This window comes from Aythya ferina (assembly GCF_964211825.1).
Source record: "Aythya ferina genome assembly, chromosome: 2".
Classification (NCBI taxonomy): Eukaryota; Metazoa; Chordata; class Aves; order Anseriformes; family Anatidae; genus Aythya; species Aythya ferina.
In genome coordinates this window covers 119887125-120031303 of record NC_140297.1, presented here as the reverse complement: position 1 = coordinate 120031303, position 144179 = coordinate 119887125, and the positions used below count along the sequence as shown (strand labels likewise).

The 144179-nt window shown below is 40.1% G+C and overlaps 2 protein-coding genes and 2 long non-coding RNA genes across 9 annotated transcripts; 1 reads left to right on the top strand and 3 right to left on the bottom strand.

Moving 5' to 3' along the window:
- Positions 1–9072: 9072 nt before the first annotated feature.
- On the bottom strand, positions 9073–23661 carry LOC311433133. The gene is made up of 4 exons (XR_014690583.1): positions 23439–23661; positions 16014–16287; positions 13969–14059; positions 9073–9552 (listed from the first exon to the last, which is right to left on the bottom strand). It is a non-coding gene; the product is annotated as an uncharacterized lncRNA (long non-coding RNA).
- A 24670-nt stretch (positions 23662–48331) lies between these two features.
- On the bottom strand, positions 48332–69827 carry LOC311433131. The gene is made up of 7 exons (XR_014690582.1): positions 69743–69827; positions 54105–54241; positions 51423–51771; positions 50910–51009; positions 50525–50610; positions 50241–50308; positions 48332–48667 (listed from the first exon to the last, which is right to left on the bottom strand). It is a non-coding gene; the product is annotated as an uncharacterized lncRNA (long non-coding RNA).
- A 7502-nt stretch (positions 69828–77329) lies between these two features.
- Positions 77330–85817, bottom strand: MRPL15 (mitochondrial ribosomal protein L15). Its single transcript, XM_084511884.1, has 5 exons — positions 85639–85817; positions 82268–82425; positions 79936–80101; positions 79303–79426; positions 77330–77904 (listed from the first exon to the last, which is right to left on the bottom strand). The coding sequence occupies exons 1-5, from the start codon at positions 85735–85737 to the stop codon at positions 77567–77569; spliced, it is 885 nt and encodes a 294-aa protein (XP_084368010.1). The 5' UTR covers positions 85738–85817; the 3' UTR covers positions 77330–77566.
- Positions 85818–88802: 2985 nt separating this feature from the next.
- On the top strand, positions 88803–142380 carry LOC311433127 (transcription elongation factor A protein 1). 6 transcript variants are annotated; one of them, XM_084511880.1, is made up of 17 exons: positions 88809–88944; positions 89202–89233; positions 92525–92590; positions 93982–94029; positions 95122–95192; positions 95800–95873; positions 96644–96745; positions 97384–97560; positions 115641–115703; positions 121242–121347; positions 129673–129760; positions 130756–130904; positions 132422–132478; positions 132984–133138; positions 139851–139997; positions 140898–140969; positions 142065–142380. In XM_084511880.1, exons 1-17 carry the CDS (start codon positions 88876–88878, stop codon positions 142071–142073), a joined length of 1485 nt encoding a protein of 494 aa, XP_084368006.1. In that variant the 5' UTR covers positions 88809–88875; the 3' UTR covers positions 142074–142380. The 6 variants fall into 6 exon arrangements, with proteins under 6 accessions (XP_084368004.1, XP_084368003.1, XP_084368006.1 ...); XM_084511879.1 differs by lacking the exons at positions 115641–115703; positions 121242–121347; positions 129673–129760; ... (4 more) ...; positions 140898–140969; positions 142065–142380 and adding exons at positions 89391–89562; positions 99055–99620 and having other exon boundaries at positions 88855–88944; XM_084511876.1 differs by lacking the exons at positions 88809–88944; positions 89202–89233; positions 92525–92590; ... (3 more) ...; positions 96644–96745; positions 97384–97560 and adding an exon at positions 109742–110177 and having other exon boundaries at positions 130759–130904.
- Positions 142381–144179: the final 1799 nt, after the last annotated feature.

The window sequence follows — 144179 nt, the reverse complement described above, 5'->3', positions numbered from 1 at the left end:
CAGGGAATACTAACTAGCCTAGATTGGGCTAGTGTCTGTCTTGGTCCCACCATTGTTTTTGTAGAATTTTGTATATTCCTATGATTTTTTAAATCTCTATTAAAAAAAATAATAATAATAATAATAATAATGTTCCATCCAAATGTTCCCCAGTAGCATTTAACCATGTACCTTTAAGTCAGTCAATGTAAAAATATATGGCCACATCCCAACAGTGCTATGACTTTCAGGCATAGAGAGACTTTAATTTTGCTACTGCTATTTTATGCTTATATTGTTAAATGGAAGGCAAACAATTTACTATTGTACTAGGCCATCTAAAACATAAAAGGTGTAATCTAGTGCCCACTGACTTTAATGAAAACAGGATGTTGAAAATAGTACCAGCTCCAAAAAACTGTCTAAAAATACAATTATTCACAGTAGTAAATTTGTGCATATGCTTTGGGATTTGGGCCCAAGTAGGTGCAGAGGAACTCATTCTTGATTAACTGGTGAGGTTGCTCAACTGCACACCTTTAATTTAGAAAATAACAACCAAGACAATAGCAAAAATGAGAGTTGTACGCTGATCATTGCAACTTTTTTTTTTTTTTTTTTTAAGAAAAGCAATGGCAACAAAGAGAAAAGCAAAGAACCTAAATACAACTTATTTTTTAAATTTATTTTTTACTTATTTCAGCCATAGGACAATCGTTAGTCTCCTGTTTTCTGGGTTGTCTTTTGGAAGCCATAAGTAAGAGGTTCCATGAGTAAGAGATTTATTGAAAGAAAATATTTAAACTTTTCAATAAGAAAATGTGTCCCAGTCTTCTTAAGGATCTGCATGCTTTAGGCACTTCACTTCTTCCGTTAAATCCAGAAGTTTTATTGTATGCTGCTGTATTATGTGTTCACTGTCAATCCAGTAGGCAAAGGAGTACAAAGCAAGGGAAGAAAAATAAGTTTTTCTGAGGAGGTTACAATTGCATAAAACAGAGAACACAAGTCAAACTCATATAGGTTAGGGAGCTTTTGCTACATATGCTTGGTTTTGGCAGGCTTTCTTTGGTTTCTTTGTTTGTTTGTTTATTTGCTTGTTTGCCAACAACTGCTTATTGCTATTTTCACTGAGATTTCATAGATAATGTTAAATTTGAGGAAAAAATAGATATTTGGAGGAGTATTTGTGTTAAAAAATAAATTTAGTTTGAAAATAAAGAGATTTATAAGAATTAAAGCAAAATGAAAGATAGAAGATATCCTTGAGAGAAGTAATACAGAGATGGGAAGTGTGAAGCTGGAATGCACTGGTGGAGGTTAAAGGAAGTATCATACCTGCTGTGATGGCTATGTGTGGTCATGCAACAATGACTAGACAGGAGATGTACCAAAACTATGACTGACCACATAAATGAGGATTATTTATTTGCCTTTTCACACATTTCTTGACACTGCGTTGCTTAGGACAGTGCGTCTCTTTCGTTATGTTTGTAGAGTCACTCAGCAATATAAATATTTTTTTTAAATGGTACAGCAAGACTCCTTTTGTAGTTCATTTCTATTACTGAAATATTAAATAGGAACAGCAAAAAGATCCAAGAGGTGAACAAGGAAAACAATTTTCAATACTGCATTTTCAGTTATCAGAAAGAGATTTGAGGGAATTTAAATGACTTTTTATTTCAAGAGTGTAGCCAGCATAAAATATTTGATGCTTTTTTAAAGCCCAAGTTCACAAATCCAAAACATTATTGTTTTTCAAAAATTTTCATTATTCAGAGTTGCTGAGTAGAACAAAAATGTGAATCTGAACAGTTCAGAAGCCTTAATAAAGAAACCCATCAATTTGTTATATCTGAAGTCTCACTAATTCAAACCACTTCTTGACCTGGGAAGTGGGAAATCCTGACTTATGCATTCTGAACACAGCAGACCACCAATAATTGTTTTTGTTGAAATAGAACCTGACTTTCAGAAGGTGAACCCAGGTCAGAAACATCCAAGCTCAGGAGGGTTTGGATGGAGAGATTTTACTTGAGATTATGTCATTAGGTTATGAAGGTGATACCCAAAACTGGAAAAATGATATCTGAAAAAGAAATGTAAAGTGAATAGATGCCCATCCAGCAAGACCCATGAATACCGTGTTATCACCATAAATAATGTTTCGGATCTGTGCAAAAACCGAACTTATAATAAAACTAAAACTGGCAAAACTTGAACGTTCCTGTGGGGGAAATGGCCTGGGTATTTTTTAATGTGCATGAATGTTTGTCAGCATGTCTGGTCAAAACACAGAAAGCAAATACCCTTCTAAGTCCCTTCTCAGGCTGAAAAACTTTGCCTTTGAATGCTTTCTCTGTTTAGTTAGAAACAAAACTTTGTTTCATCAGAAAAGGTTTTGACCAATTCCATAGGAACATGCAAAAATTCAGTGACTGAAAATGCATCTCAGGCACTGTATAATTTCATCCCTATTAAGAGTCAAAGCTTATTTCTGCTGGAGAAAGGTGAAAAGAAGTTCAGTTTAGCAAAAAATATATTACCTATATGAGCTGCCAAGGTCAGTGAGACCTTTCCTGGGTTGAATAAGTACCTCTGGGACAAATGAACCAGACTGGGAGGTAGCTTTAACTGACCAACTACTTTTTAGTTTGTTAAACATACCAAGGAATGGAATATATAGAGGTGAATTCTACATATTTTAAAATCGTGTGATTGCATTACCTTATCCATGTTTGCATAGAATTAACAGAGAGAAGGATTTTGTTTGTAGCATGGTACTTGCTTGAAAGTAATTCTTTGTATCTGCCATTAACTACAAACTTGTGCAACACCATTGTGTAGCGCTTCCATAATGGGAGAGTTAGTGGAGCCTGACAAAATTTGGCCCAATTTTCCATCAGGTTTTGAGCAAAACTAGGAGAATTTCTGTCATGATCTAGAGATTTTTATTAAAATGGAACTGATGCAAAATTGAGTAGGACCAGCTAAAGCTCACACCAAATTTTTACACTTACTTGAACTTGAACATCAAAGTACAGTTTAAGAGTAAGCCAAAATAAATGACCTGAAAGTGTACCCACAAATCCTGCAAGTCAGAGGCAACAAGGCTTTTAAAAAGCTCTGCCAGCTACCATTTGTGATACATTCAAATCTTTCTATGTAGCAGTTATATAAAGTTAATGCTGATATATAATGAAAAGAATTACATCCATTACATCCTTGTATTTATTGTATTGTTTACATTGTTTTATTGTAAGTTATGTATTCAAAGACATCAAGTTTAGCCTAATTTTGCTTACCTTAAGTTAAATCTGGTTGCTTTACCAGTTGTATACAGGTACGTTTCTCTGTATACAGGTAACAGAGTCCTAGAACAGAGGCAGAAATATATTCTGTACAGATCTACTCTACGTCTAATTTGCCCAGCAGAGGCAGTTCTTCTCAGTCTTATCGACCATAAACACATTCTCTTTCCTTTCCATGGAGACAGCTGAAATTCATTTTTTTGTAAGATTACATCCAGCAACCAATACTCTAGTACATGCACCATAATATACCATATATAGTCAAGTATACACAATTAAATATTGTGAAATGAAGTCCAAGTCAACAAGATAGAGAACAAATGAGGTGACTTTCTCATGAAAAAGGAACGATGCAGTGCTAGCTATGTGGAGGACACTTAAAAATACTTCAATAAAGTAAATGGAAATCTGTGGAATATGTTTCATTACATAAAATCTTTAATCCAGTGACTAAATATTATGGGCTCTTCCCTTATATTCTCAATCTCATCTGTGGTCTACCCCAAAGTCAAACAAAAACTGATTTTGATTCATAGATATTGGATTTCATTTTTATGAAATGTTTTCAAACTAGATATAACTTTTTACCTTATCCTTCTTGTGTGCTGTCACAGAAAATGGTTCGAACAATATGCCTTACTTCACTTATGGAACCAGAAGAAATTTCAGTTAAAAAAAAATGTTATTTTAAATAATAGGCATAGCTGGATTAAGCATTGTTGTTCCCTCTGTTAAAATATTTCTCAGTGGTGCTTAATGGATAGAGTGACAGAAATTTAAGATATGACTGCAGTTTGCTTCTCCCAGCTGTCTGCTAGAGATTACTATCCCCAGAGCATGTTTCTACCCTTCGGCAATTCCAATTTATACCATCTAATCTGAAACAGCTGATGAAGGATGATGTGCTCCACTATATTACACCACGAAAGAGAAAGACCGAGGTGCATGTACAGATCTTCTCTTCTACCCTGCTACAGGTACTAACTTCTGTAGGAGGTGTAAATCTACCAAGGTTAAACTACCACAGCCCATAAGTCAGAACCTTTCCAACTAGTATGAAATGCTAAATGATCTTCTATTCCCAGAGTGGCTTCTACTCTCCTCTAGTTTACTGTAGAAGATTAAATCCCCTTTCCTTCTGCTTGAAGACTGGAGTTGGCTGAATGAGGGTTATAAAACTGTATGGTGAAAGATTTAGTGGGTATGCTGTTTGCCTCTAGCATTTCACTTGGAATTTTAAGGAGCTTTCAAGAGACTTATCAGATAATGATCTGAAGCCACAAAATTCCCCCAGGCATTTCTCCATCCACTATTCGAGCAGTAACGCCTCTCCTGTGCCCGCTGGCTACTTCTAAGAAAATGGGATCTTTAAGCTCTTCTTAAATGCTTTTGTCATCACATGGCTTTGCATTTTTAAATGAAATTCAATTGTTGAGAAAAGTGCAAGGGTGTCTACATACTGGAAACTAACTCTAGTAACAAAATGACATCATTCACAAACTTTCCATGAGGAAGTGAAAATTAAGCTTTTATGCATTATTCCTATGTCAACTATGTTACCCACCATCCCTGCTCCAAGACAAACCAAGGTTGTACTGTGGAGTGTGAGGTGCCCAAGGAAAAACACTCTAAATTCCTAGAAAGATGACTGTACTATTTGATGCTTTCTGAAAACACAGGAAGAAAGTGCACACCTGCAGTCACCTGCAGAACTCTTCCAGCATCTTCTGCACCCCATGGAGTACTCCTTTTGTCTGCACCCTGAACTCACACTTTTGACACATCTTCAAAAATGATTAATGTTCAAAATGATCATGTTCAAAAACATACCAAAAACACCATGTTTGACTACTTCAAACCATGAAAGGTAAGAAAAAGATGCATTGAACTGACAGGCCGTTACAGAAAAAGCAATGGCAACTGTTCCCTTCCTTACAGCACAAGGTCCCACACTGAACCAACCTGTGGCTTTCACGGAGGTAAGCTATTTAGGGCTTGTCAACATAACACGTTAAAGACCCAATTAGAAGTCAAGCTGATGAAGACCAGAGAGTGTCCCAAACATTTAGAAAAAACAGGCCACAATATTCCATGGGAGATTCACGTCTGAGCAAATTTAATTTTAGTCAAGTGTTGAACATGGACCATGTTTGATGGTGCCATGCCCATCAATGAGTATGATAAACAGTCTGTCTGAAACAGGCTATCATTTTTGTGATTTGGATGGACAAGTAACATGGCAATTATTTTTACCATTTTGTTTTATAAAATCATGAAAAGAACTAAATGATATTATGTTAAGTACTGGCAAATGTTAGAGTAAATGAGCAGAAGATATTTTATTTGGATTTTTTTCCTCTGGTCCTCTTGATCACAGAATCATAGAATCATTGAATATCCCAAGTTGGAAGGGACCCACAAGGATCATCAAGTCCAACTCCTGCCACCACACGTCTACCCAAAAATTCAGACTATATGACTAAGAGCACAGTCCAAACGCTTCTTAAACTGTATCAGGCTTGGTGCAGTGACTACATCCCTGGGGAGCCTGTTCCAATACATGACAACCCTCTCAGTGAAGAACCTCTTCCTGACATCCACAAAATGTTGATGAAACCACAGATATATTTTCTTACTCATCCCCTAGTTTCATCTCAAGAAAAAGAAGGCTGATTTACTGTCTTTGCTATGCTTGATAAGATACATATTTTAGTAACACAGTCTCACAGTCTCGTAAAAACTTTGCATATGCATTGAACACAGTAGTACTGAGTGTAGAAAATTGATGGGTGAATCAGATGAATCATGTTGTCAGAAAAGAAATAGTCATGCCCTCCTGGGATCTCTATGCAAGGAGGCAAGCAAAGTAAGTGAGCCAGTAATGGAATTATCATCCCTTGTTCCAACCAGAAATAACAGTCATGTTGCATGTCATGTAACATGACAAGTCATAGAATCATAGAATCATAGAATATCCTGAGTTGGAAGGGACCCTTAAGGATCATCAAGTCCAACTCTTGACACCGCACAGGTCTACCCAAAAGTTCAGACCATGTGACTAAGTGCACAGTCCAATCTCTTCTTAAATTCAGACAGGCTCGGTGCAGTGACCACTTCCCTGGGGAGCCTGTTCCAGTGTGCAACCACCCACTCTGTGAAGAACCCCCTCCTGACGTCAAGCCTAAATTTCCCCTGCCTCAGCTTAACCCCGTTCCCGCGGGTCCTGTCACTGGTGTTAATGGAGAAAAGGTCTCCTGCCTCTCGACACCCCCTTACGAGGAAGTTGTAGACTGTGATGAGGTCTCCCCTCAGCCTCCTCTTCTCCAGGCTGAACAGGCCCAGTGACCTCAGCCGTTCTTCGTACGTCTTCCCCTCCAGGCCTTTCACCATCTTCGTAGCCCTCCTCTGGACACTTTCCAACAGTTTCATGTCCTTTTTATACTGTGGTGCCCAGAACTGCACACAGTACTCGAGGTGAGGCCACACCAGCGCAGAGTAGAGCGGGACAATCACCTCCCTTGACCTACTAGCGATGCCGTGCATGATGCACCCCAGGACACGGTTGGCCCTCCTGGCTGCCAGGGCACACTGCTGGCTCATATTCAACTTGCTGTCTACCACGACCCCCAGATCCCTCTCTTCTAGGCTGCTCTCCAGCGTCTCATCGCCCAGTCTGTACGTGCAGCCAGGGTTTCCCCGTCCCAGGTGCAGGACCCGGCACTTGCTCTTATTGAACTTCATGCGGTTGGTGATCGCCCAGCTCTCCAACCTATCCAGATCCCTCTGCAAGGCCTTTACACCCTCATTCGAGTCCACAACTCCTCCAAGTTTGGTGTCATCAGCAAACTTGCTCAAAATACCTTCTATTCCTACATCCAGATCGTTTATAAAAATATTGAAAAGTACCGGCCCTAAAATGGAGCCTTGAGGGACCCCACTGGTGACCGCCCGCCAGCCTGACACAGCCCCATTTACCATAACCCTTTGGGCCCTGCCCGTTAGCCAATTGCTCACCCATCATATGATGTTTTTATTTAGCTGTATGGTGGACATTTTGTCCAGTAGGATCCTATGGGAAACCGTGTCAAAAGCCTTGCTGAAGTCCAAAAAAATCACATCAGCTGGTTTCCCTTGGTCCACCATACGGGTGATCTTATCATAAAAGGAAATCAGGTTAGTTAGACAGGACCTACCCTTCACAAACCCATGCTGGCTGGGACCAATGACTGCTTTGTCCCCCAGGTGCACCTCAATAAGTTCGAGAACCATCTTCTCCATGATTTTACCAGGCACTGACGTGAGACTGACAGGCCTGTAATTGCTAGGGTCTTCTTTCTGACCCTTCTTGAAAATTGGCACAACATTTGCCAGCTTCCAGTCTACCGGGACCTCTCCAAATTCCCAGGATCGTTGAAAAATAATTGAGAGAGGTTCCGCGATGACGTCCGCCGGCTCTTTCAGCACCTGGGGATGAATCCCATCCGGACCCATGGACTTGTAGGGATCCAGGTGGAGTAGCAAATCCCGCACACGTTCAGGGTCGGTTGGGAGTTTGTCATCCCCACCGTCCCGGTCCTCCAGCTCAGGGCACCCTGAGTCCCGAAGCCCATCATCGGCATTGAAGACAGAGGCAAAGAAGGCGTTAAGTGTCTCTGCTTTGCCTATGTCATTGTCTGTGAGGAGACCTTCCCTATCAAGGAGCGGCCCTATGTATTCTTTAGTTCTCCTTTTTCCATTCACATATCTAAAAAAACCCTTTTTATTTTCTCTCACAGACACAGCCAGCTTCAACTCTAGGTGTGCTTTGGCCACACGAACTTTCTCCCTACAAACATGAACTGCATCCCTGTATTCTTTCCATGACACCTGGCCCTCCTTCCAGTAGCAAAACACTCTCTGTTTCCGCCTAATCTCCGTTAGAATGTTCCTGGTCAGCCATGCCGGCCTCCTGCCCCGCCTGCCTGACTTGCGATATTTAGGAATTGCCTGATCTTGTGCTTCTAGGAGACATCGCTTAAAGAATGACCAGCACTGGTGGACATCGAGGCCTTCAAGAGCAGTTTCCCAGGGGACCTTGCTGACTAGTTCCCTGAGCAGCCTGAAGTCCGCTTTCCCCATATCTAGGGATGAGGTTTTGGTGGCACTTTTCCTTCTGTCACCGTAAATTTTGAACTCAACCACTTCATGGTCGCTATGACCGATATCTCATGGATCTCAAGTGGACCATATCTCATGATCCTAAGTATAAAAAAAAAAAATAAAAATCTACCTAATCATACCAATGTGACTATCCAGGGAGATATCCTGCCCCATGGAAGTGACCTATTCTTTGTTAATTTCTCTGTACATAATTACGAGTGAAGCTTAAAAACTCCCCATTCATACTGAGATTTTCACATGGGAACCCAAAGCATCATCCCCTATTTTTGTTGTTTGGTACTGAGTTATTTACCGTTATATATTCCTGAGAACTTTAACAGGAAAGAGCAGTAGTTGACATCTGGCAGAAATATAGACAGTTTTGTTGATTATAAACAGAATGATCCATCACTTTTAGCAAATACATACCAGAACAAAAGACATTAAGTAGTAGCCTAAATGGCAAAACATAGATGGCAGGAAGAGATCAAAGAAATCCTGCTCTTTACTATATGAATAGAATATGTGGAATTACTATAGAAGGAAGAGTCTTATATAAAATTAGCATTGATATGTTTATCCTTGTTTTGAATACAGCTTTGTTTGAACTGAGAAAAAAATCATAAAGCAGCCAACAATGTTCAAGAGTGGGTATCCTTTATTGCTGTATTATGCTTTCAGGAAAGATTGATTTCCACCCTCTCCTTTTCTTACCCCCTGCCATTAAGCATAAAGGTTTCTTCTACTAACACATTATTATTCATTTAAAAGCATTGAATAAAAACACTATATAGAAGTTCAACTAAAATAGATGAAGAAAAATATTTCCTTTTAAAAAAGCACATTAAAAATAATATTTTTAATAGAACCGTTTATGCCATTAAAAAAAAAAATGTAGTGCTTTCATGTCATTAAGAACAGATAAGCTACATTTAGGCAGCTGCAAGGGATGGCAGGGGCTGCAGCAGTGATGGGGTTGTGACATCCTGCAGCCATTCCCAGCTCACAGGACCTGTGATGTGTTGTAAGGTGGTGTTAAAGGTGGTGAGGAAATCTCTCATAACAGCAGTCCCAGATTTCTTCATCTTCATTTTTCTGGATATCTTCAGTGTAAACTCAACTGTTAGAACAAGAGATGATGCTCAGTCCAGAAACTGCAACCAGTTGCAGGAAGACTAAACGAAATGACTTTCTTTAGATAAATTTTGTTAAAGGAGCAGATGTACTCAGATGGATGCAATGACTTGATACCTGAAGGTTGCATTTCAAACATCAGCCACCAGCTCTGCTGTTATCATCGCAATGACACATTTGCATTTAATAAAAGGTAATGTTGATATAAGATGTTATGGTTTTCAGGATGTGTCTTTGTGCCCCTGTATTGCTATAAGATCAGTGAAACAAGATTTATGTGGATGTCTCAGATATTTCAATACAAAGTCAAGTGGCTTAGCATAAGCTGTAGGCAAATAAGTTTTAAAGAAAACTGGCTGATTTTGCACTGAAGTAGGTATGGTACATATCTATATTGTCTCTCTATATCTATCTATATATATATATGTTCCTTTTAAGACAGAGGAAGATGTAACCTGAAGCAAAGAGTCAGAAAGGGGAAAGTAGTGCTACGAGTTCTCCAACTTGATTCACTTGAACATTCATGTCAATGCCTCAGTTGGCCAAAACACCAGACTTTTGTCCTGACTTAGCTTTTCTGCATGAAACTGCTTCAAGTATGTTAAGAGCAGCACAATAGGAGAGTCTGGCTGCATTGTTCTTTATATGACAAAACTAAGGAGCATGTTAGAAACTTTGCTTTAAAAATAAATAAATAAAAAATAAACAAACATAAAAATCATCAGAAAGATGATAAAAACATTTCACTATGTTTGACAAAGTCAAGAAGACAATAAATACCTGTCCTCCTAAAACTGTTATTTCAGATGACTCTCAAGATCGACAATGATTTTATTTCTGTACTCCAAAGAAACTTATTTTACAGTGTCACAAAGCCCATATAGGTGAGGTTTTGCCACATGAGGGAAGTTCACCTCACCAAAAATGTGACTGACAATACCATTTCAAAATACTACATGAATAGCTAATAAATGTGGAGGTTGTATTTCAGTGCAAGTTATGTATTCAGTGAATGCTATGTCTGATGTAAGATTTCATTAATGAATGAAATTAATGAATAATTAGCTCATCCACATTTTCCTAATATGCAAAATACAAAAAAAAAAAAAAAAAAAAAAAAAGTAAGTTGGATAATGCACCGTATAGCATATTCCTTAATTTGCAGTAGAGACAATGGTTTGTTCAGAGAATTTAAGAAACCTTGAAATATCCAGTTATAAAACAATATACCCAAGAGAATATACCTTCCTAATTTCTCTTATCATAAATTTGCCTTCTGTCACAAGGAATCAGAGTTCAGGTATGTTTCAGGCACCTGGGATTTGCTGCTCATTTAATCATCACACTATCTGCATTATTTAATTTATCATATATCATAAAAATGACTTACACTTTTTAATGAATTACACTGTGTTCTGTGGCTCAGTAAAAATCATATGTGCCAGTAACTTTTATTAACAGCTGCTTAGAAATTTTATATCGTAAATGATATACACTTGTATTGGAAAGTTCCGATTTATGGATAATAAAGAATTTCATAAGAATGTTGTCAACACCATATTTTTAACATGTGAAATATTTTGAGCTCATGAGAAGTTTTATATCTTTCTGTTCAGATACTTCATCAATTAGTTTTATATGTTTTTTAATAATATGATACAATATAAATAAAAATAAGGACTTGACTAATATTAGAATTGTCAAGTCCTGCATTTCAGTTTAAAAAAAAAAAAAAAAAAAATCAGAAAGCTCTCGATCAAATTCACTGTCTTTATAGAAAGCTATATATTTAACCTCCTGAGGCCATTTTCCTTTTTACAGTGATAGTAACAGGGGTCATTATAAAGTTTTCTCTAAAGCAAAATGGATGTGACTATCAGAAATGTTATAAGTTTTTATATATATATATAATTTAAGACTTTTGAAGAATAATGTTCCATTGTCTAAGCTGAGAGCAACACATTACTTTGAATGCAAGTGTGCTTGAACATATCATTTCACTAATGTCACCATTTATTCATCACCACCACCAATTCCCGTCTCTTGAAAACTGGGGTTATAATATGAATCCCAGATCAGCTGGTCAGTCCTGTCAAGTATTATCCTTCAGCCTCCCTGAATGCTAAGCATAATCCCATTTAGAGAAAGAGGACAAGCAACTAAGGAAGAAGTGTCACCAAAACTCTCAAAAGATGAATTGCAAGTGGAACACCATTTTTATTAATGCAGCCATGGCTTTGGTTACCTTTTCAGTTTCTAAATTTTCAAATTCTGGCTAAAATACCTATAAAAACACTACTCCTTTATAGGAGTATTGCCTCTGAAGAGCACATTCTGAAAGGTAGTATAATTGCCATACTTTCATTTTTTAAATTTTGAAATTATGACCTCTATAAATTAAGAATAAAGGCTGGTCTCCACTATGTAGATGTTTAATTTCATTACTTAATCAGAGATTCATTAACAAGAGACTCTAAATAGCAATTAGAAATCTCCCTGCTGCTTTGAACAAGATTCATATGGCATCTATTCCATACAGCTGTTTTCTCAAAAAGCCTTGCTAGCACAATTCTTATAATTTCTGCTCAGACAGAATGCTGGTATATGACTGCCCCTAAAGGACACATTTTTAACAACACAAAATAATTTATCTCTTTTATTCAATTGTAAATTGTAATTGAAATTATTTTAGTTAATAGTTCTAATTATAATAGTTATCAAGACAAGTTTTTAATCTCTTGAGGTCTAAAGAAATTTCATTATATGTTTTATAAGCACAATATTTTTAATCTTAGTGTACTCCAGTTTAGACCCTTTAAGATTTATTTTTTTTTGCATATCTATATTGTCTCTCCATTTATGGTTGGAATATATAGTCCATTTTTAATCAAGCAATTTTAATCAATCAATGTCTTCTTTCATATGTGGAAATATTCACACCAAGCAATCTAAGATCCTTCATCTGGTCTCCCTAAACTCTGTTTGCAAGGGTAGACTGGCTGCTCCAGAGGACAATTCAGAGCTCTGCATTACATATACAGTTTACATAAATCTTTACTAGACCTTCTTCCCTGAATATAAAGCAAACTTAAGGAGATTAACTGGCAAGTAAGAAACCTTAATTGTATGCCTAAAACTGGGCAGCATGAATGTTCTTGTTGCTATTAAACAGATCCCATGAACAGCTTCAAATACCATTAGGAAAGACTTTCCAGTATAGTCCTAATTTGTAGTGGCAATGCCCTCATCACAGCAGTAAGGCTATGAGAGAGACAAGATTTGCACAGAAAAAGATTTTAAAATCTTATATTATTAAGCCATTTATTTAACTGGGGAAAAATATATATATATTTGATCCAATAAGCTTCTCAAATATGCAGTAATTGTAAAGCTTCTCTGGATAGAAGACACACAAGTTCAGGGAGAAAACCAGAGGAAGAGAAATTCATGAAAGGTTTCTACTTATATAGAAGCCCTGTCCGGGTCAGGAAATCTCCAAGCAATGGCTGGAGACTGGGAGAGCATTCAGGAAAATAAGATATACGCTTGTCCTGTTCTTAAAGTTCCTCCTGGGCATCTGCTCTGGGCCTCTGCCAGAAATGGGATACTTAAGCAGACCTTGTTCTGATGCAAAATAGCAACTGTTATGGACATATGTATGTGTTGTTTTACTTTTTTAAGAAGTAAGCCATAGGAGCAAAAATTTCAGTACATAAGGAGAGAGAGAAATGAAAAGAAAGAAAAAAGGAAAAAAAAATCCAGGTGACATTTCAGATAATTCATTTGTCTCTGCATGCATGTTGATAATTTTTAATTCTTTGAAATAAATTACTTGTCATCACATCTCAAGAAATACCTAGTTAATACAAAGTAATAATAAAAGATATACATTAGTACAGAGTAATAGTTCAGGAGGTACACTAATGAAATGCATAACATTTTCTAGTGAAGGACGGAAATGTCAAACTTCTGTTTACTAACAAGTACTTCAAAGCCTTTAGAATGCATCCTTACTCTAATTTAGGTTTCTAGTCCTCTAAAAAGTTTAGGAGATGAAAGCAAAGCTAATCCACAGTCCACTCACCTTCCTGGTTATACATGCAGCACCAATACAATGCCTTCTTGATTAGAAGTGAATCAGGTACAGAGTGCAGGGAGAAGTCATCAATAGAAAAGATGCAGATTACTATTGTTTTAGTTAGGGATGGACATCCTCTCGAACCTAATCTATGCAGTGCTATCAGGTGCTAAAATATTCCTTCTGACAGTACAACAGCAAACAAACAGGGTCTTTATTGTACTGCTCCAAAGTATCTCAGATTCACTTGTGATCACACGCTGTTACAAGAGGAATGTGAAACAATAACATCACATCCCTGGTGAACAAGTTCGCAAGATTTACCTGTCAAGAGGACACGCTGCATTGAAAGGCAGGGATGATAGCCCATTTCCTTGTTTTGTCTTGTTTGCAGAAAACAGTACCTTTGTGGGGCCTGCAATTGAAGAGAGAGGGAGAGGATAGAGAAATCTCTGTTTCTTAAATCAAGACCTGAGGAGGCTAATAGAATTTTAATGTATGGTTGAAACACAAGACATTGTTAGCCTTAACATCAGTAAATTATTCTCTGACTGATCTGCTGTTTAGCCTAGCTGAGAGTTTAAGCTATGCAATGATTGCCTTATAGCATAAGATTAAACACAGTTTTACCTGACAAATATATTGAGGGCCTTCAACTGCTGCAAAATGGAGAAACTAGGGCAAGAGCTGGGCTCAAAGATACCATCTATGGGTCTGATATGAAATTTTTTCACTTTCTCCTTATGAAGTATCTATTTTCAAGGCAATTTATTTATTTATTTATTTATTTTATAGTGAAACCATGCTTGAAGCACAGAAAAGCCCTATCTTTGCATTGACTGATTCTCTGCTGATTGGCAAACTCAGAGAGCAACTACAAGAACAATTCCTCTTTAGGAGCAAGTAGGTGTTGTGAACCCTAGTAGAAATCAGTTGTCCCACACAATTGTCTCTTACCTCTAGATACTTCAAAGGAAGAGGGACTACAGGTTTAAGTCACAGACACTGAAGCAATGTCTTCATTGCCGTAAGAAGTATTAATATTCACCAACTATACTGCTAGGAAATCCATCTGCAGACAAGGCCTAATAGCTTCTACTGTAGTGCAAATAAACTATATCAGACACAGAATTGTCTTACGAGGAGAGATTGAAAACAAGATTGTTTCTCTTCAGACTGGAGAAGGCAAGGCTGAAGAGGATATTATTGAGATAATCATGAAGATGGTGGATAAGGTGCATGTGATGAAGGTAGAATTGTTAAACATCAGTTTGGCAGTAGCAGAATGAGAGGAAACTTACTGAAACTGTAAGATGTGTTTAAAAGAAATAAAATAAAGTATTTCTTTCCATAGCAGGTTGTAAACTTTGAGAATTTGCTTCCATTGGAGGCTGTGGAGGCAGGCAGTGGTTCAAAAATGTGTTGGACAAATTCATGGGAAACAGCTCCATAAACAGCTTCTGAAAGGAACAGGCAGAGATGTGTCCCTGTATATCCTTCATACAGCATCTTTGGTTGTTAGGAAGCATATGGGAAAAGCACCACCGAATGTGGTCAGCCATACTGGCCTTTCTCCAAACAGCATTGCCTGGTACACTTTTGGATGCAGACTGCAGAGCCAGAACATGCTCTGACCTTGTAGGGCATATCACAAGGACTGAATAAATCCCTAGAATCTTGGAATCCTAGAATCAGAGAATCATAGAATGGCTTGGATTAGAAGGGACCTTAAAGATCGCCTGGTTTCAACCCCCCTGCCATGTGCAGGGACACCTCCCACCAGATCAGGTTGCTCAAGGCCCCATCCAGCCTGGCCTTGAACATCTCCAGGGATGGGGCATCCACAGCTTCTCTGGGCAGCCTGTGCCAGTGCTTCATTCCCACTCTAAGGGAACAATTTCTTCCTTATATCTAATCTAAATCTTCCCTTCTTTAGCTTAAAAACATTCCTCCCTGTCCTATCTTTATTTTCCTGTGTAAAATGTTGTTCTCCATCTTTTTTATAAGCAGGGCTGCTCTCAGTGAGTTCTTCTCACAGGAGAATAGGAGATTCTTCAGGCACTGTGGAATCCCCCTACCTCTCAGTTTACACCATGAGTTTTAGACCTATAGCGTTCCTCTCAATTTAAACTACAAGTCTTAGGTCTATGGAAATAGCTTGACATCCATCCGCCCTCTTTCCCTTCTATGATAGCATGCATTCATTTTTTCACCACAAGGAATTCTGTTGATATCAGTGAGACCAGTCTTACAGACTTGAGGTTTATCACATGTGTACCTGGAGTACCTAGCATTCACTTCTGTGAAACAGAGAGAACCTAATAATTCACATTACAAAGATAACAGATAAAAATACAATGGATACATACCAAAATATCATGAATTGCTTCCTATTGCAAGTATTCCATCAATTGTCTTAACTGATGTCTCTCTCCTTTCCTTCCATCTTTTATCTTCACTTGTTAGTGCAGTAAGTAAAAGCATTCTCTTAGGCTTCTGTCCTCCCTCTCCTTTTCTTTCTGTCCTTTCATCCCTACTTCCTCCACCCAAACCAGTATAGTTACCCAGCTTAGGGAATTAAGATCTTCAGTCTTAACTGGAGCACATAGTGCTTTGGAGGACTTCCATAGGTTCTCTGGATCTCTGTCAATGAAAAAAAAAAGAAAAAAAAAAGTACATAGAAACTCTTACTTTTCTAAAAGTGTTCATTGCAATGCTTGCAATGTAATTTTGAGGTGCTTGCATGAAAAAGCTATGTAAGCTCCACATACTGTTGCTAAAGCCCAGAACACACAGAAAAGAGATGAATTGCCAAGCTCAGCAGCACCATGATGGTTATTTGCTATCACTATTTGCTTGCCCCTTGTAGATTATAAAGTTACTGATATTTAATTCAGACTACTAGGATGAGATGTCTCTCAAACTTGCCACTTAGGATGTAGGCATATATACACCCAGAATTTCTGAAAGGGAGTGACACCAAATTATGAGTATCACCAAATGTTTGAAGTAACAGTGAAAGAAACCCCAGCTGCTTAGTGTATACACCAGAAAGAGTTTCCACCTAGACCCCAAAATTAAACATAGAATATGGCAAGTTTAGAATCCTTGATTAATTTTTTGTATAAACATGCTATACTCTATTTGACTTACAGGAACAAAAAGATGAAGAGAAAGTAATGATTTCTCACATTGTCCACCTAAGATCTGCTGACTGATAAAATAAACAGGAAGGTGGAAGGAGAAGACATGCATGCCTGCTGTTAAAGAAAAGCCCATTTGCACATAATGCTCTGGAAAAATTATTGAACATTTCATCCACACAAAATACGGGTCCTGTCATTCTGCCAGGGTCAGTGAGACCTGGGCTAATGTACTGAGTCAGTTCTAGTTATGCAAGTTAAACGGTTTACTGGTTGCTTTAATTAGGAAGTTCATTTTGTTTACAAACTGTCAAAAAATTGTAGCAAGGAATGTTCCATGCTCATGGTTACCAGCCCCAGTCCTTGTCCCAACTCTCAGCCCTCCAAAAAGGGCTTCTCTTCCTCCTTCTGCCATGCATGGCAAGTTGCCATAAATACATTCCAGAGTATAAAAAACTCACATATCACAGTATAAAAGTGAGATGCAGCACAAAGCATCTCTTCTGTGAGAATCTCATATAATACAAGGACAAGGAAGACTAAGGAATTATTGGCACTGTAAAGAAAACAACAGGAATTTAAATTAAAGAACAAGAAAAAAAAATATTCATATTTTCCTACATCTGTTAACAACATCACTGCAAATGTTTTCATTGTTACATCAGTTGTCCTTCACATAATACTCCTTTCTCATTCTTATCTCTCAAACATATCCGCACCTTCTTCCATGCTGCTCTTTCTAGCAGATAGGAATGACCTTCCACAATCTAGCTGTCCAGTTTCACCCTAACCTGACACAAGCCCTGGATGAAGGAACTTTTTACAACATTGCTTCACTGAAATTCTGCATACACTGAGCAGAGAAACTCACTAAAAAACACTTGGACAGCCATACCTAACCCTATTTCTATATACCACACCCTAATCCTACATACCTAATCCTATATATCATACCTGCATTCCTACTGCTTGACTGTCTTTCTCCCAAGGCTGTTTTTTTTGTTTTTTTTTTTTTTTTCTTCCATTTGTACTGCTGTACACCAGGAAAAACTTAATTAAAGCCAGTGGGCCAAGACCCTTGCTGCTGTGAGTGGATATAGTATAATATCATCATCCTTAACAGAAACTTGTTGAATTTCTCCAGTTTAGTGTTCAGACTGTTGTTCATTTGCCCATCAAGTTCATCATTTATTAGTGATACAAACATTAGTGAGGCTGGGATCATCTTCTGCATGTCCTCTGTGATTCATGTAGCATGTTTGTAAATGCTGTCAGCAGACAGCACTACAAAGTAGTATCTCTCACATTAGGCATAGGTATACAGAGCTGACTCAATACTTCTCAGAAGCATTGAATTTTTCTGCTCTTAAATACAAGACAAATCCACGACTATTCCTTTTATAAGAAACAGGAAAATGGAAAGGGCACATCTAGAATGGTCAAGAGGAGCCCTGGGTATTTTGGCAAGAAGCCTTCCTTGCTTCAACTGCCCTGTGGACATGAAACTCTCTCTTGGGTGGAGGAGCAGCAGCTGCTTCTAAGTCTTGTCTTCTGCAGGTCCCGTACAAACAAAGAAGGCATTGCAGTATGGTCAATCTACCTTAGGCCTTAGCAGTTGCCAGCCTTGTCTATACCTGGAGCTTGCTCTAGCTACACAGCTTGTTCTAAGTTATATGAAGAAAGTGGCTTTCACTTTCCACTTTCTTGAACCTGTGGAGAAACACAGGGTTTTTCTAACTCAGATACAGCTAAGTTTTCTATCCCCAGAAGCAGTACTTCTCAGAAACTTTCAGGAAACTGATAGATAAAAGGAAAACATCTGAGTTTTCACTTTTAGAGATCCCAGTAAATCTCTCAAGATAACCAGAGGTGAAGCAAAAGGTTTCTACATTCACACTGGAAAGCTGTCTTGCTAAAATAAGGCTTTGAAGAGTTGCAATGAAAGTAATTTTGATACCTGATTGCTCTTCCAAGGGAGGCAAACCTTGAGAGACAGAGACAAACTTAATAATATGCCAGGCAACCATAATTAAATGACCAGAAAAAGAGCAAGTTTCACCAATTAATATCACGGTCAGCAATGTAATATGCTAGTTTGTAAACATGCCTAATGAGTCAGGAGAATGACCCTCCAAGATGTACTGAACTCCAAAGGAAAATATAGCAAAATTGGGCTGCAGCAGGACCAGACATCCTGTTCAGAGAAGTTGTTCTTCTATGCAGCTTCCTTTCCCCACTTCCTCTTGGCTCATAGTCCTGTCCTCAGGTCATTAGACCACATCACTTCCCTGTTGTTAACAGGTTATAAATTCTGAGACAGATAGGTAGTGACATGGTACTGATAGCAGTTTGATATTAACACATCTGCATTATCAGCTCTATCACTTGCTTAAAAGCTGACAGAGATTTACCGTGTCCCTCTTGCTGTTAAGAACCAGTTGCAAATTTATAACTCCCTTCCTGCAAGCCTAAAAGGTTTTACCCATGTTAAGCTTCATGCAGTCTTGTGTTTTTCCTTACATGGCTGAAACATAACAGTGTGCAGAGCATGTGAAGATCTGTCCACCCACAAGAAGTATTTTAATCAGTTTAATAAATAAGTATATTTAAAGGAGAAACAAAAACAAATGAAGTACCTAGCATTTAGCTTTTCTTATTATGTCTACACAGACTTAATTCACAGTTTAATCATGTTGGCTCCCCAGATCTCCTCTTCCCTGAACCCAGACACAGCTTGCACAGAGTGGAGAATATCATCCTGTCACACTCTTGTTCTTTAAGATCAATTCAATCTAAATCCATGACAGCAAGTGCTAGACAGTTCAGTGGTGTTGCAGCCAGGGAAAAAAAGGGATCCTCACCCAGAGTTCTCAGTTTGAGCTGGGCTTTCAGCACATACCACAGAGAAACATGGTCTCATTTCTGTCACATAAAAAACTCAATTGAACTGATGTTGCCAGGTGTTCTCAGTTCAAATTGTAAATCCCCCTGAATTATTTAGACTTTTTTCCTCAAAACAGAAATTATTATGTTAAAAATGAGAAACAACAACAAACCTCCCATCCATAAGCCATGACTTTCAGGTGATGAAGGGGAAGATGTCAAGACAGGAAAAGATTTCAGAGGGTTGTGTTTGAATATAACCTCCTAAATTGCAAAAGGAGTCCAGTCAGCAAGATGTCATTCAAATGACTGTAGAAGTGGGGATGCAATCTTTGTGTTAAAATCAGACTCTTGGCAAACTCTTTTTGACAGCTTCTTCTCCAAGAGTATGCTCTCTTATAGCCAGTAGGGATTTTGTCATCACCTTGGGGTAGTGGGAGAAGATTTCTGCTGTGCAGAAGTCTGCAAGAGCGAAAGATTTGAGTGAAGAGGAGGAAGAGGACAGGAACTGCTATTCAGCAGTACATCAGCGCTGCTTCTTGTGGGGCCAGCTTTCTGCAATAGGTCTTCTGGATGATCTGGAGGAGAAGGGAAAGAGTACAAATTTGCACCCTTAAAAACTGTGTTCCCTGCAGTGTGAACTGTTTACACACACTGACTGTGCTGGTTTTACTTTTCCTGCCGGATTTCTGAAACCATGGCTATGACACTAGTTTTTACCACTTGCAGGATTACCCCAGCACCTGACGTTTTCACTTTTTGAAAGCAACATTCAACACCACAGTGAAACAACTCAAAAGCCACATCAAAGAAGGTGGCAATCTAGCAGCGCTGCAGCTGAACATGCTAGGATCCTGGCTTAACTCCAAATGTGGATGACCATATGACTCAGAAAGTCCATCAGGTATACACCCGCATCAAGGGGTATAATTCCTCACTTTGCATTGGGAATTGAAAATCTCACAGCCTGGCTGTGTTGAAAGCCAGAGGTTACCTAAGCCAGCAGCACAAGGCCAGCCTGCAGGCCTGTGCTGTACAAGCACTGAGCCTCTTCTCCTGAAATCCTGAAATCGTTTCACCCACCTTAATTGTGGCTTTACTTCAACAGTGTCAGAGAGAGAAGAGCACTATGTGCTGCCTCTCCATACATCATATTTCCTCCCACCTGAGCAATGATAGGCACTCACAATTTCTGGATCCATCAGTATCATACTCTAGTTTGACACACTGAGCTGTCATAGGATGTTATTCATCCCTTCTAGGCGATGACTTGAACAAGCTAATTTTTTAAGCTATCAAGTAAATTATAGATTACATTTCACAAACCGCATGAATTTAAAAATAGCTGTTGGAAACTATCTGCAGAATCGTGGTGCCTCTTGTTGCTCTCATGCTCTCTATAGACTAAACTACTTATCTTTTTTCCTGGATGTGGGCAAGGCTTCTATTCCCTCCTAAGGCATTTCCCTCCTAAGTGTAGGTTGTTTCTGTAGATGTTACATTTAACGAGTGGAAGAAAGAAGACAGAAATCTGCACAAGCCAGAGAAAGGCAGTCCTGCAAAGAATGGGGAAGACTAATTGTGTGAAGCAGTAGCTGTGACTCCCCAAGGAGGGGAAGGATGGAGGGGAAAAGAAGGGAGGGCGAGTGAAGCCCAAGCTAGATTAAGATCTCTCTCCCTCTTTCTTCTTGTTGGCTGCAGCTGGGTCTCACCCACTCTCCGCCTTGAAACTGTCAGCAAGCCAATGCCTGGCACAACGGCCAAGTAATTACTGATGACAAGCGAGCGGTATTTTTTCCAGATCAGCTTTCCTGTCTTTCTGCAAGAAAAATAAATGAAAAGCTGTACCCCAACAAACATGACAGGAAAAATAACAATACTTGTATGGGACTGATACTGGAAATGTGTTGCTCCTTCAGCTGCAAGCTGGAGAGAACTACTGCCACCCTCACCCTCCGTGGTCTCAGCAAGGAAGGGAGAGATTAGAGGCAGGATGGGAGAAGGGCTCTTTGCAAAGCTCAGCACATCCCTTTTAGTCAAAGCTCAATGCCACACCACAAGCAGGGAGAAGGCAGCAGTGCAGAAGTACTGGGCATGGCTGTAACTAAGACTGATGTAACACAACTTGCATTTGATTTATGGAAAAGTAGAACAGTATCGCTTAGTTATCGCTGAGCTATAGGACCCATCCTGTCACCCATTAAAGACTAATAAGCTCATATCTGACCTGTCACGCCAGTGGGTCCCCCATGTGAAGCTTCTTTTCTCAACTATCAAGCTCTTCATCTTAAGGGAAGATCGAATTATAAAATTACACACACACATGCACCGTATGTTAGAACTGGTATTGGTGTTTTGTACAGCTCTGTCTTGCAAATGTTATCTGCTGGCTTTTTCAATATACTATCTTATTCTACTTCAGAAAATTGGGAGCAGAGATCCCACTACATGAATGAAATCTATATGTGTAAAAAAGATCTCATTTCTATCCAGCAAAGCACCGTTTATTCATTTTCACATAAATCTTTAATTCTGTAAGTCACATTAAAAGTAACAGGGAACAGATTTTTAACCTTCAGCAGTTGCAGTCTGTGTAAGGTTTATAATTTCCCTCTCTCTGGACAACACAAACAGAAGTACACTAAGCAGCTGGATGAATGGGTTTGATTCATTTGGAGGTCTCATGGCTTTTTTTTGCACCATAAGGACCTTGCTTCTCTTCCCTTCATATCTACAGTTGATTGATTCAGCAGGGTAGTGTGGAAAAGACTGTTTTTATTATATAGTTAAGCTTCCCAGGATATATGCTTATTTGAATTCCATTCAGTTCGGGATTAGGGGATCCAAAACTGAAAATCCAAAGAGTAAGTCTACATTATTGTATAGCTCAATGGATGAGCAAAGGAATTAGGATATGATTTGACACAGGCATTAAAAAAAAAAAAAAAAAAAAAAAGGAGAGAGAAAGAAAAAATAATAATTTCACTACAAAGATAATATGAAAAAAAAATAAATGGGTCATTCACACTACAAACAGTTACACTGATTGCTTCAGCTAATGGTAATTTTCTAATTTTTTTTATTTAAAATCCTCATTTTCATATTCTTCTCAATAGAAAACTTTACCATTCTCAGGGAAGTTTTCTTCATTCTATTCAAAAACTTACTCATTTACATTTTTCTATTTTTTCTATGAAATCTCTTCAACTACTTTAGAATTACATGATAATGAAATGTCCCTTTAAAAAGAGCTTCTGTATTACTAGATCTTTGAGGTTAATTCAAATTGTCTTGAATTTGAAAGCCTCTAAACTGGGGTTTAGTTCTTCAAACAAGGCCAACCAGTCAAAGTCCTTATGAGAATCAGTGGGACATCTCCTCTCAAAAGAGGCCTTGTAAAACTTTATAATGGTTTGTATTCCCTTGATAATAATAATAATAGCAATAATAATAGCAATAATAATAGCAATAATAATTTTTAAAAGATGCAAAATCAGGGCTTGCTCCTACAGAAGCAAGTTATCAAAATAGCATGCTTTAAGATGATTTAAACTAACCTATTGTCCTGAATGCCACAATAAAACAGAACACACACAGCCGCTGTTCCTCGGTTGAAGGATAATAACTTCCTGCTAAGGGATGGTGACTCCTATAAATGTGTTAACTCATTCACTTTCAATCACGTACCCATAACTGTGAGCAGCTTGCCAAAAAGTGTTGCCTGGGAAGCATTGGTATTTACCTAGTTCTGCTCCCCCCAGATCTTACCACCACCTTTCTCCTGGTTTAGGTCCCTTTGTCGTGCTCCTGGTGGAATGGACTGGCTTTCTCTCACCATCTCCTGTGATGGTCATCACTGCCCAGACAGCTGAGCCACTTATGAAGCAGTTTCTGAACCACTGTGGTTTGCAAACAAATTTCTTAGTGACAAAACAGAAACCAGAACTCAGTATGTGACCAGTAATAGATGTAGTCTGTGGTGCCTGGTCTTGTAGCAGAGCAAGGCTGATAAGGCTAAAAAGGTCAGCCCTGTAAAACAAGCATTGCAGTGTCTTTAAAATGAGAAGATAAAACAGGAATTATACCCATAAAATACTCCTCCTTCTTTTATATTTTTTTTTCTATATTTAAAAATATATTCTACCTGTAATTCATATGGTTTTATGGAAACATGAAAATAAATTTAAGAAAGGAAATATCAGAAGCAAACCTTTCCATAAGACATATCTGTGTTGACCACAATCAAATTTGGCGTCTTTCTCCAACCCTCATTTCTGAGTGCTTTGACACATGCAAATCTACCTATTAAAATAAATAAATAAAAGCCAATTGTTGTGGTAAAGCCATTAAAAATGAAATTACTCTTCAGAACACTTGGACAGATTCTAGCTTGGAAAGTGCATTTATACATGTATCTTACTAACAGTAGACCAGCCCAAACATGCCCCACACCTAATTAAAATCAATAAATAAAAATAAATAAATACTGATAAACACACACACACACACACACACATATCTTATGCATCCACATTGCCCTGTCTCCTGCTCTGCAGTCCAACGCAGAGTGTATGTGTCTTGCCAGATAGTCCAAGGAACCCAGACCCTCACACTGGGAAACAACCTATCTAAGCACTTTGCATGAAACAGGCATTGTAGGTATGTTGTGTGCAGCTCTAGGGATATGCACTTGTTGCAGTATCTGGTACATAAGCCTTTGACCTTTATCTCAAGCTCTGTACCTCATACTTGAAATATCCAGTGTGATCCCTAGTGTGTCAACCAAGGTACCAGCAACTATCATAGTTCTTAGGTACATATGTTCTGCTAAATGGACAATATATAGTTCGGTTGCTTGTTTGATTGCTTGTTTGTTTTACACTGCTTCCCCAGCACTGTTTAGGAACAGTTCCACTGGCCCCCATGATGTTAAATAAGCAGAGTTTTGCTTTTGATACTTCAATTCTGCAAATAGCTGGTGCTTTTCTAAATGGATGTTTGTTTGTTTGTTGTTTTGTTTTGTTTTGGCATGCTTCTTGTTTCTCACTGCCATTTCTTGCACTAAAGAAAAGGTGAATAAGGAAACATATACAGGTATGTTCCCTGACGAAATTAAATCAATTAAATCATGGTATCTCTGCACAGTGTACATTTTGACTGGTCCCATTGAGTGCAGAGATACACAGGTGCAGGGACTGTATCTCCAATACAGCAATAAGATGTAGAAAATTTCTGAACAGTAACATGAAAGAAACAAAAAGGGATAAATAAGCAAACTGAGAAGCGTGTGTGGCAGTCTCTGTATTCTCAGAGTTGTTTGTTCCACCATCCTCTATTTTACTCCCATCAAAAGCCTCCCAAATTATATACTCTGCAAGCAAACTTGAAGTCATATTATTGCATACAAGGTGGGTTCACACAAGATATAGAAATCTTACTTGTAATTTTATTAAGGTAACAATGTGTTAAACATTTAACTACTGCAGCTATTTTCCTCTCTCTCTCTCTCTCTCTCTCTTCCAGCTCCAATCCTTATTTTCCCCTATTTTGCAGTACTTGCAAGTCGGGTTTCAGGGTGTTAATAAAGCACGGAGCAGAATTTTGGAGTGTGTCCAACTCTTCACCCCACCCTGATGAATACCTGGAAGCACACTGTTACCATGGCTATCCTGCCAGACTGAAATCAAGTGTGGCTTCGGCTGGAACAAATTTTCAAAAGATGGCCTCTGAAACAGGTAAACCACAGGACTGACACAGCAATACTTAGTTTACAATTTTATTCCTTACTGCTAAATACTTTCATTTTACTCTACAAATCTTTTTTTGGTAGGACCAAGAATGCTGCAAGTGTTAGTGATATTTTTTTTTCAATTCACTTTATCTTTCTGTTGTCTAAACTAATCTGATTATTTTGCAAAATAAGAAATTGAGCAAATTTAGGATTTAGGATTTTTCAAGACTGCGTAATATATTAGCTGATACCACCTATGCTGTCCAGTGTCTGCCAAAACAATATAAAGTGACTTTCAATACATGTCAGCACTAGAACTGAAGATTTTGTGGAGCATAAAATGCTTCGTGTATAATCATTTGAATTCAAAAACCTTTCATCAAACCCAATGGGACACTACAGCCATTTCTACAAATCAGTTTAGGGCCAGGGACACCAGTGCTCTCTTGAGTCCTGGGCTCCAGCTCAAATACATGTATGCTGCAACTGACCATTCAGTGTTTTCAAGGTCTGAAGTTTTGGTACAACACACTTAGCTTCTTTGTGCCAAAGGCACCTCCAAAAATGCTGGCTCCAGGAGGAATGTCCCAAGACTTTCTGGTCATGCACCACACAGAGTGCAGAGATGGCAATTCCAGGTCCCACCATCAACCACCACTTGCCTCCTAGATCTGCACTCAGACCAGGAGCTTCTGGGTGTTGGACCTTACTAAGAGCCGTCTCCCCCCACCCCGGGTCCCCTGCAGCCTCAGGAAAGTTGACATGGTTGTCAGTGTTGTGGCTGGGTGGCAGGAGGTAAGGAGACATTTCGTGCCAAGCTGTCAGCCCTGTCAACACACCCTGCTGTGATGTTGTGTGAAATGCAATTTGGACTGTAAACACAGCAGACAAGAAGGCTAACAAAGCAGCAGACAAAACCAGCCCAAAGTGAACACCAGTGCCGACTCAAAACCTTGCTTTCCCATGTGATCTGGCCCACGCAGGATCCCTCTGCATGTGTAGGGAACTGGTGTAACTTTTGCACCCTCCTGCAAAAATGTCGGGCACAACACTTGGCCCTGCCCTCCAGGCAGGGCAACAGCACTCCCTTCCTTATTCCCCATCGCTTCCAGCTACCCAAATGAGGCAGGGTGCCCAGAAATGCCATTATTTACTTCATTACCTTGGCCTGTTGTCTGCACCAGATGATAAAGCCATTCTCCTACAGCTGGGTCGTTTGTCCTCTGTGACAGAGAGGGTTATATCTCTGGAGACAAGGTTCCTCCCGAGTCTTCCTCTGTGACGACTGGCTCCACCGAGCCCCTGCCATCAGCCTCCATGTGTCTGGCACCAAGTCTGACTGTATTGATTTAGTAGCTCATTGTCCTGTGGGAAAAGTGTTTTGTGGCAAATGCCAGAACACGATCAATAACGCACAACTTCCAAGCTCTGCGTTAGAGCTTCAGCACAGGATCTGGGGCACCAGAAACACCTCTGTAACACCACTGTGAACCAAACATCAGTCTGGTGAAGGGAACAGATTAAACTGGGAATCAGAAGCAGGCCAAGGTTGTCCTTTCTACATGCCCCAGGTGCCTGCTGAAGTGTCACAAACCATCTGATCATAATGCATTGCAACTCCTTTCGAAAATCTAGGAGTTCAAAGGCATGATTCTGTTTTCAGACACAGTATTTTTGCACTTCTGAGAAGACATTTTGCACTTCTGAGAAGCAATTTCAGTGAAATTGCTCCTGATTTTTAGAACAATAAACTCAGACACCAGCCCTTTCATTTTTAAAACACCATCATCATGCTGTCACCAGCCCCACATCTGGAATCACCAGCAGATCATGATAGACGGATATCATTCTCCTTCCCCTTTCTGGATCCCTCTCCCCACCGCCAACTAATACTCCCTTGCCACAGCACAAATAAGCCCACAGCAGTTTGGTGTATTCTTGTAAAATGAAATAGATGAGGTTTGAAGAACATAAACAGCAACTTACAAACCCCGTTCATCCTACAATCCCAGGCTCCAAACAAAAGGGCAAGGGTGGGGCCCACAGACCAGTCCAAGTGTCGGGTGGGTCCATGTTTTACGAAAGATAAGAACATATTCTATTAAAAAAGTCTTTTGTACAGTTGCTCTTTGCGACCCTGGAGGGGGAAAAAATTATCTCCATGCACAGGCTGCAGTGGTGTGGGGCGGTGCACGCACATACACATACTCATGCACTGGTGTTGCCAGGCATTTGGGATGTGTACGTTATTCACCAGTCAGTATTGCCAAGGGCATGTTGGTGGAAAATCCATCACCCAACAGCAACACAACAACAGATTTGTCTTAAGGTATATTTTTATCTTGTTTCGTTTTTAAATTGGCTTTTTTTTTTTTTTTTTTTTTTTTTTAACCACTGTGGTTGTTATTGTAAATGACGGTTCTGGGAGGCTGTCTTTTCCAATTAGCAGGATTTACAATGACTGGATATTTGTGTGGATGGGGATATCCACCATAATAATTCTAGCACTGACAAAATGTATAAGCCTCCATGCTTTAAGGCATCGCTATTCAAATGATGCTGAAATGGTTCTAATGCATGGTGGCTCTGATTTATTTGGGTCTTGCCACTCCACCTCACATGTGGGGTGTCCTACTCTCCTGCAATCTCCCATGTTGCCACCACTACCCATCCAGCACCACTCCATAAGAGACCCCAGCCTCTGTACTGTGAGGAGCCCAGCCTCATGCTCAGCAATCAGAGCAAAGCTGCCCCTGGGGGCAGCTATTCTGGTAACTGGAGTACTGGATTTTTGACAGTTTCAGAGACACAGGACACAAAATTCACTGAATCATTGGTGTAAGCATATTGGAGGTTTTATATACCTTTTCTGTTGTGTTTCACCCTTTGCTGCTTGAAGTGCAATATTTGGATGCTCATCCAGTCATGAAAGTAAACTTCTCTAGAGTTCAGGGAAATATTCAGATTTGGTTCCAGTCCAAAAGGAACCAAATCTAAAATATTGACCTACATCTGGATTCATACTCCTCTAATATTTGTGGTTGCTCAGACTGAATACCTTCAGGTCAGCCTATCTTAGAAAGCATCACAAAACAAGTAATGTTACAGACTTATGAGGAAATCAGCATGCTCCTATGAAATCAAAGTAGTAAATCAATCTTTTTTTTTCTTTTTTTTTTTTTTTTTTTGTCCTATTTCTTGAAAAGGGAGATTAAAAAGTTATGTGATTGGCTTTCTTCAATCCACACAAAAGTTGCTGAAAGTTAGTCAAGAATTTTACTTCTACCAATATTTTATTCCTCTCAGAAAGGGTTAATTTTGTCTAAACAAAACATATGTTTCTTAGGAAGTAACTTTAAGTGTTTAGGAAGGCACATTTGCCTGTTTATCCTAAAGAAAATCAGTCCATCAAATTTAATGACAAGTAATATTGTCCCTAAGAGAAGCTATGTAATTATCCATCTATTCCTGTCTATTCTTTGTAATTATTCATTTACAATTATCTCCATCCTGCCTCATGTTTTCCTAAATCCTGCATGCATATAAAGCAAAGTAACAGTCAGATCAGTCATGATAGTTTTTTTTAATTTCTAAAAGGCTTTGTCCAGTCAGTGGAGGAATGGCATGGAAGGGGTTACACTCTGTGTTCCAGTTCCTTTTTTGGTCCCCAAGGAGAGGAAAGAAGCAGAATACCTCCAGAAGCTAATGAAACATGGAAACAATTTGTGTACAAGCAAAAAAACAAGGTTTGTCGTCTCTCTTTGCCAATAATAATACTTTATTTCCTATTTGTACTGTATAATGTTCAGGATGAAAAACAAGTGATATACTTGATAATTCCCCAAGATGTCATTTTATAGGTATTGTAGCCATCTCCCTGAGCTTACAGCGTATAGGAATAATCCTGAATCCACACAACTGAAAATTGTTTTATTTCAGGCACCTTTGAAATCTCCTTGATGGAAAACTTCAGGAACTTTGGCTTCTTTGACAAATCAGATTTTCAAATCAAGCCATAATAAACTCAAATAGCACTCTCTATGTGCAAAGTAAATCCAGCTAAACCTCCCTTAGCAATAACATTTAAAGCCTTATTTCTGCCCAAGCCCAGAGGACACACATGAGAGGTGTGGGTGCAGCACAGGCAGAGCACAAAGGTGATTATTACAGATCAGCACTGATTATCACCAACAATTTCCTCAAGAAAGAATTAGTGTCAAAACCAGCTCCTGCTTAATGAGGGTGCAGCCTCATTGACATTCATGGAAATTCCCTTCTATTTTCACTGGGTCAGGCCGTGTCCAGGGAAGAGGCTGAAGCTGCCCACCAGAACAATGCGCAAAGTAGCAGCAGGTGTCAAAATCCCTAAGAATAGCTGAGAAACTGTACCTCCCAGCCCAGCTCTGGTGTCAGATGAGCAGAGATAAAATGACAAATGGATGAGGTCTCAGTGGATCTTGCCAGGCAACACAGGCAGGGAATTGAGCATCCCAGCAGGGCTCACATCCCTCTGGGGGCTCCCAAAAGCCAACCTCTCTGTTGGTGTCACACATCCCTTCACTGGGAGCAGCAGCTTGAGAGCCTGCTCCTCAGACTGGGAGTGCAATATCAGGTCAACAGCTTTCCCATAATGTGTTTCCAGAAAACTTGGTTGTAACTGACACTTGTGCTTCACTGCGCATCAACTGTCTTGGCCCATCCATGTTCTCATGAAAATGTCAGTGGGCTTTCCTTTGACAAGATAAGGCATAAAAGTAGCAGTTCCTTGTACCCTTTCACATCCATCCTTCGTAAGGGTCTGCTACTCTGCCAAAACAGCTTGTAAAATCTCAGAACATTGGAAAGCTGGAGAATGTCCATCCAAAAAAATACCTCCCCACTTGACTGACTAGCACTGAATGCAAACTGGAATAGCCCTGCTGCCATCTGCCAGGCACCTCACTCACAGCATGTTAAAACATCAGGTCACACACCAGTAGTACCTGTATTTTTTCAGAGTGGTAAGTATGGGGCATCAACTATTTATTATTAGAAAAATTGTCGAGACCTGCCAAATTTACAGATATATAGTTATATATATATATATATATATATATAAATATATATATATAGCATGAGCATCATGGCATGCAACACTGCAGAGAGAAAAATATATATATATCCTTGCATCTTGCATTGTCTGCTCAGTCAGCTGTCAAGAAGAGGGAGCTCCATCTGTCCCTCCCTTCTACACCCACCATGGCAATACTGCTTTAGTATTATATAGTAAATTCAGGCTTTGGAGACAGCATCAGGTAACCTAATTTGGTAAAAAAAAAAGATGCTTAAAACAAGAACTCCCCATTGTCAGCTCCCTGCAGTTTAAACCAGAAGATAATTACTAAATAAATGCCTAGAAAGTCGCATGAAGCATTCTGACAACTGGAAGGCAGCATTCTTTCATTTATTCAAACCCAAGCAATCTTGTAGTTCAAATTTAACAGTCATCTATCATCAGTAGCAAATACATACCCCAAAACAATATCAAAGGTACTCATCACAGGGAAACCCACTACAGTATGTGTCTTGCTGTCCTTGAAACCAGCACTATCCTGGCCATATCTACAGAAGCTATCTGGTATGAGAGAGAGCTTCAAGGACAAATCCAGACTTTGCAGACCCTCACAGGGCTAGATATTATGGAAATGAATTGCTAACACTGCCGACTGGCTCCATTGTTTAAAACAGAGCCCTCTCAGACTTCAGCAATAATTCAACAGTGAAATAAACAGCCCTGATCAGATAGCTATGGAAATTAGATAAAGAGCACAATAGCTGTGAAGATAGGAATATTTCATGACGAGTCATATATCAGTTTATTCCTGGTTTAAGTTCATTTTGATTACTCTTTGTTAATACCTCATGTGTATGACAAGTCAGAAAGAAAGGCAAAGATCTTTTCAGACAGAAGCTATCTTCCACCCAATATGCCGTATGCACATTTCGTGACTTCAGAGGCTCTGCCATCTCTTTGTGACTCTTTCATGTTACTTAGAAATAATGACTGCATTTCAGGACATAGCAATTTCCTTAAAGCTAGTTTTTATACTTTAGTGTGCTCCTGAGATACTAAACTATTCAAAAGTGCTCTTTTCCTCTACGTCTGTTCCCAGAGAAGTCCAAGGCAACTCCTTTGAATCTCAGGACAGCATCCTTGAAAATTTCTTCCCCCTAATGCTTTGAACATAAGCTTGGTTAAACCCAAGCTTAGCGATTATTTTATAACACAATATATTAATTTCCTTCAAAATAAGTCATTCACTTTAACTAAAAAGCAATAAAAAGTCAAAGATGCATGGATATAATGGGATTAACAGGATCACCCCTTTGTTTCAATAGTATACTTTCTAAAAATGTTACTGAGAAGGCTGAATGTGGTTGGTCTAGATGAAAGAATCTGCAGGCAGCAGGAGAAAGCTTTCAGCACTGGGAAAGAAGCAATCTCCAGCCTTGCTAAATGGGGCTACTGTGGAATTCAGGATGCACCGTACACACAGCTGGTTATAAAACTCTTCAGATCATCTAGCTTTGCCTCTCCCCCTGAGCAAACAATTCTCTTTGCATTTCTTGCTGCTCTTATCAAAAGTAAATAGGTTGGGTATTTCATAGTACTCCTGTTTTTTTGAGGATACCCTTAAAATCCTGGTCAAGCCACAGGACCCCGGCCCAGGGAGGAGAGGCTGTTCTCTTGACACGTTCGGGGGCTACTTTTTAAGCTAACACATTGTGAAAGGTATTTTGTCTTCAGAGAGTTTTGTGAGGTAGATTGATACCAAGATAAAACATGCATGTCTACATTTTATAACCATTGTAAATGATTTCAGTATTTGATTGGTTATCATAAACTCAATATTGCATCCTTTCGAATTAGTTAATTTAACAAGACAGGGAGGAAAAACAAAAAAAAAGCGCATTTAACTGATGATACCAAACTACTGGTTTTCCTTTGCCTTTTTAAGGACATTCCACTTAGCTGACTGCCAGGCATTCCCATCCAGTAGTTACTCTGGCCCACTTTCTGTTTGTTGCTATGTGTTTTAGGAAGCTACGCTTTAAAGAACACAGATAATGCCTACCATTAAATAAAAAGTCAAACAACTACAAAACTAACCACAGAAATCTAAGACATTCAAAAATCTTTTGTTTTCCCTTGTGGTTCAGAATCTTGTTAGCTCAAATGCAAGCATCTTTTCACTGCATCTTACCTTGAATTTGCTGCATCTGGAGACTGCAGTCCATGACTGCCTTCAGTATTCTTACAAGCATTACTATGTTTTATTCACCTTTAAATATTATCACTCCTAGTTTACCTTAAGCAAATTACTTTTAGGGAAAATACTTTAGCTTTTTTTCCCCAACAGCTCTACAGTTTACAGGAAGGAAAATTAATCTGTGGTTAGGAGAGCTACATGGAGGAAAAAGATAGCTCTTCTGAGGTGCTGAGAAAGTTTTAAGCATTGCACAGAAGTCCAAAATATTTTGTCAGACTTACTCATCTTCCTTTCTCTCTAGCTCTGCTAGAGTAAATTCTCTTCCTCCTGCAGATCTGAGGTTGTAAGCTGGATTGACTATAAATGATGAGAATCCAGGCAGACTTTGCAAGGGTCAAGATTGTGATGGACTCTCTCTTCCAATCATAATGATAACTAGGTTGCTAATAATCTGTCTTATTTGTTCCAGTATAAGTGTTCGGTGAAATCACTAACTGTGCTAAAATTACTTTGGAAATACACCAGTGTAACTGAAGCAAAGATATGACTCAATGTTTTTGATGTTCTAATGGTGATACAGAGTAGCTTATTGTGAAAAAAAAATACAGAAAAAAAATAGTATTTCTGTTCAAATGTAATAAATGCCAAGTTAGACATATATATAAATATAAAGACTACAGTATTGCTTGAGCAATAAAGTGAAAATCACTTGTTTTACTTCATATTTCTGAAGGAGTAGCAGAGATCAGGGTCTGTTATGTTAATTAGCAAAGGGACAAAAAGAGGTACTCACTACAGTAAAAACTGCAAGTATAGCTTCTCCAAATTCTGTGACAAAGCTCTGCAGATGAAAATGAAATCTGAAGATAGATAGTTTTAGATTAAAGCTTTGACCAACAGTGATAAAATATATGAAAATAGCTCTTATTTATTTTTAATTTAACACAAGTTACTGTGGCTAAATATAAGAAAGACTTGGATTTATTTTGCAAATACTTCACTGTGGCCAAACACTGCAAGTCTTACTTGGGTAAGGTATTCCAGCTGAGTAGCAGGACTAGTCTCAAAATAAATGCATCAGAATTAAGCTCCAAATGAATTTAGGTTTTGCAGCACAAAAGTCTTCCCAATGCTGATTATTCTTTTAAGAAATCTGCAGTGCATCAACAGGAATGCAGAACGTATCTTGGGTTGCATCATTAGCTTCAGTTTCAGGAATTACTAAAATCCCCTAAGCTACCATTTGTCATGATTCTCATTCTTGGGAAATCCTTTAAAGGGACTGTTAAAGTAATTAAACTAGTGTCCTCGATTTAATCTTTAAGGGTGCCTAGCCAACATTGAGTCACCATAGTCTTCTAGGTCAGGCAGGAAAAGAATTGACGTCATTGCACAACGCCACTGCGTAAGTGTCTCTAAAAAAAATGGCAGCCAAGTGTACACAGTTGGATAATCAGATGCTGTGAATAACATGCTGCTCAACAGGTGAGCTTAGGGAATTTGGCACTTCAGAGCTGAACTGAGCAAGTCCCTGTGCGGATGATAAAAGATCCGTGATACACTTTCTCTGACATAACATATTTAGCAAACTTATCAAGATGTTTCCTCTGTCCAGAAAGTCAACCAGCCTATTAGGAATGATAATTTGGCACGTAATATGCTCAAGGGACATATACGATAAGGGATGTTTCATACAAAGAGGCTTCCACTACTAGCCAGTTATGTCAACCTGCAGCTAAAAACAGAGCGGCATAAAAATAAACTTTAACTCTTCACCCTGGGCAATTAGGCTGTTTTCTAACAAAATAAGCACAGCTTAAACAAGCACCAGGAAAGACAACTACTGTTCTGTTTCAAATCCTGCTCCTGAAAAATCAGAAACAAGCATTTAAGCAAGGCACTAAATTCTAGATATTTTCCCACCCAACATTTAATGTTTCTGAATTTCAGATGGATGGGAGCAGGACCACATTGTTCAGAGACCCCAGCTTGCTCAAAACCCAGAGACCCTTCAGACCTGAACTGTTCCCGTTCATTTTTAGAAAAGTCACAAACAGGAAGCGCATGTTCGGCTATCCACAGGCAAATGGAGGGAGAATAAAGCTGTGTTTAGGCATACACTAACCTTGAACCTTATCCCAGTGACTTGTACCTGCCCCAGAACTAATCAAAAGGCTTTTATCATGACTAGAAAAAGCCTACATCCTTGCAATGTTTTGTATGATTCAGAAATACACCTACCTCTACTTGTCCAAAATCCTTACCCTAATCCCCAGAGTAACCTCACTGCAGCCCAGAAATCCTTTCTACAGCAGAAATAAAAATAGCACTTATTTGTTCTTTAAATATGTTAATGGGCCTCATCTTCACTTTATCTCTGAGAGCTTTATCTGTCCAACTACAAAGCTACCTGTCTTGGAGTTATCCTAAACCTAAGCCCAAACCCAACCCAACCCAACACTCACGTAACTCTTGGCTATCACAGATTCCCCAACACGATGTTCACATTGGTTCTCCCAGCAAGACCAGCAATACAGCATCCATTAATAAATTCAGTTCTTCATTCTTCTTTTACATACTCTTTAACCTTACCATAATTTATCCATATCCCAAGGACTTGTATCCACAACAAGAAATCTTTCTGTCTATGCCCACAGGAGCTGTGACTCTAGCAGGACCTCGCACAAACATACAGCTTCCATCCTTAGTTATGAAAAACTTGACCCAGCCCTAGGATGACCCCAAAACATTTTAAAACTTGCCTTAAAATATTCTCACCTGTCAGACTGGACTTTCATCCCAGCCCTGCAGGGACAGTAGGATCCAGCAGTGAGCTGTCTTCACCTTTGTGATACTCAAGGCTAAGGCTTAACTGTAGCTGAGTGACCCTGTGTAGCTTGCAGCATAAACATTGATGCAAAAAGCATACGTTAAAGCACATAGGTCTGCTAACAAATAAAATGGACTACAGTCTCATCTTGGGGTTAGAGTTTGTGTCCAGGACAGAGCTGATTTTTGATGTGCAAAGCTGCAGTAGTGGGATGAAGACTAAGCCAAAATGGGTAAATTACTTCCTCTGAGTTTGCTGTGCTGTACCTTACCCTACAGTTAGATTTGGGCTTGTGTTCTGGTCAGGCACAGCATGAACTGAAAAGATTGCTTTATCACTAAATTCTACAATAACTAGAGGTCTATGATGAAGGCAGGCACCAACTGGAAGTGAATAAGATGCTGGAAGTGAATAAGATGCAGACTGGTGTTGAAACAACCAGCACTGGCAGGGAGGGTCTCAATAGGCTATTAAAGTAGGGTTGGAACTAGCTGGAGCAGAAGGAAGCTTGCAAAACCTAGCAAAGGCTGGAGACAGTAACAAAGGGCTTCAAGTTTGTTAACAGGGAGTCCACCAATCATTTCACAAGCCAAAGTAAGGCTGAGCTTTGGACATGGACAATAAACAGAACAACAGAAGCCAAAAACTGAGGTGGCTGCAGAGCCAGAATGAGGGCTCTTATGGTCTCAAAGCAATGACTAAAGATAAAGAAGGATGCAGTTTCCATTTTATGACTATAACCAAGTGGTTATATACCATTATGAAATTATCTGGCCCATGTATACTGCTAAGGCTGGAGTCAGCAGTTTTGTCTAGTGACCCAAATACATTTCCAAAAGTTGCTGTCTGAACTTATCATTAGAGAGGTTACAGCTCTTATAGAATCCAGAAACAAACAAACAGACAACAACAACCTACCTCTAGGCTTGTTGTAGTACCCTGGGCCCTCCTTCTCACTCCAGCTCATTTTGAATTGCACCACAGAGATTTCTAGCACTCACAGAACCAACAATGGGGTATTTCACCTGGCTGCCTCTAACCCTACTCCTAGCTATGCAGCTGTTGCAAGATGCAGCAATAAAGTCAGCTCCTCTTTGCCCCCTGTCCTGAAGGAAAACACTTTCCCCAGACAAAATGCTGGCCTTGACTTTCAACAGTGACTCACAGCACTAACAATAAGTCAGTCACCTCCGCCTTTTCTGGCCCTTATCCTCATGGTGCCAGTCTTGCTGTTAGATCCATTCTCTAATACAGAAATAGTTTTCACAGTGGGTTGTGATTTCTCATGAAGAGACCTGAATCAGACCATGGACTACAAGAGAAATACTGAACACTTCCTTTGTTTTCTAAGAGATACATGAAAGAAGTAACAGGAGTCTATGAAGTGCTCGGGTAGAATTGTTGGGGATGCTATAACCATGAACCAGCCAATACAGTTTACTTCAGTGTATGAGAAGGTTAACTAGCCCTAACAAATAACAGACATCAACATCAGATAATTTTAACCGAAAAGCTCGCCAAGGCTTTTGCAATTTTGGTGCAGAAATGATTTAGAACACTTAAATTTTAATTTCCACTGCTTCTACTCACATATAGCACTGAAAAACATGAGCCATAAAGCCAAAGATATATATTTCTGTAGTGATACTCCATTCTGCTACCAAGTGATTCTTTTGCAAAGGAGATATCAGACAAGCTGTTGTTTACATGCACCAGTGTTCTGATAATTCAGGCAGACTTATCCCAGTTGCCTTTGATAGCCAGTGTGGGGTGAAAGCACTGCAAAACCTGGTCGTAGTAAGTTCTGGGTCCCTCTATACCGGTTTGTACCAGGAGAGGGGAAGGCAAAGATGGGTGCTGAGATTTGCATCCCTGTCAGAAGGTGCCATAGAGCTGGTGAAACCCTGCAGAGGTGGCTGAGATTTGTGCTCAAAGCCTTGGCAAGGATCTCCCTTAACCTTTAAGAAACCAAGTCTGAAAACACTGTGCAAACAACACAATCAGAAAGCAAATTCCCATTCAGCTAACTAATTCTCTAAAAATAAACATACATTAGTGCTTGGTCTCATTCTAGCTAGGTGCAATTGTACTTGTCCTATGGATCTATAAGAAAGATGTTTAAGATACGTATTTGACAGGAAGGATGGCCTAATTTCCAGGAATATTTTCCTTGGCTTGAAAAGGGATGTGGCCAGACACCATAGAGAAACAAGTCCCTTCCAGTGGGACTTTAAGCCTCCCAGGCAAAGCAGATGAGTCACGGTGTCCCCACTCTGGTCTCCACCTTGCTGGCTGTGCATGCCAATCCACAGACCCTATGTCTGCCACCTTTCCAAGCACCTAATTTACATGCAGAATTGTCTTCAATCACAGGCAATCAGGCTGCCTGGTAACAGAAAGGGATGGCCATTTAAAAGGCAGGCCTATATTTTTCACTATTGAAAATGTAAATACCCAATGTCATTTTAAAACGCTGTAGAAGAGGAGGGATAAGTGGGAGTTATCAAAGGACTCAAAAATAACTGTAAAACCTGGGACAGTCTGTCTCTAGATCAGCCTATAGCACCCAAATTAGCAGTGAATGTGAGCAATGATAGGGATCCCAAGAGCCAAATGAAATCTCAGCTGTTCCAATTTTGAGCTAAGTTTCTCATTTTCATTTCCTGATGGCTAAAAGGCAACAAATTTGCTTCCTGGAGTTTCCACAACTTCTACTTTTAATTTACATCTATTGCATTAACAGTTAGACAAGGGACATGTGCAAATACACTACTTCCTCCTCACCCTTACGCTTGATCAAACCACGGTCACGCTGAAGGGCTTTGTAGATCATTCTGATGGTCACTTGGCCCATCACACATGCAATTAATTACTCCTACTGCACAAGTTCCCCTCCTTGAAAGGTCAGCCTCCTGTTCCTGCTTTAAGCACCATGCAAACCATCTTGTTAGGGTAGCAAGAACAGGCTTGTCCAAAGGACAAGCATGAACTTGTTCACTCAGTGGCCCTTCCTTTCTTCTTCTCCCCTACCATTAGCATTGCAACTTTACTGCAGCATACAGAAGTGTGAATTGTGATCCACTCAGCCTCTGGGAAGATTTGTGTCAGATGAGCTCAGTAGCATTTGCCTTTGATTAAACCCATGACTGCTACGAGGTACTGCCTGGCCACACGATGGGTTTTACTCTTTGGAACTGCAGCACCCCAACACCTCATACAGGTAGGAAGTATTTTTCCAGCTGAAAGAGTCCCCAGAAATTGCTGTAAACAGCTACAATTTAAACACATATTTTATATTAAAATCACCACTGACATTTTTTGTTTTGGAAAATTTTCTTTAGATTTTGAAAAAAAAAAAAAAAAAAAAAAAAGCAAATCTAAAATCAGCTGGAAAAATGGACAAACAAACCTCTACAGATTTTGGTGCCTTGAAATTTCTATTTTCAGTGTATGAAATGTTAAAAGGTTACCCATTTTCAAATGGTCAGTTTTGTTCAGGTGTTGCAGGGGGAACTTACACACTTTGAAACAGCAGGCATGTTTGTTAAAGCATGTTTGTGAGACATTTCCAAGATCAGAATCCAAGGCAGAACAGACCATTTCTGGTGAAAACCTTTGCCATTTTTTGTCACCTTCATGTGCCATAGTAGTACAGGAATGCCAGTTGTACACGAGTGAGCTCACTGAGGAAAATCTGTTCAGGCGGCAGAGTACACTACGTACAGTTGGGATATTGTGTCCTGCTTTCTCTTACCTTTTCCAGACCTGCAAGCTTGGCTATCAGCCCACAGTAATAGGAGGTGCCTAACCGATTGCTAACAACAAACAGTACTTTCGGATCTTTAATCACTGGTAGACCAAGTACAGCATGTGCTGTAAGCTGCACTTCTTATTCACAGGGAGAAACTGTCCAAACAGGGCATATAAGGTATGCACAAAAAGCAACTAGACAAAACCAGGTTGTGCTCGCAGAGCTCCAAGCTTTAATCTCACCTCAACATTATTTCAGGGAAGCATCTGACAGTGACAGTTTCGAAAGCTACCAGCTATCAATAGCACCGCTTCAAGAACCCATGACAACCTCAGCTTTACAGCAGACAGTAGGTAAGCTGGTCAGTGATCTAAATAAAGTAGATGAATGAATGCAACCGTCTGTCACATGTGCATTGTGTGCAACAAAGGTAAATTTAAGTTGAGCTAAGGATGTTTTAAGAGCAAGTGTGCAAAGCTGAGCTTCTGAATAGGTATTATGTCCTATCAAGGACTCATTGTTTAGCAGATCCTATATCTAACAATGCCTCATTGTGAAGGCTCCAAAGATCAGTGCATTAAATACCAGTTTTTCAGACCCCTTCACATTTTCAGTGTCTTCCAGTGCTGCAAACACTTGGATATTCTTGCTACATTCGTACCTGTATGGGCATCTATTAGCTGTGTCTGCATTATCCTGTGAGTGGGGGAAATAGCTTAAAGCAATGGGTTTAATTCTGCAAGAATTTTATTCTATCCCATTCCACATAAATCTCCTTTTTGGGATACTGGAAAGCTACTTCACGTGTGAGAAAAGAAATCTGGATTTCACAAATGATTCCACCTGGATGGCTACTTCAGACAGAGACGCTGTGGAAGGCCCTGCGATCAACATGCATTTAGGTGTCCAGGCTCTGTGCATGTGACTGGAGGGAGGATATGGCCTTCCACGCGAGGAAAGATTCCGGTTCATTATTCTCTATGTAGGAAGTGGATTTATGTGATGCCGTCATGAGCAAGGGAGGCAATCACTACTTCCTTGCTGATGACTGAATCTACGTGTATACGCTGTAATCTGATTACTGAAATGGAGTGGAAGGCTGGTGATGGGATCTGCAATGAAGCAGCACCGTGGTTCAGGAGTGCCAGCTGAGACATCTCCATGCCGTTGCTTTGGAGAAGGTGAGACCAAGCTCTGGATTTGTAAAACCAACGTGATGAATTGCAGCAAATGTTTTATTCCCAATACTTCCAACATGAGGCATTTCTCAGATCTCTGACAGGTAGGAAGAGGGTGTATCAATAGCCCTTCCAGGCTTTATGGTAAATTAAAATACAGATTTGCACTTTCCTTCTGGCACAGCTTTCAGCAAGGGAGCCCTTGGAGGCTGGTTGGAGGAGGAGAAAGGTGGAGTGAAGGGGGAGGAGATCCTTGAAACTAGTCCTTGGGGATTGTATGGGGATGTTTCCATGGCTCCAGCAGCTCTCTCACCTCTGCACACGTACAGGGAATCAGATGGGTTTCAGAGAAAGCTAAAACCACTGCTGCTTTTCCAGGCAAAGAAAGGTGAAAGAGGATAGCTATAAATGCCCCTTCCCTGCCACTGAAAAGCATTAGTTAAACGTTGTGCAGCAAATTTCCCTGGGTTTGTCTTTCATGCTAGTTATTTTCAGTTTTGCACCCCAGACTTTGCAAATGTGAACCTCTGCTCCAGCTGTGTGCCACCAGCACCACAGCAGTGCAGAGCATGCAATGGTTATAGTGCTGTGTGCCACCAGCACTATAACCAGAAGAAATACTACAATCCAGTTTTGTCACAGGATAGCCATCAGTTTGCTGGCAGTTTGAGCTAATAGCTCTGGTGGCTTCCTGAGCAGCATGCACTACACTCAGCATTTCCCTCATAGCAAAGGCATCCACTTGAAATCTGCACATTTTATGCATGCCTGAAGCTCTTCCAAAAAAGCTGAATACCAGTGAATTAATTATCACATTTTTTTTTACATGTGATAGATTTGCCATTTTCAAGCACCTTTAGAGTGTAAAGGGAGTCGGGATGTGTATAAGGACACACACATATAAGGATAAATTTAAGTTCAAAAGTTACGTCTGTAAAACACTGGAAGTCAGTGCAGAATGTGGTCACATCAGCTGTGATATCAGCTGTATCAAAGCACAATTAAGGTTAAGGATGTTTTCTTCATCTGTGTCTTCTAATGTTTTTGTCAGTGTGTTAACTCACTGTGTTACTGTGTTAATACAGTAATTAATTACAGTGTTACAGTTACAGTGTTAGTACTGTGTTACTGTGTCACTGTGTTAATTTAGAAAGCTCCTCCCTTGTAGAAAATATCCCCATTTTGGAAAATCAGTATGGGAGAACTATGGCCAATTTCACCCTTTCTCCACTTCCAGTAGCCTAACATTAGTGTGAAGAAGGGGGGGAAAAAAAAAAAAAGAAGTATGAACATGTCTGTGTTCAAAGGTATCAATCCCCAGTACTCAACTGTTTCAGACCAGATTTTGCTTCCAGGTTAGTACCGGTGAGAGATATGAGGTATCGAGCCCAGTGCAATGTAACATTTAAGTTCAGCATCAATTCTGAACTTCAGTTTGAAATGAAATGGCAGTCCTTCAGAGCTGCTCCACTCTGTAAGTCAGCCAAGGTTTTTTCCAGCCTGGGCTGGCTTAGAACAGCTGTGACTGTGATTTAAATTTAGTCAACACAGAAATGCTCTCCACCATGTCTTCCCATGGCAGTCAGTGGCCCTGAATTTCTGGCACCCTCCCTCCTTCCCTCAAAATTGCAGTGTTTTTATCTGATTAGCTCTAAGTGATCTTGATAACTACTCAGATCTAGTTATTTCTTGAGTTCATTGCTTGGAGATCAAACATTACATCACAAGAACTTAATCCTGTTCCAAATGAAGCCAAGGACAAAACTCCCACTGACTTCAGTGTGTGCAGGGTAAGGTCATAAATCATTGAAACATTGAGTGTCCGATTTTCAAATTAAAACATAATGAGCTTAATAGTCATGGATTTAAAGACTGATACATTTTGTGTCTTGTACAAGATTCTACAGCTGGGTTGTAAACTCTTTTTAAACTTCAGTGCTTTTGAGGGAGGGTCGTTTTCTAGGAGCTCATATCATTATCTATCCAGGCCAGTACACAAAACACACAATGGAAGTGATACTGCCCTGACTGCAAACAATGTCTTTGGAAAGCTTCAAACAATTTCTTAGTAAACAACTGATCAGGGTAATTACATTTTCTAATCTGAAATGGGGCTGTGACATTGTTTCAGGTAACACATGAATCATGCTAAAGGGTTTTCCTCTGCTAGTGCTGGCTAGCTTATCTGAGCAAGCACTGGTCTGAGGATGGGGACCTAAGCCTGATGAAGTATTGTACTGGCACTGCAGGTAGTGGCTCCGCCACCTGCCTCCAAGACCCCTCCAATCTGCTGCTACTGTTGGGCAGACAACTCGCCAGGTAATTAAAGGAAATTAAGAAATAGTGGAGCTGTGCCTAATGCCTCATGATCCCAACTCATTCTCTCTAGATGAGGCATCAGATGGGACAGCCTTGCTGCATATCTGGATGATGCTGAGTCCAGGTGAGAGAGCTGTAGCCTCGCTTAGCAGGAGAAGGCAAACATGGCTTTGATGGCTTTGTGCTTGCTAATGAACACAAATTACCTAAAACACAATGAGTGCGTCTCCCACCATCCTTAAGCCAAGTTGCAATGTAATGAAGTGGCTGTCAAATCCTCACCACTACATGGGATTGTGTTAACAAACTAGTCCAACGTTATTACACAAAGCATGATTAAATACTTGCAGAAGAAGCAGCTCTAGCTTTCTGCCTTGTTTGGGTTTGTTTTTAACAGTAGTTACAGTAGGAAAACTGCACTATGACCTGCCCCTGCAGTATTCTTTTATTCTTCAAACTCTTATAGATGCAATCTGTCCACTGCTTAATTTTATTTATCATTGGCTTGGATATCTACCAGCTATGATTGTCATGATTAAATCAGTATTAACTTAATTACAAAGGGCTTTACTTAAGATAAACAATAAAGAAGTGATCCAGAACAGTGAGAACTGGAGTGCTGAGAACGTCTGGCAAAAGCCCTTCAGACACTTTAAGCTACCTTTTTTTCCCTCACATATTTTGTTTTTAATGCAGATGTGTTGTTTTTGTCAAATCCCAGAAATTAGGTCAGTCTGTCACCTCAGAGTCTGATCCTTGAAGCCAGCCTCAGCAATGCCTTTGACTGCAATTTCTCTTTGCTGCCTTAGGCAACTATAATTTTTGCTTCACTCCAAACTTGATGCCACTGATGGTCTGCCATGAGTCAGACACTGAGGGTTTTCCTTATTTCCTCCTTGTGGTGAAATGAACAAAGGGTTTCAGGACTTGGCATGCTTCCCACGTACATCTCCTGCTCTGAAGTATTTCCATTCTGCAGGATGGGCACACAATCAGATATAACTGTGATGATGGGAACAGTTTCATCTCCACTCACCTCTGTTATTTGGCCTTGAAGAAGTTTAGTTATGATTTGGATACTGAATCTGTCCCAGCTGAATTTAAAAGCAGAACTCCCATAGATTTTAATAAGTATACCAGGCCTTTTCTAATTAGTACAGTAACCACATATTCCTGACACAACAACTGATGACCTAGCCTTTTAAGAAGCCTTTAAAAAAATTTCAAACACTTCCACACACTTTTAGAAAGTACTGCATAAGATGCACATCACATTTAAATAGACAGCAAGGGACATATCTAGGGACAAACTATACAAAATTTGCCTGAGAATTTAGGAGACAAGCTAGGTTTTTCAGAGACCATGGTCTGTGTATTCAGCTGTTTGATTCTCAGTCTGTGGCCAACCACTATCTGTTCTCCAGGGAGAAGCCTAGAAGAAATTCCACTAGGGGAAGTGTAAAAGCCCTGGTTTCACTCAAAATCCTACCTTCCCAAAAGACTACATTAGCATTCTCCTGAATACTATCAACAGAAAAAGAGACATGGCATTCAGTAAGAAACTCAGACCCATGTGTTTATTTTCTGCCACCTGTGCTAAAAAAAAAAAAAAAAAAAAAAAAAAAACTTCTAGACAAATAGTTTCCTAAATTCCCATGTGTGTAGACCCAGAAATTTCTCTTGTTCTCCAAAGCACAAGAAAGAGAGATTCTCACACCCTATCAAGAGCTGGAATAAGGTCCTGCTTCTGGCACATTTCCATGGAATGATATCAGAAAGGTCAGGAGGAACTAATTTGTCCATTATGATGACAATGTCTTATACGTCAACTCTTCTGTCTAGTTCACCTAACTATTAAATGCTTTCTTCAGAGGATTGAAAATAGTTTGTTTAGGGTTGTGTCCTTCATATTCCCTGTTATTTTCCTCATGTTGCCCAATGAGACAACCACTCACAATATTCTGCTCCTTTTTGATCTGACACAACACAGTATGCCCAGCCTCATCTGTTGAGCATCAGATAAATCGTGTCTGACACTACACACTTGTGTACAGGTTGATTATAAAACACAGAGATGCTGTGATGCAGGTCTGTTTGAGAACCAGTTTTATGGGATGTAGGCTAGGTTCTCATCTATGGGCTCCTGTAAAGAGTGAGAAAGCCAAGACCTTTGCTCTGGAGAAAAGGATGATGGATTTGCTGATGTTGCGTAACACTGTACATCCTTTCTGGGTGACAGAAACTTCATAAACTTCAGCAGAACAAATGCAATGTCCTTCACATGGTAGAGAAGAAGCCCCAGAAAGAGTGCAAGCTGGAGAAGGGCTGGGGAGGGAGCAGCTCTGCAGGGCAGTATCTGGGGTGGTGAAGTTGAACACGAATCAGCAGTGCGCCCTTGAGGCAATGAAAGCTAACCACATGCCAGGCTGCATTAGCAAGAGAGCAGCCAGCAGTTGGAGGACAGTGGTTATTCCCCTCCAACTGGCATTTTTGAGGCTGCATTTGTTATACTGTGTCATGTCCAGTTTTGAGTTCCCCTGTAAAAGGCATTGGCAAGCTAGGCTTAGACCAATGGAGGGCCACCAGGACTGTGGTGCAGGTCAGACAAGGATGGGATGGGGAAACTGGGTTTGGCTAGCCTGAAGAAGAAAAGGCTGGGGGTTGGGAGTGGGACCTGATGGTAATCTTCAACTACTTGAAAGAGTGCTACAGACAAGATGGAGCCAGACTTCTCTCAGAGGTGTGCAGCCAAAGGAGAAATGTCAAATGGTCACAAGCTGCTGCCAGGGAAATTCTCAACAAGTATAAGAAGGAAATATAAAGAAAGAAAGAAAAACAGAAAACCAAACCAAACCAATCAATCAACCATAAATAAATAAATAAATAAATAAAACAGAACAGGTAAGAGTGGTTAAACACATCCAGAAAGTTTTGGAATCTCCATCTTTAGAGAATTTCAAAACTTGAGTAGACAAGGCTATGAACAACCTCATCTGACTTTTAAGTTAGCCCTGCTTTGAGCAGAGAGTCAGACAAGATGACCTCCAGAGGTCCTTTCCAATGTAAATTATTCTGTTATTCTATAAATAAGGTAGAGATTGTAAGGAAAAGGACCTAAATCAGATTCAGGAGTGGCATGAGTCTTTCCTGTGGTGAGAGGACAGGCCTGCAGGCTGTTCCTACTGCTGACCTCTTTGGGGCTGAATGATTGAAAACCACTCTTGGATGCAGCAGAGCGTGTGTTCCTGGCACAGCCCTTGCACTGAGCGATTCCCAAGTTTCTGTAAGCAGTGGCCTTATCTGGGTGGAGTGCTGTCAGTCAGGTATTTTTTCCTTCATTTTTCCCTCACCCCTTGTCATCACAGTGTGTTAAAACTAGTCTGTTGCAAGGATTCACCAAACATCCACATTCCAAGACCAGGAGTGTGATTTTTGCAATAATTTTGATTTTTTTAAAACATTCTCTTTTCTTGGAAAGTCATGTGTACCTTTGATGAAAGCAGTGTTGCACAAGTAAAATGTACCAATTACACACAAATTCATAGTTCTAACCTGAAAGAACACCAGTCAGCAAGAGGGAAAAAAAAAAAAAAAAAAAGAGAGAGAGAGAAAAAGAAGGACTCAGACTAGAAATATTCTCATCTATTTCATTTAGCTTAAATTCTATAATTCTATAATAAATAAAAAGCTATATTTTAACTATTCAGATGACTTCAGAAAGTAATAGGTTGGAGTGACAACATTGTTCATGTTGGTTGATTTAAACTGGTGGGATATATGCATGCTCTAATTACTAACAAAAAAGACCATGACTATTAAATTAATTAAACTGTTTAGGATTTTATCTTATAAAGTTTGTCACTCAGTTGTTTAAAGTCCATGAATTTTCACATTTTGAAGAAGTTCCTCATTTTTGTTTCTCCATTATAGAAATGTCATTTTTTGTTAGTCTCGCATTTCCCTAGGTTCAGAATTTGACATTGACATGCCACAGTTAGTCATTTTCACTTGTGGGAGAAAAGATAAGACAAGCATTTACACTATAAAATCAACAGCAGCCTCAAATATAGGCTCACGATGGGAAACTCCACAGTCCTGGATCATATTCAGTCTGAACTGCTGCCTATTAGTCCAGATGGAGCTCAAACTCCCTTAAAATATCTTCTGGGGACCATCATATCACATTTGATCTGTCCAGACGGTGGGAAAGGAAGCTCAGGTCAGATCACAGTGCAGGTGTGATTGGGCTTTCCCCTTAGCAAACCACAGCTGAAGCAAGCCTATAGCCAGTGTGAGCATGGGCATAAACCATGTGGATGGTTGACATTCTGAGACTCAGGTAGGGTCATGGAAATGGCCTTAGCAGGCAGTAAAAGAATCTTGTCAAAATCTCAAATGAGAAATATGTCCTCTGTTAAAATGTTTTCTACTTCATCAGTTTTGGCTTCAGCTTTATTTGGGGTTTGGTTCCTCCTTAGCCCTTACACTTTTTCCTTATATTCAAGTGCCTTCTCTCTGAAGTCCACTAAGGTGAGCACATTCAGATCAAAAACAGTCTTGATTTGCAAGGGGACCAAACTCTAAGCAATTTCTTAGCCTTTAAAACAGGTAACTCAAAAGACATGAGGACATTACATATAATGAGACACACAATGAAAAGACGGCTAAAGTTAGCTCATATGTCCTCAGCTCATCTGTAAGTAGCTTGTGGTGTTGAGCAAGTCACACACATTTTAGTGCACGCTGCTGCATCCCAGCCCTTTTGCAATGCATGGCAAAAACTCCCAGAGATTTCAATAGGAGTAGGTTTCAATTCAAAGTTGGCAAGATTGGAAAAAATACAATAAGGCAAACATATTTTAAAGTCTTTGAGTTAAAACAAAAAGCATCTTAGAGGATCTATATCAAAAGTGAAAACTGAGGCTGGAAGTTAACTCCAGCTTCATGCGTACTTCTAACCTTTACACCAGTATACGGACCAGTTTCTTTAAATACAATAGAAACTCTGCCACTTTGAAGATAAGCCCTCACAGTTTGCTTAAAACAATAATTCTGTACTTTCTTTCCTGTTTCTAGATTTATTTTAAGTATTAGTATAAAATGTCAGAGTCTGATAGCAGCCAGATCAGTTTGTATAAAAATCGACTGCCTGTTTGTAGTATATTACAGGCTATATTTGACACAGGAAAGCACTTAATCATGAATGCTATCAGCACACCACACCCATCTTTGTAAGTGCCTTATAAGCTAGATTTATCACTGTGAACTTGAACTGGATAGAGACAAGTAATAAGGAAAAACGCAAAGCCCTTCTGTGGAGGTAGGGTTAAAAGTGTGTTATCCACGATACACATGCTCAGAAGGCGTGCTCGTGCCTGTCAGCTGCACTGAAACATCAGGCTATTTCACTTTGTATTGATGGACTTCTATTGGAGTCACCAGTCCCAGGTAAACAGCATGCAAATAAAAGAAGAAAAAGTCTGTCTCAAACAGATGATTACACGGTTTCTGCCATTTTAGGTATTTTTCACCTTTTGGCTCATTTTATTTGCACAACAGAATGGACAGCCCTTCAAGGACTTAAATAAACAACACAACCCCCTTTGCCAAGTGTCAAGTACCTTTTTATTTCACAAATCTAAACTTTCATCTTTATTTTAAACTTTGTTCTCTACCATACCACTTTTTGGATGTGCATGCTCCAACAAGAGAGGGAGCTGAGCTCGGGAGGCTGAAGAGCTTGGAGAGGAGAAAGACTCAGGAGACCACAGGGGCTGCCTCAGCTGCTCTGCTGCTCCTCTGGCTGCTGCTGGACCCCCGCTCACTTTGTCCTGCTGGCCAGCATGCTTTACACCAGCCAGACCACTGAGGCCAGAGTGTGGAGTGATGCAGCTGCAGACCCATGGGGCTGGGGCCAGACCAGAGATATCCTTCTCCCCTTGACAGAACATGTCAAGAAATCAAAGTCATTGTGAGAGAAGCAAGTAAAGATGCCACCAAAGATTATAGCATTTGCAAAAGCTAACTGGAGGTTAAGCTGTGATGATCACTTTGAGATATGCTGCGTACATTCACATTTTCTGCACAGGCTCACTGCGGAACACATTTGAGCACATGAAAAGGAGCTCGGCGAGCTATTTATAGTATTTATCCTCAGCAGCCCAGTTAGGAGCCACATTTTCAAATCTGGGGGTATTGCACTGGGGTATTGTCTTGATTAAAAGAGAGGACTTTGGGCTGGGTTTTATTAGTATAATAGTTAAACGTGAACTCAAACATTTTTCCTTGGAGAGTAAAACAAAATATTTTTACCCTGTATATTCTCAGAACTTAAACAATGTTTAGTGAAATAATGCTAAACCCTTGAATGTTTTGCTAGTAACTGCACCTGCAGGAGTGCTACACATTTGTTTCTCTGGTGAATCACATCACCCTTTATGCCTCTATGCCTAAATAGGAAAGCTACTGAACAGCACACTAACGTCTATTTCAGCAGTACAAGAGAGATGCTAACAGCAAAACACATACATATTCCTTAGGTAGAACACTGCTTTCTCTCTGGTGAGAAAACACCTTGGATTTTCCATTGGTCAGCGTTGTCTCTCTTCTGAAAGATGCCTCCCTTCATGCCCCATGGCCTTGTGAAGGCCTTGCTGCAGTGACTCAGCGGGCAGCGTGCCACCCACCGCGCTCAACCACCCACACTTCCTGGAGCGCCCATGACCCAGGTGGAGTCCCCAGGTGGCCCGACCTTGCCAGCATGGGATGAGGTAATTCAGCTGCAAACTAAATAACCACTGAATTGAATTCCAAGTGGTATAGCAGAGGGACATATTTGGGATTTTGATAAATGAAGGTCATTCTCGTTTAAGACATGATTCTTACCCCACCACACAGGGCAGACACCCATCCATGCAAAAACTTATTCATGGATGTTGCAAATAATCAATTTTTATTAAATTTGTGAAGACATCTTGTACCCCTGATGATAAGTGTGAGCACTGAAAACCAGCATGACGCTAGGAAGCGTGTCCTAGGAAGTATGTCACTTACCTCATCACTCTAGCCCTAACTTTTGTAGTCACAAAAGTCATTAGTGACCACACAACTGATTAACATCTTAAAAAAATACAGATATGTTGCTGGCTGAATCTGTCAACAAAGACTGTGGACTGCCAATTCATCCATTAGCGGCAGCCATCCACATTTATTATATCTAAATACAAAACAAAGTACAGGAAGGAAAAAAATCCATTAATGAGACACCATTGGTATTCAGCGCTGCACATTACATCAGACACTAAATCAGAAAGAAAAAAAATCAGGATAAAGTGGATATAGAGCTGTCAAGATCTTCATTCAACTCACTCTAGGTCAGCGGCAGTAACAATTAGCTTTGGGAAGAGCTTGGCTAAGATGTGGAAAACCTCATAGCCAAAATACCTAGAAAGCTCAAGCAGAGGTTAAATACAAAGATTTTGACAGTTTGGGAATTCAATGGTAGGTCTCACCTTTCAGGTTACATCTAAGCTTCCCCAGAGCATTCTTTAGAAAATAATTCAGTAGTGACACATAATACCTGGAGGTACACAAAACAGCAAAATCACAGATAACTAACAGAAAATAAAGGCAGTACTTATGTAGGACAGCTTAAATTAGCTATTAAACCAGCAGCACATAGACAGCCACCAAATGAAATGGCAAAGGTCTATTTGTTTCATACAGGTAACATTAGAAAGAAGGATTAATCAATGCTAACTTAGGAAATTGCTGAGCCAGATCAGCTACTACTTACTCTTGGATTCTTAAACCCACCACCGCTACTGCAAGCTGCTTTTCAGGGTTTTGTGGAAAGAGTTATCCTTAAGAGTACATTGTGACCTGCAGTTAATGACACAGAAACAAACAAACAAGAAAAGATTACATCTAATAATCATTCCTAAGGTTACAGGGATTGATTGGTCTTTTTTTTTTTTTCTTTCTTACTTTAAAGTGAGCTTGCATCATCTTTTTATCTAATCTCTTCTGGTGTGGAAAGCCAATATTCAAAATGCTTCTGCTTTCATTACAGAGAAACTGAAAATCAGCTGGAAAGGGACTTTACAATATGGATACGTGGGAAATCAGGAGCCTGAAATGAAGGCCTAAGAAGTTCTTCACCTTCTACCTACTGCTCTTACCTTCTTCCATCTTGCCATGCAATACTTCAAAGAGCAAAAGCCTCACCCATATCTGGAGCTCTTACTCTAAAATTCAGGAGATAAAGTAGTAGTGATGCCCCTAAGAGAGAAACACGGGGCTGTTGAAAGACATCTTCATTGATGCATGTACCAAACCAGGCTCCAAAACCCACATAAGCCCTGAATCCACATCACTACTTCAACACCGATGCTCTGCACCCTGTTTGGTGCTACAGACCCTGGTGCCTACCCCAGGCTGCGGTGAACCAGCATCAGCTGCTGGGTGTGCCGAGGAATTTGTTCTTCATGTGAGGTTGTCAGGCACTTACAAGAGGACTGCTTGTTCCTGCCGCTCTGGCACACACACTTCTATCCAGCTAACCTTTTAAATCCCTCCCAGGAGCAGAGGCAGCTCGCTGAACTGCAGAAGTCTGCAACCACTCCTCCGATGGCACTCACTAACCCATAGCTGCAGGAAGCAAAACAACAGCACAGGTTCCTCTTTGACATTACCTTTCTCTCTGGAGATGGTGGCAGCTTCTCTGCAGACCACCCACATCTACTCACCCTTCTTATGGAGGCAGCCTGGGCCCCAGGGATCAGAGACACCTGGTGGCACCTCCACAAAGAGCCCACAAGAAGAGTATGTGGTTGGGTGTCTGCACAGGTTCATGGCCAAGTAATTCAGTGCTCAGCAGTCAGTACGGTGTTAGCGATGGCAGAGGCTGCTAAGTTCTTTTGGAGAATGCTGGGGCTGCCCCATTTGCAGAAACCCTTCCCACTCCTTTTCTCAGCTTTCACTCCCATATTGTTATTTCTGTTTAGCCACAGAGTCTTCCAGGGACAGGCAAAGTCCAAAGTCCTGATGTTAAAAAACAAACAAACAAACAAACAGAAGAAATGCAAACAGAAGGTGGGGGGGGAGGGAGGGAGGTGTAAAAAAAAAAAAAAAATATTTGGAGGAAAACTAGATCTTTCTGCCCTACAACACAGTCAAAACAAACCACACCCATGTCCCCCCCTACTTTGTAGTTCTCTTTTAAGTAGAGCCATGCCCAGCAGCTGGAAGCTGTCTGTCTGTTTGGACTTCATGCAGGGATGTGCCAGAGGTTCCCTCTTACTCCCCTGGGTGGGATGTAAAGAATTCCTCTTTTCATTGCTGGCATTCCTACGGCACTGAGTCACTTTATAACCCAGACAATAATGTCCAAGTCTTGTCCAGACACTCTGGGATAGACACTATGATTTTTTTCTAATGATACAATTATGAGAGTGTCCATTGGCTATGAAGCTTCCTGGCCAAAACCTGCATTAAAAATAGCATAACCCATGATCTCCACCTGCAGATAAGGGACATACTTTGGTGTCCCACCTTTCCAACAATAATTAATCAAGACCGAGGAAGGGCACTCAAATTCACAGCATAGCTGTCAAAGCAAATGAGCTCCTGAAAGACTTGGCAGTGAGCAACACAGTTGATCAGTTGTTCATTCCTCCCAGTAGCAATCAGCATAAGCACTGAAGTTCATTGTGTTTATTGTTCTTAACTGAAAGCACACAAAATCCTTTACCAGCAATTTTAGAAGAAGATCTCATCTGGTATGTTTGTGCTGCAGTGGCAGGGTAGAAATAGATTTTATTTATGTATTTATTTATTGTTATTGAGGTCATTAGTTGGAAATACAAACATTAGTCAAAATCAAATATGGGTCACAAGCTCCCAAAGTTGTACTTCTACTTTGAAGATATTACTAGATAGCTGAAAACAAATATCACTATTGTTGTTATAGTGTGAGACCCTGATGGAAGCAAATGTAAACAAGACGAGGAAGGGAAAAAAGAAGTGGCTATGAGCTTAAGTTTTGAATTTAGGTTCTGTTTATTAAAAAATAAAAGAGAAATAAAAAAGTGGGGTGTTTGTGATTCTGGAGCAAACTACAAAATTAGGGTTTGAATTTTTTACCACTTTCCCTCTGTCATGCCAGGCTGAGGTTGTCGAATTTGGTTCATGTTGATGACTGTTGTTCATCTGGGTTATGGGTCTGTATCTAACCTGGGAGAGTGTCAGAACTCTGTGTATGCCGGAGGCACGCAGGGTGTCAGACCTGTTTCGCAGTGTGAAGTCATCAGCCATGATTGAGTTATGGTTTATTACACTACAAAGATCTCAGCAAACTTCTCACCATACCTTTGCTCCTCCATACCCAAAGCTTTCTCCTTTCTCTACAGCCTAATATAAAAACCCGTTCTCCTCTCAAGATTGATTAAATATGTGCCAGCTTTTCAATACCTGGGTTTTAGATATTTCAGTCAGCAATTTATAGTTTGTTCCTTTTTACCCCCAAACTCTGATGAAGGAAATTTGGAATTACAGGACAGGAGATCAAATGTAGCTTGCAATCTGTGCTGACTAAGGCTATCTTGCATTCAAAAGTAGATCGAAGGAAAATAAGATAACTAATTTCTCCACAATGTAAATTTTTATTTAAAGTAGTTTACCAGTGTTGTAGCCCATGAGTGAGTGAGAGCTTCCCTACAGAGCAATGAGTACTCTGATGATCAAGTCAGACTTTGATTAGTACTTAAATTCCTGGTCTTAGGTCCCAGGACTACTTCAAAGTGCCTAAGTCTCTCTGGTTTTACAAATGCACATGCACACACACACACACACACACAGAGAGAAATAAATAAATAAAAATAAAATTTAAACAAATAAAAACCACCCTATTCACCAAAGGTCTTGGTTTCATCATTGCAGAACAGGAATCTTTTAAAACTGCCAGAAAGTTTAGCAGAAAGCAAAGATAAATTTTGTTCCACCTATCCAATCCCTATCCAAGATCCAAGACCCTGCAAAAATTTCCTGGAGATCCTACAACATGTCTGTGCAGGAGTTTGGATTCTGGGTCACTGGGAATGTATCAGCACATTTCACACACTGATAAGAGCTCTGCTTTCTGCAAGAAAACTAGGTGCAGAGTGTCTATGGGATAAAATTTGGAAGTTATTTTACTATAAAAAGATTTGTTTCTGAGTGCACACTTTTAGGCATCAGCACGTGCTAAAAGGATGTGGTGCATGGCATGAGCTGACTTTCATGGCAGGCATCGCTGGTGTCCAGCGTGTTTCTAAGCAAACCATTGGCTTTTAGCCAGGTAAGAGCACATTTAAAACAAGAAAAATGAAATCACTTACTGGAACTAACCTACGGATTCATTTTCGGTCACTTTTACCAACTCGGCCCAGTGTTCAGGCAACAAATGACTCCTTTTCCTGAGCCGGCCGGGGTGACGAATTGGCAGCTGAGGCTGGAGGCAGCCAGATCTACAGAGCTGGGGGAGCAGGGAAGGGAAGGTGAGGAGCTTGCTGCAAAGTGGGGCTGGTCCTGCTGAAGGAAGAACTGTTTATTTATCTATCCAACCTCCCAATAAAGCACACAAAAGATAAGCCAATTGTTTAAATAATGTTTACTCAGCTAATGCAAAATAATTTTTATATGTACCTTTAGAAAATCCTAAATACATTCTTGCTGTAAAAGATACTACTGCATGCAGCTAAGATAATCCTTCCTTTGTACATCAGTATCACATTTGTTTGATTTTTTATTTTCAGAAAAATAAAATCAAAAGCCAGAGTGCAATCCTGTCAGAAATGCAAGAAGGGGTTGTATACAATATATATAACAAACCTGTGTCCTTCACACAAACTTTTCCTGCAGTTCTAAGCAGCTCTGTGCACCAAACCTGGAGGTGCCATCACTGTTGACAGGTCTAGGACGTCTGATTCCACTGGTGACAATTTCAAAGGTCATTATACAAAACCTCTGTCTCGTCACACTTCACAATGAATAAAATAAAATAAAATAAAATAAAATAAAATAAAATAAAATAAAATAAAATAAAATAAAATAAAATAAAATAAAATAAAATAAAATAAAATAAAAATAAAATAAAATAAAATAAAATAAAATAAAATAAAATAAAATAAAATAAAATAAAATAAAATAAAATAAAATAAAATAATAAAAGAAAAAAAAATAAAGATCTTTTTGTTGTTGTTGTTGTTGCTTTTCTTCTTTCTTTCTAGTGAATTTCCTAGTACCATTACACTGAGCATGTATTTGATCTGGTATTATTGTATTTGATCATCCATTAATGATCAAGGGGCTGGAGCACCTCTCCTACAAAGGCTGAGATAGCTGGGGCTGTTAAGCCTAAAGAAGAGAAGGCTCCAGGGAGATATCACTGCAGCTTTTCAATACTTAGAGGGGGCTTATAAAAAAGATGGAGAGTGACTTTTTGCTCAGTCAGATAATGACAGGACAAAGGGGAATGGTTTTAAACAAACACAGGGGAGATTTAGGTTAGATATAAGGAAGAAATTTTTCACTCAGAGGGTGGTGAGGCACTGGCACAGGCTGCCCAGAGAAGCTGTGGATGCCTCATCTCTGGAGGTGTTCAAGGCCAGGTTGGATGGGGCCCTGGGCAATCTGATCTAGTGGGTGGCATCCCTGCCCATGGCAGGGAGGTTGGAACTAGATGGTCTTTGAGGTCCCTTCCAACCTGAGCCATTCTATGATTAAGGGAGAGCTTTGTATTGGTAGATTCAGAATTATGCAGCTCAGATACTCAAAATGCTCCTCTTTGCCAACTATAATTACTACCACTATACTTATAGCAACTGTCCACCGTAAATGTACACTGTAAATGTAATAAATAAATGCCAGCTTCATTTTTTGTCAGACACAGAGGTAATGCATAATGTGTTACACCAGTGACCCCATTCCATAGGGAGAATATGATTCATGGCTATAGACCGCTTATATTTCCTCCAGTTTCTACTCTCTGCCTCTGTATTTCCACATTTGATTTTGATGCACCAGCCAACATTATTGTCATTAGAAGTCAGTTAGGCTTTCCTATGAAAGCCCTCTATTAAAAATGATAAGAATAAAATAAAATCTTTCTAATATTAGATATATGTAAAGATTGTGAAGATTTTGTCCAACTATTTTGTTGTTGTTTTGTTTTTGTTTGTTTGTTTGTTTGTTGTTGTTTGTTTTTCCTATTGTTCCTATCTGAAAACAGCATACATTCTTGCTGTAAAAGTCTCATGGCAACTCCAGAAAAATGTTGAAGAGTGGCTGGCTCAGAAATCGTGTCTCCTTCATGGATTTTGTGAGCTCACAAAATTTGAGTGAATTGTGCCTGAGCTGAGAGCAGGCCAGGTGAGGCTCCAGGTGCTTCACCCACAGCACTGTCATTCTCATGGAAATGCAGAGCAGTGCCTCAGCAAGAGGCTGCAAGAAACCCTAGATTTCTTTGATCAGGCTCTGATGCACTCATTTAGTGCTGACAGCAGCCTTAATGCTGGGCGTTGCTCTAAACACTTTGCAGCACTTTACCAGGATGGTGGTTGCAGTCCTGTTCCCTGAAGGATCTCTTTTAGTCAGGTGAAGTGGTGTTTCTGTGGGAGTCAGCACCTCCTACACGCACTCATCCCCTGATAGCCAAAACAGTTACAGCTGTTATATAGTTCTAACCACAGCAATTTCTGCAGGCTATCGTTGCTGCCTTTATGTGACTCGGTGCTGGCTTCAGGTTGCTCTATAGATAATACCATAGGAGCATCAGTGGACATTACACTGAGGACACATTGCATTAGAGTCCTCCTCTGTTGGTAATGAAGATCACAGTCTCACAGAATCATAGAAAGGTTTGGCTTGGAAGGGGCCTTAAATATCTGGCCACTACATTCAAAACAACAGAGGAAAAACTGATAAATCATGTTTTGAAATGGAAATCCAATTTTTGCAATCACTGGAATATTTCTCCAGTCCCCAACTTCTCCTTTCTAGAGATGAGTTTTTCGTGAAGCTCCTCCATGTAAGCACTTTAAAGACAGCTCTACCTGTATTTTGCATTGTAGCTCTGTCATACTTGCTTCTCCCCCCTTTCTTGTGCATGTGTGTGTGCTTTTGTTACTTGTATTGTATAAGGTGCCTTGGGATATTCGCATCCTGTGCATTGTGTGGCATTGTGTTGAATAGGAGGTACAGAAATTAAAAGCAGGTCTCCTCCTACCCACATATGCCTTTTCTTTGCAGGTTTTCCTGGAAGTTTTGTACGGGGAGGGAAGGGAAGAGGTAAAATATGACTTGGCTGAGACTGCCGGATGCTGAATCAGCTGCGATTGCCTCACGTTTTCCTTTCTTTTAAAATAAGGGGCACAGTTTTCAAAAATGCCCATCTGATTTCTCTGCAGGTTCTGCCGAGTCCATCATCTCTCAGTAAGTCACTTTTTAAAAGCTGTGCATATGCTTCTCAGTCACATGGGCACCCTCTGAAAACAGGGTTTGTAATCCCTTTTTATAATTTGATAGTCCCTTGCTTGTAGGTCTGGAGACTACGTGCTCTGGGGTTGCAATAACCTGGTGCAGCCACTGCAGGCTGGCACAATGCTGGTGTTCACCTTCTAAATAGTTCCTTCAAAAGAGGAGAAGATAGTCACGCTCATTAACTCAATAAAAAACCCCAAACCCACCGAATCCCCAAAGCACACAACCTCTTTGAACATGATTGTACCCCTCTGCAAGGAGCTGATGCCTCCAATGCTGACTCCCTGCTCCTTATGCCGACACACACAGTGTGCCCTGACAAGGCTGGTAGTGACAGCGTGGTGATGCAAGCATCACTGAATAGAGAGCACTGCAGGAACAGCAAATGTGCACAGCATCAGAATCCTATGGGGACCCAAAACAAGCCCTTTTGGCAAGATTTAGACATCCTGGGGATTGGGATAGTTGGAAAATGCTGTGAGAAGTGAATATTTAAATGAGAAGAGAAGAGAAGAGAAGAGAAGAGAAGAGAAGAGAAGAGAAGAGAAGAGAAGAGAAGAGAAGAGAAGAGAAGAGAGGAGAGGAGAGGAGAGGAGAGGAGAGGAGAGGAGAGGAGAGGAGAGGAGAGGAGAGGAGAGGAGAGGAGAGGAGAGGAGAGGAGAGGAGAGGAGAGGAGAGGAGAGGAGAGGAGAGGAGAGGAGAGGAGAGGAGAGGAGAGGAGAGGAGAGGAGAGGAGAGGAGAGGAGAGGAGAGGAGAGGAGAGGAGAGGAGAGGAGAGGAGAGGAGAGGAGAGGAGAGGAGAGGAGAGGAGAGGAGAGGAGAGGAGAGGAGAGGAGAGGAGAGGAGAGGAGAGGAGAGGAGAGGAGAGGAGAGGAGAGGAGAGGAGAGGAGAGGAGAGGAGAGGAGAGGAGAGGAGAGGAGAGGAGAGGAGAGGAGAGGAGAGAAACAGTTTAACTATTTGTTGTAGAAGGGTTGTATGAGTATGCGTGGAACAGCTTATATTTGGGTCAATTCTTGTTTTGTTCAAAAATTCTGTCTTATAGTAAAGGTACTGCTGATTTAGAGACAGAAATCAGACATTGGTAAAAAGTTAACAGCAGCTCTCTGGAAGCATGCAGTCTGCTTTTAGCAGGTGCCAGTTATCATTTTCTTTCCAAAACATCCCTATCTTTAAAAGAAAGGAGGAGTCTGCTTTATAGTCAAGGGAAATGCGATCTTGTAGCATTCAGCCACATAGTGTTCACCCTTTGACTGCTTCCCCATCATGCAGTAACTCACTCAGATATAGGTTCATGCAGTCTTGCTCACTTGCTGAGGTAGCTACTGTGATCCCCTATTGAAACCCGAGCAGAAGAGCAGAGGAAAGTGATGTGCCTGTGAGGACTTCACACCCTGAGGTATATAAGGAGAACAGGTGCCTGACAAGCAAGGTGAGAACAGCAATTGCCAGTTGGTATCTTCCTTCTTTTTAACCAGGGAGATGACAGGACAAGGGGGAATGGTTTTAAACTTAAAGAGGGTACATTTAGAATAAAGGAGGAAATTCTTTACTACAAGGGTGGCACTGGCACAGGTTGCCCAGAGAAACTGTGGATGCCCCATCCCTGGAGGTGTTCAAGGCCAGGTTGGATGGGGCCCTGGGCAATCTGATCTAGTGGGTGGCATCCCTGCCCATGGCAGTGGGGTTGGAACTAGATGGTCTTTGAGGTCCCTTCCAACCTGAGCCATTCTGTGATTCTGTGATTCGTTCTGCTTTGCAGAGATGTATATGAGATGTATATGTACATGTATATCCATCTCATATGTATCTATCTCATACAACCAGCATTCGAGGCTTCAGTAGCTGGATTTATAGGCTCTCCTAAAGGTTATTAATTCTTCCTACACCGTTCCCAGTAAGTCGGAGTACCTTATGATATAACTTCCTCATTAACATCAAGAGCTGTGATTATACAGTTGTGTTACCAAGGGCTTCAAAGCCACGAAGCCTAAATATAATCTTACAGTACCTTGTTACAATACAAAGCACATCCTCTAATACATTTTTTTTTGTTTGCATAAAATGCAGCACAATAATGGTTCGCGTGACCTTTGCCCCCCTGTATAGCTCACTGGAACATTGTTTGAAGAGCACACAGTCTGCGTTTTGCAGGGCACAGGTGCTCGGTTGCACCCTGGCCGCCGCAGCTCGGCCCCACGGCGCAACGCACCGCTTCTCCCCCCCAGCAGCTGCACTCAGGGGACTGCTTTTGTGGTCCACCAGGAATTTCCTGTGATAGAATATCAGAAACCTACTGGTGACTGGTAGGAGGTGACTTCACAGGGCAAAAGTTCTCCCTCCACAATAAACATTCTCCGTGTCGCTGTGTGGATTTCCTACACGGGCCTGACAGCAGTGAGCTGCTTGTCATCGTGACAGAGAGAGGCTCGGGGAAGGGATTGTGGCTGCTTGCAAGGTTTTATCTCCAGAGAGGTGAAGCTGAGCCTTCACTCTCATTTTTGCAGTACCTCCTGGAGAAGAGAAAGAAATAATAATTGTAAATCTACTGAAAAAAATATAAAAAAAAAATAGAAATCCACAATCAAATGCAGAGCATATACTCCGCATCCCATACCCTGGCACTATGATATACATACTACTATATATGTCCTACCTACATACTATACAATTATATATACTATAGATAGTCAAAGAAGCAACACAACAATTAATTATTATTAATTAACAATTAATCTCTATACACAGTTTTCCTTGAGAAACAAACAAACAAAAACAACACACAGAGATGTTTGGCTACCAGACTGTGCTGCAAGCTGTCACCTGGTAGTTGGCAGCCTGAGGCTGTCACAACTCTCTTGGCCAAAACTAGTCAGAGGACCAAACGACGGCACCCAATTCATCTGGCTGGCTGAAGTAACGTGCGACTTGGTCAGGCTGCAGTGAAGTTTACTGACTGAAATAGCTTTGGGGAAACAATACATTAATTTCCTGTGGAAAACACATCTATTAAAATTGGACAGTCGCCTTAGTTGAGTCCAACATGGTAAAACAGCACACTGTAGGGCTTGAAAGAGAACACAGCTCTGTGTTGGCTTCGAAGTCAGAAAATAGTGAAAAGCACTATCATCCTCAAAATCAGGGCCATGGCAAGGACTTTCTTGGTACAGGCAGCGATAGAGAGCAAAGATTTCCAGAAAATACCTTTAAGCTGTCTCGCCAGCTCCACAGCATGCTTCAACACTCGCACACATGGTCTCCAGCTTCACTATGGATTCTCCAAGCCAGTTTTGTGTCCACTGAACAGGATTTTACCCAAGGCAAAGTGTGTTGACTTTGCTTCTGAAATCTCATCGTCAACTAATGGCTGTGACCCTGGTCATCCCTTTCACTGGGGCTGGACAGAACAAGGCACTTACCTGTCTCACATCCCGTCTTCCTCTGTAGCACTGCATCAGGAAGAGGGTGAGGAAAGGTGGTGAGAAATCTGTAGGAATACCCAACGACACTGGAGATGTTGATGTCACACTCTGTGTTTGCTGCTCCTGTAGCACTTCTATATTCACTAGTATTTATTTGCAGCATCCCACAAAGCACTGACTGGTCTCATCAGAGCAATCTGTGCTTGTATTTGTGGGTGTGAGGACAGGGAGTCAGCACTTCAGCTCCAGTAAATGTAGCCATGCAGTGGAAAAAAGCCCTGCTGTTAAGAGTTATTTCTCTTTATATTCTCAAATAAACTTTTCTTTTCCCCCAGCCATGTACACCCTTCCAAATAGCATGATTTCTACCAGAGCACTGAACATTCCCCCCAGAGAGCTCAATTCAAAGAAATAATATCCGCCTCATGCCACAGTCTGTTAATGATGGATTAAGAGAAGAGATCCCATTATTCGGCTTCAATATACTAACCAAACTTTTAACGGCAAATAGATGTTCATGCTGAGGGAAGACTAAATCCATCTGTCAAGTGCTTTTTTCTTTTTGTGATCAAGGCTGATACTTTTAGTCTCAGTGACTGAACTTCAAATCAGTCACTATGTACTCAGGAGGAAGGAACCAGTTTGGTTAGCTTTTTTTCTGTTTCACAGCAAGCAGAACACTGTATTCCATTTCTGTGGACCGTGACATCCCATGGCATATTAAAAGCCTTATTCAAACTGCAAGACAGCCATATTTTACACTCAGCAGGAGACGGTAGCAAGAAGTATGAGGCCAGGGTTATTCTGACTCTGGACAGCTTGTCAACCTGGGTGCTAGGAACAAAGCTTAGGACATTCTCTGCTTGCTCATATGATCCTGAAATAAATAAGTAGAAGATTGTCTCAGCAGGGATTTTCTTTATGTTACAAGAGTCTCTGCGTAGATGCAGGGTTGAATTCAGAATGACTGAATCTGCTCTTGTGCTTTTGTTCTAAGACCCCATCCATTGTGCAGTATTGCAAAATCCGTGGAAGTGCTGAGGTTACCTTTGAAATAAACATAATCTTATTTTCTTAAACAGAGCAATTAAACAGTAAGATCTCAGTTAAGTTCAAGGACCAGGCTTCCTGATACCTGGGAACTCCTCTTTTAATTTGGGCCACATCTCACTTGGTGATTCATAGTTCTACTTAAAAAAAAAAATATATATATATATAAAATTCATTTGGTCATGGAAAAGTTTGGGAATTCCTTTATTACTCTGTTCAGATTTTATTCTGATTGATCTTTTTAAAGAGATAATGATTTCTTTGATAGAAACTAGAAGAATCTCTTCCAAAACAATAAATTGCATTCATTTTACTCAAACACAAAAATCTCCTGCATCACTCATCATGTAAGAGCATAGTACCTTATATTTCTAATGGCTACCCATTTCCACTGTGCTGAAGATAGGGCTTATGTATTTCCACATGCCAAGAGCTCTTTCTCTTCTTTCACAGTCATTTAAGATAAACAGAAATAGAAAAAATCTCTACAAGTCTCTTCTTGCACTTTGACTTTAAGCTTGTAAGGCTGGATTTAAACAGGGCAGAATATGCTCTGAACATGCTGAACAGCATCAGTTTCTACGTGCTATTGCTCATGCTTATGTCATGTAAATTAGAGCTATCATCTGTAAGAAATAAAATCATCCAACCTTGGTTATGCATTTGAGATTCACACTTAAGATTCATACACGGTAAAGGGATTTCCTGGGCAACTTGGTTCACCTTATTCCAGAATGCTCCAGGATCTTTTTTTGTGTCCTAAAGCTCATTGCAATTGGTAGGGCACAAGCAATCAACAAACTTTGCAGTGATGTTAGCCTTTGAACATGACAAAAAAAAATAAGGAATCTGTTATTTATGCCATGAGGAAGATGAATCACATAGATGTTGATTCCCTGCTTGTACTAGCAAAATTCAGTCACAAACCTTCCACTGAAGTTCCAAGATAAACTTAAGGACAAAGCTTTTATGCAGTGAATGTGTAGAAAAGAGGTCTTGTGTTGGAGCTGGGCTCATCACTCCCTGGATATGTTATTGGAGAAAATAAAGCAATTGACTTTGTGAATAACTATTTCTATATATATATTTAAAAAAAAAAAAAAAAAAAAAGGAATAGAATAAAGTGTATTTTTTCTCTTGATTGGTGCTCCTACTATGCTCTGTCTGCATATGGAGGAATACCAAAACCAAATAAGATGGCTCCTGCTTTGGAACATTTTTAAAATTAGCAAACTTAATCTGATTTTGCCATGTGTGGAACTTCTCTTTTGTGAGAGGGCTCTGAAACATCACAGGTGCTTCATCCTGTGGGAGAGCATGGGGAAGACAACTGTGACTGTTGTCAGATCTTAGCAGCCCATGTTGTCTCATTTCTGCATGGCTCTAACTGGAGGAGCTCCAGCCCTTACTGTGCCTTAAGGAAGAAAATGGAAAGCATGGAGTTGGCATTGTAGTTCCCCTCTGACAAGATGTCTGACCATAGTGGACTTTGGGAAAGCAACAGAGCTTGTGGAAATATCAGGTTGCCAAAACCCAGAAGACAAAATCTTGTTCTCAGCAGAGCTAAGAACAAAACAGTCCTCCAACACACTTATATTGCAGTACTATGATAAAAAATATCCTAAGTTTGGGGAAATCTCAAGATATAATTTCACTATCCATTCAGATCTTTGCTGAACACCATATGAAAATGAAATAGATGATACTTCAATGATGGTAAAGGCAAAATACTTAGCTTAACACTGACTACTGACAACCAGAAGGTGACACAGCTGTATTCCAGAAATATGCTGCTCTGACTGTTTGTGATACTGGAGACCTCAGAATTGGTCACTTTGTGCCTGGGGCCACAGGATGCATTACTTGACTGTAAGGTGAAAGGGAGAATAGACACATTTCCCCTACCAGTGGGGTACCTACAGTGCCTCTTGCCGTATTACAGACACTGAACACACATCACAGAACTCGTTTCCCATGGTACTTCAGTTGTAGAAACGCACATGAAAATAAATGCTGTTCGTTTGTGTTGTATCTGATTCCTCAAGGCCACACTGCTTTCCCACCTGGAAGACTAAACCACAGCATACCTTTAGTTCTCCAATTTGTAAGCAGAGCTCTAGGGGAATAAATTTATTCCCACAAAACAGTAATTGCAGAAGAAATTCACTGGGACTGTGTATCAAGAAATGCAGCATAACATACTTCTAGACACCTTGAGATCTGATCCAAACTTACCATGTTTAATAAACACTTTTAATTGCCATTTAAATGTTGCAAAAGAAAGAAAAAGTATCTTTACAAGGTACCTTTGCATACTGCCTTGTTCCTGCTTCTTTTCCTGACAAACTGAAGAAGTTTACCACAGCTCAGTTATTTCATTGTAAGAGGAGTATTCATCTTTCCCCTTTTGACTCACAGATATCCTCAAAGATTGCAGTTTTTAACACCAGGAAATGCAAAGGTAATAGACCAGCAGCTTCCCCATTTACTAACCATTATCTTTTAAAACTCTCCTTGCCATCCCCTAAAGTTGTTGCCTCATTAATCTCCATGCATGACTGAAAGTGTTAAAAGCTTTTATGATCAATTAATTACAAAAAGACACTTCAGGGCATTTCTGACTTTTTAAGCAGCACTCTCTGCTCTGGTGCAGGGCACATTTTGAAGTATTAAAGCTTGGGAACACCTAAAGCAAGCAAATTTTCCTCTCAGTGCCTTACCCCAAAGTGCACTAAGCACTTGCAGCCGGGAGCTGCAGGAGGTGCAGCCGGCCCAGGATCACCGGGATAACACCTCCCCCCAGCGGTCCTGGCACTTGTTTTTTCCAACTTATTTTTTTCCATGTTAATTTATGGGGAAAAACAAACGAACCAACCAAAAAAAAACACCCAAACCAACCATACATAGTTCAACCTTAGTTCTCATTTCGTGTGAAACAGTGGAGTTCACGGGTATATCTCCTGCTGCACAACTTCATGGATCTTCCTGTAAACAAGGATTGCCGACACTATATTTGCACAGCCCTGCAGAAGCCTGGGACAGGCTTTGGGGCAGGATTTCGGAGTGATCACCTCATTCCCTGGTGGCACAAACCCCACGGAAGCTGGAGGCTGCTGCCCACCCCCTGCTTCCTCCTCACCCCTTGCCTGTGCTCCCCAGACCCCCACCTCTGTCATGCTGGTGTTTTAGGAACAAGCACATTTCAGTGGCTACATCCCCAAGGGACATGCTGGGAAGTCACCAACATTGCGGCCAGCCCCTTCCTTGAAACACTCTGGCCCCTGCAGAGCTGCTTCACCTCCTTGCAGCCAGCTGGGCAAGGAAGGCAGGTGCATGCTCCCTGCCCCGGCCAGGGCAGGAAAGGAGCTGGTTCCTCTCCCAGGGAAAATTAGTAGCAAAGTGAGAGAGATGTGTTTAGGTGATCTGGAAACAGTCTGCATCTGCAAAATGCGCTTACACAAAGCATTATTTATGTTCGCCTGGGTAACCAGTAAAAGTCACCACCAAGTCAAACACAGCACGCTAGTAAAAAGTGAATGTTCTTCTCAGAAAATTAGGGCGTTATCTTGTTATCAAAATCTTCCCCTGGGCTAATAGCAGCTACCAATCTTTCTCATTCTCTGTTAAGTTTGTGCTCTACAGATGTTTCCGATATTAATCAACAAGATCTCTCTTGCCGAAGTGGCAATGAGAAAAAATGCAGTCAGACCATCAGTGGAGGCAGGTACAAAACCGGAACAAAGCAGCGTGTAATAATTCAGTGTGCTGAACTGAGTTTGTAATTAAATACACTATGAACTGCTTTGAAAGGTGTGGACTTGATTATGTGAAAACAAGTTTCCAACTATCATTTTTTTTAGCCCCTTAAAGGGCTGCCAACTTTGTATAAGTCATACTGCAACCACAAGTACTGTTTTTGCTACTGTTACAAGCAATATTAAGATTGAAACTGAAAGATATTTGGAAAAAAAAAATCATTTCAATTTTACTTTTGATGGGATTTTTTGGTGGATTTGATTGCATCATCCCCCTCTCCATTCAGTATGTTTGTGTGCATCTTTCAAACAGCACTGGGGATGGGAGACACGTGGCTTCTGGGCAGCAGCCCTGCTGCAGACCAGCTTCTCTAGGTTAAGCCTGGGGCTACGTTTGCTGGTGCCTGATGAGAAGAATTCACATTTCAGCCTCAGTATCAGTGGGGGCACACTGGCCTCTGCTCCTGTCTGGCTGCTCATCTTCATGGGGCTTGGTGGAGCTCCCTCTCTTTGACATCTCCACTCCTCTGTCAGGCAAAACCAGAACTGCTCAAGAGGTTGGCCAAAGCCCCATCCAGACTGGCCTTGAACACCTCCAGGGATGGGGCATCTGGTATTAGCTACCGAAGTGTATTTCTTTTGTGGGTGGATCTGCAGCTGAGAGCATTGCTGCCCATCAAACAAGTGGCTCTGCAGACATTGCTATCTCTTGTTTTATCTGTGCCTCCCAAACATTGTGACCAATGGACCTCCACCTGTCTTCCAGAACTACTGTAGGCTATCCAGGTCAAAGTTTTACTTGAAACTCCGTAACGTTTGTATATAGGGGTGGTGTCTTTATGTTCTCCAGGCCAAACCTTGACAAAATCATTGGTTTATGTGCACTGGGCTTTTACCAAAACAAAATTTTGATCATCAGTCGAGATGTAGCAATGATATTTTCATAAGAAATAAGGGACCCTGATGTAGATTTGTTTTTATATTGGATGTAGAAAACAAACAAAAAAAATTAAAAACAACAAAGAAGTTGTGTAATCTAAATGATCAAAAAAAAAAAAAAAAAAAAACAGCATGCAGGGACTAGTCAGAACTGAACTGTGTTGTGAGCCAGATGGCTTGTGCCCTGTGGAACCCACAGACATGCCTCTCATGTGGTCAGAGGCTTTAGCTTTCTAGGAAGGATGGCACTGAAGAGATGGAAATGGGTGAAGAGAGAAAAATAGGAAAAACAAAAAGCCTCTAAAACTCTTTCCATGTCATAACGACTTTTTTCATCCGTATGAGACTTTTATATCTTTTTGACCTCTCTGTCTTTTACACAGAATCACAGAATTTCTAGGTTGGAAGAGACCTCAAGATCATCGAGTCCAACCTCTGACCTAACGCTAGCAGTCCCCACTAAACCATATCCCTAAGCTCTACATCTAAACATCTTTTGAAGACTTCCAGGGATGGTGACTCCACCACTTCCCTGGGCAGCCTGTTCCAATGCCTCACAACCCTTTCAGTAAAGAAGTTCTTCCTAACATCTAACCTAAAACTCCCCTGGCTCAACTTAAGCCCATTCCCCCTCGTCCTGTCACCAGGCACGTGGGAGAACAAGTGAGCGTTAGAACTTAGTAAGAACTTAGTAAGAACTTAGTAAGTGTGTTTCTGTTGATAATAATTTGAACATACATGTCTTGCTCAACTACCCAAAAAGACATTCATGGAGCTCTTTGGTATGATGTTAGTTCATCATATTAGCAGGCAGAGGTAGGCCTGTGATTGTTTGGGTGGGTTTGCCATTATTTGACAAAAGGAAATGTAACTCTTGACCATTGCAGGGTGGCAGCTAATACTGGGACCCTTGCAGGTGAGTTTGTTGGAGGAGAAATATGAGCGTGACCTCAGGATAATGCATAACCAAAATGTCTTCTGTTTGCAGGAACATCAGACTTTAGACAGGTAGGCAAATAGTGAACGGACAAGTCACTGTCTTTGTCCCCACAGGGCAACATTATCTCAGTAGCTGATTGGAAAATATTAGAAGAGAAAGCCAACTCTCTTTAGAAGCTATCCCTTCTCAGCATCTGTCCCAGTTTTAACCATACAGCTTTCCTCCAGAAAGGGAACAGTGCCTCCACTGCTGAGCTTGTTGATGTTCAGGCAGGACAATAGGATGGGGATTTCCATGCCAAACATGCATGAGATCTGCCTGCTGTTGCTTTAACCCATCCTGGGAAGACCATCTTTTTGGCTCCCAGCCCAGCAAGAGGCAAATGGGTTTAACTCAGTGAGCTGGGGGGGCACCCAAGCTGATCCCCATCCAGGTTACAACAGCATGAGGAGGATATGGTAGCACATGCCTGGGTCATGGGGCTCTCTGTGCACCCTCACCTGTACCCACGCTGCTGTAGCTGCATGCTGCATGGTATTTCAGAGCAGATGTATGGATAGCTCTTCAATAGGGCAACTGCTCTGAGCAGAGTACTGCAAGGGTGCAGTGACCTGCACCTGCCTATGGAGATGCAGCTGTGGTAGATGTCCTCCTTTGCTCCCTGTAGTCACAAAATGCTACTTTGATACCAAAGAACTTCACTCTTCCCCATGGCACTGCTCTGAACAGGGGCAGGAATCCTGTGCTAGCAGTTTGAAATAAGGAAAACAACTGGCTTAGTCTGATCAACTAACAGACTCAACTCCCAAAAAAGGGGGTGGGGGCATTCACTAAACACTGCATTTCCTCTAAACTCAAAGACAACATTCAAAGTTACCAATACTTAGCTTTCACATTAAGAATAAGTACCCTTTTCATTACTTATAATGGGTTGAAGTTACATTTTACCTATTCTGTGAGTCACAGTTCATCACAGCTCATGAAGTCTTCAGTGTGAATGAAGTTATGTTGTTAATTTTCATGAATTTTTAAAATAATTATGCACGCTGATGGTGCAGATGAATTATTTTTCAGCCTGCTTTGTTTTTGAGCTCCTTCTGGAGAGAAACCAAGGCCAGTTGCAAACATCAGTGGAAAAGCACACCAAATTTTTGCTCAGGCACATATTGCTGGGTGAAAGTTTTAGGACGCCCACCAAGTTGTACAAACAGTGCCCTGACACTAGGAGTATAAACAGCAAGCCTGCCCAAACAAACACGTATAACACCGTTCTTTCCCCTCTGACAAAAAAAAAATATGCGAGTGCCATTTGGATTGCTTGGAGGTTTGTGTTGCCTGGGGACTGGACTCTGCTGCCTTTGGCAGAGACTTCTGCCTCGGGAATTTGTTAGCACTCTCTCCAGAGATACATCCTATCAGAAACAGTTAGTGCATGAAAACTCAGTGGATTTTAACATACGGAACCTTTATATTTTTCACAGGCTAATTAGAAACACACCACAGATACAGAATCTGAGCTGCCTGTAAAGTTCTGAGTCAGATACAAGAGATTATCTGAAGGAAAAGAAGCCTGCTTTTTCCGTTCAACAACACAGGGCTTGTGCAAGTTCCTAGTTATTTCATTCAGGAAGAATCAAAGTTTCCTTTCAGCCACAGAAAAACATTGAGCTCTGACTCCCTGTATAGCCAAATACAGTGCTACGAGCAAAGAGTCATGCTGAATCAACCAAAATGTTTATTTCCAACATTTGAAGAAACACTTAAAAGACATTTAAAAAATAAAAATTCCTCCCGTCCTGAGGACTGATCCAAGAAGGCTTCTTCGGGGCTACAGTTTATGGTTTCATGTGAAACCCATTAACTTGGGGAACCACTGAGAACCTCTGCATTCTCCTTTTGGAGTCAATTCTTTTTCTTACACAGAAGAGACTACTTTGGTTCACACTGTGGGGGGGGGACAGTTTCCCTAGATTCATATGGCTACTTCTTTTCATAAAGGTCGCACACAATTCTTAGAAGTATGCTATGCTTCCAAAATTTTAATCTAGGTAAGAAAAAAAAAAAAGATCAGAAGCATTCTGGAAGTGCCTTTTAGCAGCTTTTACTTTTTGTCTTCAACATGCAGTTTGCTAAGGAACAGATCTCACATTATTTCCAGCAGAATCTGCAGTGATGATGGGACAGACTGTGATTTTCAGGTGGCGGTGTCCTTGTAAGATGCTATCCTTGGTCAGCAGACATCAGCGGACAGGAAATTTTGCAACCCAGAGAATATCCCATCATGTTTGATTTTGGATTCATTACAACAGGAAAAGCAAAAAGAATCTAAAACCCAAGATCATCCATGATTTCACTGAGCAAGAAACACATGAGGACCATATTCTGAACTTACCACTGATTGCTATGAGCCATCTCCCAGTTGCTTTGGGCAGCCGCAGGGTACCGCTCTCAGAACACACACAAAACCTTCATGGCTCCAATACTTAAACAAGCTTTCAGCCACCTTAACGTGACCTTTAGAAGAGTACGCTAGAAACACTGAAAACAAAGTCCAAAAGTGATGATGAAACAAACGAACTACCTACTTTGAAGTTTAAACCTTCCGGATTTAGAAATGACTGAACAGTCACTGAACCAGGACTCAGTGAATCCCCTTAGGAATAAATCCATCCCGTCACTAGGTGTCAGCCTTGTCTGTCCAGAAGGACACGGGACCTTGTCCCTGTCCCAGTGAGCAGATGCAACTCTCGGCACTACAAATCATCCTAGCATTCTTGTAATTTGGGGAAGGGAAGCCGTTTGTGTGGGATGGTTATGCACCAGCTCATATAGCATGTGTTGCCCTCAGGTTTGGATGCTGGAAACAAAAGGTGAGCATTGAATGTTACTTCCATGCTGAGGGGATGTGACCAGAGGTCAACTGTGTATACAGCAGCAGAGTTATGCTCTCAGGCAATTAATAAAATCAGCAGGGTATAAGCAATGAATCAGTAACTGTTTTGCAAGCCCTACAATATTTACTGTTTATCCTAAAGCACCAGTTCCTGGAATAATGCCATCACATAAAAATGCTGGCTCCCACTTCTTAAATTTGTTTCTAGCCTTGTTGGATACAGGAACAATGCTTGGAAACAAGATTCCTGCGGGGCTGAAAACTGTAAGAACAATAAAGAAAACCTCAAATGTATTCTTTAAATGATTTCTTGAACACTCACAGTCCGTAGCAGTATAGTCAGCAAAAATAAAGGGCAATTAAGCAGGCAGCAGAGTTTGAGTAGGGCTTGCAGAATAGTAGGATATTTTCTGATTTTGGAATCTCTTCAGATGGAGAATTTCATACTTTTTTTCTTGTGTTCACAAGCCTGTGAAAATGATCTTTTCTTCTACTAGGGCCAACCAGAGTGCCATAGCTGCATGTCAATGCCCATAGTGATCTGGGACCATTGCAGGTTCTGTGCATGGCTTCCTAATATGCTGCAAGCAAAGTCATTCAACCTCATTGAGAGCAATAGTTTAAAGTGGGAAAACATGCACTTTTCACATGGTGCAACAAAAATCACTTAACAGATCATTGCCTTCCATTTTCTTCCTAGGTTCTCTTAATGGACAGAGAAGCTTTTCCACAGTTAATAAAGACAAAATTAGAGCATCCCAGTGCTTTGATTCCCTCAGATGCACACAAATGATTGCAGAAAAACTGGCATGGATAGAATTTTGCAACATGTTCACATCCACACTATGATGATTCATTTCATGATCATTCCCTAGTACATACCTGTCCTTAATGATGAACGTGTGATTGCTGGAGCCTTCCTACAATGACCAAAAAAAAAAAAAAAATCACAATAAAAACAGGCATTTCACCAGTCCTAGAAGTCAGGGCAGCAGAAAAGTCATGCCAGCCAAGCCCAACATAAAACAAGTAGAACAATATTTTGACTGGAGCAGTCTCAAGTCTACTACATGGCCCATACCCAGACTGCTTGCTGTGGTGATTAGTGCTATTTACATTGGGGAAAGAAAAAAAAAAAAAAAAAAAAGGAAAAAGAAGGGATAAATGATTGCCTATGCACTGAAAAACAAGACAAAAACAAGCCTGTCTTTGGGGTGCCGGGGACCCAGAAATCATTGGGAATGGAAGAAATGGCAAGTCAAAGTCTGTACAAGGGTCAGTACCAAATGTGTGTTTTATACTGACATCACAACCCATCACAGCAGTTATAGGGGGTCCCTAAGGGACACACTGGGCTGTATGTTCTCAGAGACCTGTGTCTAAATGGCTGTCAGCTACAAGAAACAACAGCTACAAGCACCACTTGCTGAAGCAGACTCCTTGGAAGGGCACCATCCTCTTCTCCCATTTTTTTCTGATTCACATGTGCAGGTGGCTTTAATTTCCATGCTTTGCTTACAGAGGAAACACATCCATTAGAGTTAGCACAAACATCAGCAACCTATTACACAGGGGGGGCAAGAAGATAAGCAACTTTTGAATGGCAGTACCACTGCAGATCTGGGAACGGGGAGCCCTGAAAGAGTCAGAGACTTCTAGGAAGGGATTGTCAATGGTTTCTGTAACTCAGAAAAGCTGCTGTCTCCCATAACTGCAAAATAACACACATCATATGACTTCCAGCATTTTACCTCTTGTGGCGTTACGATGTCCTCTGACTTGTTTTTTAAATCAGTATGTTTATTTTCAAAGACAAATTCATCATCAGGCTTCAGAAGTTCCCAACGCTGAGCTAGACCTGGGATCCTTAAGGAGACCTTCCAAGCTCACACTTCAAGCATCATGGGTCACTGAAGACAGAGTGGGATTCAGCTCCAAATACCTCAGGTTTGGCTGTATACAAGTGTGCTGTATGTTAGATCTACTGCTGCAGACAGTGGAGCCTAGAGAGCAATTTAGCAGCTCAGGTGCCTGCTTCAGGCTAAACGCACTGATTCTCTGGGCTCCATTGATTGTAGCAAGATTTCAAGTCATATTTCTACTGACTACAAAACTAAACAATCATCTGCTTGTGAGCAATATAAAATTAGACTTGCATAAATTTTGAAATTAAAAAAGTATCTCATAATATTCACTATAAAGGGGACTTAGATGCTACCATTTGAAGCTCTGAACCACAGCTACATTCAAGCAAGTAACGAAAACATCTTCCTTTTTTAGATATTAAGACTGAATTTATTTTCTTAATTTTAAGTATTCCAGCATTGGGTGCAAGACAAACTATACTAGCATTGAAAAAAAATAAATAAATCCCAAAGTCCTCACAGAACTTCTTTATTGTAAATTAACTTATCAACTTATTTATCATAGACTGTTCTAGCTGTCATTACCCTGCCCAGGGAAGAACAATAAAAATATAAGCACCAAGAAATGGTAGGCTTTCTGGCAAATCTGCCCATGTTTATAGATTAGATACCAGACAGAGCAATCCTAACAGGAGACTAGTATGAGCTTTACAGAGGCTGGGTTTCCAAAAGCGCAAGGAGGGACTGATTTGGGCAGTGATGTGTTGAATTGCAGAAGTGCCTCCCCATTAAGACTTACACCTAGTGTGTGTAATTTTGAGTTAAGTGCACGGATACCCTTCTAGGAGTGCTCTTTGACTCTCAATAAGCTCCAAATCCATTGCTGAAAGGGCCCCACGCACCGGCCAGCATGTGTCTTTGAATCTACAAGGTTAACAAGTAAACAACTTCGCTGTTGACATTTTTAACAACAAAAGCAACACCAGTCCAGGAAACTCAAGCCACGAAAAACCCCCTCATATAAACAGATGCAGGAATGATCAACACTTTTCCTGCTCCAGAGGCACATAAAACAACCAGATTTTCAAACTTGGAGTGGGCCAGACAGGATGACACTGTGAGAATGATTGAGCCCTGTAGTTCCCACAACTACAAGAGGAGAAGTGGGAAGAGGCGGCTGAAAGGCGCAGATGCAACAGAGGGAGCGTAGCCGAAGGAGACAGAATAGATCAGAGGACAGTTCGCTTCCACCGAGAAACTGGCAGATCTTTAGACAATGCCATTTAGACATTTCTGCTACAAAAGACCAAAGTGGCCACTTGGGCTAGGAGATGAAGGAGCTTAAGGTTCATAACCTTCCTCTGCTGGGTAAGAATTCTGGCACACCAGGACTTCCAAGTACAACTTCTCACATATTAAACCACAACACAATAAACTGAAATACAGATTGGGAGTTCCATAAAACTATTCCCATTTGATCTCTGATTGGGAAAACTTAAGAAAGAAATCTGCATCTGGAATACTAAACTGTCCATTTCGGACAGACACTGCATCTCTCCTATTTTAGAGATATCTAAGAATAACATTATTATTTAAAATAATACAAAACTTGTGCAATTATCTCAAATTAATACAGAGACACATTTTTACAGAACTTGTGAGTGCTCAGGAGTACAAAATTAGCTTAGAATCAGCATTTAAAAATTGAAATAGAAATGAAATAGAAAACAATAAAATAGCAATGGGAAGCTATCTTCATAATTGATCACTTTTATATGACTTCCTGGAGCACTGACATCAATTACACTTGTATGTCAAAACAATGTTGGCGTTCTGCCAGCGAAGATCCAGATCAGGGCCACCAACTTATTTATTTGTTACTTTTTGGAAATAAGCAAATGGTTTGGTCATCTGTTGGCTGTTCAACACAAATACTACAGTATGCACTATAGTGAATAAAAAGTCAGTAGCTCTTTGAAGTATTTTGTTGTACATATAAATGGAAGGAAAAATACATTTATTTGGCCTTCAAGTCTGCAGTCAACCACCTGCAAGTACAATACTGACTAGCTACTCTTAGTAGGGTCCATCTCATTACAAATAGACAGTTTCTAATTATGTAGCCATGTACTTGCTCAGAGGCCTTTCTTTTGATTTCAGTCTCACATATATGATCAGTTTTATCAAGGAACAATTTAAGAGTACGATGCTATTGCTAAAATTAACATGACTTTCAGTATTTTACAGCACAAATATGTTTCTTTTCCTCAGATATTTGAAGATGTTTTTCCAGTTATGGAAAATGCTTCTTGCTGTTTAACACATTCTTGCATAAGGAAAAAAAAAAAAATAATATCAGAACAGGATATCCAAAGCAATCGTTTATCTTATGAACATGAGAACATGGTACAAATTCCTGGGTAAAGAGATTGGCTTTAGATGCCAGTGCATCAAAGAGCCTGACCATCATGTAAGCGATAGTCCATTGGGAGGTTGTTTATTGTGCATTTATTAAAAACCTTGTCAATAACTTACTCGTGCTTTTGATAATTCTGTGTTTGGTTGCTGGGAGACTTGTGTTCCTGACGAGATAAAATGAACAGGAAATCCTCTATAGCCTTGTCACTTTTTTCACTAGTAAATAAAATCAGAACAAGTGTTATAAAATGCTAGCTACTGTAAACAGAAAGGGGAAAAAAAAAAAAAAGACAAGCATTGCATATTTTAAATAAAGCAACATACAGCCCTTTTTGCCCTCTCCAATTATACGATGATAAAAGATCACCTTTATAAAGTAGAATGACCGGATTTTGTGGAACGTGGCTGTTTTGGCTCCAAGGTACTTGGAGCATTATAGTATCAGAGCCAGGATACAGCTGCCTTGTGACTAAGACGTCGTTCACTGAATAAGTGCTATCCAATCACTCGACGTCACCAGACATCTGTTTCCTGTTTTCATTCTTTCTTTCACTGTTATCATTTTATCCAAGTTACCCTTTCACCTGAAAACCATTTAGAAACCTATAGTAACCAGCGTGTGTGTATCAAAGAAGTTGATTTAGAAAAAAAAAAAAATTGCTCTCAGCAATTTGTGAATTTTAATACAAAGAGCAGGAGTGGAAACACAGTTGCCTTCCCCCCTCTTCTCCTCCCAAAAATACACAATGATACATAAACACTTTTGTCTTCTGGTCTTCACTTATATGACTAACTTCCTTCTTTGCTTCCAGTTAAGTAGCTTTCCTGTTGAGTACCACCACCTCTACATAACACAATTGTGAATTGATTCATAAAAACAGAAACATTATGGCACAAATAAGGGAAGGCAATAAATACTCTTCCCCCCTCCCCCCCCTCCAACTCCTTCCAAATGGAGGCAGTAGTATTGTAATAACAGAAAAAAAAAAAATAAAGGCCAAAAAAAAAAAAAAAAAGAGTATTGCTTGTCATTTAAGTTTCCAAACCAACAATCATCAGGATGCAGAACAGGATACATCTAAAGTGAGAAAGTTATTTACTTCACATTCAAGTTAACACTACCTATACGTGTTTTGGCACAGGGTATTAGTCTTAATGTGCCAAGAAAGCATTGTGCACCTTAAAAAATACTGATGTTAATGCCACTAAAACCAAAATCCTCCTATTCACAATCCAATTTTGTATCGGTGTTGTTTTGCTATGCTTCACCTATACTTAAAACCACAAGTCAGGTCCCGTTATTAATAGCATCTTGCACACATTAACAACAGAAACTGAAGAGTAAATTCTCAAAAAATTAGTTATATTTCATTGTTAATCTCTGGATTCCATCCTAGTTTATCAGCAATGGGATGGAAGATATTTTACTTTGCTTTGGGTTACAGATGCTCATACTAATTGTACATGCCATTTATTGACTGATGCAACAACCTGGGTTGGCTTGACAAACACCAAGAAAAAAATTAATCTGCTTCATGTTATTCTCTGAAAGAAAACGCAGATGATTTTTTCTTGGGGCACACAACTGGATTGCAGGTGTTACACAGGAGAAGCAGATTCTGGCACTTGGACGGCTTTCCCGAGGAGATGGGATGGTTTGGCAGCTACAGGAAACTATAAGCAGCGTTTCCAAAGGCACATAAAAAATTGGAAAGCAAGACTTATTCTTGTGTTCTGGTCTTCCGGACCATTTCCTGCATCCTGATATCCAAATTATCCCCACTTTAAAGCCAAATTCAGCTTCCATTAAAGATTCAAGACATTATGAAGCATCTCATTACCCTGTGAGGAGTCAGATCAAGTTCTTACGCATGAACTTAGACTTAGCTTTCAATTTACTGCTTGGTTTGTCATCCCAAATGCCCAATCCTCATCACACAAATGAAACCTAGGATAGGAATAATATAGTACTATGGACAGTTTGATGAAACAAACACTTGTTGGAAAATTTATTTACCCAGATTGATAATTGACACTATCAATAAATTGATACTTTGTCCCATAAAAGTAATTTGTCGATAATTTTTTACATCACCTAAATTCATTGCCACTGACAGTCTGTGACCAATCTGAAAACTGAACACTTACCAGGTGTTTTGTCCATCACGATCTAATGTCATCAGATGCACAGATATTCATTGACACTAGCTTCTGCTATGCATTTTTATTACTGTCATTACATTTGTGTCTGAATAAGTTTTAAGTGCTATTTGAATAAAGGTACCTTTTGATTTAGGACAGCTATCCTTTGGTTTTGTTTGTTTTTTGTTTTTTTTTAAATTTAGATAAAATGTTTAAACTGCACACCATGACTTCCTCAATTCCACGTGAAGGGATGAGTATAAGACAGTAAGTAAATAAAGATCTCTCAACCACTTTTGCATTTTGCCACTGCCATCAATAGCAAAACATTGCTGTCTGTGGACTTGAAGAGGTTAATGAGTTCTTCTGTACTTTGATATTTTCAATTGTTCCTAATTTTCCCCAACCAAAAAATAATGGTTTACTTCTCAGAGGTATTCAAGATGCTATTTCAATTAATATTGTAGAAAATTTTATGCACCACTTGTAAAACTTAATACTGTTTTGTACAACCCTGTTTTGGATTTCATTTTGAAGGGAGAAGAATACAAACTAATTATGAAGTCAAGCTACTCATCCCCTGGAATCATCCCCTGAAACAGATGAAGCACTGGAATATTTTTTTCTGTAAAAGTAAATGGCAAATCATAGCAAGAGAAAGTGCCAAAACACACACTTTATTTATGTCAGACTCTACACAGTTGCCAAACATTAAGATTTTTTACAGACAGTATTGTGACAATAAAAAAATTGAGAGCCACACCAGTAGATTACATAAACAATAATTTTTGTTTTGTCTGGTGTAACAGGAGTCTTAAAAAAAACAAACACCACTTTGTATCCATTATTTCATACCCAGATGTTTCCTGTACACCTGCAGTTGTCTCTAGTCCTGAATTCATGAGCTATAGTATTTTAGCAGCCTCTCATCGGTTGGTTTCAGAATTTTCTTGTCTGCCATGTTTACGATCCATCCTGGAGCAAGACCAAAAAATATCTGCCTGGGATCCTTGCGCGTGCTTAACATTTTGAAGAGCTCATCCTTAGTTATGTCTGGTAGGGAATAACCATATTTCTTGGCAAGTTCAAGCCGGGCTTCTTCAACCTTGGATGGATCTGCCAGATACCCCCGATTATTGGCATCCGTGTAGTAACGAACTAGATCTTCAGGTGGAAGCAGCCGCTTTGGAATAGGCTGGCCACGCAGAAAAAACACTACTGGCTTAATTAAGATTTCTGTGTGCAGAGAAGAGACAAAATTAGATACGATGCTTTACAATCAACGTTTAGAGACATTACACTTTTTCATTGGGTATTTTGTGCTAAATAAGTCGTTGAACTCGTTTATTAAAGAACATCAGGAAAAAAAAATCTTAAATTCTTGTTTAGAATTAAATACTTATTTACAAGTTTCACTTACCCAAACAAACAACTCTAGTGACAACTGTTACTACAAAGATCAGTTAAAACAATCCAGATGAATCATTATTTCTAATGCATTTATAATGCCTGCTTTGGAAATATACAATATACAATAAGCCAGAAGATGGCACCTTATTCCAAAGATGGACTTCCAGGTTAGAAGTGTCTATTTACACAGTCAACGAGTACAGAATTTTGTGTTTTTGTAAGTATTTTAAATAAAGAATCAACAGTATGTACACCTATTTAGGCTGGATATAGGAAATAAATTCTTCACTCTGAGGGCAGTGAGGCACTGGCACAGCCCAGAGAAGCTGTGGATGCCCCATCCCTGGAGGTGTTCAAGGCCAGGCTGGATGGGGCTTTGGGCAGTCTGGTCTGGTGGGAGGTGTCCCTGCCCATGGCAGAGGGTTGGAACCAGATGCCTTTAAGGTCCCTTCCAACCCAAACTATTCTGTGATTCTTTTTAGAGATTTGTGAGAGTATCTTCTCCTCAAATTTTGCTACAGTTGGGAAGTTACTTTTCAGACCCTTTTAAATTCAATATTTAGATCATTTTCTGGATCAGAAAACAAACAAACTTGTATCAGTCCAGGGTAACATATTTTGCGCACTGGAAAATATCTGTTCCTCTTGTGCTCAGCTTCATTCACACATGAGATCTCCATTATGGCCAATAAAAAGTGCATGAATGAATATTAGGCAGGATGCAGCCTCAAGCAAAGCAAAGCCACATTCTTCAGTGAAAGTGTTCTCAAAACAATAGCCATTTTGACTGGAACGATTCTGACCTTCTCTAGCTTAGTTACTTCCTCACTTTAAGTGGAAAAGTATTTTAAATAAAAAAATATCAACAACCAATTGTTATTTAAGTCCATATAAGTCCCTGAATTTTCCTAGGGTTATTAAATGTGTGGAAAAGTTGAAATACAAAAATTCAAAGAAACAATCTTTTATTAGTTCCTCTAGCTACAGAGCTACTTAGATTTCTTTAACTGGCTGATTGGTAAATAACTATAAACACTAGGAGGGCTAAACAGGTGAATAGTTTAAAAAACAGTTAAACAAAGACATAGTGTTATATATATAACATTTATATATGTTGCTGGATGTCTCAGAAGATAGAAAGGGGAGGATCATCCAGTAAGAACTGTTTGGAGAGATTTGGATCATTTCACCTTCTCACAGACAGAAGAAACTGGAAATCCTTACCCAGGCTCCTTGGATCGTAGAACGATGTTGTAACAACACCTCCATTTTTTTCTATGGTTGCAATTGCTAATTCAGATGCCCTTTGTACTTCAATATTTACTTTTGCTGAAAAAATATCAGCACCCTGTAAGTTTCAAAAAACATTAGAGTAATATTAAAATGACTATTTTAAGGCACACATTCATTCCTCTCTGCAAAGTTACAAGAAACATTAAGGCCTGTGAAATATTATGATTTGTCTGTTTGCTGCACCAAGAACAGTAAACATATTCTCATTCAGTCACTTGGGTTCAAGTAAAAAAGCTTGCCTGTCCAAATTTTTCAGACATTTCTTTTAGTACATTCTAGTCTTCTGTTCTAAGATACTTTTTAAGACTTCTCGTTATATGTCCCTTAACTATTATTTTTGTAGTTTCTCTGGTCTTGAAACACCATCCTATTATTTTGCTAACACACAGTGCCCTCTAGTGGATTTAATATCGCAAAAAAAATCCACAGAAAACTAATTTAGAAAAACAAAGATGCTTCCAAAAACAGAGGAAGGAGAAAGACATTTGGATAGCCTGGTGTGGAAAAACTGAGAACTCAAGGCTTTACACTGCCTAAAACAATAGATCTGTTTTGTATGCATACCTCCTCCACGAGCTGGATGCCATAATCTCGTTTGAGAGGTTGGACTGTTATACCTCTGGCATTAGTAAGCTGTGTCAAGTCAATTGGTTGTGTGGGGTCAACTCTACCCAGATCAATCAGGTACTGCAGCTTCTGAAGACTGAGTGGTTGATACTGACGTCTGAAGCTGGGGAGAGAAAAAAAAGGAACAAAGATATTTATGAAACTCTAATAGAACTGGTCAGTGATATACAGCACATAATCCATTTTCTACCCAGTCCTAAAACAACCGAGAAAATGCTTGAAACAGTCATCCATAAGCCAAAAGCATATTTGCATTAAACTGAACTTACAAGCCCCAGTTAGAGCTCAAGACTGCACTACACATTCAGTTCCCACCCCTAATATGACATTAATCCTTTTGTTGAGCTCGATTTACTCCAGAATACCTCTGTATCTGCTGACTTTTTTTTTTTTTTTAAAGGAAGCAGCAAAACATGAAGAAGTTGAAGCATCAGCATTTCTTGGTAAGTCGACAAGATTCTAAATAACTATCAGCTTCAAAGTGAATCCATCTTGGTAGCCTCGGTGATGCATTTGGAAAATCTGACCAAAAAAAAGTCCAACCAACCAAAAGACAACAAATGAATAAAAACAAACAAACAAAAAACACTCACTATGAAAATAAAAAGTACCTCTGCCTTTCCATAGAAATTTAGTCAGAATAGCAGCCAAACCCAGTACATGCTCCTGCACAGCTTGCCTCTATCCAACAAGTTTTTTTTTTTAGTTCATACCACTGCACCTGACATCTAACAAGTAGTAAATGGAATCTTCCTGAACAGCCTCCAAGAGAGAGAAATATTAAGAATGTCTACATTAATCTATATTCCCAAAGGAGAATGGAATATTTTGTCAGTAGCTATCATCTTCAGCAGAATCTGCTGCTGCATTTTATGAAGTTCTAACTTTATTGCACAAACCAATCCTCTGGGTAGTCCTTCCTGGTTCTACGCCTCCTGCATACCAGTTATGCTGCTGCTCAGAACTTTCTCAAATGATCTATTTCACCACCACTACTGGAAATCTGTGTTAGTAGAAAAAATGAAAAGCTTATCTATTAAGCTTTAATGGTATGCTGAGCAAAACAAAACAGAAAACAACCAAGCAGCAGAATTACCCATCAGACAGTTCCTAACAGAGCAAGAGTTCAAAAAGCAGAGAAACACCACTGCAGACAGGAAAAAAAAAGAGCAATGTGAAGATAAACAGGTAGAGACACTGTTCAGCATGTTCCTATCCCACCACAACAGTCTCTCGATTGCACTTACAATGTTCACCAAAAGAACTTTTATAGTAGTCTCACACTGGAGTTTTGAAAACATTGAAAAATTATGAATATTTTATTTGTTGTTTCCACGTGTGCCAGATGTGGTTAAAAGGCAGCAAAACATTGTTAATTTTTTTCATTGCAGAGGCTTGGATTTGTGTTGTTTATGAATAAATTTGGGATTGCTGTTAACATAAGATCAGCATCTGCATTCTGCAGATCATCCTCTGTGTATCAAAAGCGCCTCTTGTTTACTATTATAATAAATTAAGAGGGAGAAATGGCAGTAATTGGAAATATAGTTTAAAAAACTTCAAAACTAACAAGACTTGCAGAGAAAACCTTCAATAATGAGGACAGGTCTGTAAGTTACACTTCATGTATAAATTGAAACTATAAAAATGCACAGCTATTTGCTGAAGTTATATCAGCAAGTGAAACATGCAATCAAACTGCAAGGTTAACAACTTATGAATAAATACACATCAGTACTTTCATTTTTGAACTGTCTGCTAGATGTGGCACGTTTTTGTTACTAGGACCTGTAGCAGCATTGTATGGATATAGAAGTTTGAGAACATATGTAAAGGCAACAAGATGGTTAGTGACCAAGGCAACATGAAAGCTATCTTAGGAAACAAAAAACAGATTTAAACAAAAATAGACAATTAAAAATAATAATAATAATAATAATAATAATAATAATAATAATAATAATAATAAACAGAAAGGGAAAACACTAGGGAAAAGACATGTTAGGACAATCATTTTAAAAAGCTGGAAGATGGACAATTGCACAAGCAAGCACAATGTGAAAACGGGCAGAAATGACAGCCAAGGCAGAACGCCTGAGAACAATGGCAAAAGATGACTGAGATTGTGCTGACAGGCAAGCTAATGATCACAGAGTAATATCTCATCTTCAGTTAGCCCTGTTTTGGCATATTAGAGAGATTCCAGCTTCAGGAGAACACTTAAGACACTCAGAAATTAAACAGCCTGCTTATATGTGAAGAAACTTACCTATGTCCCTCATTAAACCCATACTTCGGTATGGCCAAATAAAATGGAGTTTGGCCACCCTCAAAGCCTAATCGGGGACGATTTCCTCTTTGTCTTTCTCCTTTGTGACCTCTGCCACACTTTCTACCTCCGTATCTTCCACGGCCACGTCTTTTCTCCTTGAAAACAAACAACAGCACAGTCAGTCAATGACTTTGTAGGTAAGCATTTATAAAACAGAAGATTTCAGAGGTATAGCCAACTTAAAATGCTGATTCTTGGAGGAAAAAAAAAATAGCTCTTTTCTAAAGGGAAAAATACTCAGAAAAGCAGTCAATGTCATTTTTGCACACAGCTCTAGGCAGGTGTTGCACAAAAGAAATACCAGTACTTAATCCTACCTCTTAATATCCTGCACTCTCCACGTTTGATTATTCCCCTGAATTAACCTTTGATATTTCCTGCTATTTCGTAAGAAAGTTGCTCAGAAATTTCTGAGCACTAACAACGAAAAAAATCACATCAAGGGAACAGACTACACACACTACACATACACATAGCTCTTTTCATGGACTCAGACTTGTTAGCAAGTCTGCAACCACTGGCTACAAATCAGAAGAGAGGATTATATTTCAGAACTTTATTACTGCTTAAATTAAGACCGTGAAACTAAGCAATTAGTTTACTGAGTGCTTTAAATTAGAATTGCAGCTGTAAGTACAGCATTTCAGCAATCCTCTTGCACTCACCTCCTGTTTGTGGTAGGAAAAGCACTTGCATAGCTAAATGGTGAACAGGATCAAAGATAAAGGTAAAACCACTTCCTTTCCCCTCCCAAATTTAGATCAGTTGCACCACTCAGTACAACACAGGTATGCCAGTATCCGTGGCATTACAAGACAGGCGGTAAACAATGGTGGGAACGAGCACCTGGGAGCACCAGATATTAAATGAAGCGGTGCCAGCCCACACTGAGCTAGCTATCAGAAGCCTCCTGTGTCAGACGGCTGTAGTTCATGCCCTGAGGATTTTGCAGCACTGAGGATCACTTTAATTTCCTCACGCTTTGTTGGGGATAAGCCACAAGCTCCAGATTCCTCACTGCTGTGCTGAACGCAGTAAGGGATCTCTGCTCAGCTCCAAGAGGCACGACCATACCCGTGCACCACTCTGAAGCATTCATTTGGCCTCGCAAAGTTTTCCCATTTAAGCTACCGTTCACTGGACTGCGAACACACGTGGAAGGAGCAGCGCCATATCGCTAAGTCTCGTATCTCCGCAACAGAATACACACACTTGCCATTTTCCATCGTGTTCCTCAACTTGAATTGATAAAGAAACACATTTTAAACAGCATTTGTGATTACAAGCTAACCTTGATTAAGTCCCTGCTGGATCAATAATAATTTAAAGAAGTCATTACTGAAGAGACAGACTACAGCCAGTTTCTTCGCATTCTGTTTTTTTGTGTCCAACACTCAGCCAAACTGCGGGCACCCCGTATCCTGCCATTCTTGCTGCGCAGTAACACTGCAGCACAGCACATTTGGTGAGATTAAGGTCTGAAAACTGCTCAGTGCGTCACGGTACCCGATTATTTGCCTGCCACCACAGACATAAAATTTGATGTTTTATGCTTTCTATTGTGCAAGTTTTCCAAAGTTACCGACCACCTACTGCACAGCCATATTAATAAGAAGGCCAACGTGGACGTGCATCAGAAAAAAATGCATGGATATGCTTGGAATACCTGATCTAAGATGCACAGCTTCCCTGTATTAATGCTGAGCAGCGGAAAGGTCAAGTGAAGCTTTACACTTGACCAGACTACTCCTGCCACCAAAGGAAGCTGTCTCATTCCTCACCCACATTCTGCTGCTTTACTTGCAGGATCCCTTGAGCCACGTGCCTCTGTGTTGCACCAGGGAATTAAAATGGATGAAAACTAACTTTTAGCCTAATTAGTTTTCATCAGGTTTAGTTCCAGGATCTGGCTCCCCGCACTCAGAGGCAGAGGGAGGGCACAACCTGCCCACACCGCCGTGTACACAGTGACTTCGTTAAACACAAACACATGGGTGATTTGGGGTCAAAACCAGAGTGCAACTGGTATATTGCCCAGGCTGTCAGTGAAGTCAATCCAAACATCTGGGTTGTTTCGGCAACTTGTTTGTGAAGTAAAATGCTCTTAAACCCACTCACGTGGGCAGAATAATCACAGATTAAAGCTGTCAGGTTCCTTGACAAAGAGAGCTGAGGTCATCTGTCCAAGCTCTAACTGAAGTTTGTGCTAACATGGGGAAAAAATTGCAATTCACTTCCTATTTGAAGTTGCAAGTTACTTACAAAAGACCCAATGAGTATACAAAAAATCTCTACTTTAAAGTTAGGACCCTTTTCTTTTTTTTTAAAAAAAAAAAAAAAAAAAAAAAAAAAAAAAAAAAAAAGAACATGTTTTCCTAACAGGAAAGGAAGGGACCTCAAAGATCCCCTAGTTCCAATCCCCATGCCATAGGCAGGGACACCTCCCACCAAACCAGGTTGCCCAAAGCCCCATCCAGCCTGGCCTTGAGCACCTCCAGGGATGGGGCACCCACAGCTTCTCTGGGCAACCTGTGCCAGGGCCTCACCACCCTCTGCGCAAAGAACTTCCTCCTTATATCTAATCCAAGTCTCCCCTCTTTTAGTCTAAAACAATTCTTCCTTGTCCTATCATTATCAGATTGAACAGAGTTGCTCCCCTTCAAATACTGAAAGGTCGCAATGAGGTCACCCCAGAGCCTCCTCTTCTCCAGGGTGAGAAATCCCAGCTCTCTCAGCCTTTCAACGTAGGAGAGGTGCCCCAGCCCTTGATCATCTTTGCAGCCCTCCTCTGTATCCACTCTAACAGCGCCACATCCTTCTGGTGCTGGGAGCCCCAGGACGCAGCACTCCAGGTGGCGCCTCACCATGGCAGAGCAGAGGGGCACAATCACCTCCCTCACCCTGCTGGCCACTCCTCTGTTGGTGCAGCCCAGGACGCAGTTGCCCTTTTGCACTGCAGGCACACACTGCTGGCTCATGTCAAGCTTTTTGTCCACCAGAACCCCCAAGTCCTTCTCTGCTGGGCTGCTCTCAGTGAGTTCTTCTCCCAGTCTGTGCTCATATCTGGGATTGCCCCAGTGCAGGTGCAGCACCTTGCGCTTGGACTTGTTGAACCTCATTAGGCTCACACTGGCCCACTTCTCCAGCCTGTCCAGGCCCCGTGGATGTCATCCCTTCCTTCCGTTGTACCAGCTGCACCACCCAGCCACCCACCGCCCAGCTTCCCACGGGGACAGCTCAAAGGACACGGGACAACGCACAACGCCGATACCCCCCACACCCCTCCCCGGCCCTCCGCAGGCACTCACCTTCTTTTTGGAGCCGGGGCTGGGCCTCAGGTTGGCCAGGCTGACCTTGGGCAGCGCCCGCAGCAGCTCCAGGGCCCTGCTCCCGCCGGGGCCGCTCATCCCGGCCCGAGGGCGGCAGCGCCGCTGCCTGGGGAGAGGGGGAGCTGCTTTACGGCAGCAGCCGCAAAGCGCGCCGCGCAGCACTGTCGCGCTTCCCCCCCCCCCAAGGCGGGAGCGCGCGCGGGGCAGCGCGGCCCCGACATGGCGGCCGGGGGGGGGGGGCAGGGAGGGGAGGGAGGGTTATAAAGTGTGAGGGGGTCAGCAGGGTGAAATCTGAAGTTTCTTGTGCAAAACAGCTGTACGGAGTGCTATGGGGAACCATCTCAGTGCATTTCAATCACTAGGGCAACGAAAATACATATTTTTTGTTTTACTATAATAGCTAGTGTTTTGCCTCATAAAGCTTGCACTGCCTCAGGCTACCAAGAAAACATTCATATGCAGACCCCTGTGAAGAGATATCCAACTCACAAGGCTGTAAAGATTCACAACCCAGATGTTGTCACCGATTCCTTTGGGATTTTAGGAGCTACATCTAAGTCCCCCAGACCATCTGCCCCATGCCCTGTTGGGAGCTTGTGTGCCTGCAGCAGCCCCGACCACGCTGTGAGATCGCTCCGACTGAAAGCTTGCTCCAGTCATGAGCCGACTGCTGACCTTCGAAGCAGGAGGTGCACCAGCAGGCTGCCTCGTGACATTTCCATACACTAAATAAGTGACAGTGTAGTCAATGCTGGGGTGGAAAGGGAAGACTATTTTTTCACCTCCTCTACAGAAAGCATCAGGTTTATCCTGCTTGATAAGCAGCTGACATAGCGTGAAGCTCCTGATCTTTTAGGAATCTTTTATTCATGAACTACATTTTTGTAACACATTTGGATTGGGTACATCACAGCACCATAGAATCATAGAACAGCTCATGTCGGAAGGGACCTTAAAGGTCACCTAGTTCCACCCCCCTGCTGTGGGCAGGGATGCCACCCACTAGATCAGGTCAACATCTCCAGGGATGGGGCATCCACAGCTTCTCTGCACAACCTGTGCCAGTGCCTCACCACCCTCCGAGTGAAAAATTTCCTCCTAACCTCTAATCTAAATCTCCCCTCTTTCAATTTAAAGCCTTTCCCCCTTGTTCTATCACTATCTGCCTGTATAAAAAGTCATTCTCCATCTTTTTTATAAGCCCCCTTTAAGTATTGAAAAGCTGCAATGAGGTCAACCTGGAGCCTTCTTCAGGTTGAACACCCCAAGCTCTCTCAGCCTTTCTTCATAGGAGAGGTGCTCCAGCCCTCTGAGCATCTTTGTGGCCCTCCTCTCGACCCCCTCTAACAGCCCCATATCCTTCTTGTGCTGGGGGCCCCAGGCCTGGATGCAGCACTCCAGTTGGGGCCTCACAACGGCAGAGCAGAGGGGCACAATCACCTCCTTTGACCTGCTGGCCACTCCTCTGTCAATGCAGCCCAGGATGCAGTTGCCCTTCTGCACAGTGAGCTCACACTGCTGGCTCGTGTCGAGCTTTTCGTCCACCAGAACCCCCAAGTCCTTCTCTGCAGGGCTGCTCTCAGTGAGTTCTTCTCCCAGTCTGTGCTCATCTTGACCCAGGTGCAGCTCCTTGCACTTTCACAGAATCATAGAATCATATTCCGAGTTGGAATGGACCCACAAGGATCATCGAGTCCAACTCCTGGCACCACACAGGTCAACCCAAAAATTCAGACCATGTGACTAAGTGCACAGTCCAAACCCTTCTTAAACTCTGACAGGCTTCCTGCAGTGAGCACTTCCCTGGGGAGCCTGTTCCAGTGTGCGACCACCCTCTCGGTGAAGAACCTCTTCCTGATGTCCAGCCTGAACCTCTCGTGCCACAGCTTGACACCATTCCTGTGGATCCTATCACTGGTCACTTTCTGACTTCTCATTACACATGGTCCCACTTTTCTAGCTTGTCCAGGTCCCTTTGGATGTCTTCCCTTCCTTCTGTTGTATTGGCTGCACCACTCAGCTTGGTGTCATCTGCAAACTTGCTGAGGGTGCACGTGGTCCCACTCTCTATGTCACTGATAAAGATATTAAACAGCACTAGTCACAAGGCATGAGGCAAGAACACACACTAAAGTGCAGAGATAAAACACTAAAAAGCCTCCCGTTAAAATAATCCAATTTCAGCAATAACAGGACCTCTTGGCATCAGTACTATATGTCAAAGCAATATAATAGTCGTGGCAAAAGAGGTCATATATTTAAAGTTACTTAGTTGGTGCAAAGTCTTCTCGCATATATTTTATGCAGCCACACTGACAAAAATATTAACACTGTTGAGCAAAATTTGCTCTTTGCAGAAAACCATCCCTGCCTGGTATGGGGTGTGCCACTGGGAAGGATGTGCTTTCACATAATACAGCATGAGTTCAGCTGCTGCTTGAGTTGCCAAAATAGCGTCCGTGTTAGCCAGATCGCAGCCTGCAGAACACAATGAGTGGATTGACTTTCTGGGAGGAAGCATCTGACAAAGATGCATGGAGTAGAGGACAAAGAACCGAGTGTTTCATTCGGGCAGAAATGTGTTCGCCGTACTTATCCAGAGCTGGTCTAAGTGTTAAAAATGGACTGGGACAGTGCAGCAGCTCGGCAGGCAGTGCCTGAGCAGCCTGATGCGTGTCAGGGTGAGTAAGAGCCACTCACGCTTTGGCCATAAGCCAGATTTAATTTGGCAATGGAGGCACCTGATCTGACGGGGACAAATGAGTTCCATCTAACGATGCCCTTTGCCATATTCGCGTTTTCGCTCTTTCTTGTGACCATTTTATATCGACTGCATGATGAGTATGGGGACTTCCCTTTACCCCCGAGCTCTGTACAACATCAGGAAAGCCATTTTGAGAAGAAACGAACCATAAACTGAGGGGAACTGAGGGGGAGCTGAGGGGGCTGAGGGGAAGATGAGGGGGACTGAGGGGGGCTGAGGGGGAGCTGAGGGGGACTGATGGGGGCTGAGGGGAGCTGAGGGGAAGATGAGGGGGGCTGAGGGGGACTGAGAGGGGCTGAGGGGGAGCTGGGGGGAGGGTGGGCGGCCGCCCCTTCCCCTCAGCGCCCCCAACGGCCGCGCCTCACGGCCGGCTGTGGGCGGGCCGTGCCCGCCCCGCGCCCCGCCTCGCCGCTGCTGGCCGGCGCCCCGCTGGCCGCCCGGCAGCGCCGTGCATGTGCGGCAACAACATGTCGGCGCCGCTGCCCGCCATCGTCCCGGCCGCCAGGAAGGCGACGGCCGCCGTGAGTGCGGGCGGGGGCAGCGGGGCGGGTTGGGCAGGCAGGCGGCTCCTTCTCCATCTCCGTCTCCTTCTCCCTCTCCGTCTCTCCCCCCGTCCTTCCCCGCTTTGTTCCCGGCCCCGGGGAAGGTCGGCGGGGTCGGGTGGCTGGGTAGACCGTGCGGCCCTGGCGGCGGCTCACTCATGGCGGATGGGGCTGGGTGGGGAGGGGGGGCGCGCTCGTCATTAGGGCTCTAACGCCGCTCTGTTTCTCTTTTCCAGGTGATTTTTCTTCACGGATTGGGGGATACCGGGTGCGTATGCCGGTCTGGTAGTGCGGGTAGTGATAAGGGTTTGGGTGCGACTTGAAGGGATTTAAACTTTTTTTTTTTTTTTTTTTTTTTTTTTGGTGGTGTTTTACCCGTAACTTCACGTATGCTGCAACGACGCTGGCAACCATTTGGTGTAAAGAGCCAGAAAGAACCTCAAAAGCTTCCTCTACCGCCTTTCAAACGCGTAGTTTGGTCTGAACGGGACGCTTTGGGATTCAAATTTGGTGGAAAAAGAAGCCCCGTGTGTTTCTGACGTTTCTCTTTCCGGAGAGTAGTTCCTGGTCATTCCTGTGTTTGTCTAAATTTAGAAGGTTTTTTTTCCTTTTTTTTTTTTTTTTTTTTTTTCTAGACTTGTGGACTGCCGGTTTGCTAGTAGGTGCAGTTAGTTCACGGGTTCTTCAGTATGTGACACTGAAATCAAGAAAGCCTGAATTTTAACACCTCAGAGCAAACTCCTAGGTAGTCACCTCCTGCCTACAGGTTTCTCTATCTGATATATGGTCTTAACACTCTTAGAAGAAAAAAACAAAAAGCACCACCACCACCAATAAAACCCTTCACCCTGAACAACAAGCAGGCTGTGAAATAAAACACCTGGTTTCCTTTGCCCCTGGAAATTCCATGCTGGAATGGAAATAAGAAGAGCAGGGAGTCCTTGGGAGGAGTCTAGCAGTGGTGTAATGTTCCTGCTTGAGGCTTGTGTGTGGCAGGATACAAGCATGCATTCATTCTTCTCTAGTGTTAAAGCCATTGAATTAACATGCTATTGAAACTTTTTTTGTTTTTCTAGAGGATTTTAAAGGAATAAGCACCTGGGAACTGGAAATAGTTACTGTGAATGCTGTGTCAATTGTGCTTTCTTTATGGACAAAACTACATATTTTTTTGTTTTTTTTAAGAACTCTTTTTTTTGTTACCCAGAACTTCAGTGTCACCTCTAGGTTGAAATTGACAGTGTTTAAATTTAAAAAAATAAGCTTTTTTAAAAGAAAAAAAAAAAAGAAGTCCAGTCAACTGTCAGAACTGAAACTTATGTAACTTGGACACTTAGTAACTTAAAAAGAGTTAAGTCTGTGCATTTGGCAATATTTTACAAGCGGAGATGTTTGCTCTCATTTATTGTGCTGACTGGTAATTCGTCACCGGGTTTGAATTATCCCTCTTCCTCTTTGCTGGTAGGACGCAGCTGAGGCTGCAGTTACTTCCTGCATCTTGGCACCAAATGTTCAGCAAGGGGTTGCAGAATCTTCTGGGTCTTCTGGCTTAGAGTCCTTGCGAATTCGGTTGATGATTTTGGCAAGGGGAGAAAAATCATAAAATCATTGCCCCTTAACATAAATAGTTTTCCTCATGCAAATGTGACATTTCTGTTTTAGTTACAAAGCTGCCACACAGCCTGCAAATGCTCTGAGTGTACCAGAAGGTACTCCTGAAGTTGTAACACCTCTGTGGAAATAGGGTGACTTGCTGTGTTGTTCCTCTAGACCGCTGCAGGTTAGATTAGCTAAAGCTGCCTTGAACACACTGCCATTTTTTCCCCAAAAAAGTTATAGGACATAAAAAATAAATAAATAAATAATTGTTTGAAAAGACATAATAAAGATTTTTAAAATTCTTGCAGTTTAAACTGACTTGGATTTTTTCATGTGAATTTTTAAACTGCTGAATTCAATTTTACCAACTTTATTTTTCTTGCTCTGAGATGTCTGACATGTTAGAGGTTGTATTCTTTCATTTCTATATAAGTGGCACAAGGATTTGTACATACTCATCATAATCTGAAGAAAATGTGTGACATAGAGGATTGTTCTAAGAGTGTAAATGTGTATACAATGTAGTTTTTCAATTTTGTCACAATAATCTTCATACTTGGCTAAAGGAAAAAAGTTCCCAAATTCTTATCTAACTAGTTCTTCTCAGTCATATATCTCCTTTAGGTTCTTATTTGGTTATTTTGTGGTTTATTGAACATACTATGCAAGTAAGATCATCGCCCACTATTTGTTACTAGTGTATGTAAAAGCATTGGTAGGGAGAAGGTTGACAAGCACAGGCAGAGCTTCAAATGCCAATGTTCTCCCTGTGTTTGAAACCTCTTTACCTTCATGTAGTATACGTTGACTTCTTAGGCTGATACTAAAATTAAAAGATGTTATGGCTTGTCTGCTGTCGGACAGGTTAGTTCAGCTGTGTCACTGATGAATTTGTTACAGATGTGTGCTGCTTAGAATCAACTTTTCTGTTACCTAGTTTACTGTGTGAGTAAATACTATAAAATGAGAAAAATCAGGAAAAAAGGAAATACGGGTACTACTAAACGTTTGGGAAAGCTGCGTGGATTCAGGTTTGGGTCCAGTATAGTTCAAGTCTAGATGAGCCCTGGCATGAGCCTTGCAGAGCTCTTTATTTAAATTACGAGTTCCAGTTTCCTGGTTTGTAGGAAGCTTGACAGCTCATGTCCTATGCAAATCCCAGGCTCTGTGCACTCATGCAGCACATGCTAGAGATTTGAAAACCTACCTGGGATGTGGAGCGTTGTTCAGGACTGCCTGAATCTGAGAGCATTCCAGCTAAGCCAAAGTTAATGTGTTTGATTCGGTTAGGTGACTCCGTAAGGAGCTAGGTTAGGTGTCAATCTGCTATTCTGCCACACCAAGAGATGTGATTCAGAAATGGCAAAGCTGCCTGTGAAAAAAGCTGCCTTAGCTCTACAGCAGCAGCACAGCAGCCTGTGGGCTAGCGCTGAGCCCAGAAGCAGCACATAACTGTGCTTGTATGTTGCAGTGCTGAAGTTGTTGAACACTGCCAGGTGAGGAGCAGGCTCTGCATAGTGCCAGAGTGGCATTTCTGCAGCAGTGCCACAGTTCTGGTACTCAAATTAGATAGTGTCCCTGGTTGTATATATCACAGAATCACAGAATTTCTAGGTTGGAAGAGACCTCAAGATCATCAAGTCCAACCTCTGACCTAACGCTAACAGTCCCCACTAAACCATATCCCTAAGCTCTACATCTAAACGTCTTTTAAAGACTTCCAGGGATGGTGACTCCACCACTTCCCTATGCAACAAATACTCAGAGACAGAATAAACCTTTTTAGTATTGTAAGATATCTGTAGCACACTGTACTACGTGTAATTTTTTTCTAAAAATACTGACCTAATTCAGCATATCTCGTACTTGCTCTGTGCTGTTGCAGCAACGTAGAAGTAAGAGCTAAGCTAAAATATAAATGACATTTAACATGCTTTTTTTTTTTTTTTTTTGTTAACAGGCATGGGTGGTCAGAAGCACTTGCAGGTATCAAAAGCCCCCATGTAAAATACATTTGCCCACATGCGTAAGTTTGTGACTTTTATTGTTTTGCCTTTTCTGTAGAGTTACATCTTAAGATGCTTGCACAGATGATGAAGTCAAATGGGATTTGTATGTCTCTACTTTTCTTTTTTAACTAAAAACATTTAAAATAATTCTGATGCTGTTAATTTTAGGAACTGACAGATTATTTACTTCAGGGCAAAATTGCATTTTTATTCATATTTTCCTTTTGTTACTAATTCAGGCTGAAAAAATAATTGGACAGTTTTATGTATAAAGTAGAATTGTTTTTGACTTTATGCTTTCACTGCATTGAGTGAAATGACCCCTCCCCCACGGTCATTTGTTAAAAGCCATTCTGAACAAGGAGTGATTTTCTGTATTTATTGACCTTTAGAAATGCTTCACATTATGTAAATGCAAATCTTAAACTCAAGTGTGTGTATAGAAGCTGCAATTTGCATATGATGTACAGCACATTTCAAAGATTAACAGGATATTCGTATTCATATTTTCAACAAATAATGCAGTTTGAAAAGTGAAATACTTCTGAGCAGGGTCAGGAGTCAGTAAACAAAGCATTAAGATCTATCTGTCTTCTGAATTTATTTTAACACAAAAATCACGTCGTCTTCTGCTCTAACAGTCTTAGGAGATGCGGAGCAGGAGTGATAGGGAGGATAGGTAAATGATATTTCAGTGTGTATCAATTGATTACTGGGCTGTGAATTATTTATATATTTTACTGCGTGACCAGGCTTTAGTGAGCTGTTCCAAAAGGACTCAGCAGTATCTGCTGTTCTTTTCACTTGCCCTTTGTCATCTTCTAGTCTTCCCCACAGAATTTACTTTCCTCCCTTTCAGTAGATTAAAAGTGCAGCCGGTATTGATCCCTGGCATGAAGTTGTCTGAGATGATGCCATGCAGCAGCACAAGGGTGGAAGGAGCCTTGCAGCAGAGGCAGACGTTGCTTAAGTAGCTTCTACTGTTGAAAGAAGCAAATATGGCCAGACTTGGCCTTTTGTGCTGCATTTCGCTGCTTCTGTAGGTTTGCTGCTGTGTAAGGTACCTTCATCCACTGAGAATGTCTGTGGAACTGCAAAAAAAATTTAGAAATAACTAAAAGGCATATATATGTGTGGATTTTACGTGTGCATGTATACATATATAAAGGAGCCCATCAGTGTTTTGCTTCCTCTCCATCGAGGGTGATAAGTCAGCCCTGAATAATAAACACTTGGAGTCACTAATTTCAAGGGAGATTTCTTGAAGAGATGCTACAGGGTAGCTAATGTTAATTATGGTTTAAAAGTGAGACAGAATTAGAGATATATAATTTAATGGTGTAACTGCATCTGTATTACCAAATTCCACTGTATACCTGATGTCACTTCTGTCTGTTCTCACTTTTAGGCCAGTTATGCCAGTTTCTTTAAACATGAACATGGCTATGCCATCGTGGTAAGTACTTTGTTAAACTGCAAACAGTTCTTGAGGTTTAAACTCATAGTTCTTAATTAAAAATCCTGAACAACCTAAATGACTAGTTTTAATTGGATGTAAGTATCAAATTTTTTTGGTTCAGTTCCCTTCTTTAAAAAGGCTTTCATGACGACACTAAATTCCCTGTGTGGTAGTGGTTACTCCTCAGGACTAACTTGCATGTCTTAAGAAAACAGCTGAAAACCATTTTATTTTAGAAGTATAATCTATAGTCTGTATTGTGTGTAGTCAACGGTAGTGGAGATTTGGAATGAAAATACTGTTGCTACTTAGTGAGCAATATTTGGTGTGGCAGTAGAACATCTAGAAAATTTAGAACATCCACTCTCAAGAGAAACTGGAAACACTTTGATAGATTTAAATGGACTTAAACCAGTCCGTGTTTAACTTTTGTTATTTTTTTCTCAAGTAACTTGTGTTTGTTTTTTGTATATTTCTCCAATCAGTATTTTAATTTTGTACATAAAACTGTGAAGTTGCACACAGACCTGTTAAATCTGCATCAACAGAGGAGTGGCCAGCAGGTCAAGGGAGGTGATTGGAGGAAATTTGTCACTCAGAGGGTGGTGAGGCACTGACACACATTGCCCGGAGAGGCTGTGGATGCCCCATCTCCGGAAGGTGTTCAAGGCCAGGTTAGATGAGGCCCTGACCAACCTGATCTAGTAGGTGGCATCCCTGTCCATGGCAGAGGGGTTGGAGCTAGATGGTCTTTGAGGTCCCTTCCAACCCAAGCCATTCTGTGATGATTCAGTGATTCTATTAAATTGAAATGACTGCTGATGTTTTTGGAACAAAACCAAAATTGAGCTGCTGAACCTGCAGTAAATTACAGAAGGTAGCAAAACTCTGAACAACTTTGACTAGATCTAGCATTTTATCTACATCTACAGGTTGTCCATGATTTCTTGTGAACTGTGGATGATTCTTAGGAAATAAGTCAACTAACAAGCATTTTAGTTTGGAAAACATCTCAATTTTACTATTTGTGTTTTAAGGAAGTGGAATGGATGCTCTAATGAGTAATGCTCTTGTTGATGTTTTTGTAAGGTTTGATATCATTGGACTTTCTCCAGATTCACAAGAAGATGAAGCTGGGATCAAGCAGGCAGCAGAGAATGGTATGTTTAGGAACGCTTTTTAGGTCTTAAAAGTACTACTTTGTATTCTGAAACTGATCATTAGTCTGAAACAGTCTACAGATTCACAAAGTCAAAAGCATTGGGCAAGGTAATACGATGTGTTGCGTTACTGCTGATTTGAGTTTAGGTAACTGCATGTTTTTTTTAAACTTCATGAGTGAGTAGGTAGTTCATCAGTATAAACACTTCATACACTTCATATTCTTGATGATAAAATGTACGTGGGAGCTAGTGTGCTGGTTTTTTGTTATTTTTAAGAACCTCTGGATAGTATAGCAGTTAGAACAGTCTTCCATTTGTGCTGCTGGGTAGTTAGAAGAGGATACCATCTCCCTAGCAGGGAAACTTGCAAGACTTCCTTGCATGTTTTCCTCTTTGGAAATTGTATAGCTGCACTGGATTTTTTTTTTTAATCATGTCCTAGATTTTTTGATAATTCTTACTGCAAAGCAGATGAAAGTTTCCTTTTGTTAGCTTTCTGTTGTCATCAGGGAGATGCCAACTTGTAGACTGTCTTGTAGCCTCTCTTGTAGACTTCCTACAGAGTGGAATGCATTTTCACTACTGGCCTTTATTTGTGTTGCAGTTAAAGCACTGATAGATCAAGAAGTAAAAAATGGGATTCCTTCTAATCGAATTATTCTGGGAGGCTTTTCTCAGGTAAGGTATGGTTGGAAAGAACTGTGTCTCTTTCTAGGGAAATAACCTAGCTACCCTAATGTGGGAAATCCAAACTCAAACTGAAAAGCTGATGATAGGTGTTTCTGAAACTTTAAAGTGTCGGTTTCTCTTTGACTGAAAAAATTAATTTGTTCATGTTAAGCAAATAATTACTGTTCACTGAAAAATGAACATGTGGGAAAAAGCTCCTAAAATGAATAGGCTGTTTAAAGTCTGTTGTAGTGTTGCCTGAAAATCTCTTTTCTTGAACATCTTGGTAGTATTTTTAATTTAACTTCAATTTGGCAGGTATTTCATGGTCTGGATTTGTTTGGGAAATATATTTCGACCATTGCGGCTTCTAAAATATCATAACAGGCCAATGTCCTATAGACCAATTGGGTCTATATGCCAACTGTCTATGTGAAAGAGAATTAAAATATCAAAATAATGATGATATTGTCATGAGTGGTAGTGCTTTTTATTCATGTCTAGCTTTGAAGTCTAAGTTTCATCTGTTAGTTCTGGTAAATTTGCCGTTTTACTTGTGAATTGATCACATGGGCTTGGAAGTGGGGGGAAAATACAATAAATGTACTGTATATCTGTATCTTTGTGTATAAGAATACTTGATATTGCTCTTACTGTTGGTTCTGAGGAAGAATAAATTGGAATGGAAAAAGTTCTTTAAAGGAGAAACTGAAGATCTTGAAAGAAACATGAAAAGGAACGTTACCTTCACCATACTAATACTAATCTTTTTGTCTTAGGGAGGTGCTTTATCATTATATACAGCTCTTACAACACAACAAAAATTAGCAGGAGTTGTAGCCCTCAGCTGTTGGCTTCCTCTACGAACTTCCTTTGCTCAGGTATTTATGTTTCTTTCTTAAGGTGTTCTGCAGTTGTGAAATTAGTATATCTGAAGATTGTATCTTGTGCAGGAATTAGTGGCTGTCATTACTGAGTATTGCCTGCACTTAGATAGCTCCGAAGTTTGTGAAATAGGGCACTGCAGGTTTAGAGTTAGGCAAGTTGGGAAAATGAGGAAGAACTCAGTAGCTACCTCTGCTTAAAATAACATTCGGAGGAAACGTACAGGATATGGCAAGATTTTCCTTGAAGATGAATTTTCTATTTGCGACTAATTCCATCTGCAAGTCTTATTTAAGACTAGGTATTTAAAAAAAAGTATCAGTTTGTTTTACTATAGTCTAGAAGTCACATTTTTTGAAGATCTTTTTTGAAATGAGTGCCTAAATCTTACATGCAGGTGTGTTTTCCCTGTTTTTGTTGTTGTTGTTGAATTTAATGGGTGGGTGGTCAGGCATAGAATGTATTTCATGGGGAACTTGCATGCTATTCATAATGTTCTTCCTTGAGAATTCATCTTGCTTTGTCATGTCACAGGGAGTAGTGCCCTGGGGTAATTTTATCTCAAATATGTTAGTTTTACTTCATTTACTGTCTCCTTCTTCTCTTCCCCCCCTTTAAATCTCACTCCGGACAGGGCACTATCAGTGGTGTCAACAAGGAGATTCCCGTTCTTCAGTGCCATGGGGACTGTGACCCACTTGTTCCTTTAATGTTTGGTTCTCTTACTGTTGAGAAGCTAAAGAGTATGATAAATCCAGCCAATGTAACCTTCAGGACTTACTCTGGCATGATGCATAGCTCATGTATTGAGGTAATTTTCTTAATGTACAATGTTTTAGTTGTGCACTTTATTTTTCCCTCCAAACAATTTTTTGGTTGTTTTATTTTTTATTTTTAATTAAAAGTGCATGGTTCTATTGACTTATTTTACGGAATAGGTTAATGCCTGGCTGAAAAAAAACATTCAAGGGAAATGTTTATATGACTGTTGGGGATTTCATTGGAAGACTTTATTTTTGGGTCTAGGCTGGTTGGTCTATAAAACACTTTTTTTCCTAATTTTTATTGCTTGCTTATTAAAGTAATCACCACAATGGAATGCAGATTGAATTCTCACAGCATCAGTACAGCTTGGCATTCTGGGGAGAAGTGCACGTTCTGTGGATGGTTTTGGAGACATCAGAGGAATTTGGAGGGGGGTGTTGCAATTTTGAAAGAGGCAGCCTCAAAATCTGTGCTTATGGTTCTGGCCCAGCAAGCAGTTGAGCTGATGTAATGGCTTGCTGCTGCCAGAATGGGGTGGGCTAGTTTCCTCTGCTCTTGACCTTGTGGCCCTCTCTTCCTGCACCAGCTCTGGAGCTGATCAGAAACTTCTTTGAACCCTCTGAATTTGCTAAAATGGTAAAAGCTGCTGGCTTTAGTTTTGCTGCCTTAGTGAGTTGAAGCATCTGAACCCACACAATGGTAGGAGCAAAAAACAGAATAGGCAGCAACGAACAGGTCTTCCATTTTTCAGCAGCAGTAACTTTGTAAATTTGGATAGCTGCATCTCTTTGGGAGGTTTATGCAGTTTTATTACATTCAGACAGTAATAGCATTGGGTTGTCATGCAAATGTATGTGTTCTTTCTTATGACAATTAGTACTTTTTGATATGTTTTTTTTTTCTTTGGGGCGGGGGGGGCAGTCATGCATTTTCTAAACTTGCATAAAGTGCTACTGTCGTATATTGCGTATTCCTATGAAGGAGCTTCCCTGGTTTAAAAAAAAAAAAAAAAGTAATAATAAAAACTAAATTATTTCTTATGTGGATTGGTTTCCCAGTCTGTTTCACAGTGTTGCTTTTCATTCCTTAAGATAGGAAGTATCATGAAGGTAAAGTTGTTTGGCTAGGAGGAGATGCTGCTGGGTTTTCACACCACCGTTAACTTGCAAAGGTTTAAAGTATGCATAAACCTACAGCCTCAGCTACATTCAAAGCCAGTCCATTTTCAGCCTGGTGCTGTTCGCATTACTTGATGATTAATATGTAGATTGCTTGTTCAACTTCACAGAGAAAAAAGGTGGCCTTTGTCCTTTTCCTTTGGCTTTAACCTCTTCCAAGCAAAGCTATATCTATTGCCTTGAAGTTACGTGCTTTGATTTGCTGTGTGCAAAGTGGTAAAAACATATCAAGTAACTAACTGAATATTCAGTATTTCTAGCCCAGCTGCTCACAATAACTGAATTTTTGAAACCTTATTTCGTGTAGCTGAAAATATATTAGTAGTGAACTTCAACTAATGCATACCTTTCTCTTTGAACAGGAGATGATGGATGTAAAACAGTTCATAGACAAACATCTACCTCCCGTAGACTGAAATGATACGTGAGAAGCCTTCTACATAAAATACACCAGCATCAACTGTGGTAGAGCGTTAATCTTTTCACATGCCTGATAGGAAGCATTACTTCTGTACCTACAGTGTTACTACTGTGTTGCAAATTTATACTTAGGACAAGGATTAAATAATACACACGTGCGAGAAATGATAATCTTTTTAGTATTGATCATCCACTGATGAAATTGTAAGAATGAGGCAGCTAGGTAACAATGATAGAATGTAAACTGAGCATACTATTTTAAAGACATGCCTGACTTTTGATTGCAAAATTTTGAACCATTTATACAAGTAATTAAAGACTAAATTTATGTGAACAACATAAATGTGACCAGTTTAGTATGTTTGAGACATGTTTGTTCTTAATACTCTTTGAAAATAAATTAAAACATTTTGTTTATGTAATGGATGCATAAAGTACACAACAAATGTTGTATAAAAGTATGTAACAGTGGGCATATGGTGGTAGAATAAATGTTACTGAGGACAAACCTTGAAATGTTAAATGTTAATTCTTACACCAGATAGAAGGGTGGCTCTCCTAGAAAGACTTAGTCAGTAGAGGTATATCCTGTATTTGAAACACCACAATTTTTAACTGTTTTCATACAAGTATATACTGATAGTTATATCATTATGAAGGGACTCAGTACTTGTTACACCATCATTCGTTGCTGTCTTGTTGCCAGTTGTTTTAGATTACGATAAAATTATGTCAAATACTGACTTGGAACAGAATTCTGAAGAAGTGCATAAGGTTAATATGAGTTTCATTTAAAAAATCCTGTTTTGATATTGAATATTCATCTTATGCTTTAATCATTGTAGCTTTCATTTATGTAGAAATGTTCATGATATATTTTACATGAGCGATTCCAGCATACAGTTTTGATTTTTCTGGCTGCCTTGGAGTAACTAACTGAAAACAGTGCAGCCATGTAGTTTTTAGTTTTGTGTATTGTTGAAGTCTCATTTGTAACATAGACATTGACCAGTTTAGATTCTCTTTTGTGGAACTGCCAGTGGAATTGGGATAACTTTAAATTGTTATTGTCTAATACTTTCTTTTATTTCATTTCAAAACTTGAGATTTTTTCTGGAAAAGAAAACAGAATGTTATTTTCAAATATATGATTGTATGTTTCCCTGGATCAATGTAGCCTAAGAATGTGGAGACCTACTACAGGCAAAAAAATGTTCAAGATATAGAATGTCTCTTATTTTAGAAGCATAAAGTTCTAGAACACACTGGATTACAGAAATCAATGCATGCTTTTTGTAGTTAAGAGCTGTAATTCACTTTCTGGAAGTAGCTGTTCTTCTGTAGCATTTAGAGGCCATCACCACACTAGAGATATTAAAAAAAATATACTATGCTTTTTACTACATAATAAGCTGCTTAACAATCTTCTATACTGAAATATGTTTGCAAGCAAAGAATATTCCTGTTTTGGATGCATCTGTGTTGTCAGCATTGTGATTCATACCTGTAGATAAGGTACTTTCTACTCACCCAGCTTAATCAGGCAGTCTTCTTGCAGTATTTTTGGATTTACATCACAGGAACCTGCCAGTACAAATGTATAAATCAGGAATTATGTATGTATATCCCTCTGACATAGCTGCTGCCAGAAATCTGGCTTGTTCACCTGGTCTGAGTTCTCAGTTTTCATTACTTTTCTTCATACGTAGTGCACTTCATTTTGAGGAAGCTATTTTTCTTTTCTAATCCTGTTTCTCTGGATTATTAAATGTCTCAATTGAAAAGGATTATTTTTTTTTTTTTCTGAACAGTATTGGGACACTTCTAGAAATTCTATCTGCATGGCTGAGGAGTCTATTAACTTTGAAGTTTAATTATTTTTTTCAGTCTCAGTCACTGTTCTATGTATTTGCCAATTTGTCTTTCAGTTAATTTCTTTCACTGAAGAAACCATAATATTCTTGTAGTTGTGCCAAAGTTGTGTTCAGAAAACTGTATTTCCTAGCTTGGAGTCATTCCCAAATTGCATTAGCTAATTTTGCAGCCCCGCTGAATTGCAAACTTCTTAGTCAAGCAGTATGTTATTTCCCTTAGTTTTCAGATTGATTCCTACTCCCCTGTTGTCTAAGTTACTCCCCAAATACTGTCTTGTTTCCAAACTTCTGCATAACCTTCTGATCTTTTTATTATTTTTGTGTCCTGTTTGTGAATTGATAACAATGTCCAGCTGCTGTTGTTCATCTCTTATTTAGTCTGCACATTTCACATTTTTTTCTTATGTTGTGATTAGTTTAAAAAGAAATATTCCTAAGATGTTAAAATGAGATTGGTTTTATATTCTGTGTTAGCTTAACTCTTTTCTCAGTTTTATGCACAGGCTTCGCAGCTCAAAGTCAGCTTCTAGAAATTCTGCATTTTAAACTTAGATCAGCTTCAGCTATTGTCTCCATGATGCTTTGAAATGTTCTTTTAGAAACGCTTTATATGACAACTTTGTTATGCTAGCTGAGTATTTAAACAATGTGTTTTGTTTTGTTGTTCATACTGTTTTGCTGCTTACTTTATCCACAAAGAGCTGTGTTACCAAAGTAAATGTAAGCAAATGTCATGACTTAATTCTGAATTCCTATTCTGAGAAGAGTCCTTCCTCATGCTTTGTTGCAGGGGAGATGTGTATGTTGTAGATGGGGTTTTCTAAAGAGCCCAGAAACCAGAGGAAATTTCATAGATGTATTTGAAGCCTGCCCCATTTCTTCCAATAGCAGTGTATGTATACTGAGCTCTAGTCTTTTTTTTTTTTTTTTTTTTAACTTCCCAGCTCATTGGAAAGCTGTGTGTGATCTCTTAGCTGAACTTAGTCACTACCTGATGTGATTTGATGCTGGGGTTGTTGCATGATGTCCTTGCTGGCATGTGTTTTTAGGCTGAATGATAGCTTGTCCCAGTGTGTTTATTTTCACAGCAGTCTATTAAAATGGAGAAGTTGGGCTGTCAGTGCTCTAAATATGAAAATCCTGTTCTCGGAAACTACGACTTGAAAATCTCCAAGAATTAATTTTATTTTTGCATTGCTGAACTTCATTGAAATGGGATGATGCCTTAAAAATGCCTGTTTAAGCATTGATGTGAAAATGTCCTGCTTGCAGATCAGTTTATTTCAGTGGGTATCGAGCTCCCCGATACATTTTAATTTCACATTCAAAATTAAGTTTGACTGCAGTTTCGAGACATCAGAATTCTGACTTCTTGTTAGAAGATGTTCCCCATTTTTAACTAAACACACTGAATCATGTATTGTGAGCCAAATCTTCCAGCCATTCCTGAAGTAAATGTACTGTGGTGAGGGCTGTATGATTTGGTCTCTTCCTATTGTGTACAATTACAACACAGTAGATTGGTAAAAAGTACTGTACATCATCGCTGGTATTAGAATTGTTAATTAAAACATGTTCTTTCTAATGGGGTATACTGAACTTCATTAAAATTATTAGGCTGAATCTTGGAAGTAGGGGCACTGTTTCTGTTAATGGATACGACTAATAACAAACTGTATATGTTAATGAAGCCATATGTACAAGGCCTGCATATCTTAAATTTTACAAAGAAATACGGAACACTTGTTCTTTGTGTTATGAGGTATAAGCCATTTATATTTAATATAAACATTTAACATGTAATTTAGTTTATGATAAGGACACAACTTTGAAAATTACTTCTGTAGTAGGGAAGATGTAAAATCTTTCAGTTTTTATCATTGTGAAATAAATATCAATCAGTGTTTGGGAAAGTACTAACGAGTTTTTCCGTACATACCTGAAAGAAGTCGAGCTTTCATGTGCTGTGAAACAGGCACTTGGAGACCTCTTGCAAATGTATTGCAGAGTAATGGATGCATGATTCTGTAATACAAAAGGATGATTCATAGTTACTGAAAACAAACAAAACACGTAATGATTTGCTTTTGAGAAGAATGCTAAGCATGAATTATTTTTTTTTTTTTCATATTCTAGGTTATTAATTTTATTTCAGCTTGCTTCCTTGGAATCTGCAGTAATTTTGAAAGGTAGAGGAAATTAAAATATTTTCCAGTGCCCTTATTGTAGGACACTGAGGAGCCAAAGTCTTCTCTCTGTGTGCTGTTAAACCATTCCCTGGGGCTTCTGCAGTGTCAGGGAACCCTTCAAAGTTATGTTAGGTTTAGCATATGTACCACTCTATATACTTGTTAAAGAATCAGTTTTGTGGTCAGGGGTTTCATGCTCCTTAGGCTGACTGTGAAATCTGAGGCAGAACAGCGGTATACACAGTGTGAGGCACTCCCATGAGAAAACATGGAGGTTATCTGGGAAGAAATACTGTGAAGTGTTTAGCTGAAGAAACGTGAGAACGAATGGTGTCTTCATGTGGTAAAAGTAGACCTCCCTCAAGCAGCTTGAAGAAACGAAACGTCTGCTTGTCTGCATATGTGGTGGTTTTCATCTTCTCCCTCGTCCTTAGGAGGAGCTTCTTCCCTTACTAAACAAGCTTACTTCATTTCCATTGTTTTTGTCTTGACTGTAGGGGCGACTGATACCATAGCTGGTTGGTCCTTTGGGGTGGTCACAGTGTGTGTTATCTCATCATCGAATTCAGGAACTTCCCTGTCCCCTTGAGGGTGCTGGGCAGTGTTAATTGACATTTGAGAGGCATAAGCCAGACCCCAGCAGAGTGCAGCAAGCTGGTGGAGTTCTCTGGTATTGCCAGGGTCAGGGCATACGTCTTTCAAACGCTCTACCAGTTTTCTTGGATTTTGCACTTGTTCTGGGGTGAAGTTAAGAACCATCAGAGGAGAAAACCGTGACAGGTACCTGCCCAAATCCCCCCACACACCTTGCCACCCACAACTACTTTGTCTCGGGGTAGGTCCTTGGATGATATTCTTAATAAATTGTTTGACCTCAGGGAGGAAGACAAACACTGGAACTAGTAATAGGATAACATCCGACCAAGGGTAGCCAAAATACTCAAAGGCTGCTGCAATTAGCCCCCAAGGAGAAAAGAAGAAGGCACCACCCCTGATACTATTCATGGATTGACTGCTAGGGGAGAAAAAAAGAAGGCAGTGTAATTCTTAATATTTCCAAAAAGATAATCTCCAGGAGCCTAGAATGATAACAATGCAAGGCCTGAGTACCAGACGAAACTGGAGGCACAGCATGATAAAGAAACCAAACACAGTTTTCAACATGTTCTCCAATCGGATGTAGAGGAAAAAAGAGAACAGAGAACGGACTACATACAGCACAAAAATATTAACAGAAAACCCAACATTGTGACTAGCATTATATTAGTTGTAAATACCTTAATCAATTCTACTGTTATCTCAACCCTCGAGCCCCACGTTGGGTGCCAAAAAGGACTGTGGTGGTTTTCCTCAGCTGGGCAGCCGAGCTCCACCACAACTGCTCTCTCACTCTCCCCTCTCCTCAAAGAGGAAGGGGGGAGAAAATACAACACAAAGAGCTCAAGGAAGCACAGAGAAAAGGAAAAAAAAAATGTTCTCTACTTCCCATCAACGGGAAGCAGGGCCTCAAAATGTGTAGTGGTTGTTCAGGAGGACAGCCCCCTACCCCACAGGAGCCCCCTTTTCATTGCTGAGTGTGACATCAGGTGTTATGGAATATCCCTTTGGTTGGTTTAGGGCAGCTGCCCCGGCAATGTCCCCTCCCCATCACTTGCCCACTCCCAGCCTGCTGGCTCCTGGGGGCTTGAAGGGAGTCCTGATGCTGTGCCAGCACTGTGCAGCAATAGACACAACACTGGAGTGATATCAGTGCTGTTCCAGCTACGAGTGCAGAGCACAGCGCTGTGTGGGATGCTGCAGGGAAAGGTGACTCCAGCCCAGACAGACCCAGCACAGCATGGAGTGATGCCAACACATTCACATGGGGTACATTGAAGTTAATGTATGGAAATGTGTATTAGAGGCAGATATGTGAATAGTCAGTGGCAACTTATGGATATAAATACAGCTGGTAACAATAAAAATGCAATAATACACAGTAATTTGTCAGTTTATGAAAAATTTTGACTAGTTTTCAGTGCCCATTTGCTTTCAGCCGTGGCATACTTTTCAGTAGCAATACAGCTGTGAGGAGAAAAGTTGCCTAGAATTAGCATAGTAAAAAATTACAGTGTAGTATTGAATTAAACTTTATCCAACACGGTATGAGACCATTGGTGTGGTAAATGAAGAAAGTGACAAAATTCTCAGCATGACAACTCTTTAACCTATAAATGGGATTCTCTGAAGACTTTTTTTTTTTTTTGATTGCCACTTTCACGTTACCACCAGTTGCCTTTAGGATAGCAAGTTTTATTAATTCTCCTTGAGTGAAACATGCCTTTGATATAACTTATTAAAGCTGATTTAAATGAAGTACTTCCATAATTTAATTGGCATCCACGAAGTAAATCAGTAGATAACGATTTTCTCTTAGTTCCATTTCCTGGAAAAGAACAACCTCCTCCTTTTTAATCTGCAAAACTTGTAAAACTTAAAACTCCTAGCCAGTTTGCAGAGGTGTAGTCAGCTTTACCTCAGGCATCAACGTGAGAGGTTTAGTTTCTCTGTGTAGGCAAGGTGGTTTTCCCTTGGGGACACATCAGAGTTTTTAAAAGGAATGTGGTATTGAGATGGTGAACCTGGATTGCCCACTCAGTGGGGAAACAAGGGGAGGTCCTGTCATCAAAAAGTATATAAATCGTGTTTTGGAACTAGTAGGGGCGCTTGGTCTAACTTCAGGTCACACCATTATAACCTTTGGCTAGTCCAAGGAATTCAAAAACCCTATTTGTTGAAGAACAATAGAAATAACTACTCAAGATGCACGTTACTGTTTCCGAAAGTTTGGAGGAAAATCTCACAGATAAGAGAAATCACAACTCCCAGTTGCTACAGCTCCTGTTACGAATTGAATCTTGTACTAATCTTTTTTTTCCTCTGTGAAAAACAGGGTCAGTTGGCTGATGCAGACCGATTGCAGTTCTGTTTTGATAGACTGAAACCACCGTTTATGAAGTGTTCAAATAAAGAGGAGGGGCACAATGAGTATGTTTTGTGGTTACATAAAACTTTTTGGAATGCTGTGAATTTTACATTTTCCGTAGATGTGCTAACAAAAATTAGAGGAGCTGTTCTCATATGAAATATTAGTCCTGAAAATGGAAGGCTTTAAGTGGAGGAGGGGTTTAGAGATCCGTAGCTACAAATTTTTTGTGTGCTACTGTTGTGATCCTCCCCCTTAATTTCTGGCTATGTTGTATCATAGCAAAAGAGACTAGTTAGCAGAAGTCTGCAACGTTTCACAGGTGCACCCTCTCTTTGGAGAACCTTTTCTGTCTCTTAAATCTTCACATTGTGGAAGGTCCTGCAGTCCAGCAAATGAGAAGCACTACTGAATTAGGGACTGTCTCTTTGCAGCAGCATACGTACGGTACTTTTTAGAGAATGTCACAAAAGAACTGTGAAAACATGCTATAACAGGTAAAAGCATTGCAACAAGTGGTATGCTATTTCTTCTTTCCAATGTGTTATTTAGGAGAAAGAAGCTCTGAACAGAAAGGTTGCATAGTTTTAACTTTTGATTTTTTTTTTTTTTTTTCCCCTCTCCTATTCTTTGGAGTTCAAATGTTACATTATAGAAGAAATTGATGCTGTACAAAGTTTCTTGTTAAAGGGTCATCTAAAAGAACAACCGTGGAGCGTGCTGTGTTTTTCTTCTCAATAAAGAATCACTGTCAGTAAGGCTGACAGAGCAGCTAATATACAGAATCTTGTTAGCAGTGGTTCAGTTTATTTGTACTATGTGCTACAGAATCAGAATGATAATCAGTTATGTGAGCTGCATTTTTTTTAATGCAGATGCTTGCAGAAAAGGATATGCATTACCATCTGGTTAGTCTTTGATTTCCCTACTGAAATATTTCTCTGATGCTCCTTTCATTACTTTAGATGTTAAATGTATGATTTGCTTTCTCCTTACAGTCCTGCTGCAGCCCCTTGTAAGTGCTACATCACATTTGATTTACATTTATGATTTCCTTACCTGATACATTTTGAATGTTAATAAGATTTAATCTGCATTTTAGAACTTTCCTTGCATTTCCAAAGAATAAGATATTGAAAGTTTTTGTTTGTTTGTTTGTTTGTTTTTAGATAGACTAATATGGGAAGACTTCATTTCAGAACTTAAATATGTTTGAACTAAGCATACTGACAGATTTGAGATTTTTGTTTTTCTGATAGTGTTGTCTCTGGCCTATTTTGCACGTACTGTAGAACACAAACAAGCTTGTTTACCATACAGCATAGCAATAGATCTCAGCTGCTAACACGCCATGTACTGTTTTTATCATTGATACGGTAGTGAGAAAAACAGTAACACCTTTCATTTGAAGTTAGCATCTAATTTAACCTGAGTTAGTTATTACTTGTACTAGGCTAGTGCATCTAGACAAAATGAACTACACCTGAACTGTCACAAACCCTTAAATGTTGAGAGCATTGCTACTTTTTTTTTTTTTTCTCCAAAATCTGTCCATGAAAGCAGAGGTAATCTTCTAAAGGTTTCTTGGTAACTTTGTTTTTTCCCTTGAGCATATACTAAAGGAAAAAGCTACAAGATTTCTGTATGTTTATCCAATTCACACCCTTGATCTACCATCTGGGAAGATCCTGTCTAGCTCCCAAATTATTTTTATTGCTTCAAATGTCTGTGTATGTCTAGACCCTTCAACTGGCAGATGCTGCAACCACTGTGCATTCAGCATCATGCAGAAGTGCTTTAAAACCTCCTGTCTTCATGTGGCTTCAGAATTTAAGTCAGTCTTGCTGCAAAGTACATGACGTGTAATTGCAGTGTCAGTAGTCTTTGCTCTAACTGCTTTCCTGAGTGCCAGCTCAAGGAAAATGCCTATCTTACCTCTTCTCCAAAATGCTGGTGTTTTCCAGCCCTCACCCACAAATGCACCCACAGCATTTGACGGTTTACTAATAATAGTTTCCAGAAGCACACATAAGCACCCTCCTGAATCTTAGTAGGGGATAATCTGCATGTAATCTTTATGTAACGTGTGGATATTCTGATTGCTTTCTTGAGGTAAACACTTTGATTTTACAGTGAAAGTAGTTAAATGGTCACTAGTGGCGTTCCCCAGGGCTCAGTACTGAGGACAGTCCTCTTTAATATCTTTATCAATGATCTGGATGAGGGGATTGAGTGCACCCTCAGTAAGTTTGCAGATGACACCAAGTTAGGTGCGTGTGTCGATCTGCTCGAGGGTAGGAGGGCTCTGCAGGAGGATATGGATAGGCTGCACTGATGGGCTGAGGCCAACTGCATGAAGTTCAACAAGGCCAAGTGCCGGGTCCTGCACCTGGGGCGCAATAACCCCAAGCAGAGCTAGAGACTGGGAGGGGAATGGTTGGAAAGCTGCCTGGCGGAGAAGGACCTGGGAGTATTGGTTGATAGTTGGCTGAATATGAGCCAGCAGTGTGCTCAGGTGGCCGAGAAGGCCAACACCATCCTGGCTTGCATAAGAAGCAGTGTGGCCAGCAGGGCTAGGGAGGTGATTGTCCTCCTGTACTCGGCTCTGGTGAGGCCGCACCTCGAGTACTGTGTTCAGTTTTGGGCCCCTGGCTACAAGAAGGACATCGAGGTGCTTGAGCGGGTCCAGAGAAGGGTGACGAAGCTGGTGAGGGGTCTGGAGAACAAGTCCTACGCGGAGCGGCTGAGGGAGCTGGGCTTGTTCAGCCTGGAGAAAAGGAGGCTCAGGGGCGACCTTATTGCTCTCTACAGGTACCTTAAAGGAGGCTGTAGTGAGGTGAGGGTCGGTCTATTTTCCCACGTGCCTGGTGACAGGATGAGGGGGAACAGGCTAAAGTTGAGCCAGGGGAGGTTTAGGTTGGATGTTAGGAAAAAACTCTTTACTGAGAGGGTTGTGAGGCATTGGAATAGGCTGCCCAGGGAAGTGGTTGAGTCACCATCCCTGGAGGTCTTTAAAAGACGTTTAGATGTTGAACTTAGCGATATGGTTTAGTGGAGGACTGTTAGTGTTAGGTCAGATGTTGGATTTGGTGATCTTGGAGGTCTCTTCTAGCCTAGACAATTCTGTGATTCAATGACGTGGTTTGCCTTTTTTTTTTTTTATTTCCTAACTACAAAAAAAAAAAAAAAAAAAAAAAAAGACATTCATGAACAGAAATTGACAGTACATATTACACATTTATGTCAAACTTTGTGTATCTTACTCGACCATATACAAAGTTTAGGCTGGTTGAAACACTGGGAAGGAACTGAGGTACTACAGTGTGGTATGTGGCTAACGCAAAAGTTTCTTCCTCATCCGCCTCTCAGCTGTACTGGTTCTTGAGCCTGAATCAGTTCTAAAATCTGAAATCCTCTATGTTATAGAAAAGATGGGCTTTTTAAAAGGCCTTTTCGGTGACGGGGAGGGAGGGCTTTATGTCTTTTCCAAGCCAGGCAGGGTGAACGCTGCCAGCGGGGCTGGCAGCTGAGGGCGGCGGCGCAGCCCTAAGATGTCTGACGCGGCTGGGGCACCTCGTGCCTGAACCAACCCCTCAGCAGGCGCTGAGCTGAAGCTTTAGGGCACACCACCCCGAGCAGCGCCTGGGGTCGGGGCGGCACATCCCGGGAGCGCGTTTCATTGCGCTTTGCCTGTTGCTTGGGGGCAGAAACGTCCCCCCCAGCCCCATTTTTCCACACACACGCTCTCTCGGCGCTCCTTAGCGCTGCCTGGCTCCCGCGGCCGGCGCTCGCCGAGCGCTGCCTGGCGGCGCCGCGCCCATCGCTGGTGCTGCTGGGGCGGGCCGGGAGGCAGCGCCGCGGCCTCGCTCCGGCTCCGGGACCGGCTCCGGCTCCGGCTCCGTGCCCCGACCCCGAGCCCCGAGCCCCGGCGCGGCCCCGGCAGCGGGCGTCCCTGGCGGGGGCACGCCATGACCACGGAGGACGAGATCATCCGCATCGCCAAGAAGATGGACAAGATGGTGCAGAAGAAGAACGCGGTGAGGCGCCGGCACCGGCCTCGCCGCGGCCCCTTCGCGCCGGGGGAGGCTCAGGGCGGCAGTGAGGAGGCATTTCTGCTCAGAAAGAGCAGCCAGGCACCGGGACGGGTTGCACAGGGAGGTGGTGGAGCCACCGTCCCTGAGGGTGTTCAGGGAAGGGCTGGACGTGGTGCTTGGGGACAGGGTTTGTGGGTGGCACTGGTGGGAGGGGGTGGCTGCACCAGGTGGTCTTGGGGGTCTCTTCCAACCTTCACAATTCAATGTTTCTAATCCAAAACTTAGCTGTGTGCAACTTCTTAGTACCATACAGTAGCCACATCAACGACTTTTCCCTCTCTAAGATGATATAAATTACCAATAACGCTTTTAGTAATGCTTACCCATCTATGGGAGCACCGGCTGCATTAAACCGGTGAGGTTTGTGTGTGTCCCGCTGCGTATCCCAAATCTCCACAGCAAGCAGCGGCACCGGGTGCTTTCAGTAACAGCTGGCAGCAAGGACAGGGGCATGAAGCTAGTGGATGCTGGAGTTGTGGTCCTCTCCCTTCCCGTACTGAAGGTGTTCACGTCCCAATTCATACCCTTATGAAACTAGTCTGCAGGCTTTTCTGGGATGTACTAATTCACAGCTCTTCCTTTTCATTTTTTCCCTCCTACTCACAAGCACAAAAGGATTCGTTGTCTCACTTTCTCAGCTCTGAAGTTGGAGCAGTGGTTCTGTTTTGTGATATATCTCAGGTGCCTCAAGTACCTGAAGGGAGCCTACAGGAGAGCTGGGGAGGGACTCTGTCAGGGAGTGCAGTGATAGAACAAGGGGGAACAGCTTAAAACTAAAAGAGGGGAGACTTAGAGTAGATATTAGAAGGAAATTCTTCACTCAGAGGGTGGTGGGGCCCTGGCACAGGCTGCCCAGAGAAGCTGTGGATGCCCCATCCCTGGAGGTGCTCAAGGCCAGGCTGGATGGGGCTTTGGGCAGCCTGGTCTGGTGGGAGGTGTCCCTGCCCATGGCAAGGGGAGGAAGCTGAGGGATCGTTAAGGTCCCTTCTAACCCAAACCATTCTGTGGTTTTGTGATAAAGACATACAGACTACAAAATGTTTGAATATCGCAGGAGGAGGAATGGTGAAGTACAGTCTGTGTGGTTTTGTTTGGAAGACTTCTGACAAGAGGAAGAAAAACCCTCCCTGATAATCTGGAAACAACTGCTGGTGCTGTGGAGCATCAGTGGGGCAATACCGTAGGTGCTAAGTGACCGCCGGGCATTTTGTGGTGATGCGGGAGGCTTTAGGGTCTGGGCTGTAATCCTTAGCAGCAGCTGGGGTCACGCAGGCAGGTGCTGCAGCACAGGTAACCCGGTGCAGGCAGCTCACAGCTGTAGGGGCAGCACAGCATCTCCATGGGGGCAGCCTCGGTCGGATGCTGCGAAGCCCAGCACCGAGAGGGTATCAGCTATCCAAAGCATGTGTGTGTGCTGTGGTGGCGACCCTGAGCTGGGTGTTAGGAGAGGGAGTGCATCGGTATTTAACTCGGCAGCTCTTTCTCTGTGCTTTTCATGCTGGTCTCTGTCAGTTGTAAGGTGTTGGTTGGACTTAGTCCTTCTCTGCAGTTAAAATGCTAACTTTAGCAAAGTGACTGAGGTAATTTCTATACGGAGGTACTTTGTTGTCTCACAAAGATGGAGCTGAGTTGGGAAATGTGCTCTTACATAAGCACACACTAGACGATCATGTTCCTGACAACTTCATATGTTCCTTTCCCCATTTGTACTCAACATGAACAGGAAAATTTTAGACAGTTTCCTTATGCTGCCAAGCACCTGTTTTCAAGTCTAAAACACTTATTTATGTTTCTCTGTATTTGGTGTGTGTCTTTGAGAACGATTTGATGAAACCCATCAATAAGAAAAGCTTTGATACCTTTTCACCCTGAAGTTGGCAAGAGACACCTCAATCTCGCATACAAGAGGTGTCCGTGTGGTTTGTGACAGAGCCCTGTTTGGCATTTCTTTTGATGAGATGAAAAGGCAGCCAGTGCAGACACCCTTCCTGAGTCAGGTTCCTGGTGACTTGCCTTGACTAAAGCTTTAATTGCAGCTGTGCGGATTTCACAACTATTTACTGAAGCGATAAATACAGTTCTTGGAGGACGAAATAATCGAGCAACGTTGTATTTAACACACTATGAGATGCATATTTCTGCTGTTACTTCAGGTATTGATTGCATATTGGGAATAGATGTCACCACTCCTCTAGAATTAATGTGGTTTCGTTAAAACGTGTGTTGGGCCTTCCTATAGCTTTTGTTGTATGTAAGTACACTCTTCTCTCACTGAGTTACTTTAATGAATTATTATGAAAGATAAGGTTGCACCCATGGATTAAAAAAAAAACAAAACACACAAACAAAACAGCAGCAGTTGAGTAAGTTTAGGAATAAAGTTGTCCATGTTATTAAATGTTTGCTTCCCTAAGTGGAACAGATCTATAACTACATGTATATAGGCCTGTTGTCTTCAGAAACGTACTCCATTTTCTATAGCCTGAAGCATAGCTTTAAAATATACATACAGAACATCATTCTGCTGCTGTGATCTCGTCAGCTGAGGGAAGCTGAAAGGAGTGGTCTATGAAGGCTGTAGATTAAAGGTCAGGTAAACTGGAAGCCAATAGGAATGGGGCTGGAGCATTACCTTTTACTTTCTATAGAATTACAGAAATGTCTTGCAAAAAAGGATTTGTAATAATGTCTGTAACAGTGTTTAAAGCAGGACAGTCTTACACTAGAAAAATTGGAATTACAGCATCCACTTTGCTTTGGGTTGAAGAGGATGTCCGACTTTATGATAAGGAAAGTGGTTGTGAAAATCTGTTTAGTCGCTGATACAGTTTGGACTTGGTTTAAATTTAATGCATCTAGTTCTTAGTACACCTGATGCAATTGACTAGAGAAGAGTTAAGGCTTAGAAAACACCAGTGCATTAGAGGTTTTGGCAATTTAGTACAGAAAACAGCATGAAATGTAGGTACTGGACAGAGAGTGCATTGTTTTGTGATTTGTTGCATGGCCTGTTAAACTAACAGCTCAATATATAGGTTTGGAAAATATTTAGGCTGGGAACAATGGAGTTGTTTTGATACCTACAGTTGGAAAAACAATTAGAAATATATTCTATTCGACATTTTTGCCTGCAAGATGAGTTAAAAAGAGTGCTATAATCCCTACTTTGTATTACAGTATCATTGTTAAGCTGACTGCAGTACCAGACTACATTGTCCTGAGTTTATTTTGCAATCACGATCTGTGTACAGTTTGCTAATAAGTTAATTGGTTTGGAGGTAAGTGTTACCTGATTATATTTTTGAAAATGACGTTTTGTTTTTTGTAGCTTGTTTGGCTAAGAAAATTTTCTAGATTTTTTTTTTTTTTTTTTGTAGCTGTAAAGGTAATAGGTTTGTTTCACTTCAATCTGTGTTTGCACAGGGGAAAAACAAACAAACAAACATGCTTATGACTGTTTAGAGAAAGATATGGATTAGTATACTAACTCAGTTCAGCACCTGAAAACAGCATGAGATTTACTGGCCTTGCACCACTGCTGCTAAAAGTCCTCCGGGGGAGTTTTATTTAACTTTTATTCAAAAATTAGACTCTTTTCCTGGGACAGCAAAATGTTAAAGCTTTGGTTTTATGAGTGAATTGGGTTTCTGTGAGGTGGGAAATACTGAATTTTTTAGTTTTAGATGGTTCTTTGCTGTCACACACTTAAAAACAAACAAACAAAGGTTGTAGTAGACATTGGAAAGCATCTGAACGTGTGCCTGTGTGGATATGAGTTTTAAAATGCCACTTTTGTTTTACTCAGCCTGTTGGTGGTTGTTTTATGTGCTATCTTTAGCGGTTAAGTTGGAAGACCGTGCAGGTGCAGCAGCAGATTACATGAGTTCCTTTGCAACAGGTGTCAGAAGTTGGTTGGGAAGAACTTAAAAACAAAGACCCATGCAAATGAAAAGATGCAAAATGCATGTTGTAATACATACTTTGTGAATATGTAAAATGCATATAGAAGTAAATAAAATAGGATGAGCTGAGAGAGAGGTAAGGAAAGGGATGGATTTCCAAAGAATGGAAAGATGGAAATTTTGTGGAGTTGGTTTCTAAATTTCTGTGTTTTTATTTTTTTAAAAATTTAAAAAAAAAGGCAATAAGGTAATGGGGTTAGTCTGGGCAGAGTGGCCTCTAATATGAGAAGTCCTATGCCTTCTTGCTGTTCTTAGGTCACAGGTACAGAACCATATGCACTTGAATAACAGCAAGCATTTCTTAACCTTTGGGAGTTTGCTGTGCTCTGCCAACGCATGTGTAGCAAGGAGTGGATGGTGCAGAGATTTGCCTGAGTGAGGAAATTTGGAAGCCTATTGCTTGCATTTATGAAAACTTCTAAGTGAGGCCAGCATCACAAATGAACAAATTGTTAGAGCAGCTGTGTATATAGATTGTCATCAATATTTAGCAGATCAGCTAAGAGTATCATCTCTGAAATGAACTCATCTGTCTAGGAAACTAGTGCTTTCATAATATTAATTTATACCTTTCCTTATCTTAGCAGTGGAAGAGGAATAAAGAAAACTGCATGGCAGCTGTATAATAAACAAAAGCATTAGCTCAGTTGTTTCTAGTGCATTAGGATGGGCTCTGGCTTCCAGTCTGGAAAAAGTTGATGCTTGGCCTGTCTGGTGTAGGCTAAATACTCTTATCTGTCTGCACTAACCTATGCAGTCTAGTATGTATATTTCATTGAATTAATATTTAAAGTCAGTAGTTGAAAATAAGACTTGAAAGCAAGTCTTGCTCAACTTTTTTCTTTTTAATTGGGGCATTTGTTAGCAGACATGCATGCACAGTTGTCATTTCTATGGGGGACAGTAAACCTGTGTCTAGTTAAATAGCGTAATCTGATTATCATTTTTAAACCAGCATAATTTTATGGCTTTACCACTCCACTATAAATACAGTTAAGAAAGTGAGTTATAATGAGCTGCATTATTGACGGGCTGTACAGAGCTTCCCAACTCAAATTCTTGTCTAAAACAGCAGGTGAGCTTGTTGTAGATTACCAATTGTTGTCTGGTTTGTTTCTGATGCTGTTAAGCAAAATGTGCCTGTGGATGCCTGTTGTTGAGGGTGTGTGTTGGTTAAGTGGCAATTTACAGGATGCTCTGACTGGCATTTGAATTATATGGGATGAAACGTCCCTAGTCTTTCGGTGAATACTTTGAAATCTGAGTTAATTTTTAGTTTGTGAAGCAGAACATTCCTTGGCCCAGAATTGTTCCATGGATAAATTGGGAACTAATGGTTTGAATCCAGTCTGGGACCTTTAAGGCACATAAGAGTATGTTGTTGATACTATTTTTAAAATACCTCATTGCTACTAAATTGACTGTTTCTTTTTCCTTTTTGCAGGCTGGAGCTCTTGATTTATTAAAGGAGCTTAAGAATATTCCCATGACTCTTGAATTATTACAGGTATGACTTTTTATTGTTATGCTGCAAAAATTAACCCCGTAATAACGAAGGTGAGGCCAGCAAATCTGGAAGGTTGCGCTAATTAAAATAGATTCCCGTGGAGAAAGCACTTGAAGAATCTGTTATTTTGGATAAGTAGTCTGATTTCACCCTGATTCAGGGCATTTAAGACTTAGCTTCCACTCTTAAAGGTCATCTTTTGAGTTAAAAATAATGAATGTAGTTACAGACAAAGGAAAAGTACTGCTTATAGATTTGCTTTACTTACATTTGTAGATTCTTATTACCAGAAATGTGATGCATTTCCCTCTCTGTAAGGGAGAATGCACCTGATTAGAGCTCCTCCTTTTTACCTAGTTTGTTCTGTAGCTGGATTTTAAGTGAAGAGAACAGTAGTTCATACCTTCAGGTAGGTTGTATTTGATCATTTCCTTTTTTATCCATCTAACTCTGAGTAGTGTAGTTATAAAGGTAATTACAGTACCGGTTTTGCTCCTCTGTGCAGGTGTGGTGCTGTCTCACACTTGCAGGCGTACACTCTCATTTTGCTTATCTCTACATCTCTAACATAGTATATTACTTTTGTAAACTTTTCAAAAAAATAAGTCAATGAACTTCATTTACATGTCAAATTTCAAAGTTTGTCATGTAGTTCTGCAGTGTTTAACTTCTGTTTCAAATTAACTGGGTATTACCAATCTCTATGAAAATTTGCAAATATGGCTAAGTGGAAGACCTGATTTTTGATGTGGTAGTCACTTAAATTCTAAAAGACTAAAAAGTATCATTTTGCTAAGTGACAATGACCGCAGATAAAGAATTGGCTACAAAGATAAAAGTATCTGTAGCAGCATCAGTCTTTCCTATATATTTGTAAAATATATTTATTTTGGTTACGTTATCAGTAAAACCATTTGCCACAAAAAATAGGAATTTGAAAGTTTCACCTTTATGCATGAATGAGCATGGCTGATACAACTCTGCAACTTTTTTCCCTATGTCCAACCTTGTTCCTAAAACAAAGAAACAGAACACCTTCTCCAACCCTATTTTTTTTTTTTAGTTTCTTTGTGTAAATCTTATTAATACTATTCGTGTAATATATATATTTATATGTATATATTTCCCCTTTGGAATGAAAAATCCCTGTGTAAGTGCTCCATAAATTCTTTATGTATGTAAATACTGCTTTGCAAATCTCATGTGCTTGGTATGATGAATGAGACCAGGAGTAGTTTGACACAGAACAGCAGAGCTATCTTTATTTACCCTTTAACCTGAAGGATCTGACGAATGTACAAGTAGATAACTGGTAAAGGAATTAGCAGGTGGCTCCATGCTGTTTCACACGTCCCTGAATTAGAGATAGTGAGGAAACAAGTGGTAGAAACAAAAGCTTGAGCAAGGTTGAGATAAAATAAATTGGCTACAGTGTTAAAGATGAGCTTTAACAGCTCTGGGGCAGTGGCTAATTGCTGACCGGCTCAAGGCACCTGTCTGAGGGTCTCTAACCAATTATACGTAGGGATATACATAACTCCGGTCACTTTAGAACTTAATTTGATACTTTTTTTATTTTGCATCATACAAACATCAATTGTATGACAGATTTGGGTGCCTGGACAGCATGTGGGGCTACGGGGATAGTATATGTAGTAGTGAAAAAGGGCAATAAATGTCTCCTGTTCACGAGCCATCAGGAGTCTGTCTCTTGCATCCCTTCAGATAACTCATTCTTTTTTAGTTGCAATGAAAAATTTTCTTACTAGTGTTATCAACAGAGGGGACTCTTAAATCTTGATGAGTATAAACTTAAGTGTCTCTCTTCTGGGGCACTTGTGTGGCCCTGATTTAATTTCTATAGATTGCATACTAATCCTGTCTTGTTTTTTATTCTATTTGAAAGAAGCTTATTTATTTCCATCCACATCACAGGTACCTGCTTTTAAAGTGGAATAATATTTCTAATGACAGGTTGTTTTTAATCTGCATTGAGGGGCACCATATGAGTTTTTAAAGAAGATTTCTCTGTAAGTCTAGTAGTAAGTCTAAAGGGATGAGCTATTTTAGTCTTGCTTAGTAGACTGACTGTAGCTTTGTTAAGAAGTTTTTCTGAAGTATCCATTGCTGTATCCCAGATGCTTTTTGGCTGTGTAAGATTTCATTTAAACTCAAATTTATATTATTTTTGTTGAGAGTTTTATCAATATGTAACATCCGTTCTATGTTTCTTTGTTGGTCTCCCAAAATTGCTTAAACAGTGGAGGACTTGGAGCACCAGTTGAAATGGTGGGTCATTAGTGTGCTGACGTTAAGGAGAATGATGGTGAGAAAGTGGGAGCTCTAAATTCCTCTAAGTAGGTTGAGATATCTGTTGCTATGTTTGGACTGATGAAGCACAAGAAAGTATGAAAATCATACTTTGATGCCCATTTTGAAAACTGCTCAAAAATGGACTACTCTGAGAAATTCACCGCAGACTGATGTGATAGTTTCATTATTCCTTTGTAATAAAAGGAGTGACAATTCCTCTTGTGACATGACTGGCGGTTCAGTCTGAACCGGGGAGATCCTCTGACAATTTACAAGTGCAAGGAATAGGAAGGTACATGGCAGTAATTTTGGTTTGTGCTTGTGTCATTGGCCTTTCTTACCTGACTTCTGCCACAGGAAAACGAAGGGATTACATCCACTAATCTGTCATATCTAACAAGTTATGTGTGAGCAAGGCAATGTGCTTCCTTAACAGCTGTTGAGCTGAGCTATGCAAGGAGCCTGTAGCCTTTGTAGCACGTGATTTATGTGGGGATTAGAATTACAAATCTGTTTAGCAGCTGCACAATATTAAAGACGTTGTTTCTCTGATGCTAATTGTGGGTAGTGCTGCAGCTAAAGAGAGACAGCCTTTATTTTAACCAACAGGTTTTACTGGAAATCGCATGCACACATGCACACACCCCTGTGCAGAAGTAAGCCATGATCTATGGTCCTTGTTAATGACTCGCCAGTCCACTGGCAAGTTGTGGAGACCTGGGAGGTTGTTGGTAGTTATTCTCTAGGACTGAATTTGGCTTTCTTTTCGTCCAAGTGCTCACAGATTCTCTGTCCTATTACTTTCATACAATTTAAAGTTGGTACCACCAGTGCTTGCCTCAGTGGTTGCCTTTCTTCCTTTCATTTTGGCTGCCACTCTATGCTTTGTTTCGGGTTCACGTATAGGTTACTTGTGGTGACTTGTGTAGGCTGTTTGGCCTACAGCTTGAATGCTTTGGAGGTGAAAACAGATGTTTGTGTAAGTCTGAGCCTCTTAAAGAGAAGCAAAAGAGGAGTGCTTCGGAATTTGGAGTGAAGAAGAATGATCCATGTTTATAAACTGGCACAGAGATGATTCAGTTTCACAGGTTAAATTGGACTGGACAGAAGTACCAATCTTCCACTTAAAATGGCTCTCACAGTAACAGTTCCTTGGAAAACTGAGGGATTTCAAATACTGACAGCCGATCTGTGGTTGAAGCGTGGTCATTTGGAGAATATAACAATAACCTCTTGTGACTACCTGTGTCAGTTTTCAGGCAAATAGGTAGGAAGATCATACCTTCCTGTCTTTTTAAGTGAGGCCGCATCATGTGTTGAAAATAAATGAAGTGAGTTTACATACTACTTTTAAGAAAACTGAGAGTTTAGACAGTTACCAGCATAGGTTCTGCTCGTGATCGGAGAAAAAAAAATAATTAAATTTGGGTGTTACTTGAGTTTTTCTACATTAAGTAAAAATGTAGGTTGGTGTCCTTTCCCATTTCTGATAAAAGTAGGCCATAGTTATGCCCAGTTATCAGGTTTTCTTGTTTGTGTTTTTTTTTTTTTTTTTTGTAGGTACATTTTTTTCTCATTCAGATATGACAAGTACTTTATGGATTTCCAAATGTATGTTATTTTTATTGTCTGAACATAATGACCAGAGTATATATTTAACATGCCAAGGCAGTTGGTCAGTACTGCTCTGGTCAGGCCTTTGTGTGATGTAATTGCTGATGGCTAAAGCATATCATGAAAAGAGCATGCAGTCAAAAGTAGAGGAAAAAATGCAAAGTGCCAGCCCGTAAGTGAAGTCCTTGGCTTGTCCTCAGTGCTCAACCACAGAAGGGGAAAAGTGAAAGCAAGAGGAAGAGCTGCTGCATCTAGTTGGTGTTTTCTGTTAGTCTGAGTGTGCAGAGTCCATCCTGAAAAAATCTTTTATACAAGTGAGTAGCCATCTGTTTTCTTTAGTCTAAAATATGCTTAGCACTCATGTTCAGACCTGAGATTTTGATATGCTTCCTTAGTTGCTGAATATTTCAGTACATTTCCAATCACTTAGCACATCCGTGGAGCACAAAGAAGTGTTTTGTGTGGGCTGTAAGGAGTAATTTACAGGAACAAATCATTTCCATTTTTAGTGTAACACAAAGATTTAAGTTTTCCTTTAAAGGATAAGACGTCTATGACAAACCATTTCAAAAGTACATAGAATAAATTATATTTAACGAGTCTGCCAAATAGTAAATGCAGCAAAGCTGAGCATCTTAAGAACAATCTAAAAATTTACTCATCAATCAAAATACAAAATCGTAGCAAAATGCTTATTTGTCTTGTTAAATGCTTTATTCCTTTCCCAAAACTAAAAATGTGGAAATACTCTGTTATATTAACATGTTAGCTGAAAATACTCTGAAGTGAAGCTTCTTTTGCTGTTAATCTAAATGTAATGTTCACGAGGACACAAATCATAGCTCTTAAAAGGAAAAAATTCTAATTGTTAGAAGGAATGGATTGTAAATAAATCTCACCTTCACCCTGTAGGTGGCAGTAGTGCCGAAGTTTTAAAGCCTGTCACCAGCGTGGCATTTTCAGAAGTGTGGGCAGTTCTTACTGTTTCTACCTAAAAGCAGAAACCTCTGTGCTTAAGGTTTTAAGGAATCTCAATATTGCTAAAATTGCTAGGAACCTAAAACATGGCCACTCCCAACTAATACTACAGCTTCTTCCATAGCCAGTAAATGGGAATTCTAAGAATATGAAGTTGCTGAAGCAGTTAGCAACCTTCTGCTCATGCCAAAATATAAATACAGTCATTGCTTCAAAGAAAAATAAGATTTTGAGTTTAGAACCTTTGCTAAAATATTTTTATAATATTAAGATTTATATAAGGTTTTCACTTTCTTAGATGGCTTGAATGCCATACTTAGTTTAGGTAAGTAGTTCTGTAGAGTTTTTTTGTTTGTTTGTTTGTTTTTTAATGATTCAGGAACAGGAATCTTCTGATGACTCCTCTTCACCCCCAAACTTCCGTGATGTATACAAATATTACTGTTGTGCTTCACTGTAAAATGTAGAAGTTCTGTAAAGGTTTGCAGCATTTCATCCTAATATTCTTAAAAACAAACAAAAAAGTTTATTAAAAAAAAAAACGGTTGTCCAAATACAACTTCATAGAAATTTATATTTGTTTAATTATCTTCATGTCACATTTCATAGTGTATGTTTTTATTTCTGTTGCAGTCTACCAGAATCGGAATGTCAGTGAATGCAATACGCAAGCAAAGCACAGATGAAGAAGTTACATCTTTAGCAAAATCTCTGATCAAGTCTTGGAAGAAATTGTTAGGTAAGGTGACACAAACTTTTATTTATTTTTTTTACTTGTTGTTTTACTGTTTCAGCTATATGCAGATTTGATGCAAATCCTTCCACTTCCTTGCTTCAGATATACTTGTGCTTCTACTTAAGTATTGAAACTATTTGTGTGAAGGTAGTGGGTTTTTTTAATCTCTTTGACTATCACCGGTGCATTACTGTGAAAATGTATTCAGAAACAAAGTTAATATACTTTGATTAGGGCTGACAAACAGTAGGAAACCAACTTCTGCAACATGACTCATTTCTGAAGTCTCATTGCCTGCTGTTGAGCTAGAGTGACTGTGCTGCAGTACTAAAAACTAACGAACCTTTTCTTGACTATTTCCTTTGTCAAATATAACAGATACTCGGAAGAGTTTGTGCAAAACTCATATGAAAGTGTAGAGACTTTGAAGTTTGGATATAAAGTGACATGTGAAGAGAAAAAACAGTTTAAAAAACAACACCTTTAAAATTCTGTTATAACTTACCGATGGTACATATTTCTCTAAAACCTCAATAGTTTTAAATAACTTACTGATTAATGAGTTAATACTTTTTGTTTAATTTCCATTACAGCAATGAATACAGTTATTAAAACCTTTTTGTTAATAGATGGTTATTCAAGGACGCCTTGTAGCACTTAATTCTAATGTGTTTGAAAAGACTCTAATCTGAAGCAGTATCTTTGAGCTATTTTTGCTAATAACACTGGGTTGAACTCAATTTAATTTCTTTGGATCCCATTTTAAGCTTTAGGAAGCTTAAAATTTTGAAACAGGAAACAGGTTTTATTTTCTCCTGATTTAAATATTCAACGTTCTGTCTAGAAAAATATGCTAAATACCTGGCTGCCATTTTAGGGGTAGCCTCAGTCAGCCTCATTTTGTCAACTCCGTTAGTCTCATTTGTCAGCCTCATTTTGGCAATTACGAAGTATTTTATCAAATACTTTATTATTCCTTTTGTAAATGTGGTAAAAATGACTTTATATCCCTTTGTCAGTATATGCATGTAAATATGGACAAATGGTGACAGTTTATGTAGTGTTAACTAATCTTCTACAACTTACATACCCTAATAAGAAGCCACAACTTCTATACCACAGATATTTTTTAACGTATCTTTAAAATGTTAGATAACACTCGTTAGGCTAGTAGTAGTAATTAAATTTTACCAGCATATTGAGTATTACCAAAATACTTTTAAAATCATGCTGACTTTTACTATAAATTAAATGCACACTTTATAAAGGATCTGATCGGAAGTCACCAGTAAAAATTAGAAATCATGTACATCTGATTAAATTTCCACTTATATCTTGATTGAAGTCCAACTGTCTGATGCATAAAAATGGTAAGATATGTAAAAGCAGCAATAGACTTGCATATTAACTTGACCTCCTCTAAATACTTGAAAGCAGCAGCTGGACTGAGGGACCTAGCTCTCAAGTTATTCATGTAAGTAAGGAATATGTAATAAATGATTCAAAAAAGAAAAGAAAGGCTCTGTTACTGTTTTCTTTTTTAAAGATTTCTGATAGTGCAACTTATTTTAGGCAACAAAGCAGAAGAAATGTTTTCCACAGAATTCTTAACTTTTGGGAATTCTCCCAGATACTGCATTTTGCACTGGCTAAGCATTCTGGGTGTCACTGTCCTTCGAGCAAAGGAATTGCAATTCATGTGTTAAGACAGTAGAAAAAGGTTTCTGTTTCATTATTTTAAACATAATTTCAGTCAGTCAAATTTGTTTTAATATATTGTTACTATAGCTGACTGATATGTAACTGTTTAAACATTGTGAAACACAGGAATTATTATTCCTCCACCTCTGAAGTTGGTCTTGCTATAGAAGTCTGGAATAGGACTCTGATGACGGTAGGTCAATCTGAGTGTAGGCTGCTGCTGAAAGAGGTGGTCTTGACCTCCCTTTTGCGGAGGTGCCTTCTTGCTCCTTCCTGTGCTAAGACTAGTGCTCAAGTGGCTATCCAGAAGGTCAGAGTTGGGAACTGACCAGTTGTAAAGTAAACGTCTTGTTCTTCTGGATTACATCTCAACTGTGTCAGATTCTTGATCCGGCCCTTTTACAGTTCCCAATTCCTGCACAGGGATCGGGGCAGTAACATGCAGCTGGGGAAAGGTGGGATTGCTGCTTTTGATGGTTGCTACATTCAGATTAAGACAATTGTGAAATCTACTGTAAGACTGCTTTCATCAGGTGATGTCAAATATGAGGAACTGGAATGTAAACAGCAAATATTTGACAACAGTCAGAACTGAATATGTTCTTGGGGCAGAGGGTATGTGACCTTTGTTTATTCTCTAACTTTTGTTACAGGGGGAAGATATTGCTCTATGTACACTACGGTGCTAGGTTCACTACAGTTGTGATTGTGCATTTATTATATAAAATCAAACAAATTTTGAAAATACAACACTGCTTATATTAAAAACTGATGTAATTAAATTCACCTGTGTAGACCATATAAGAAAGCACAGTAGGTTAAATGTTTCACCTCTTATTTCACTGCTCAGTGTTCATTAGAACTTAGTGTCATAACTCTGGAAGATAGGGTATCTGGGCTGCATGAAGCATGGGTGGGAATCTTACAAAGTGCTCTTATTCTGTTTTATCATTAGTTTTGACTTTCTCAGAAGAATACGAAATACCATATGTTGAGCTGCTTGAGAAATCATTTTCGATTGTGCTGTTTATAGTGCATGTAAAATGGTATGGATCAAAGATGGCAACAGAAGCGGACAGCTGTTAATCGTACCAAGCATTGTACTCAGAGATCTGAAGTCTTTGTGAGTTATTTTTATAAATGACATTTTGAATTTAGGAAAGAATCTTTTGACTGTTCAGGGTGCATGTGCTACCTAAGTTTGAATGCTTTTGGAACTTGTGTTTTAAGGATGCATGGGGAACAGAGAAGAAATCAAAATAAGGTTGTGAATCACCAGAGTGTTAAGAGATATTTATGGCTCGCCTGAAACCATGGCAGGTTACAAATGCTTTTTCAGCAGGGTCAGAAGCTGCCCAGCAGAGGGCTCACAGGCATTGTCTGAAGTGAGTCACTGCGTGAGCTACAGTGAAAGGTTGCTTTCAGATGTTGTTATAAAAACGTTAAACCACACAGACTAGTTGGTCACAACTTAGATGAAGAAGCAAATTCAGTTCTCAGAATGAAATACTGTTAAGTCATACCGTAGAATTTGCAAGTAGCTATTGTTTTGCCAAGTAGTTGAGTATGTAGAGTATGTTATACAGATGCCTATGTTGTATCCACTTAGGTTATGAGGGCTTTTATGAAGTTATCCTCATTAAAAAAAATCTCTAAGGAATTTAACATCCTCTATCACAAATAATTATTCACTGAACTCTAAGAATATACAGTAAAAAAATAAAGTCCAGACCTTTAACTAAGTAAACTTAACTTCAGTAAGCTTGTGATCTGGACTGAAATTGCAGAATGATTGGACAATACTCTTGTCAGTAACCACAAGTCTGATCATATATTTCCAGGAAAAAACAAACAAACAACAAAACCAAACACACACCAAAAACCTAAAAATGGGTCCAAGAACATTTTGAAATACCTGTTTCAATATATATATATATATATATATCTTAAAACAAAATTGCTTAGTCATACTTAATAAGTGCTTAATGTTTTTAAGATAATGCCAGCCAGACTACACAGAAGTGTATTGCTCAATGGAATTTGTGCATACTATCTTCTATTATTTCAAATCTGGTTTTGATTCTGCTGGAACAAGCTGGTACAGTCTAGGACTATCTTACAGGTATGTTACTGCTGTCATTAGGTAAAGTTGTTCAAGAGCATCTAAAAACGTACTGATTGTATTTGAAAAACTGTTATTGACAAAACAAGTTCCTAAATGACAATCTAAGAATGTTCAAGAATAGTGTTTACTAAAGGTAAGAATAGTATGTGTCTTTATAGGATATCAAGTGCAAAAATAGTTTTAGAACATCTCTTAATTTACATGTCAGGTATGAGCTATAGAATCGTTTAGGTTGGAGAAGACCTTCAAGGTCATCAAGTCCCATCGCTAAACATCGTTCTGCAGTGCCACGTCTACATATCTCTCACACACCTCCAGGAGTGGGGACTCCACTGCTTCCCTGGGCAGCCTGTTCCAAAGCTTGACCGCCTTCTCCATGAAATTCTCCCTAATACCCAATCTAAGCCTCCCTGGCGTAACTTGAGGCCATTTTCTTATGTCCTATCACTGTTCACATGAGAAGAGAGTCCAACACTTGCCTCGCTGCAGCCTTCTTCCAGGTAGTTGTAGAGAGTGATGAGGTCTCCCCTCAGCCTCTTCTTCTCCAATTCCCTCAGCAGCTCCTCATAACTATTGTTTCTAGTCCCCTCACCAACTTTGTTGTGCATGCTCAGGCAACCCCATATCCTTCCTTTAGTGAGGGGCCCAGAACTGAGCACAGTATTCAAGGTACAATCTCACTGGTGCCATGTACAAGGGGACAATCACTTCCCTTGTCCTGCTGCCCATACTATTTCTGATGCAAACCAGGATGCCACTGGCCTTCATGGCCACCACTGCTGGCTGTTGACCGGCATCCCCAGGACCCGTTCTGCCAGGCAGCTTTCCAGCCACTCTTCCCCAGGCATATACCACCACATGGGGTTGTTATGACCCAGGTGCAGGACCTGGCAATCAGCCTTTTTGAATCTAGTGTGATTGGATGTGGCCAGTCCCTCTCAACAGCCTTCCTACCCTCAAGCAATTCTGCCAAACTTGCTGTTGTCTGCAGACTTGCAGAGGGTGCACTCATCCAGATTATCGGTAAAAATGTTGAACAAAGCCAGCCCTGGGGAGTGCCACTGGTGACCAGCCACCATCTGGGTTGAACTCCATTCACTGTGACTCTTTGAGCCTGGCCATCCAGGCAGTTCTTCAGCCAGCAATCTGTACACCTGTCCAAGCCGTGAGCAGCCAGTTTCTCACAGAATACTGTGGGATGCTGTCAAATACTTTACTGAAATTCAGGTAAATAACATCCACAGCCTTGCCCTCATCTACTAAGAAGGTCATTTTGTCATAGGAGATCAGGTTAGTCAAGCAGGACCAGCCTTTCATAAACTCATGCTGGCTGCATCTGACCACTGGGCACAGTTGTCCCATATGTACTGTGTAAGGACATACAAGGTGGTCTGCTCCATGACCTTCCCTGGTACCAAGGTCAGACTGACAGACCTGTTATTCCCTAGGTCCTTCTTCCTTCACTTCTTATAGATTGCAGTCCCATTCACTCTAGCCTCCTGTTAACTAGGCGTTACTATAAATTACTTCACGTTATTTAAACAAGACTTTTTTATGGCCTTCTGAAGCTGCAGTAGCTAAAACTGAAATTATGCTTTTTGTTCTTAAAAGTGATGACAATTTCAGTTTGTTTCTGAAAAAAAAAAATAAAAAGAAAAAATGAAATTTGGGTAAGTTTTAATAGCTGAATGGTTTAAAAAATAATCTTGCCTCTTCAAAGTGACCTAGAATTATAATTTAAATTCTCTAAATATTTTTCTGCTTCTATAGATTTCCTGACGTGAATCATGTTCTCATTTGAATTTTTAAATGTCTTACACAGAAAGGCTGTTTTTCCCTCTTTGTTAGAATTTCTGTGGTTGTCTGTAGTTTCCATTAGCTGTCATTCTCCCTTTGCTCTTGAGTCTGACCACTGAATGTAAAATAAGTTAATTAGAAGAGACTTCAGTCTCTCAAGGTTAACTTTTTTTGTCCTCTCCCCAAAGGATAGTTGAAATGCTGTCTAGCAAGCTGTTAATTGCATACTATTCTTTTGTCAGTACAGTATTTAATAAAATAAAGTGTCCTTGCTCATGTGTGAGTTTAAGAATAAATGCTGCTTGACACTGAATCCCCTGTCCTTGGTACTTCCCAATAGATAAAAGTGAATGGCTTAGAGTATTTCTACTAAGCAGAGAATATTGTTAACTTCATTTTCAGATTACTGAAGCTGGACTAAACAGAAACGAAGAAAAGATTTCTAATAAAAGATATCTGTGAAATCTGTGTAAACTCTTCTCTAAGAGATTAAAGATAGTGTAGTTTTGAATACATATTTGTTGAAGATCATCCAGGTGTCTTGGCTGGTGGAGTTTGATGTTGGTTTGAGACATACTTGGTTAGACTGGTCTGCAGTTGTAGAAAGAGCCATGTTTTTACCTCTTACTTTAACCCTCTGCCTCACATATACTCTGCCCTTCATAAATGAAAGAAGCAATCAGGGCTAATGTTCACCAATCATAGAACCATAGCATAGTTTGGGTTGGAAGGGTCCTTAAGGATCACCTGGTTCCAACCCCCCTGCCATGGGCAGGGACACCTCCCACCAGACCAGGTTGCCCAAAGCCCCATCCAGCCTGGCCTTGAGCACCTCCAGGGATGGGGCATCCACAGCTTCTCTGGGCAGCCTGTGCCAGGGCCTCACCACCCTCTGAGTGAAGAATTTCTTCCTAACATCTGATCTAAATCTCCGCTTTTTTCAGTTTAAAGCCATTCCCCGTTGCCCCTACGCTCCCTGACACAGAGTCCTTCCCTAGCTTTCCTTTAGGCCACCTTTAGGTACTGGAAGGCTGCTGTAAGGTCTTCCTGAAGCCTGCTCTTCTCCAGGCTGAACAGCCCAAGCTCTCTCAGCCTGTCCTTGTAGGAGAGGTGCTCCAGCCTCATCTTTGTGGTCCTCCTCTGGACTTGTTCTAATACTTTGTGTCCTGAGGCTTGGGGGAAATGCGTAGCCCAGGGTACCTGCTGATCTGTCAGTTTGTCTTAAAACCTCTGACAAAAATGATCATGTACTTAAGATGAGGGTAAATGAGACAGCATGCTTATAGAGAATATTTTTAAAATTAGGTATTGTTTGTTGCCATAGAGAGTAGTCATGTCAATATGTATGGTAAAATGGGTTTTGTTTCCTTTCTCTGTGCACCTTGGGTGTCATAGCAGAAAACGTCTGAGATCTGTTCAGCTTATAGCCTCATTTGCTTAGTAAATTTTAGTGAGGAAATCTTTAAAGTTTTAAGTTCTTGAAGTCTGGGGGAATATTCTGGAGAAGTATTTTGTGTATTTGCCTGGTTCCCATACTGTTTTGTAGGCATCTATTTTTTGAGGCAGCTGGAGACAGAATATTAGATGTGTGCTTTAAGTGCTCGAATAAGAGACCTGAATCTGTGATCTATACCACTAAGCTCCCACAAGACATGGAGATGGGGTTCTTTTGGAAATTAGGATACTTTTAGATGCTTAAACAAAGGTGTAGATACCTGGTTTGGGGTATCTTGACAGGAATGACTAAGCCTTATCAGATTTCCCTATTTTGATCTGGTTTTAGTTCTTTTTAAATATATTTGTAATCAAAATATTAACAGTCTATAGAGTCAGATGTATAATGCCAGATTTATGAGGGCTCAGAGGGGAATTAACAAAATCTAGCTTTAGGTGGGTGACACGAATCTTTCTCTCTACCTAGTGGAGAGAGTCAACCTTTCTGAAAGCAAGTCAAAGCTGGAGCTTGATTTAGCCACTCTGAATTGCCCTTTACAATAAAAAGGTGTTCACGAGGCTGCAGATCAGTGTTGTGATTGCCCTTTTTAATAAAAGACCGTTCTTATTTTCTGTGATGTTATCATCATTAAATACATCCTGTGTGGGGGAAAGGCAACTTTAAATCTTTCTAAACAATATTCCAAGAGCTATCACAGAAAATACTGTGTGCACGTCTGTAAAACTCCTTCAAAAACTTTTTGTATTTTTGTATTCTGTATTTTTTTGGCAACCATAGGTAGCTTCTACCCTACAGTTCCTTTCATTCAGTGTTTTAAATATAATTGAACAGAATGTGAAACTGTGAATATAGTTGAAAAGAATTAAATGCATTTAGTGGGAACTGGTATTTAAAACATGGGAGATGAACTTCAGAGACTTAACGAAGTCTCTGTTTAAGTAGTTATTGTGTATCTCATGCAGTAGAATTGGCAAAAATAAATTGTAGAAGTTTACCTTTTCATCATGTCTTCACTGTCATTTTAAGCAGATATTGGTCTTGACCTGAAGCATCTAAGTGTTAACATATATTTCATTTGCTGGGTTGGTGAGGGTGTTGAGGGTAGAAAGCTGTTTCAGCAAGAGAAAGTCAAGTCAGAGAGTGAGAGCTGATAGCATTTCTAACTGATTCAGAAGAAACCATCAAAGATACTCTGCCACTGTTTTAAATCAGTTATCGAGTAAAAATTTCTCATGTTTTGTATTCCCAGATGGACCTTCAACTGATAAAGATTCTGAGGAAAAGAAAAAGGAGTCTGCATCTTCCTCACAAAACAGCCCTGAAGCAAGAGAAGAAAGGTACTTAGTTCTTGAAGACAAATAATCTCACTCAGTATAAATTGGCTTTAACCTGCAAAATCAACCAGTGTGTATATATATTTAACTGTGGCCCAAATTTGTCGTATTAGAGAGAGCTGCTGGCATATTTAAAAAAAAAAAAAAAAAAAAAAGACACAGGCCAAGATAAGGCCAGACTAGTTATTGTTTGTTTATTCTGTTTTATCTGTCAGATACTTTCTTTTCTCAATCTTAGCACTGAGCTTTGAGAACTGTAAAACAACTTTCAGTTACGACCTTGCGGTAATTACATATGCTAGAGGCTTAGAATACTACTTTTGTCTTTGAGCTTATGTGTTTAATAAACAGTCTTGTTCTACACCTTTTTTAGTAAAGACAAAATATATGTTGTCAGAAAGATAAGCCCATGTAAATGACGCTTGAGGAGCTAGTGAGCATTTGCAAAATAGTGTCAACAAGTCTAGTTTTCCTGTGTGTTTCTGTTTGTAGTGAATCTGTTTACAAGTGCCATTTTCAAATTGAAATTTAACTTCTAATCATTTGTCCCAAAGTGAATTGAAAACAGTTTTACAGTTTGCAAAAGCAGCCTTACACTATAGTACCACTTCAGTATGCTAAGTAGAGTGAATGCAATGCACTCGCTGCAAACTGAACATTAGAATGGTATTTTTTCACTGTTTTATAAAGCAAAGTTCCATGAGAAAAAATGGTTTCATGTTAATGTAGAGAACTGAGAATTGAAACTTACCACATCATGGAATGAAATACCTGCTGTCTCTCTTGTGTGAAACACCCTAGCTAACATTCTAAAGACATTTTAAAATTTTATTGCCTCCAGAGCCATAAATAGCTTTTAGAAAGTGACCTGTATTCTCTTTTATTTTTTTCAATATCATCAATGGGTATAGCAAAAGATCTGTGTTTTGCCCCAGAACAAAGTCATCTGAAGAAGGGAAAAAATACGTAATACTAGTTTTCTTCTTGCCTTTTTCTAGCAGTTCAAGTAGCAATTCCAGCAGCAGGAAGGAGGAGGGTAGTGCTTCCTCAAATTCTTTCATCCGTTCTTTTCCTCGAGCTCCAAGCACTTCAGATTCTGTACGAATGAAATGTAGAGAAATGCTCTCTGCAGCTCTCAGAACGGGAGGTGAGCTTTGTAGACCATATTTTCAAGTTTAACTATTTCCTTTTTCATTTCAGTCCTTCCCACTCTGTTCTTCTCCTGCCCTTGTTTATTGTATTCTTTATGCCCAATACCCGTAGGCCAGTTCACCCAAGCTGCAAGAAACTGGGTAGCCTTGGCAGTATGGATATGTTTTGAAATACTTTTTTGTTGCTGGTGATATGGGATGTTTTGTAGCTTCTGTTCAACTGATATCTTGCCTAGAGTGGACCTTCTTTTCAGGAAGTTATTTCCTCTGTAATGCCTCATTTGAATCTTTTAATGGAAGCTGCTATTTTTTGTCTTATCTGTGACTGAATGGCACTTTATTCATGACTGCCTTTCTTACTCCAGTCCTGTGAGCCTTCAGATTCCAATTTCTGAAGGCTGCCTTTTTGTTTTGATTTAACCTTGGAGTTTCATTGATACAATCACAGTAGCATTCTTGCATTGTTCAGCTTTCATGCCTTATGGGCATCTGTAAATTGCTTAACTGTTACTGTTGTTTTTGTGTGTGTATGGTGTTTTTTTTTTTCCCCATCATGTACACTTTAAACTGGCAAATAAAAAGTTGGACTACTCAGAATACCTGAATTCTTTTGGGTCCTTCTCTTCTACCAGAACTTATGACCCACCTCCTCTTTCTCTGTTGTTAGCTTAGGTGAAGCTGACACAGTGTAAGCAGACTTCTGAAGTAATCTTTTTTACTCTTTTCACTCTTTTGTTCTTTACTTTTAATTCACATAAATTACAACACAGACACTAATCAAAGCCGACTAAAGACCTTGAATTTATGGTCCTCTGTATCTGTAGTTCATAGACTTTAAAAACATTTGTAACCAGAAATGTGCATATAGCATCTTAGTTTTCATAATTATATGTAGTTGGAATTTTATCTAGGTTTCCAAGAATTCTTTTCCTAATGTTACCAAGATTGCTATGGTTTACTTCTTCTAATTTGCATGTTTTCTGACTCTACAGCTCTGCATTTTTTTTTAATTTAATTCAAGTGTTTCTAATGAAATCAGTCTCTTGCATGCTTGCAAAACATTGTGTGGCTTTTGTTGTGTGGACTGAAAGAATTGATAAGACCTGATAAAGAATATTTTCTTTTTATAAAAACCTATTTTTTGCACAGATGCATGTTGGAAATGGGTAGATTCTGAGCCTAATAGAAGACTTTTTTTTCTTCTGTATAGCAAAGTGTTTTTTATTACTACTTGTGTTTGCAACTAGACAGAAATTTTTGTGTGAAAGATATAAGGCTATTAAGCTTTTTAAAAATCTTTTATTGTTCTTCATTTAACTTATTTTTCTTCAAAGTAAAGTTTCGAGATAATAAGTTTTTAGTAAATGAAACTTTTTGTATCAAAAAGAAAATTCATTGTGTTTGTTTCATAATTTGTTCTATTTTGATGTTCTGAATGGGCACTCAGTGATATAAAATACTGCTGAGATCATAGAGTGCTAATAAATAATATTTTATTTTTTGTTGTGTTCAGATGATTACATTGCTATTGGTGCTGATGAGGAAGAGCTGGGTTCTCAGATTGAAGAAGATATCCTTTGTTGTGCTTTAGGATAAGAGAACATTGATAATCTTAAAAATTAGTTTATTTTATCTGTATAGTGAATATTTTATTTAACCTAGGACAAAACCAAGCAAACTGTGTTTAACACATCAGTTCAGAAATTCAGTGTTTAAAAAAATACCACAGCCTAAACCACATACCTTAAAACCTGTAGTTTTTTTTATGTGTACGATTTTTATTCTTACTTTTTATACAGAAGTTAATTGATCCTCAGGATGGACTTAAATTTATGGCTGATTTCTGAGAATTTTGATTAAAATTCTATTACCACAAAATTCACATTTCGCAAACTGTGCTAAATTACAATTATGTTTTGGCAGGACGTGAACTAGTGTCTGCTTTGTTGAACAGGAAAGGAACTGTTGTTTGGAGGTGGGGGAAGGACTTGGCTTTAAAAGATTGCCCCCAAAAAAGAATATTCTTTAGCGCTCTGTTTTACTTGCTAATGTTTTGTTCCTTAAATCCAAAGCACCAATTTTTCAGGAGTTTAAAAACACTGATATGAAATACAAAAATAGGGTACGAAGTAGAATAGCAAATCTCAAGGATGCAAAGAATCCAAACCTAAGGAAAAATGTGTTATGTGGGAACATACCTCCTGACAAGCTTGCCAAAATGACAGCAGAGGTAAGTAAACCATATGTCTTGAACTGTTTCCCTATTGGACTTATGTCCTGGCCACAGAAGCAGTTAATATAAGGTGTTTGTACTTCGAGAGGCTATGGCTTGTTTGTGGCTTTCACAGTTTGAATTATACAGGGCTTTATTGGTGCAGAGCAAACGGAAGTGTTAACCGTGTTAATGGTTCCTAAACATCTGATTTTCTCTGTGAGTCATGGGACAGGTAAGCTGTCGTTTGCAAGTTCTGTGAAGCACAGAATATTGGGTAGTTTTTGAAAGGCCACGTGACGTATCAGTGATAGCTTAAGTTCAGGAAGATGTAAATAAATATATCTGGCTAGTGATTTCAAGCTGTTAACCAATTCGTGCTTCTGGATATGTAATACTACCATCTGTGGTAGTCTGTCTTGCCATTTGTTTTGCAAATACTAACCTCTGCTGTTATACCCCTATGCATGGGATGACACTGTGGTAAAAATCAGTCCCTCTCCTTTTGGCATTTTCAGTGTTGAGTCAAAGCTTATCTCAAATTTGACAGATTACTTGAAATGATTTTGAAGGAAACTCTTCACAATAAATAGAAAGACGACATAAATGATGGGGTAAAGAAGCTAGGAGAATTGCCCTTTGAATCAAATTAAATTTATGCTATTGGAAGAACATTTTGAGCACTTTAATAGAAATTTTTGTTCAGATGCTCGCTGTCTTTGTATTTATAAATCAAAACAAATCTAGGAAGTCTGAAGTAAAAAATTAGATGTTATACGAAAGGAAAATAAAAGCATGGTTAATATCTGATTTCTGTTCTGTACTTCTGCTTGTATGTGTTGGATTCTGTTACTTCCCACCCTCCTTATACTGGCCACAATCAGGTAGGTATAAAGGAGTATCATGGAGACTGACAAGAAATTAAATTTATAATCAAGTAATGAAAATCATGACTAGTTTTGATCTGAAGGAATAGCTTTTTATAAAGCTTTATATCAAGGCCAGGGCAAATGAAGGCTGATAAAGGAACCTGTAAAGAGCAGTAACTTAAATGCGTATTTAGAGTTTTTGTATTCTACATGCATGTGTATGTAAATATGCACAAAAATACATTTCATGTTACCCAGTGCCCATTCTTTGTTTTAACTGATGTCTTGGACTAAGATTTTAAATGTAATGGCTAAAATAACCTGTTCTATCAAAAAGATGATTTCTGAAGTCAAATCACATTAATACAAGATTTACAAACAAAGAAAAAAAGCAAACAGTAAATATGAGCTCTTCGGTTAATATTTTGAAACTAGCTGTACATGTGAAGTTTTATGCAAAACAAAGTCTGCTTTCACATAATCTTACCTAACAAAATGCTTAAAAAAGGAAAACTTACTAGAAGAAGTTGTTAAGCAATTAATTAAAGAAGGTGGCTTGTTTGTGCAGTATTATGAGACATCCACCTGGGGTGCAGTAACCCCAAGCAGAGCTACAGGCTGGGAGAGGAATGGTTGGAGAGCTGCCAGGCAGAGAAGGACCTGGGAGTGATGGTGGATAGTCAGCTGAATATGAGCCAGCAGTGTGCTCAGGTGGCCAAGAAGGCCAACAGCATCCTGGCTTGTGTAAGAAGCAGTGTGGCCAGCAGGTCTAGGGAAGTGGTTGTCCCCCTGTACTCGGCTCTGGTGAGGCCACACCTCGAGTACTGTGTTCAGTTTTGGGCCCCTCGCTACAAGAAGGACATCGAGGTGCTTGAGCGGGTCCAGAGAAGGGCGACGAAGCTGGTGAGGGGCCTAGAGAACAAGTCCTATGAGGAGGGGCTGAGGGAGCTGGGCTTGTTCAGCCTGGAGAAGAGGAGGCTCAGGGGCGACCTTATTGCTCTCTACAGGTACCTCAAGGGAGGCTGTAGCGAGGTGGGGGTTGGCCTGTTCTCCCACGTGCCTGGTGACAGGACGAGGGGGAATGGGCTTAAGTTGAGCCAGGGGAGTTTTAGGTTAGATGTTAGGAAGAACTTCTTCACTGAAAGGGTTGTGAGGCACTGGAACAGGCTGCCCAGGGAAGTGGTGGAGTCACCATTCCTGGAGGTCTTTAAAAGACGTTTAGATGTAAAGCTTAGGGATATGGTTTAGTGGAGGGCTGTTAGTGTTAGGTCAGAGGTTGGACTCGATGATCTTGAGGTCTCTTCCAACCTAGAAATTGTGTGTGATCCTGTGATCTCCATTTGAGTAGAGCTACCCCTGTCCTGGTTTCAGTTAGCACAGAATTAATTTTCTTCCTAGTAGCTGGTGGAATGCTGTGTTTTGGCTTAGAATGAGAAGAGTGCTGATAACACCCCGATGCTTTAATTGTTGCAGAGCAGTGCTTATACTAAGCCAAGGACATCTCAGCCTTTGCTCTGTCCTGCCAACGGGCAGGCTGGGGGGTGCAGTAAGAGCTGGGAGGGGACAGACCCAGGACAGGTGACCCAAACTAGCCAAAGGGGTATTCCATACCATCTGACGTCATGCTAAACAATATATAGGGGTGGCTAGCCGGGGGGAGGGGGCCGGACTGCTCGGGGTTAGGCTGGGCATCGGTCAGCGGGTGGTGAGCAATTGCATTGTGCATCACTTGTTTGTACATACTATTATTACTTTCGTATTATCACCATTGTATCATCATTATTATTATTGTTATTATTATTTTGTTTTTTTTTTTTTTTCCCTGTCTTATTAAACTGTCTTTATCTCAACTCACGGGCTTCACTTTCCATTTCTCTCCCCCGTCCCAGAGAGGGAGGGGGGAGGGTGAGCGAACGGCTGCGTGGTGTTTAGCTGCCGGTCGGGTTAAACCACGACAGTCTTTTTGGCGCCCAACGTGGGGCTTCTTCAGCACGACCCACCTCCTCCTCTGATGATATCCCAAAGTATTTGCCTTCTGGCCAGTCCATGATCACTTCCAATATTCCTGGGCGGCTGGGGTTTCCTATTCGAGCCCGCTGAGTAATCAGTGCAACCCACTTGCTCCATGTAGCATCAGTTGCATGATGCGTAGAGGGGACCCTTCCCTTGAACATCCAGCCTAGTACCGGTAATCGGGGTGCTAGGAGGAGCTGCGCTTCAGTACCGACCACCTCCGAAGCAGATCGAACTCCTTCATATGCTGCCAATATCTCCTTTTCAGTTGGAGTATAGCGGGCCTCAGATCCTCTGTATCCCCGACTCCAAAACCCCAGAGGCCGACCTCGAGTTTCCCCAGGTTCTTTCTGCCAGAGGCTCCAGGTGGGGCCGTTCTCCCCGGCTGCAGTGTAGAGCACATTCTTTACATCTGGTCCTGTCGTATTGTGGGGAAGCATCGGAGATGGAAGGCTGCTGTATGGAGTCCTACGCGACGAGTTGCAGAAGCTGCTGAGGGAGAAGGTGAATCGAGTCAGTTTGCAGAAGTGAAAGCCATTCAGCTGGCTTTAGACATTGCTGAACGAGAAAAATGGCCAGTTCTCTATCTCTACACCGATTCATGGATGGTAGCAAATGCCCTGTGGGGATGGTTACAGCAATGGAAGCAAAACAACTGGCAGCGTAGGGGCAAACCTATCTGGGCTGCTGCATTGTGGCAAGATATTGCTGCTCGGGTAGAGAACCTGGCTGTGAAAGTACGCCACGTAGATGCTCATGTGCCCAAGAATCGGGCTACTGAAGAACATCAAAACAACCAGCAGGTGGATCAGGCTGCTAAGATTGAAGTAGCTCAGGTGGACCTGGATTGGCAGCATAAAGGTGAATTATTTATAGCCCGATGGGCCCATGACACCTCAGGCCATCAAGGTAGAGATGCAACATACAGATGGGCTCGTGATCGAGGGGTGGACTTGACCATGGACGCTATAGCACAGGTTATTCATGACTGTGAAACATGCGCTGCAATCAAGCAAGCCAAACGGTCAAAGCCTCTTTGGTATGGAGGACGATGGCTGAAATATAAATATGGAGAGGCCTGGCAGATTGATTACATCACACTCCCTCAAACTCGCAATGGCAAGCGCCACGTACTTACAATGGTGGAAGCAACCACCGGATGGCTGGAAACATATCCTGTGCCTCATGCTACCGCCCGGAACACCATCCTGGGCCTTGAAAAGCAAGTCCTATGGCGACATGGCACCCCAGAAAGAATAGAATCAGACAATGGGACTCACTTCCGAAACAACCTTATAGACACTTGGGCCAAAGAACATGGTATTGAATGGGTGTATCACATCCCCTATCATGCACCAGCCTCCGGGAAAGTTGAACGATACAATGGCCTGTTAAAGACTACCTTGAAAGCAATGGGCGCTGGGACGTTCAAAAACTGGGATACGCATTTGGCAAAGGCCACCTGGTTAGTCAATACTAGGGGATCTACCAACCGAGCTGGACCTGCCCAATCAAACCTGTTACGTACTGTAGATGGGGATAAAGTTCCTGTAGTGCATGTAAAAAATATGCTGGGTAAAACAGTCTGGGCTACTCCTGCCTCAGGAAAAGGCAAACCTATTCGTGGAATTGTTTTCGCTCAGGGACCTGGATATACTTGGTGGGTGATGCAAAAGAACGGAGAGGTCCGGTGTGTACCTCAAGGAGATTTAATACTGGGTGAGAATAGCCCATGAACTGAATTGCACCATGTTAAATAGTATATTATACTGTATGTTATCACTACCATGATTACTATAGGTGACTAATTAGAATGTATGGAAAAGAGTGTAACCTGAGCATGACATAAATGGTATGGAATAAGGGGTGGATAGATGTCCTGGTTTCAGTTAGCACAGAATTAATTTTCTTCCTAGTAGCTGGTGGAATGCTGTGTTTTGGCTTAGAATGAGAAGAGTGCTGATAACACCCCAATGCTTTAATTGTTGCAGAGCAGTGCTTATACTAAGCCAAGGACATCTCAGCCTTTGCTCTGTCCTGCCAACGGGCAGGCTGGGGGGTGCAGTAAGAGCTGGGAGGGGACAGACCCAGGACAGGTGACCCAAACTAGCCAAAGGGGTATTCCATACCATCTGACGTCATGCTAAACAATATATAGGGGTGGCTAGCCGGGGGGAGGGGGCCGGACTGCTCGGGGTTAGGCTGGGCATCGGTCAGCGGGTGGTGAGCAATTGCATTGTGCATCACTTGTTTGTACATACTATTATTACTTTCGTATTATCACCATTGTATCATCATTATTATTATTGTTATTATTATTTTGTTTTTTTTTTTTTTTTCCCTGTCTTATTAAACTGTCTTTATCTCAACTCACGGGCTTCACTTTCCATTTCTCTCCCCCGTCCCAGAGAGGGAGGGGGGAGGGTGAGCGAACGGCTGCGTGGTGTTTAGCTGCCGGTCGGGTTAAACCACGACAACCCCCATTGAGTGTAGGCACTGGTTTAATATCTGTTTTGCCAGGAACTTGGGAGAAGTATCAAAAAATTTGTGTGGCAGTAGAAGAGCATTGTTGAGCTTTGCTCTGACATACATCAACCATCATCATTAAACTTGCAGTTTCTTTATTGACTGCAATAGGAATAAACTACTGATGTAAATTAATATCTATTTATATTTACATGCTTTAGATACAATGCCTTGAATGAAGAAGAAAAGCCTGAGTAAAAAAGTTCCAAATTTCTTCAAGTATTAGTTATTAGGTGACAGATAATTATTAGTAATAGGCATTACTGTTTATATTGTCCTACCATGACAGTGCTTCAGCACAAGAAGAAATCCGGTCTGAGCCTTTATTTGGAATCATATTTTGTAGAAGTCACTCTGAAAAGGAAACATGGTCTCTGGCAATCCAGGCTCTCAAGCTAACAGAGAAGTATTAAATTTAGCATATGACTTTTTTTTTCTTTTTTCAGATGGAAAAGCATTTTATCTAAAACCAGATCCTGTGCCTGTTTGAAAAATGATCTTTTTTTTTTTTTCTTTTTGTGAGGAACAACACTTCTGTTCCTTTCTGTTTTCCTCCTGTGTTCCTGATAGCATTGATTTCGTAGCAGATTTTTGGACTTTTTTTTTTTTCTGTGAGTTACTGCCTGGCATCCAGGCTTGACACAAGGTTTGTTGTTATGACAAGGGATGCGTCCACTGTACATCTAACAGAGGGTTTGTAGGGTATACAATAATAAGGGAATGTGCAATTTAGCAAACAGCTTTGAGGTGCATACTTGATGAGGTGTACGATTTTTAGCTTGGGAAGCATACTTCCAAGGTTAAACGAGAAATACTAAGATTTTTGGACTTCTGGTAACTTGTGGTAAATTATGGCAGAGTTGTATTTCTCTGTACAAATATGGAAATAGTCAAGATGGTGTAAATTCTTCCTGCAGTCACTATCATCTGTAGGTCAATGAGATAGTTATGCAAAGATCTAACCTAGGGAGAGGGCCTTTTTCTTTACCTCAAGAGACCTTTTAAATCCTTTCCTACTGTGTATCTGTTACACTTCTGAACTTCAGAAATGTGTTTGCATATAAATGTTTCTAGGTGTTTGAACTTCAACTGCATTAAAAAAGTATTACACCTTTTGTAGCTTGTGTTCTTTGAAACATTCCAACTTAAGTTTTGTAAAAGCAATATTTTGTAGAATTTCTTTGCCCTTTGATAAAGCAGTTATTCATGGATTCTAGATAAGAAATAGAATGTGCGTTTAGAATTGTATGGTTTGCATACTAGTGATGATTTCTTTAAAACAAAAACTCCCTAGTAAACTGTCTGCAATTTGTCTATAACAGGAAATGGCAAGTGATGAGCTGAAAGAAATGCGCAAAAATCTGACCAAAGAAGCTATCAGAGAGCACCAGATGGCTAAAACAGGAGGTACCCAAACTGATCTGTTTACATGTGGCAAGTGTAAAAAGAAGAACTGTACGTATACCCAGGTACGTGGCTATTGAGACTGTTCGTTTTCCTTCTTCAAAGCTGAAGTCCTGTACATCTAAACATTGTCAGAGAAAAGTTTTAATTACAAAATGAACATTTAACAAAATACTAACAAATTACAGAATACATGGAGACAGTTGGATATACTTAGATGTTTTTACACGAAGAATCTTTTTTGTATTAATTTACTAAAGAATGTATTTAAATCTAAGCTGAGTATTTATATAGCCTGAAATGCCAGTTTCTTTGCGATCCTGTTTTTTTGCTAATTCTTCTGATTACATTTAATAATCTGGTTTTATGTGGATGAGAACTAATTTGCTGGTTGTAACGTATAAACATTTATTTCTAAGAGAGGAAGTGAATACATGTATATAACCTGCCATTTGACTAATTTTAGGCACTGATTTACAGTTGTTCCTGCAACCTTTTTCTATTTTAATATATGCACAAGAAGTGCTTTAATCTGCTTAGCAGTGCTGCAGGGTGTGTAATTTTGATTACAGGATCAGCTATGTTTATAATTTAGTATTTTATGTTAGTTGCTTTAAACAAAGCTGTGTTTTTGTTGGGAGCCTTTTAAGCCTTTGTATCTGTAAATATATGTAAAGTTGAACTGCTTTACTGCAGTTTTTTGTCCTAGAAGTATATGAACAGTTTTGATGTTGAAATAGGTATTTTAGTGCTTCTAAATCTGTTAAAACGTAAGTTTATGATCACTTTGCAGTCCAAGCAAACAAAAAGTCTTCAATGGGTACAAAAAGTTAACTCATGTTCTTAATCCAAATGTATTTTCTTAATGTTACACTTTGATTTTAAACCTTTGCATTGAACACGTGCTAACAAAAGTTGAACGTACTAATTTTCCTTTTCTGCTCTGGCTCTTGCCTTTGCTAAAGGTTCAAACACGCAGTGCTGATGAACCTATGACAACATTTGTTGTCTGTAATGAATGTGGAAACAGATGGAAGGTAAGACTATTAGACTGTTCTGCATATCTGATAGTAGACAGCCAGGCTGTGCTTAATTTTCTGTTTTACAGTAAATGACAGCTGAGTTTCTATTGACTTGTGGTAGTTTCTTAATTCATTAATGATATTATATGTTGATATTGTGAAATAGTGTTAGGTTGGAAAACTGACTGAAGGTGTTGAGAACACACAAGTGGTTAGCTGGGGGTGGCTAAAAAATCAGGATATTGACTTAGACCTTGTGACATTTCTGTATGGCAATGCATAGTACCTAAAAGTGGCAAGTCAGTCACTGCTTTTTCCCATTCTTCACCCAAAGATATTCCTACTGTTTTTAATCTCTGTTGATGGGCGGGTTCGATGGGTGGAATAGGCCTTTTTACACCTTGTGTTGCCTTTTCCTTGTATTTTCTACTCTAAAAAGAACGAGGATAAAAAAGAGAGAACTGCTGCCATATTCCTGTGTCAGATTAAGTGTAGGAGAGTGATAATTTGCTTTATTTTATTTTATTTTTTTAAGATTGGGAAATGGGGATTATAAAACAAACAACAACAAAATCAAAAACCTTCTCAGGAGCAATAGTAGTCCAATCAAGTGGCAAAATATGTTATTGGAATGAAAGCCTTTAAAATTTAGTACTTAAGATGTGAAGGCTTGCAATACGAAGCAAGACATCTTCATTTTGTAAGTCTATATTAAGAAGGCTGCAGCTCCGCAGAACCACATTGCATAGCATACATTAAGATTATGGCTTAAAAAAATCTTTTATGCATCTTCTTTTATGCATCTTGTTACTGAATACAGTTCAAATCTGTGCTCTGAGATATCTAAATAATTTATGAAGCTTAGAAGTTGTTTGAGGCATCACGTAGAAAAAGTGCATTTGTCCTTAAAACCCTTTGTAAGGTGGCAGCTATGGAAGTCTCTATAAAATGCTTGAGTGAAGGAATGTTTGTATTATATAAGCAAATGCTTTAACGAGTAATTTCCATATCCTAACTATGGATATGTAACAGTCATATTACTGTTTCTTCTTGCAAGGATTTAGAAATAAGCTGTGTGAAGACCTTATAAAGTTTCTTTTCTTTTGACAGTTCTGTTAGAAGAAGAAATTGTCAAGACATCTGGACCAGTATGAAAGTGGATTTTGTAATTAGCTTTAAAACTAGGCTAAGCATCTAGCTTCCTGCAAATGAGTTGTTTTTCTTTTTATTTCTTTTTTTTTTTTTTTTTTTCAAAGCAGCATACATGCCTGAATTTAGCCTTTGGTTTGACACAACCAACATTTCCTTAAATGCCTTCCTATAGCTAATAGTCGGTAGGGCCAGGTTGCTCAACTGTAATGGTGAATGTTAAAATATTTTTTCATTTTTATAAGTAAGTTCACATTAAAATTCTATCAATTAAAAATTTTGGTAATCAGTTTGTGTTTTTTTTTTTTTTCCCCTATGTGAATGATGTATTTACTGTGTGTGTGTGTACGTATATTATATATATTACATTCTGAAGCATACACCTTCTTCCGATACGTATTTTACCTCTCCACATTTGCTCGGTTGTAAGATTGGAATTTACTTTTTGCTGCTGCATTCACTAATTTTGCAAAGAGTCAAGGTACCTGACTGAATTTAATTATGTTGAACCTGCTTGCTAACTAAATCTTTGGTGTGTACATACCAGTTCTTAACTTGGACTAAATTTGTGGTCATGGGTTTTGGAGCTTTATTAATGGATGCAGTAACCTCTTTTGTGATGATTGGTTAAGCTTGTTTATGCAACCAGCTTTGATCAATGCAATTTATTTTATTGCCCAAAGCATGTATTTTAGATGTTATCAGTAGGTATTATTTCTAGGAATATCTTAAAATAGTCAGTTAAATCTGATTTGGTTGTTCACTTTTCCTTATTGTGCTCGAAAACCAACTTTGCTTTACACGTTGTTTATAATAAGCAAAACCATCTTGTTGTGGCCTGTCCTGCTGACACCAAGCTGACCAATTCATGACAAGACAAAATGGCTGGGAAATTAATAGTAAATTCACGTCATATGAATGGCATTCATTTTGTTCATGAACTGAATTTTGAGATGTTGAGTATCTGATGTAAATCGTAGACCTGCAGGCAAGAATAAATTTTTAAAACTACAACCTTTTCCATATGTGGGATGGTAGAAAAACTGGTTTGCTACAGCCTGCTTTTTAACAGTGCAGGAGGTTAGAAGTACTTTCAGATGCACTCTCCACAAGAACACGTCAACGTCTTTAGAAGAGATGGAGATCTCATGCTGTACCTAGGGCTACGTTATCTCATTTATCAAAGCCTGGGGCTGAGGAGGTCCATCCTGACAGTGTATATAGGACTTGTGGGGAAGGGTGGGGAGAATACGTGCAGTCTCTGGAGAATAAATTCATTGACTGTAAAGGAAACAAATGAATTTTCTGGCAGGTGGTTTTTGCGTGATGGAGGTAGTCTTAACACGAGATTGAAATAGTGTGACAACACCCGAGCTTTGCGAGACTGTAAGTGTTTGGTAAATACTTCATAGAGCAAACTTTTCCAGTCAGTTTGTTCAAGGAAGAAAAAGTGGCTTTTCTGTTGAAAGGAAAAATGTTTAAAATGAAGTTTAGTTATGGATCTAAACACTTTTTAGGCAGAACATTGTTCAGCATTTCAAAGTTTCCTCCATAATTTTGTATAAAAATGTTTAATTGAACTTATTTGATAACCCTTCCTTAATCTGGAAAACATTTATTTTTCTATTAGCAGAATGGGTTTATTTTCAGCCTATGTGTAGAAACTTTGGCAAGAATGCTTCTTCAGAAGTTATTTAGATGCATAATTGATTATTTTAAAAAAATATTGTTTAAGAGAGCAGCAAACTAATCACAGCTATTTGATATGAGTACTTTGGACAGTGCTGTGTTTGGGTGCATTTGTAAAGAAGCTAGTCTAAAAAATTATGTTAAAAAAGATTGCAAATTGGATGATGAGACCTAAATTTCTGTTTCTGTTCAAAGCAAAATATATATGTATATATTATATATGTGTATATATGTATGTTCAAAAATATATAAAGGACAGGCAGAAATTGGTTTGCATGATCTTCCTCATGCTGCTTGTCCTTTAATCTTTACGCACATTGGTGACAGGCAAGAAAATTCCTATTTGAGGAAAATACGGTAATTGTCTGTCTGTACTTACCAAATTAC

Bases quoted from the DNA above. Each gene is read 5' to 3' on its own strand.
- MRPL15 (XM_084511884.1), bottom strand. From the start codon at position 85,737: ATGAGCGGCCCCGGCGGGAGCAGGGCCCTGGAGCTGCTGCGGGCGCTG. The intron at 80,102-82,267 runs GTAAGTTTCTTC...TTCTCTCCCCAG, and splicing joins GGGTTTAATGAGGGACATAG to CTTCAGACGTCAGTATCAAC. The intron at 77,905-79,302 runs GTAAGGATTTCC...CTCTGCACACAG, and splicing joins CTACGATCCAAGGAGCCTGG to AAATCTTAATTAAGCCAGTA.
- LOC311433127 (XM_084511880.1), top strand. From the start codon at position 88,876: ATGTGCGGCAACAACATGTCGGCGCCGCTGCCCGCCATCGTCCCGGCC. The intron at 95,193-95,799 runs GTATGTTTAGGA...TTTGTGTTGCAG, and splicing joins CAAGCAGGCAGCAGAGAATG to TTAAAGCACTGATAGATCAA. The intron at 96,746-97,383 runs GTATTTATGTTT...CACTCCGGACAG, and splicing joins TACGAACTTCCTTTGCTCAG to GGCACTATCAGTGGTGTCAA.